The following is a 121,896-nucleotide window of genomic DNA, read 5'->3' on the forward strand; positions in this document are numbered from 1 at the left end:
CACTGGTCAGAACCTGCTGAATACCCACCTCTGAGTCCAAGCAGGAGACTCTATATTATTTCAGACAGGTTTTTAAACCTTTTCCAGTGTTGAAGCACCTACAACTTCTGAGGGCAACCTCTGTTCCACTGGTTAATTGTTCTCACTGTTGGCAGCCCCTCAAATACTAGAATACTATTATCACGTCGCCCCCTAATCCTTCTTTTCTCTAGAATAGCCATGACCAATTCCTACAACCATTCTTCGTGTGTTTTTTTTCTTTCCCTCCCGGCCTGCGATCATCTTCGTTGCTCTTTGTTGCTTGCAAATCTCCCTCTTCTTTCCCCAAATCTCAACATCTGTTTCATAATAGGGTGACCAAAAACTGGATCCGGTATTTCAGGTGTGGTCTTACAAAGGCTTTTATAAAGTGGTACTAATATTTCATATAATTTCGATTCAGGCAAATCTTCATCAGCGTGTTGGGACTGCTACTTATGGAGTTGTCAACCTACCTAGCTCCACTGATTGGGAATTCCAGTATCAGGTTGAGAAAGTCTGCTGCCCACCTAGCCATGCCCACAGAACCGGTTGTTAAAAAAATCTGAATCCCACCCCCGAATAGGATAATTAAAAATCAGTTTGTATCAGGAATCTGCTTGAGCATAACTCAGTACAGCAGTATTGCTTTGGCCTTAAGATAACAAAGGAATCAAGGAAAAAGCAAATGGAGTAGGAAGCCTGTGGCATATTATTTTTTTATATATATAACTGCAAAAGAATAAGGTTTACAAGCTAAAATGACAATGGAATGTTTTCTGTCTTAGTGCAGAAAAAATATACAAACCCTTACTGAAAGGCTTAAAGCAAATAATAAAAATGCACTTTAAAATATTGCAATCCTATACGATTTGAATTTCTCCTAAAAAAAAATAAACACAGAAAAGGCAATTTCTTAAGCACACTGACAAAAGTGAGCATTTTAGGTATCTTTTGTTATTGTGTTTTTAATGTGCCTTCCTGCCATGTATTGAAACTTCTTTATTTATATTTAAGAGATCATGCTGAAAGTTGATTTCTTCAAGATTAGACATCCGCAGTTCCTTGTGTTGATTGATGACAAGACATCCTTCCCAATGATTTCCATGCTATCCAGGTTAAGGATAAACTGTGGGGGAGGTCACTAACTTAATCTATCAATTATTTGTAGGAGCAGATTTTCATCCAATCTCAAGACAAGATTTATTCATTTGTTAATTCCCCCATTCAAAATTTACTTACAAGTATCCATGCCGGTGTTTCAACTATATTGGCTAATTGAATCACACCTGGCATTTTTTAGGAATGTGCCAACATCCATAAACAGTCCTAATGCAATCCTAAGCTGCATTGACAGAGGGATATAATCGAGATGAAATGAAGTACTAATACCACTCTATAAAGCCTTTGTAAGACCACACCCAAAGTACTGCATCCAGTTTTGGTCACCACATTATAAAAAAGATGTTGAGACTCTAGAAAAAGGACAGAGAAGAACAACCAGGATGATGAGGGGATTGGAGACTAAAACATACAATGAACGGTTGCAGGAACTGGGCATGGCTAGTCTAGTAAAGAGAAGGACCAGGGGAGATATGATAGAGGTCTTCCAATATTTGAGAGGCTGCCACAGAGAGGAAGGGATCAAGCTATTTTCTAAAGCACCTGTAGGCCAGACAAGGAATAATGGATGGAAACTGAATAAGAGATTTAACCTGGAAATAAGGAGAAACTTTCTGACAGTGAGAACAATCAAGCAATGGAACAGAAGTTGCCCTCGGAAGTTGTGGGAGCGTCATCACTTGAGACTTTCAAGAAGAGATTGGACTGCCATTTGTCAGAAATGGTGTAGGGTCTCCCGCTTGGGCGGCGGGTTGGACTAGATGACATACAAGGTCCCTTCCAACTCTGATTATCTGTTACCTGTTAAAAGTCTCAGCCCACCCAGATCCTTAGCCTACAAAAGTTTAGGTGGGTAGGAGAAAAGAAAGGATAAGACAAAGCCAAATATTACTAACTATAATCAAAACCACTGTTGGAGCTTACAACTTTTGGGGCAAGCAAAAGGGCTACCAGCCAACTGCCAGGAGCACAACCTACAATAAGTGGCCCATTGTGGTATGAGTCCTACCTGGCACTTAGAATAGAGTTTGGCAACAGCCAGAAAATGAGCAACCACACTGAGGCAGCACCTCATTCCAACAAAATGCAGAATTTTGGGAGACAGGAGAATGTTGTATGCTTCTTTATACAATTCAAGTACATTGTTTATCCTAAGGACTGACCATCAAAGATTACATCAACTTCAGAGGTGGTATTCAGCAGGTTCTGATCAGTTCTGGAGAACCGGTAGCAGAAATTTTGAGTAGTTCGGGGAACCAACAAATACCTTTTCTGACTAGCTCTGCTCCCATCTATTCTCTGCCTCCCAAGTCCCAGCTGATTGGCTGGGTCTTCTTTGCTTGCCCTGCACAGGAGAACAGAGCTGGAAAGCAGGTTAGTGGGGTGGGGAGGGAATGGAGATTTTGCAGTATCCTTCCCTTGCTATGCCACACCATGCATGCCACACCCACCAAGCCACATGCACAGAATTGGTAGTAAAAAATATTGAATCCCACCACTGTAGGTAGCATGGCCAATAACTTTTGTGTTGCTCCAATTGACCTGGTGTTTGGTGTCAGTGTGAGTAGAGATTAAAGATTTGGGATCGTGGAGTTTGACTGCCAGCTGGTGTTTGTGGATCCTGGTTTTTAATTTATTGGGCAGGCACAACCTGACTCCCACGGACAGCTAATTTTCTTGTGCTTTCACTTCTGAAAGAGAATTGTTTGGCTCAGATAGCCCACCTATGTACAGATGAAATCATAAAATCACGTGGCTTCCCTTTCTGAGACGAGCATTTATTTTTACGTTCTTCTTCCTACACAAAACTCAGTTGTGCATGTACGTCTTATGTACCATCAGTGACTGATTATTGAGCATACCACGTAATGCATTAAAAGCTTATTTGCTTTGTCCAAGACTGACCTCTGTATGTCCATGTGAAATAGCCCTGAATCGATGAAGCATCCGAAGACAAGGTTGCCACAACTGCGTGATGGAAGCCCAACCTAATGTTTAATAGTGCTGCTGCAGAAGGCTCAGGGGTGGGATTCTACCGGTTCGAACCGGTTCTATAGAACCGGTTGTTATGATTCTGCACAGTTTGGAGAACCAGCAAATCATGCCCATGGCTGGCCCCACCCGGTCAGTCCTTATCACGCATGCATAACATTGCGTGCATGCCTGACATTGCTGACTGCATTCTTCCCTGCCCAGTCGCTCGTTAAAGCATTTCTTTTTTTTTCTCCCGACAACCAGCTGTTCCTACAATCAGCTATGCCAGGATTCTGTCTTACTGCTTCACCCAGGAGGCTTCTCTGAGGCCCAGGAAGGCAAAAAATGGAGGAAGGCATAGCTCCCCTCTGCACTCCATTTTTTGCCTTCCTTGGAGCAAAATCACACACACCCTAGGTGGGTCCTCTGAGGCCCAGGAGGCTCAAAAACAGAGCATGGGGGGTGAAGGAGGAGGAGGAGAAGGAGAAGGAGAAGGAGGAGGAGGAGGAGGAGGAGGAGGAGGAGGAGGAGGAGGAGGAGGAGGAGGAGAAGAAGAAGAAGAAGAAGAAGAAGAAGAAGAAGAAGAAGAAGAAGAAGAAGAAGAAGAAGAAGAAGAAGAAGAAGAAGAAGAAGAAGAAGAAGAAGAAGAAGAAGAAGAAACAACCACAACCAGCCAGTCACATGGCCACACCCACAGAACTGGTTGTTAAAAATGTTTGAATCCCACCCCTGAGAAGGCTTCATTTTCTAGAAGCAGCCAAATTGAAATTTTAAGGACAGACCAAACCTCCCTCAGTAATATCAAATATACACATTTTCATTTCATTAACATATGTTTAGCTTCCTCTTCAGTTGAAACATGCAGCTTTCCTGACATCTATTGGTAGTAGTCCTTAAATGTGCCAGTGAAATTATCCCGTCTTTGAATTTCCTTTTACCACAAGAGATGAGATCTTTCCAAGCTCCAGATACTTTCCCAACAAATGAGTAAATATTTTCAGTTTAAATAAAGAAGAGTACCTTGCTTATTTAAAAAAAAAAAAACACCAATGAGCTACAAGTATTTGCTCTGTGCAAACCCAATTGATCTTTTGTAAATATTAATTGCTGAAATCCACATTGTAGTCAACTGCATTTTTCTTCAATCTAATTATCAGCCCAAATATCATTAAAGGAACATGTCTCTCTTCCTTGAAACCTGTTCTGGTGCCTTGGACTACCAATAACAGTTAGAGTCTGGCAATATATATATGTTATATAGAGCAGGGGTCCCCAACTACCGGGCTGTGGACCGGTACCGGTCCGTGGAACATTTCCTACCGGGCCGCCGGTTTGCTGGGTGCCGCCATCTTGTTTGACGAGAAAGTGCTTCCGGGTGAGCTTTTCCGGTTGGAAAGCGGCGTTTGGGTCCTGAAGGAATCCTTGCACCTTAGTTTCATCGAAGGGGGGGGGCTTTGAACAAAACTAAGGCGCGAGGATTCTTTCAGCACCCAAGGCAAGGAGAGCTGAGCAACCGTCCCGAAGCAGTCCCGAAGCGAAGACCATTGACAAAGGCACAAAGGAGGAGTTGAAGGTGGCGGGGAGAAGCGGGGACAGCTGGCTGGCCAGTCGCTCGGCTCGCCTTGCCTTGTCATGCGTGCTGATGCCAGTACCTGGCCGCGGATCATTTTGTGATGCCGGTACCGGGCCGTGGCACAAAAAAGATTGGGGGCCACTGATATAGAGAGTCTGAACTGCCTTGACATAGTAGCACTTCCTTCTGACTTGACCACCCCGTGCCGAGCTTCTTCACAAAACCTGGGGCTTCTTCCTTCTGTTCAATTGTATACAATTGTTAGTAAACTTCAAATTTATTCCACCATTGTAGGCTCCAGCGGACAAATTCTCCTAATCCAAAGAGGAAACGTGATCAGGCAGAGAGACAGCAGACCAACGAAACCACAAATGGGGCTCCTGAAAAGCAGGAAAGCCCATTAACAATTAAAATCCTGATTTTTAAATTCAAAGAAAAGGTTTGCTTTTTTTTTTTTTTGGAATGTAAAAACTAGAGGAAAGATCAAGAAGCTACACAGCCGTATTATGAGAGGGAGGGTACGTTGAGCTATACTGTGCTGGGATAAAATGATCCTTACAAAAACTTTTGCATTTTATCCAACCTTTTTATGTATATAAAAACGTATGATTCTATTCAGAATCAGAAATTAGCTCCATGGAGTTCAGCTATAATCGATCCCCTTACAACTTGTAAAATGTATGGCTTTGGTCCCATTGAATTTGTGCTTTTTATTGTTTTCTACAAAAACTCCCCTTCAAGCCTGAACCATGAACCGTGCCATGGGCTGATAAATGTTGTGATCTGGTGAAATACTGCCATCATGCGGCACGGAAGAGACCGTACTGCGGTTTCCTTTGCTTAAATTAAACGTTGTGCCTTCAAGTTTGTCTTGACTTCTGGAGTAATTCCTGCAGTTTTCTCAGCAAGATTTCAGAAGTAAGGTTGGAAGAAATATCCTTCTGGGTTCAGTTCCAAGTGGGGAAAAAGACACTGGAAACCTGGAGGCTGTTTGGAAAGATGGTTTAATGGTGGACAGGACCGCATGGCTCGGAGCTCCAAAGTGAAAGGGACGATCACATGTTTCAAGATGTTGGGTGAAGGAAAAGAAGGGGAGAGATGCGGAGAGACCCGGGTTTTATACCTTCTGTTAGGCTCCACCTTAGTGTTTCCTGTTCCTGTCTAAGAAATGTATCCCATTGGCTGTCAGACTCCCAGGGGCGAGGTCTTAGCTAACTTTGTAGGCTTTGTCTGGACCATATGGCTTCACCTGAGTACTGGCTAATGCAATCTTCCCAGGCCAGGTGGTGAGGTGGGCAGAGGCCTTTGTTATGTAGAATACTCTGGCCCAGGCCTTAATGGCCCGCTCATAAACAAAGGTGCGGGGTGAGCTTCTGCTTCTGAGGTGAGTTTCTGCTTCTCTTTTTAGGGGAAATATTCTGCCTTTTTAATATTTCCTAATGTTAGAAATAAGTAAATTCAAAAATAAAATGTAGATGAAGAGAATAGTATATTATAGTATTACATTTACTAAATATTTTTTCTAATACATTTATTCATTGTTAAACATGTACCTGCAATCAATTACATCCTCCCATATCAAGTAATGCCACCCCTATTTCCTCCAGGAATTGTTTCTTATCTCAAACTGTCAGGGACATTCACATACATAACAACAGATCAATTAGGAGGATAATAGGAGAAGATATAAACTATTGCCCTAACTTTCTTTAAAGTTAGATTTCGTTTTTCAACACATCAGCTTACTTTTACTTTGTATAGATGTTAGAAATGCATATAAGAAGTGCTGAATGTAACATTAATATGTAACTAGTGTGGTGTTAGGAATAGATATTTCTTTGTTCTCAGACCATTAGAACAGGGGCCCTGCTGAAGGGACATGCTTTAATGCCAAGAAGGATAAGATGTGATGGGGGGTCATTGGGAGGTATCAAAGGAGATGATGTGATCTCCGTAAGGCGTCTCAGATTAGCTGTACTCAGTCACTGGGTCGATGTAGGAGGGGCATGGGGGGGGGCGTCGGGATAGAAGAACTATAAAATGTAATGTATTGAAATCTTAAGGTGTGGTTCTTGGCTCAAACTTCATGTTGAAGTCAGCTGAGATCCCCTGCTCTTTGCAAACAGCTTAACAAAATAAAATCTCTGTGTTTTCACCGATCCAAGTTTTTGTCGTTTGGATTCATTTCCAACACTAAGATATTTCATTTTTCCAGGAGAGGGGTGGGTGCTAACTTCCTACAATAGCTCGCCTTTGCCTACTCCCTGGGGCGAAGAGAGAGTGGCTGGCCTAGAGTGACCAAATGGCTTTGTCTGTTGACTGGAAATCACGGCTTCCGAGTTTCTAGCCTGGCGCCTCTAACTTCTAAATTTCAAATCCTTTGTTAATTAGGAAAAGGCCACACTCTGGCATGACTGCCACTGGATCTGAACAAGGGCACGAAGGAATAAACCAAACCACCATCGGTGCAACTGTTCCGAAAAAAGAAGAAATCCATCACCATCTACCAGATTTATTTTGAAACAAAACAGTTGCCTCTAGAAACTGGACCAACGTAGGCACAAGGCATGCAATAGCAAAAAAGAGGTGGCGGGGAAGGTTTTAACCCTGGAAATCTTGTGCCCAGACTTATGGCTTGGGGTTTTTGCTGAAAATGTAACCCCTTGTACACCTTTTAACTGGGAGCAATCAAACAAGAACGAAGAATGAAGCTTTAAAGAATGAAGAAGGATTGCAGGGATTGGCTATGTCTAGTATAATGGGAGGAGGAAGGAATAGAGATGACATGATAGCAGTGTTCCAATATTTGAGGGGCTGCCCCAAAGAAGAAAGAGTTCAAGCTATTCTCCAAAGCACCAGAAGACAGAATAAGAAGCAATGGATGAAAATAAATCAAGGAGAGAAGCAACCTAGAACTAAGGAGAAATTTCCTGATAGTTATAACTCACTGTTCTTGGCACCAGTGTAATCTCAAACGCTCATTAAATGAATGATCGTAATTTGAAAACTCCTTGTAATTAAAATCTCAATAATCCTCTTTAGAATTAAGTCTGGATTAAACATATTTAAGAAGACGTAGATTTCTCCATGTCTTATAAAGCATTCACAGCACCATCTATCCATGACTGAAGAGATATAAATCTTATTTTCATTACATTGTTTTGGCACAGTGGTGCATGGATTATTCTAGAAGATTCTGTAAACCACTAGTGGGAAGAATATAGCTCTATAATATCAATCACAGTTAAACTGTGATTAGAGCTGGCAAGTTGGTGGGACATAACTCATGTTGACTAGATTATCTTTTACTTCAAGTTCTGTTTGAAGTCAGGCCAAAGTTAATCCCACTTAAAGGACAATTCATTGCAAAGATATTTGAGGCAATTTTCTGTCCTCATAAAAAAACAAAAGATGCCTTAAAGGGGAAATCAGTTCTGTAATCTTTTGAGAGCAGAATATTGACATCATAATCTGGAGAGTCTGGATAACCAAATGAAATACAATAACTTTATTACAGCCCTCAGGCCAGAAAACGGCAATATAACATTTTAAAAAGGTGAACACAAATATCCATATATGTCAAATGTCCAAGTAGTAAGTGTAAATACAAGATACATATCAAGGAATAACAATGAAATATGGATAATTAAGAGGGCTTCTATTGTCTAGCTATATGAGATAATAAAAAGGTTTTCCAATTTTAGTTTGCGATGGATTAGTTCAAAGGAAATAAGAGAAGAAGAGAAGCAAGAAAATACAGTTATTTAACTTGTTAATGCATTAACAAGTTAAATAACTGTTTTTTCTTGCTTTAAAAGCTAACAACTCTCCTTCATCCTGGCTATCAATTGTTTGTTAACACTCAGATAAAGATGAGTCCTCAAGGAAGGGTAAGAAAAAAAAGAAGAAGATGGCCCCAGTCCCTTTCAGTTAAAAGTCAGGATCGCTAAATTGAAGAGATCTCGCTCCATCATGAGCTCGTAAGATGGGATTTTGGGGTCCATGACTGGATTCAAGAAGCTTCTTGGACGAGAAGTGAAACCTCTTCAAAGAAAAAACGAGAAAGTCCAGTTATCCCTGGAAAAAAGCACCTTTGGGACAACCGTGGCCTGGATGGCTAAGAATCTCCACAGACACTGGATTTTAGAGCTAATTTTTGTGCGTGCCCAAGAGAAATGGAATCTCTGTCAAATCGAATCTTTCTTGCAGTCAAAGGAAGTTGGGGGTACAAGTCATGAAAAAAGCCCAGTGTAAATGGTCTGACCCAGCTCCCCAAGCATAACAAACCCTCTGACGCTAACTCAAAGTTTCCTTTATTCCGAGTGCCAGCAGCCCCGGCAAAAAAATTCTCTCTCATCACAGGCTAACCAGTCCGTCCAGCACGTAGATGAATAGTTGTCTGTCATATCTATTCATCTTTGCCCCCTGCCTTTTATCCCCAGAGCTAGGGTAGGGGCTTCACTAGCAGCAGTGGCTCTTCTATCCTGACGACTGGCCCATAGATTTCCACTGCTCTCCTCCCCTCTGCCTTCTGCATGTCCGTGCATCACGCACTGGACCCAGCTGTTCCTCCTCTTCTTCATCAGCCACCTCCAGACCTGAAGGCTATTGACTTGCCATCTAAGGGCTGACGGCCAGCCAAGGCAACATCTCTCTCTCTCTCTCTCTCAGTTCTATTCCCCCTTGGAGCTCCCGTCCCGAGGGCCAGCCCCTAGATTTCCACTGCTCTCCTCTCCTCTGCCTTCTGTGTCAGGCATTGGACCCAGCTGTTCCTCCTGTTCTTCATCAGCCGTCTCCAGACCTGGGGCCTGTTGACTCTCAATCTGAGGGCTGATGGATGGCTCAGGCCCCACCTCTCTCTCTCTCTCTCTCTCTCTCTCTATCTATCTCTCTGCCAGCTCCATTCCTTCTTGCCCCTCTCAGGTTGTCTTGATGCTGACTCCCACGCCTCCTCCTCCTCCTCTGATTCGGCTGCTGGAGGGGCCACAACAGTTAAAATTAAAACTTTAAAAAGATATTTCCATCTTTGGCTAAGATCAACTGAGGAATTAGAAAGAGACGCTGACCTGTCACGATGAGTTTTTCTTCATCAAAGCTTATAACTGTGCCTTCTTGTTTCTGTTGGCAAACAGAAAGAAGTAGCATCTCATACTTTGTTTTGGGGTCAACTTGCATTTATCTGACATGGAAAGCTCGCTGATCAGCTCTGCCTCCGACTCCTGGGAGTTGATGTCCGCACATCTTAACTGTTATATGTATAAATAACATATATATATTGCCAGATATCTGCAAAGTATAGAGCAAAAGGGACTCCATTTTTGTTCAAGATATGACCTTTTTACAATGTTTACTGGTTATATAACTGTATCTAACAAGTATGTACTGTTTGTAACGTGTTATGTTCTAAAGTAAATGTCAGGTTTTGGGCTGGAACACGGGAGTTTGTATTTTGGCTTGAGAATTGATATAAGAGATGCTAGAGTCATTTTGACCTGAACAGAACTGGTTAATGATCCACTGAGTTCAGAAGAACATAACAGGAAGATGCCATGGGAACAAGGGTAGTGTCCAAAGCATGGGAAACAGGTGGTACGCTATGGGTGTGGCATAGGGAATTATGTAGTTGGATAGATTGTGAACCCAGGAAAGAGGCAGAGACTGTATATTTGAACCTGTATATAAACCCCAGCCTTCCTGGGGAGGGTGTCTTCTGCTATGAGCAGAATTCCCTTTTGCAAAAGCTTAATAATAAAGCTCTTTCATACTGTTCACCATCTCTAGATGTGTTTTGTGATTTTACTCGCATTAGATTGAGGTTGAAAAACACCGGTCTGTCCGGTCAGATTAGCAGTAGCTACCACAGTGCCTAATTGGAAACATGCCTCCCTCGCTCAATATGACTGAAGTCCTACACAGCTTTCCATGCTTGAAAAAACAGGAATTTCTCCCTGTTCTCTAGCAGCCAAAATAATGAAATCTGAACTGCGGCTTCCCAGGAGCCGTAACTTCCTTGGGTAAACATCTCCTATTGTAATCAAGCCACGTCGAGGAGGTCTTGAAGATATATATATATATATACACACACACACATACATACATACATACATACATACATACATATACATATATATATATATATACATACATACACACACACACACACACCGAGTATTATATATACACACATACAGTTATATATATATCTCACCAGCTTCTATCCACACATTTTCCTCTTAGCAAGTTCACTCTAAAAATCAGAAGGGTTGGACTGAAGCCAGCTCGTCCTGGCTCTAAGTAAAGTAAAGCCTCCTTCGACAAGCAACTGGTTCCCTCTGACCATAATAGCACCTCTTTGTTCTCTTTCTGCCTGGCAAATATTTGCCGAAACTCCACCAAGAAAAAATTTATTTGATTCACATAGCTTTATCTCTGAGGTAGATTCCATATCTAAAGGTAAAAGGTAAAGGTTCCCCTCGCACATATGTGCTAGTCATTTCCGGCTCTAGGGGGCGCTGCTCATCTCCATTACAAAGCCGAAGAGCCAGCGCTGTCCAAAAACGTCTCCGTGGTCATGTGGCCAACATGACTAAACACAGAAGGCGCAGGGAATGCTGTTACCTTCCCACCAAAGTGATCCCTATTTTTCTACTTGCATTTTTTACATGCTTTCAAACTGCTAGGTTGGCAGAAGCTGGGACAAGTAGCAGGAGCTCACTCCATTACGCAGTGCTAGGCATTTGAACCATTGAACTGCTGAACTTTCTGATCGATAAGCTCAGCGTCTGAACCACTGAGCCACTGCGTCCCCTTGAGTGATCCCTAGTGAAGGGAAATTATTTATTTTTGATTCGAGAGACTTGACAAATCATGTGGGGTGCTCAGGGCTCCCTGTGCTTGGTTGTTTTCTTACAAATATTTCATTATCAAACAAATAACATTATCAATCATCAGTGCTAGAACAGGGTAAGGTTTGCTCTCATTATATATACTAGTGGCTTGCCCGGTCAGGTTTGATGGTCTCTTGGTGGTTCCTTGATTGTGTTGTTGTTTATTGTTAGCTTGTTTATCTGGGTTGGTAGTTCCTTGGATTGGGCTGTTGTTTACTTCTAGATTGTTGGCCTAATGCAGGGGTGTCAAACTCGTGGCCCACAGGCCAGATGTATCATGCACTGGCCACACCCATACCCACTTTAGCAAAGGGGAGAAAGTCACAACATGTCACGTGACAATGCTGTGATGATGCAAGTTTGACACCCCTGGCCTAATGTTAATCTTGTGTTAATCTCTGCTGATCTGGATGTCGATTGATGGTAAGGTGCTTTTTGCTTCCTTTTTAGCCTTTTGATCAGGTTGCCTTGATGATATGTAGATTTTGTTTATCGCAATGTGCCTGTTGATGGCCAATTGGTCTTCTAGGAATTCTCTAGCCTTTTTGGACTTGGATTGGTCTAAGAAGTTCACAGTTTCCCAGCTGAAACTATGATTAAGTCTGTCCCTGTAATGTGAAATTTTTTATCATGTCTTTTGACTGCTAGTTGGTGTTTATAGATACCCTCTGCTAACCTTCTGCCTGTTTGTCCTGCATTCTCACTGTTGCAATCCTTACCCTATGTGTTGTAGATGATGCCCATTTTTTCTTTTTCGGGGTCTTTGGTTTACTTAAGATGTTTTGGACAGCTTTAATTGGTTGGTGTGCTACTGTGATGCCATGTGATTGTAATAGTCTGTTGATGGTTTCTGGGATATTTCTGATGTAAGGAAGTGTTATCCTTTCTACAACTTGTGTTGATTGCGCTATATTGGGTTGAGTGTTCAGGTACCTTTCGATGAAGTTGCATCCTACCTATTTTGTAGGAAGAAGTTGTACAGATGATCTGCTTCTTTTTCTGATGTTCAGGGCTTCTGCAGTATGTTTGTGCTCATCTAAATACCCTGTTTCCCCAAAAATATGACCTACCCTGAAAGTAAGTCCTAGCTTGATTTTTACCCGTGTGTGCCCAATATAAGCCCTAACCCTCAAATAAGCCCTAATTAAGACCCCGCCCATGCCAGGATGCACAGGTAAAAATTAAGCTAGGGTGGGTGTGGTGGGATGGAGCTGCCCTACTACTCACCTTTGCAGCCAGATCTCGCACACCTCGGCCCATTTCTTCTGCAGCTGGCAAGGCTTTCCTGAAGGCCTCTGTAGCCGATAACAGAGTTCTGGATCAATCCGGAGCTCTGTTATCAGTTACAGGGGTCTTCAGGTAAAAGCCTTGCTGGCTGCAGAAGAAATGGGCCGAGGTGTGCAAGATCTGGCTGCAACTGTCTGAAGCCAAAGAAGGCCTCTGACAGCAGAAAGGAGGCCGGGCCGATGCATGCAAGTGAAGTGAATCAATGGAAGACATTTCCCAGCCCCCCAATATAAGACCTGGTGCCTTTTTTTGGTGGCAAAAAATATAAGACAGGGTCTTATTTTCAGAAAAACTCTGGTAATGTATTTACACAGCTTCTCTCATGGGAGGTTGTGCTGTTACTTTGGTAGTGGTTAACTTGGTTGGGGTGGGTGTGGGTTTTTTTGCACCAATGTGTTTAGGTTGCCATATTAATCTGCTGATTAAGGGTAGTCTGTTAGCATTTTCTGCTTCCCTAGTGGATATAGCATGTAGGGGACACCTTTGTCATAATAAAAAAAGAGAACCAGCTAGAGAACACATACGAAATCATCAACAGCATTTTCAAAGAAATAAAATTCACCAGGAAAGAAGAAAACAAAAGTTTGTTCTTTAGAACAGTTTTTTTCAACCAGGGCAATTTTAGAATGTGTGGACTTCAAATCTTAAATCCCTGGGGAATTCTGGGAGTTGAAGTCCAACACATCTTAAAGGTGCTGATGTGGAGAAAAACTGCTCTAGAAAAGTTAATAAAGAAATTACTTTTTCAGGAGTTGCATTTGGTTGTCTTGTCTTGCCATTTAAGATGCAGCTTGTATTGATTAAGCTCTTGTAGCATTCATGTAATATTAGGGTTCTTTAAAAAAAATTGGGGGTTCTGGTTTTTGTTTTGTTTTCAATTCACCAAAAAAAATAATAATGAAGAGGGCAATGATTCAGCCTTTCCTCAGTCTGAATTCTGAGATCAATTCTGGAAGAATTATTTAAAAATTGTCAATTTTTTAAACTTTCAACAAGAAAAATATTCAAACTTCTATTGATTTGTTGTATATGTAGAGTAACATATGTTTTAATTTTCATTATAACAACTGAGTTTTCTGGTTCCAAAATTAAAGAATGTCTTCCTTGGGTGATGTGAAATATTTGGACCGGAAAATGATCTTCACTTGCCTAAAGAAAAGGGTCAAAACAGTTTCCTTCTGCTAAGGGACTTTAGAGAAGACCAACTAACCACATTCTTGAAACATTATAATGTCTACCACCCACTTTGTTATTTAGCGTTTCCAATATTTCTGTCTGGTGTGTGCATGTGAGACCTCATGTTTCCACTACAGCTGCCCTGCACAGTATTCAGTCTCCCGCTCGTTGTCAAAGTTTGCTGACAAAGTGTGTTTTTACAAAGAAGAAGAGGGCGGAAGCTACTGTGAAGCCTGGCTCCAAGCTGAAGTCAGGACTGAAGAGCAGCAATAAAGAAAAAGACTTAGAAGACTTGTGTTTTCCTGGTTTTAATGTTGTTCTTCTAAAGAAGGTTTTGTGGCATTTACACTCAGTTCCATGAACTTTCTGGACAGGGGTGTCAAATCAAAAATTTCAGCAACCGGTTCTCTGCCTGGTGGCTGAAGGGAGTGTGGCCATGGTGGGTGTGGCCTAGTTGGCCTCCTGCACCATGGCGGGTAGATTTTCATCTTCCCAGGCTCTGGAAGCTTTCCTCGAGCCTCTGGGAAGGTGAAAGCGGTCTCCGCCAGGCTCCGGAGGCTCTCCAGAGGCCAGAAATGGGCCCATTTGGAGGCAAAAATGGCCTCCACCAAGTTCCGGAGGCCCTCAGGAGGCTGGAGACGGGCCCGTTTTTGGACTTCCAGAATTTCCGGGAGGTCTGTTTTTGCCCTCCTCAGGCTCCAGAGATTTTCCTCAAACCTCTGGTAGGGTGAAAACGGTCTCCGCTGCGTTCCAGGGACCCTCCAGAGGCCGGAGATGCCCATTTTCGGACCTCTGGAACTTCCGGAAGGCCCGTTTTTGCCCTCCCCAGGCTCTGGAGGCTTTCCTTGAGCCTCTGAGAGGGGGAAAATGGTCTCCACTGGGCTCCAGAGGCCCTCCAGGGGCCAGAAACGGGCCCATTTTCAGACTTCCGGAACTTCCAGGAGGCCTGTTTTTGCCGTCCCTAGGCTCTGGAGGCTTTCCTCGAGCCTCTGGGAGGGCGAAAATGGCCTCCACCAAGTTCTGGAGGTCCTCAGGAGGCTGGAGACGGGCCCGTTTTTGGACTTCCAGAACTTCCAGAAGGCCTGTTCTTGCCTTCCCCAGGCTCTGGAGGCTTTCCTTGAGCCTCTGAGAGGGGGAAAATGGTCTCCACCAGGCTCCAGAGGCTCTCCAGGGGCCAGAAATGGGCCCATTTTCGGACCTCTGGAACTTCCGGAAGGCCTGTTTTTGCCTTCCCTAGGCTCTGGAGGCTTTTCTGAAGCCTCTGGGAGGGCAAAAACAGCCTCCCCCGGGCTCTGGAGGCCCTCCAGAGGCTGGAAACTGGCTGTTTTTGGACTTCCGGAACTCCCCAAAGGCCTGTTTTTCACCCTGAGCCTCCACGTGGGCTCTATACTCCCCTCACATCCAAAACGGACCACATGGAGACTCCAGGGAGGGGTGGAGTGGGAGGGGTGGGAGGAGCCAGCCAGGGGTGGGATTTGGCAGTTCACTGAACCGGCCATAACATTAGCTATGGGTTCGCCCGAACCTGGGTGAACCCGTCGCAGCCCACCCCTTGTTCTGGTGTGACAAGGAGAGATTGGAGATGCCTGTTTGCAAAATCAATACAAAAAAACCAAACAAACACCCAGAGCAAAATCAATACAAAAAACCCAAACAAACACCCACTGATAGGAGAGACCCACAATGCATTGCTTTTTTCCTATAAATATGAGCCTTCCAAAAACTTGACAAAAGGTATCTTAGAAATATCCAAATCACGCTGAGCATTGTAACCTCACAAGCTCAGAAAGGGAGAATAAATGCAGCTAATGAAAACCAAATGTCTGTTCTTGGCAAAGATCCTAGCTAACGTCACTGCTCAAGAAATAAAGACTTTCTTGTAATGAGAAAGACAGCCCAGTGAACTAAACAAGTTGCTGTGTTGTGCCTTGTTCTTAAAATCATTGACGTTCTCCTCTGATAGGCAGTTCTGCTAAAGAGGCCCTTCTGTCAAAGTTCCACAACATCCACAACAGTGGTGGGATTCAAAAAATTTTTACTACTGGTTCTGTGGGCGTGGCTTGGTGGGCGTGGCTGCAAAATACTGCAGATACTGCAAAATTCCCATTCCCTCCCCACCCCACTAACCTGCTTTCCAGCTCTGTTCTCCTGTGCAGGGCAACCAAAGAAGATCCAGCCAATCAGCTGGCACTCGGGAGGTGGAGAATAGATGGGGGTGGGGCCAGTCAGAGATGGTATTTGCCGGTGCTCCGAACTACTCAAAATTTCCACTATTGGTTCTCCAGAACTGGTCAGAACCGGCTGAATACTACCTCTGACCCACAACATAAACTCTCTCTCTCTCTCTCTCTCTCTCTCTCTCTCTCTCTCTCTCACCACACACACACACACACACATACACACACAAGACAAACTTTGCAATACATATAATATTGCAGGGAAAAAAAGTTCAGCAACAGAGAAATAATGGTGTTGAGTAAATATCTATGGAGATTCTCAGTCATCCAGGTGATGGTTGATCCAAAGAGAATGGAAGAAGCTTCTTCAAGGAAAAAACAAAACCCAGTGGCCTTTTGAAAAAGCATTTTTGGGACAAGGTGTTGAGTCAATTAAAACTGTGACATCTTGAGTGTAATTTTTTAATGTTTCCAGCCCTGACCAAAACAAACATGGAAAGGAGTATTTGAATTGAAACCAAAGAAGAGAAAGAAGGAACAAGCAAGCTGGTAAGAATGGGACATCCCAAAAAACCATTTTATATCCAACTCAGTATCCTGCCTTGGCATTCTGGAATGGCAAGTTCTGGAAGTTAAAGTCTGCTTCAGAAATGTTCTTCCATAAAAGCTTAGGACACATACATCCTTTAAATGGACACTGGAAGTGGTTGTTCATCATGGTACTTTTTAAAAGGAGGAACTTTAGTTACCCAGAGATTGGTCATGCACTGAACTAATTTTAATACAGCTTAAATTTAATAAATAAAATTTCATTGTTGTCCTTACACCGCCATTTTTGGAACAGAGAGACCAGAAAGCGGGGTCAATGTCTCCCATAGAGCTCTTGACATCCCCAAAATTGTCCACCTACCTCAGATGTAAATACTTGAGCTGTGAGGAAAACTCAAAGTATTTCTATTGAAATGTCACAAAATGAAGAAATGCAGAAATAAGTGTGTGTGTGTGTGTGTGTGTGTGTGTGTGTGTGTGTGTGTGTGTGTGTGTGAGATGCTTTTCTTCAAATAGTCCTTGGCTTATGGTTGGTTCCTTAGCAACCATTGGAAATTACAATGGACCTCCCAAAAGGTACTAACAACCTGGTTTTGGAGTTCTAGCAGCTGACCTCACCCCATGTCCATGTCATCACATTTCAGGTGTTTCTGTAACTGGCCTACATTTGCACATACTATAACCACAATTTATGAAGTTTTTGCTCAAAACCAGCACTTACTTCCAGTTTTTACAAAAATGTGCCATATCGAATAATGGATTTGCAAGAAAGATCATAAAATAGGTCAGTCATGCACAGTGGTGGGATGTAAAAAATGTTATTATAGGTTCTCTGGGCATGGTGTGGTGGGCGTGGCTTGGCTTGGTGGGTGTGGCTTGGTGGACGTGGCAGGGGAAGAATACTGTACAATATCCATTCCCTCCCCACCCCACTAACCTGCTTTCCAGCTCTGTTGTCCTGTGCAGGGCTGTTCTGACCCAACCCTTTTCCAATAAAACAAACATGAACCAAATAGAACAGAAACCTTTTAATGATTCTTATGAATCCCCGGTTAAAAGGCTGCTGCAAACTAATTAACTTTGATAAGCACAAGCTTCGCCAAAACTATGCTAGTCTGCCAAGAATAACAGATAAGAAAGATTTCACAACACAAGAGTCTTCAAATACCAACTTAAGATACTGTAATGTCCACGAGGCTGAGTTTCAAAATGTCTTTGCTTGTTGCAAAGAACGTTCGCTTCACAGCTGGCTTTTATCTTCTTGAAGGAGAGGCCATTACCTTGCAGCCTTACTCCCGAGTCGCCCGTGCTGCTGCAGCTGCAGTTTCCTGCGAGCAACCCTTCACGCACGTTCACTTGGCACAGGCTCCTCGAGAACCTCCTCATCGCTGCTGCCAGCCCCCACAATCTCTGAAGGCAGCAATCCACTCCCTAATGGTCCTGGCCCCTCCTCTGAGTCCTCGCTCTGCTCAGCTGTCCGCACCTGCTGCTAACCACAACAAGGGCAACCAAAGAAGACCCAGCCAATCAGCTGGGACTTGGGAAGCAGAGAATAGATGGGGGTGGGGCCAGTCAGAGGTGGGATTTGCCAGTTCTCCAAACTACTCAAAATTTCCGCTACCAGTTCTCCAGAACTGGTCAGAACCTGCTGAATACCACTTCTGATCATGCAGGTAATCTACTTTCTGACTGTCACAATTATAAAACTAATGGGCGAGCTCCATTACAGTCAACAGTTGAGGACTATTTGTAACTATATGTTGGAATCTTGGTTGCAAAAGAAAATTAGAGCCCTCATATTGACAAACTAGATTCAATTTGTAGAGTCGGCTGGGTCAAATAATATATACTGTATCTAATGTCTATGGAGATTCTCAGCCATCCAGGTTATGCTTGTCCCAAAGGTGCTTTTTTCGAGAGGCAACTGGACTGTCTGGTTTTTCTTTGAAGATGTTTCACTTCTCATCCAAGAAGCTTCTTCAGCTCTGTCTTCCATTCCCCACCATCCAGTCAGATCCAGTTGCCTCTTGAAAAAGCACCTTTGGTACTGTTATCTAATGTTTGGAGGGGATTAAAATATGCAGTCCAATTTAGGATATAAAACATATTTTTAATAGGATTGTGGAGGGTTAAAATATTAGGTGTGGAGAGTAAAGAGAATGGCTTTGATAGAGAGAGAGGGGAGACCCGTTACCAAGCAAGAACTAGATAAACACCACTTAACTCAAATAAGGAAATCAAAAACATCTCATACTATCATTTCGCTAATTCACACTCATATAAAAGAGAGACGAGGGAAGGCATATTCAAATTTGCCAGGTTCTATTTCTGGAACAATTTTAGTAAAAATAGCTTTAGACTTATGCGGAGTCTGTTCCATGGTCTCTAGTCTACCATGTTCTTTGTCTACCATGACAAAGCACAAGAAAAACAATAGCAGCTGTATTATTAGCAATGAATGAAGCCCTACATCAGTGATGGCAAACCTTTTTGTTGTGGTGTGCCAAAAGCACGCACGCTGGCACCCACAATGTAATGCACCCCCTCATGCATGCACTCACAACTCTCCTTACCTGCACTGCACATGCGCACACCTCCCAGCTGATTTTCAGCCCGTTTGAGGCCTGTTTCGCCCTCCCGGAGGCTCGAGGGAAACCTCTGCAGCCTCGGGAGGCCGAAAAACGGGCCTTCCGGAAATATTGGAAGTGCCTAAACAGGCCCGGTTTTGGCCTCTAAAGGTTGCAGAGGCTTTCCTTAATCCCCCAGGAGGGCAAAAATGGCTTCCCTCGGGCTCCAGAGGCCCTCCGGAAGCTGAAATTGGGCACTTCTGGTATTTCCGGAATGCCCATTTTTTGGCATCCCAAGGCTGCAAAGGCTTCCTTCGAGCCTCCAGGGAGGGCAAAAACAGCCTCAAACGGACCAAAAATCGGCTGGGAGGCGAGCACATGCACAGTGCAGGTAAGTTTGGCTGGGGCTCGCGTGCCCACAGAAATGGCTCTGCGTGCCACCGATTCACCATCATGGCCATACATTGTTGAGCAGTGACTGATCAATCACCCTTAAATTCTTCTTTTTAGTCACTCTTCCTTCTGCCTTCATCATGATTTTTTTCAGAAGGATTTTTATATAGGGGGAGAATATCAAGAAGGTAAAGGCTATAGGAGATGTCCCCTCCCTTTTTCTGGCGGGAAATTCTTCCTCACTCCATTATTGCACACTGTGTACAGAAATTATTAGCACTACTCAGGGGACCCTGAAGACACAGATAAACCTCCAAGTGCTTCAATGACCCTCTAAAAAGGACGCAAATGACCAGCTCTCTAAAAGGAATATAAATCCTTCCATTCCCCACTATCCAGTCAGAGCCAAAGAAATTTCTTGGATGAGAAGCGAAACGTCTTCAAAATGAGAACAAGAAAGTTCAGTTGCCTCCTGAAAAAGCGCTTTTAGGATTCCTCTCTCCATATTTTTATCTCAAAACAATTCCACCTACCCCCCAAAACAGCATATACTGGAGGTGTATTCCACTCAGTTTCATCTATTGGGACATTCCTTTCCTATAACAAGAAACACATGAACAACAGCATGAGAAAAGACAAATTTGAAGAGACAAAGATTCTATATGTTACCTCATGTCTTGGTAACACACTGTATGAAGAAACTGCTTTAGGAAAGTTAAGCCTGGCTATGTATCAAGGCAACCTCGGTCTACGTTAACTTTGGTTGAACTTGCTTTCCTATTTGGATGAAACGCCGTCATAAGCAATTTCTTAAATATTCTAGTCAGAGAGAGTCATATTCTGAAAAAAATCAGAAAGGTGTTGAAATGTCAATTCACTGTACAATTGAAGGTTAAAATTAGTCTCAGCAGTTCCTGCTTGCGAGATGGCCCATCGTTATAAACAGATCTTGCCTTCAAAGACCTCATTGAAAGGCAGATGAAGGGTTTTCTCAAATGTATATTATCATTGCACAAGACCGCTGTAGATCCATATCTGCTCTTAAAACACAGCAATCCTTGATTGCCATGACAATTCTAATAAGTTTCAAGCCATTTGGCCTTAACTGGATCTTGCAGCTGAAAAGGCTTGGCAAAAAAATAAAATATAAATGGAAACAGAGCATTTTAATTTTCCTCTCTGAGTTTGGCTTTTAATTCTTTTGGCAAATATGTCGATGTCCTTCCCCTCATTCTTTTTTTTTTCTTTTAATAAGAGGCATAAATGAAGTCTACATCTACTATTTATGCTCTGGCATCCAACAGGAATTCTATCGATTCCTTTCAAATTATCACGCATTATTATTTTTTTCATAAAAGGGGCAAAATATTTTGCCTGAAGAGAAACATAAAGGAGACGACTCTTCAGCTTTCCGTTGCTTACCTCTAACTGATGGACCATGTCAATCAAAATTCCATCACAATGAATGTTTCTTTAAATTGAGAAGAAAAAATGTCTGTATGAAAAATAAGAGAGGAGGAGGGGAAGAGAAAGAAGAGGAAGAAGAAGGGGAAAGGGAAAGAGAAGGAGAAGAAGAAGGAGAAAGAGGAGAAGAAGTTACCAGTTTTGTGTTCTGAACGGATTCTACAATGTGATGTTTCCTGCTAACACGTGTTGAATTCCACAGCTGAATAAATAAGGGAATTGTTACTGTTCTTTGCAAATCAGTTGATGATGTATGGTAGATCTACTGGAAAATATGGAGAAGTCTGGGCCATTAAGTCATTCAGTGATATAAAAGATTCTGTGTCTTGATGGCAAGTCCCAGATATGGCACAAATGTGTTTTATCCACCAGCTGTTTTCTCAGTGCTTGTCCTGAGAAAATTAGATTTTGTGGGTGATGTGTGGTTCCAGTTTTTCTTTCTTGGTCTTTTAATTTATTTTCCAGCCGTACTTTTTTTTTCTGACTGATAGGTACCAAGTAAAGCAGGGCTGTGAAAAAACAAGTTCTATTCTTGTGGCTTTCTTGAACTTCCAGGGCAATGTTTCTCTAACAAAACCACTTCAGATCCTGTTGATGGTATGTAATACCTATTGACAATCTCAAGCAGAACGTCACCCAGAGCAAGGCTGAGATCCTACTGGCGTAACAAACTGGTTCGATGAGCTCACGCTTTGCTGTGACGTGCAAAGCAACTAAGGTTGCTTTAGCAGGGAATAAAGGACAGCCTAGAGCCGTGATGGCGAACCTATGGCATGTGTGCCAGAAGTAGCACGCACAGCCACTTCTGCCTACATGCGAGAGGTTGCCCAGAAGAGCCCCAGTGCGCATGTGTGCACGCCACCCAGATGATTGTTGGGTATCTGACAAGCATGCGCAGGGGGAGACACACGCATGGGAGATGCACATGCATGCACAGAGGTGTGTGAGGGGGTTGCATGTGCATGCACAGAGACAGGTGTTGCAGGGGATCACACGTGCATGCGTAGAGGGCGGGGGGAGTTGCGTGTGCATTGCAACATGGGTGCAGGTATGAGAGCATGTGCCCTTTGGGCATGCAACGTGGAAAAGGTTAGCCATCACTGGCTAGAGCCTGGGTGAGCAGGTGGGCTCAACTGAAGCAAAAATCTTTGGAGCTACCAGTTCTATAGAACCGGTCCGACCCGGTTAGAATCTCAACCCCTGACCCAGAGGCATTTGCAAGCTCTTCTACAAATGCAGTTGCCGTTCTCAAATGTCTGAGAAAGTTGTCCCGAGAAGGAACACCTACGATTTTCAGGTTTTGTTTTAGCCAAATTTCAAGCAGCCGCTCTTGTGGCATCAGTGAACTTGTAGAAGTGAACAACATTTGTGGTGATGTGCAAACATCCATATTTCCGCCCAGGGCATTTTCACTGGGGCCATTGTCAGAACACAACCAGGCCGTTGTGCGTAAATGAACGTAGGCAGCTGCAAACGGCGCTGACACCTGGCCTTTTGGCCATCAGACGCCTAATCCAGTGGGTGTTTTGCTTCCGTCAGGTCTGGGGCTCAACCCGTGAAAAGCAAGCCTTCCGTGGTTAATGGGACAATATGGTGCCGTCCTTCGGGATCCAGCTGGATAATTGTTCTCCAATCAACTTACAATACATAAAGCATCTCCCTAGATATTCAGGGAACTCAGAATGCAAGGATGCATCTGGGTTTTGAAATGGGGTCTGGTCAGTTCAGATTCATTAAGACAACCCTTTTCAAATGCAAAGCGACTCCTTGCCTTTTGGGTCATTTAGATGTTAATGATGCATGTTTATAAAAAAAGATAATAATAAAAGAATTCCGTTTTCATTCCACTCAGGTTGAAAGTCCGTAGCCTGAAAGAAAAGACATCATTTCACACACGCGCGTCCTCCCATCTATTTCTCAGCTCAGCAATGTCGTTTCTTCCTTTCTGCCTTCTCTTCTTCGGCAGAAGGGGAGGCTTCACAGAAAAGATAAAGAACTATCTCACATAATTCTCTACAGGGCAAAATAACAAAGTTGTTTATTCATGCATTTGAGACGTGTTAGCCTCCCCCTCTTTGGGGGTAATGGTAGTTGACCGCACAGGTTAATATAAAATAAAGGCAACCCCTTTATTTCACTTTTAATTAATAAAACCAGAGCAGACCACAAATGTATTGGCTTTGGGGTAATACGACTTGGGAGCTGTGCAGTCCTAGAACAAAATGGTACCGGTCAACTTCCAATAGGTGGGGTGGGAGGAAAGACAAATTGCCTTTCCATTAAAAAGAAAAATCAATCTCAGTAAAGAATTCTGCAATATACTGAAGAGAGAGTCTGCTTATTGTTTGTGACAATCTACAAATAAAAGGGGAAATGCTTTTTTGTCTAACCCAAACAGAACAGCCTTTTATCGATTTACATTCTGGTCCCCAAAAAGGCGGTGTCATGCCCCTGTTAGAATCTGACTCAGAGGAAGAAGAGGAACAGCTGACTGAGAGTGGGAGTGTGGCTCTGGAGATTGTGGAGGAAAATGGGGAAGGGCACAGGCCGGCTGGGCATTCAGAGGAAGACCCAGGCCCACCCCCCCCCTTCATCCTAGGGCAGGAGGAGTGGATAAGGGAGAAACGTGAATGGCATGGTCTACGGGGGAGGAAAGGGCCTTGATCCCCTTCATGAGCTGCAGCTGTGAAGACTGTTTAAATGGCCCAGTGCTGGAAGCAAAGTGTGAAAATATTTCTAGTCGGTCTGTGCTTATCTGAGTTCTGGTGTCCTTCCAGTGTGTGTATTTCGATATCTGAGGACGACTTCAAGCCCTTATCCTGCCTTGTCTCATTAATTCTTCAGTGTGGTTTGTGTTGTTGTTGTTTTCTATTTATAATTTATATATATTTTGAGTTTGCATGGAATTTCTACCTTTTCACAACTGTTTATGGAGGAGTTTTTTTCGCCAGTCAATGATAATTGGACCTTTAAAGCCAAGTTGAAGGAATTAAAGGGACTTCGCCTGTTTTTGTGACTTCGTTGCTTTTGTATCCCACCCTGGGTCATTACAGGAGGGTTGTGTTGCTACAATGTCCCAAAGGGGCTTTTTCAGGAGGCAAGTGGACTTTGATTTTTCTTTTGAAGATGTTTCGTTTCTCACCCAAAGAAGCTCCTCCATCTCTGACAAGATAGTGAGGAATGGAAGGATGTATACTCCTTGCAGACAGCTTGTCATTTGCATCCTTTTTGAGGGTTGTTGAAGCACTTGGATGTTTATCTGTGTCCTCAGGGTTACCTGAGTGGTGCTAATGGTTCCTGTAGTCTGCAGTTTTTTCCCTCTGGAAAGCCATTCCTACTCCCACATCTTTCCAAGGGTGTTCATCCCAAATAGTATAGCTAAAACTCTGTTGAGATTCTCAGTCATTCAGGACAGGGTTGCCCCAAAGGTGCTTTTTTTCGGAAGGCCACTTGACTTCCTTGTTTTTTTTGTTTTGAAGAATATAATTCCCCACCAGAGGAATTATCCAGCAGGTTCTGACCAGTTCTGGAGAACAGGTAGCAGAAATTTTGAGCAGTTCAGAGAACCAGCCAGTCCCACCTCTGACTGGCCCCGCCCCCATCTATTCTCTGCCTCCCGAGTCCCAGCCGATTGGCTGGATTTTCTTTGGTTGCCCTGCACAGAAGAACGGAGCTGGAAAGCAGGTTATTGGGGTGGGGAGAGAATGGAGATTTTGCAGTATCCTTCCCCTGCCACGCCCACCAAGCCACACCAACAGAACCGGTAGTAAAAAAAAATAAATTGAATCCCACCACTGTTCCCCACTATCCTTTTCAGAGCTGAAGAAATTTCTTGGATGAGAAACCAAATGTCTTCAAAAAGAAAACCAAGAAAGTCCAGTTGCCTCCTTAAAAAGCTCCTTTGGGACAACCAGGACCTGGTCGATCAGGGGTCGCCAACCTTTGGGACCTCAGGGACCACCAAACTCATCATTTTAAATCCCATGGACTAGAGAGCCTGGGAAAATCCCCCAAAAAGTCTGCAGGAAAATTCCCCACCCCACTTTCCTACCAATCAATCATTCTTTATTTGGGATCTCAGGATACCGTCTCCAGTTCTGTTCTTGGTGGGGAGGGGGGAAAGAGACTTTTGGCTTCATGCAAGGAAAGCAGCAGAAGCAGCAGAAATCTGTCTTTCTCTCCCCCAAACTCCGCCAGAAATGAGTCTTTGTTGTGACTTGTCATGCTGGCGCAGCCTCTTGGCGCAGGATGCCTTGCAGGGTCCCAAAGACTCATTTCTGGCGGAGTTGGGGGAGGGAAAGAAAGACTTTTGCTGCTTTCCTTGCGTACAGCCAAAAGCAGAAGAAGAAAGAAGTGGAAAGAAGCAGCTCGGTGGCCAGGTGAGACGTGTGGGGCGAGTGGGGTGAGTGGGGCAAGTTCCCCCCTCTGCCCTTTCCACCTTCCCTTCACTACCTCAAGTTGTTCACAATGCAAAGGACGCAAGGCTTGTGTTCCCGCAGGCCATGTGGGCGGTGCAGCCTTGTATTGCCACACAGCCTGGAGGGGGACATTTCTCTGCGGACCACCAAAATTTTCTCGTGGACAACCAGTGATCGCCCGGCCCACTGGTTGGCAACCACTGACCTGGATGTCTTAGAATAGTGATGGCTAACCTTTCAGTCCCCGCATGCCAAAAGTGCACCCCCACACACGTGCCAGCTCCCATAAGGCAACGCACGCAGGAGGGCCCATGCCCCCTGCATGTGCACACACGCCCCTCCCATGTGCGCCACACATGTGTATGCACGTGCAACCCCACACCCGCGCCACACCCCCTCACTTTTGCGGCAGCTACCCATTGATCAGCTGGCGGGCAGGCAGCACACAAGCGCCTGCACAGTGGACCCATTCTGGGGCGACGGCTTGCATGCTGGTGGAGATGGCTCTGCATGCCACTTCTGGCACGTGTGTCATAGGTTCGTCATCACGGACTTGGAATCTCTACAGAGATGTTGCTACAATATTTATAGGACAACCTATGTCTCTCCCATGACATACAGCAGGCATGTGAAGGTGGGTGATGCGAGGGAGGGAGGGAGGGAGGGAGGGAGGGAAGGAAGGAAGGAAGGAATAGGGAGGAAGGGAAAGGAAGGAAGATAGGGAGGGAGGGAGGGAGGGAGGGAAGGAAGGAAGGAAGGAAGGAAGGAAGGAAGGAAGGAAGGAAGGAAGGAAGGAAGGAAGGAAGGAAGGAAGGTGAGTGCCAGGACATTTTCTGATTTACTAAATGCTTATAAATCTGTCCATTTGGAATATGTCTGGTCCTGATTAAATTTGCATCAAGCTGTCAGAAAAACAGAACGTGCCAAATCAGCTCTTGTGGATTAAATTTGGGGTTGCTCATAAACTGTTGGCTGCTTGCTTCAATTAAGCTCAGAAAGAAACGTGCTTCTAAAACCTGCCAATGTTTATATGCCTGATAGGGTTGAGGTCATTGAGAAAAGGAGAAAGAAAGAAAGAGATTTGGGGAGATCTGAGCCATGATTTTATTTCTGAATACAGGCCATGACCAACACGGGTGCATCCAGGGATCTCTCTTAGAGCTACCTGTCAGCGTTCCAAGTAACAAACTCCAACTCAATAAACACAAGACAGGCCCATTACCTGTCCAAGTTACTTTTTGTTAGAATTGGCACATCTGGGAAAACCTGAATCTGAGAGTTCCGGGTCTTCCCTTCTCCAAAAGATAAATTCAAAGATCCATCCCCTGCGCCCATCAGTCCACCACATGGTCCAATCAAATCCTCATCCCAACTGGAGACAGTCTCTCCTCTCCAGTCCCACCCCTCCAGGTGCAGGGCAACATGTCCTTGACTTCTAAGAAAAAATGTCATTGAGTCTAATCTTCTACCTCACTATGATATCCCCTCTCCCAAATTCCCAGACACTGAATGTGGCAGCCTCGAAGCTTCCAAGTAAAATATGGCTCCCAAGGCTGACACTACCTGTGATAGTTGGCCATCACAGGACTAAAATACAGGGATAGCCTGTAACTTTGGTCATGTTTACAGACCCCTCCAAACTACAGCAACGGACTAATGAGTATACGTGTTGTGATTAGCCGGCACAGGTGCGGACGGCTGAGTAGAGCGAGGATTCAGATGAGGAGTCAGGACCATCAGGGAGTGGACTGCTGCCTTCAGAGATTGTGGGGGCTGGCAGCAGCAAAGATGAAGTTCCCAAGGAGCCTGTGCCAAGTGTGCGTGCATGCAGGGCTGCTCGTAGGAAAGAGAAGCAGCATGGACACCTCGGGAGTAAGGCTGCAAGGTAATGGCCCCTCCTTCAAGAAAATAAAAGCCAGCTGTGAAGCGAATGTTTTTTGCAGGAAGCAAAGACATTTTCAAACTCAGCCTCGTGGACATTACAGTATCATAAGTTGGTATTTGAAGACTCTTGTGTTGTGAAATATTTCTTATCTGTGATTCTTGGCAATCTCGTACAGTTTTGGCGAGGTTTGTGCTTATCAAAGTTATTTAGTTTGCAGCAGCCTTTTAACCGGGGATTTGTAAGGCTCATTAAAAGGTTTCTGTTCCCTTTGGTTTTTGTTTGTCTTATTAGAAAAGGGCTTGGGTCAGAACAATATGTCACTGAGAATATCTCTTTTATAAAGTATCTTCTCAGTACAGGTAATTTACAGCCATTCGTTTTAGGAATTTCTCAAAACTGCACCACTATTGAAAAAAAAATTACCTACAACTGGTCCTCCTAATAAAAACCACATGATCAGAATTCGGGCACTTGGCGCAACTGGCACATATTTACAATGTCCCAAAGGAGCTTTTTCAGGAGGCAACTGGACTTCCTTGTTTTGTTTTTCTTTTGAAGGCGTTTCGCTTCTCCTCCAAGAAGCTTCTTCATCTCTGACAGGATAGTGGGGAATGGAAGGATTTATAATCTTTGCAGACAGCTGGTCATTTGCATCCTTTTAGAGGGTCGTTGAGGCCACTTGGGGGTTTATCTGTGTCCTCAGGGTCACCTGAGTAGTGCTCCTGGTTCCTGTAGTCTGCAATTTTTTCCTCTGGAAATCCATTGCTACTCCCACACCGTTGTAAGGATGATCATCCTCAGATTGTATAGCTAGAAGTCTGTAGAGATTCTCAGCCTTGCAGGTCGTTGTTGTCCCAAAGTGCTTTTTCAGGAGGCAACTGGACTTTCTTTGTGTTTTTTCTTCTGAGGATGTTTTGCTTCTTATTCCAAATATATACATCCTCCCATTCCCCACTATCCTGTCAGAGCTGAAGGAGCTTCTTGGATGAGAAGCAAAACATCTTCAAAAGAAAAACCAAGAAAGTCTAGGCCCTCCTGAGGGAAAAAAAAAATGACCTGGATGACCGAGAATCTCTACAGAGTATGTTTTCGATGGCTGTAGCATCCTGGATTCATGGGACTGCCTTTTTGTGGCTTTTCCCAGTCAGCTTCCAACAAGCAAAGTCAATGGGGAAATCGAAAATGCTTAATAACTGCACTGATTCACTTAACAACCAGGGGAAAAAAAAAAGGCCATAAAATTGGGCACAGTGCACCCAACTGCCATTCTTAGCTGCTGAAATCTTGGCCCCAACTATGCTTGTTAAGACAAAGAGTACCTGGAATCAGTGATCTAATGTTTAATGGATGGTTGAGGAAGGAATTTTTTTTCTTTTTCTTTTTCTATTGTTTCTTTTATTTTTCTTATATGTATCCATGTATTCATAGCTATGTTTTTACTTATACCTGTTATCTTGGAAGCAACTGACAAACCAAATAAAATAAATAAATAAATGGAACACTGGGGGAATCTGGTCCAAATATACTCTCAAAACTTTCTTTTAATAAAGGAAAGGAGAAATCGCCTTAATTATTTGAATCATGGGAAGGAGAACATATTTTTCATTCTACTTCCACCCATGGTAAAAAAATTTAAAGTGCATTACGGATATTGCTGTCCTGACTCATCTTCCTATTTAGCCAGTGCAACCGAAGTCCATGTTTTCTTTTTAAGCATGACATAGTCTAGTCTAGAATAGAATAGAAAATAGAATAGAAAATGGAATGGAAAATAAGATATAAAGTAGAACAGAAGAGAAAATAGAATAGAATAGAATAGAATAGAATAGAATAGAATAGAATAGAATAGAATAGAAGAAAAAGAATGGGATGGGAATAGGAATAGGAATAGGAATAGAATAGAATAGAATAGAATAGAATAGAATAGAATAGAATAGAAAGAATGGGATGGGAATAGAAATAGAATAGAATAGAAAATAGAATAGAATAGAATAGAATAGAATAGAATAGAATAGAATAGAATAGAATAGAAGAAAAAGAATGGGATGGGAATAGGAATAGGAATAGGAATAGGAATAGAATAGAATAGAATAGAATAGAATAGAATAGAAAAGAAAGAATGGGATGGGAATAGAAATAGAATAGAATAGAATAGAATAAAATAGAATAGAATAGACAATGGAAATAGAATAGAATAGAATAGAGAACAGAACAGAACAGAACAGAACAGAACAGAAAGGAAAACACAATTGGAAGGGACCTTGGAGGTCTTCTAGTCCAACCCCCTGCTTAGGCAAAAAACCCTATACCATTTCAGACAGATGGTTGTCCAATCTCTTCTTAAAAGCTTCCAGTGTTGGAGCATTTACAACTTCTGGAGGCAAGTAGTTCCACTGATTAATTGTTCTACATATCCGGACATTTCTCTTTGGTTTTAGGCTGCTTCTCTCCTTGCTTAGTTTCCCTCCATTGCTTCTTGTCCTGCCCTCAGGGCCTTTGGATTATGCTCCATGGCTCAAGCGTTTCAACGTCATTTTACTTCAAAGGGGGCTGCTGGAGGCAGCTCTTTCTCTTAACCAACTTTGGCCGCTCATCGAATTCTCGGTTATCTGATCAGGCAGAAGGGTACGGGAATCTTGCTGCCTGTGGGAAGAAATGTGCAGGGAAACCAAAGAAGTTCGTGGGACAACCCCACCCCACCCCAAAAAAGGGTCCTTCTAACTTATTGTGAAGCAACAGTAAGCTCTGCAGGGAGAAACGCACGTAGCTGAAAAGCAAGTTTGCTTAGAGACCCCTCTTGCAATTTAGAGAAGGAGTTATTTTGGCAAGCAAAGGGACCAGGGCGGTGGTGCGCCAAGCTCTCCAGCTCCACGGCGGCCCAATTTCTGAAATCTGGGGGCGGGGCAGGGCCACACCTGCTCGTGACAGAGGCTGGGTCTTGGCAGGGAAGGGAAGAGGCCAGCTCAGTGCTTCTCTGCCTGGCTATGCAGCAATTAATCAAGGCTATGCAGGAGGCAAGCTTGGACAGCTTGGGACTGTCATGCCCCTATTGGAATCTGATTTAGAGGGGGAGGCCGACAGGGAGTGGGAGTGTGGCTCCATTGGCTGTGGAAGAAACTGGGGAAGGGCACAGTCTGGCTGGGCAGAGCAGGGAAGAGGCAGAACAAGGGAGAGGGAATTCAGAAGAAGATCCAGGCCCATCCCCTCTTCACCCTAGGGCATGCAGGGAGGAATGGAGAAGGGAGCAACGTGAGTTGCGTGGCTTACGGGGGGAGGAAAGGGCCCTGATTCCCTTCATTAGCTGCAGCTGGGAACATAGTGTTTAAAAAGGGAAGCTGAGCCCAGCAAGTTGTAGGGAGCAAATCATGAATTATCTGGTATCGTTGAGGCTTATCTGTGTTCCTGGTGTCTTCCCAACTGTGTGTGTTTTGCTGTGCTTTCAAGTCTGCAATTCTTTCTCTTGCCCTGTCAAGTTAATTACTGCAGCGTGGTTTGTTTGGATTTTGAGTTACAGTTTGTATGTACTTTGTTTTCGGACTGAATTTCCTCCACTTAAAGGCTGTTCCTGGGGGAGTTTTTCTCCAGCCGAAGGTAACCTGGAGATTGGGGCCAAAGTTGGAGATAATAAAGGGACTCTTCTTGCTTATTTGACTGTGTTGCCTTTGTGCCACGCCCCAAGTCATCACAGGGACTCTCAGGCATGGCACCAAAGTGGCATGTTGCAGTGACTCTGCGGTCATTCGTAAGTGCAAAACTGCGAAGCTGGAACATACGTTAACTTTGAGACCCGTAAGTACTTTTGGCAGGGATGTCGTAACTTTGAACATTCGCTAAGGGAATGTTTGTAACTTGAGGACTACCTGTCCTGTCTTATGCCTAAGGATATTTACTCATGTGGTATGGCTCTATTACTATTATTATCCTTCTCATCTTTTCTATTACCTTTTCTTATTGGTATCATGATTATGGTTATGATTACTCTGTTGCTTTGCATGTACACTGAAAACTCCTGCACAGGAGACGAATTCCTTGTGCATCTAATCACACCTGGCCAAATATTCTACTCTATAGCTGTCAACCAAAACAATGCTCCATACAATCATCTAATCATAACACAGTTAAATTCTGGAGTACACATCGAATGCATCCAGGTGCTGCGAAGACCTGCACCTTGGCTGTACTGCTTGATTACGATCAAATCGACATCAGTGAGTGGCCAAGGACGGCAGTCATTTGCATTTTTGACATGACTACTCTTGTCTGAAACCATGCATTTGTGTGCTGTTGACATAAAGTGCAATGGAGGTGCATATAACTGCTTTGTCCCTTGCAAATACAGCCCATCCGTGTGCTCTCCAACCCGCTTTTCGGGTTGTAGGGAAGGCTGGGGAAAAAAAGAGGAGCTGCTTTAATGCCAGGCAGGGAAGAGTTGTGCTCAGGTGAAGCTTTTCTTCCAAGCATTTTAAAAGCACACAATCTATAGGTTACACACATACCGCCTCTCTCATTAATGGTGGATATATTGAACAGGAGCGCCATCTGGTGGGGATTTCTGTTTAGGCCACACAACCTACGAATACTGTAGTGTAATAGATAGGATAGATAGAATTCTTTATTGGCCAACTGTGATTGGAAACACAAGTAATTTGTCTTGCTCTCAGTGTACATAAAAGAAAAGATACATTTGTCAAGAATCATAAGGTACAACACTTAATAATAGTCATAGGTTAATAATAGTCATAGGTACAGTAATGCATTGCATCGGGTTGATTGATGCGTGCAAAGTATTTCAGGCACAAACCTGAAGCAGTAGTACAGCTGCATCTATGACAGAAAACCAATCTTTGGAGTCCAAGAGGATTGACACAAAAAACAATAATCTCCTTCTTATTCTGGCCACTGATCTGACACCAAAACGGCTGGCTCTAATTTGCCAAGATTTTCATTAAGCTATGTAGCAAAAAAAAAAAACCAATCAGCTATCAGAACATTTTAGGAACGTGAAATAATTATTTTATTCCCTCCTCTTCTCCTTTTGATCTCCAAGACAGAAAGTGCAAAGTTGCACCTGGAGCAACAACGGGAAACTACCGTCTGTATTGCTCTCTCTCCAAGATCCCAAGTGACAGGTTCAGTATCGCAACCCAAATCTCTTGACCAACATGGACTGGGATAGAATACATGGTTCTATTTCTTATTCGCACAAACCATTCTTTAATACAACCTGGCTAAAATATTCTAATGTCTACACATACAGGCACCTGGGGGGGTGGGATGGCGATCACAAGAGCCAAGAAATGACTGAGGCACCACCTCTTCAATCACGTTGCTATGACCGCCATCTTGGGTTTTTTTTCACCTCTCTGCAGACACCGGTGTCATTTTTATGTTACCATAAAATGAAATGATGCACTTTGGGGATTATAAACATGTCTGTTTACCCATAAACTTAATTAATAGTGTCTCGGAGGCTGAACCAAGGGTGTCAAACTCAATTTCATAGAGGGCTGCATGAGGGTTGTGTTTGACCTCGGGGGAGCTGGGGGGGGGGCGTAGCCAGGGTGAGCGTGGCCAGTTTGACATCACTCGTGTCAGGGGTGCCTGTGGTAGCCCAAGCGCGCTGCCAGCAAAAAGAGGCTCCCGAGCTCCATTTTCGGTCGTGACAGCCACTTGTAGCCGTCTGCCAGTGAATACAGAGCTTAGCCAAAAATGGAGCTCGGGGCAGCCACATGCGGTCCCTCACGAACTCCGTTTTCAGTGGCAGAGGGCTGCAGGAGGCCGTCACGGCCAAAAATGGAGCCAAGCTCCATTTTTGCTGGCAGAGGGCCCATGGGGCGGTCCTTTGCTGTTTCCAGGATGGCTTTGAGTTTCACACCTCTTGTGAAGACCCGGGGCAAGGCACAAAAATAACAAAGGCACAAAAGTAGATAAATTCCCTTTAATACCTCCAACTTGGCCCCCAATGTCCAGTTATCCTCGGCTAGAGATCAAACTCTTCCAAAAACAGTCTACAAAAGGAAGAAATGCAGTCCGAACCCAAAGTACAGATAAATTAGAAATAAAAAAACCAACACAAACCATGCTGAAGTAATTAACATGACAGGCCAGGATAATAAATTTCAGATTTCCAAAAGATAACAAAGCATACACAGCTGGGAGGACGCCAAAACCCAGATAAGCCTTGACAAAGATAATGCACACTTTGTTTCCAGCAAGGAGCTGTGTGCAAACACTCTTCTTATATCCTGTTCTCCCAGCTGCAACTAATGAGAAGGATCAGGGCCCTTTCTCTCCCATAAGCCATGTTGCTCCCTTCTCCATTCCTCCCTGCATGCCCTAGGATGAAGAGTGGGTGACCCTGGGTCTTCCTCTGAATGCCCAGCCGGACTTTGCCGTTCCCCCATTTCTCCCACAGCCACTGGAGCCACACTCCGATTCCCTGTCAGCTGCTCAATCTCCCCCTCAGAATCAGACTCCAACAAGGGCATGACACCCCTGGGTTAAACAAAAACATTGCTCATTCCATTTTTGGGGGAGTTATGTAAAAACAGTCAGGATTTTTATGCACTATATGAAATGTAATTGTGGATGTATGACATTAACACTCTGTTCAAGTGGTATGTTGTAAACATATTTTCAGACAAGCAACCAGATTCCATCATTCCCTAAGAAGTAACAGATTTAACACAGAGAGAGACACAAAAATAAAACAACTGAGTTCTTCCATCAGGAATCCAGAATAATATATTTTCAAGAATTGGTAGATTAATATACATGAGTTTCTGATTACACGCTTAGAGAAATACAGTTTTTTTTAAAAAAAAAGTATTTTAAATGTGGCTGACATGTTGGAATACCATTTGTTTTCTTGAAGGAACTGTAATAAGATGCACTGTTTATACCTTTTGGATTCCTCACAAAGTTATTGTGCAACCATTACTGCAATTATTTCTCGCATAGCATTGCCCTTTCATCTCTCTTACTGGATGCCATGGTAAAATAACTGTCATCAATCTTTCTAAATGAAAAGCCAGCCTTTTGAGGTAGGCTAGTTTCAAAACTGGATAAATCCTCCAAATATTGGGGGGGAAGAAAAGATTAAATCTCAGGTCTACCCAGTCCAAGGATCACAGCTTCTACGAAAAAAAAGAGGAGGAAAAAAATTGCAAACATGATCTGTAGAAAGATACTCGATAGATTCACTTACTTGCATGTGTAAAAGACTTCACATTAGACCTGAAATTATGTCACCATCGTATTTTTCTACACTAGCTTTACTCCATGTCCCTTTGAAAGTAGCAGAATGAGGCACAGTGAAGTCCATTAAGGCTACCATTTTGGGCATGCAAAGATCCATATCACCACCAGATGGCAGCAATAATATACAAAACAAGTAAGTCTTTACCGCCATCTACAGTCTTGGCCCTCCAGGTTTTTGCAGTTCAGATGCAGAACATTCTGTTTATATGTTTTGCTTTTAAGTTTAAAGAGTCAGTCTTGATTTTAAAAAAATATGTTGTAATCATTATTTTTCTAAAAATTAGCACACACCCTATAAATCTTTGGTCCAAAGCAACGGTGAGATATATTTGATTAAAAAAAGCAAAATGGTTATCCAGCAACATACACACACATATACCCATACAAAAAAAGTACTGATTAAAAAAACAAACAGATCAAAACATTAGAAATAACAATATCAGCTATCACTGCTTTTAGCTAAAATATGTTTGCTTGGTAAAGATCACTGCACCGTCTAAATCCCTTAACCAGCAATTCAGTCCAAGCTCAAATCTGTCACATTTTGTTTCTGTCTGCTACTTAAGATAATTTTGTTTCTTGTCCATCCTTTGTCCATTCCAAGCCTTTTTCTTCTTCCTTCTTTCTAACAACTCCCATCTGATCACTTACATTATTTGCAGACTTGCTAACCTTGTTCTAATAATCAATCTTTTCAGGCTCTTGTCCACGTAATTCCTCACTGACTTAAAGGCACACATTATATACATGTACGGTATAAATAATACTTCACTATCTGTATATGCCATGTATGTGATGAATGGGACTGTAAAATACCAGGCAAATTCATGAATAAATTTGTTACACTGTAGGTGGAGCAGAACCTTTGTTTTTGTAACAAAAAAATGAATCGTATATGGAACATTTGGGTTCCTTCTGATTACAGAGATTTAAGGACACATTAGTTCTGGCACTAAGCGAAGCCAGAAACTCAATTCCTTAAAGAGAAGAAAATACATTTTCCAGTAGGTAACCCTGTGAAACATTAATGAAAATGTGTTTCAAAAGTCTTAGTGGTATATATTTCTGACAGGTGAACTATATGATGATGTCATATATGACATATATATTTTATATATGAAGATATAAAAATGAAGATGGTGTTTTATTTACATGGTCATGAGCAATGGAAAAGATAATTCACTGTTACTGTAAAACTGAGAACATGTCTACTGCTGACATAAAAGTTATAATTCTTACATAAGCAGTTATATAATTATGTAAAAACCACAACGTTTCAATCATATTTCCATGATAATATAGTTATATACTTTTACTGGGCTTGATCTTAACAATAATAAGGCATATTTCATTCCATTTATTACAGCTGGACTTTAAATGCCTTAAATAAGCACCATTGTGGTATTATACTTCAAAAGACTTCCATACCATGCAATTTTACACACATCTACTCTGTATTAAGTGCCACAGAGTTTAATCAAAATTCAATTGCAAACAAATCCATATAATATATGAATGCAGCCTCAACATATTGCGGTTCTCAAAATTAATCCTAAAGGTCTGATGATGATCGCAATATATTGAATGCTGGCATCCTGTCCCATTTCTCCTTCCGAATTCCCCAAAGGAAGTGATGTCACAAGCTATGTAAACAATCTTTTAAAAAATCAAGAAACCTTAAAATGCATATGCAATTTTAAAATCACGGTCGCATTCATTTTGTTAAAAAAAAAATGCAAAGTTATAAAAACATACTAAGCTTTGTCAGAGGCATTCAAAACAGTCATTCACATTATTTGAAGTATAGTTTGAGGTACTGCTGGAGCAAGAGAAGGCACCGTAGAAGCAGATTGATCAAGATGTATAGAATCAAAAAAATCATATCCTGTTGGAGAATCTACTTTCCTATTGGAGAAAAAAATGTATATAGATATAGCATTAGGCATAAATCCCCCCACCCCCAAAAAAGTAGCTCTGCAGTAAATTATTTCAAATAGGAGGTCGTATATTTACAATCTTGTTTTCCCTTGTGTATTGATTGCTACTTTTGAGTAAGAAAGATGGATTAGTTAGCCAAAGTTTAACAACCTGGAATTGGCTTTCTCCAGCATGTTGATGTAATTTATAACCTATATATAGCATAGAATTATCTGAATTAATACATTTTCTTAGTTCTGAATCCCCCATTTGCTGTTTCATTATCCTAAAGATACTGTAACTCTTTAAAATGGACCATGAATGCTAATAACTGCGGCAAATATTAAGAGATATGGGAATGCTTGGATAAAAAAATGACATAAGGAATTCTATATACCATAACCAAAAGTCTTGTAACATCATTAAGGGAAACTATTTACTGTATATTAAAACAGTGCAACCTGGAAAGCATTGCTTTTTAAAGGGGAAAAAAAAAGCCTGGAAAATTATATATTGTCTGTTTACTTGATTATCATTTTATATTAAATTAAATTTGAATTTAAAACCACGGCGGCCTACATTCTGAAAAGGCCCACTTACTTGAGCTTCCGTTCCGTAATGGGGAAGGACTCCGGCTTCTAGTTGTCTAAAAGACCAAAACAAAAAAAAAAGATATTTTGATTCGTCTCCATTCCTTTTACTCTAGAAAAAATGAATCATGTTTTCAGGGAGAACCCGCGAGCCCCGCGATCTAAGTGCCCTGTGGACCAGATTCAGCCCCGAGGCCTTGAGTTTGACACCCCTGTGCTAGCTGGAGAGAGAAAGCATTTCTTTTTTTTTTTATTCTAGAAAAAAAAACACATTTATTTGACATACATTTAAAACAGACAAATCAACACACACACACACACACATATACATATACACATACACATATATACATATATACATTTTACAGTGTATATTGAGCAATGGTTTTTTTTTTCTTTATTATTGACGTGATCTGCCTTGTTACAATAACTCCTTCATTCTTTTAATATTTTATTTCTCTGTATAGCTTATAGAGAATTAAATGCACGTCTTCTGTCATTTCCATAACTTATCCAAATATCTAATATTACCTTTTCTTTAACCAATCATACCAAATGTTCCATATTTCATAATAGTCACTATCTTGTTTATTTTTTAACAATTGGGTTAGGCTATCCATCTCAGCACATTCATGTATTCTTTTAATTACCATATCCTCTGAAGGAATGAAAGGCAGTTTCCAGTTTTGTGCGTAGGTTATTCTGGCCGCAGTTATGATGTGCAAAATTAAATATTGATATTTTTTTCTCCATGTTTAAATCTATCATACTTAGCAGAAAGGTTTCAGGTTCAAGTTTTAAATTTTGTTTTGTTGTATTTAAAATCCAATTTCTCCAAAACTTCTGAGTACATGGGCAAGTCCACCACATGTGGAGAGAAAGCATTTCCAGGAGGCCATAAGGCCACGAAAGATTGTAAAAATGATTGTTGAAGGCCCACACGTGGCCTGCTTTGAGTTATAAGGTTGCCAAAATCTGGGAGAGTTGAGTTATAAACGAGCACTGGAGATTAGTGGGCTTCTATAAATCCTTAACTCATCCTCATGTCAACCATTTTTCTATGCCACATCCTCATGACATTGCCTTTCCCGTATCCCAAACCATAGTGGTGGCAGCTTAAGGTGGCCTTTAGGTATTCCCCTTCCTCTCTTATTTGTTTTTCCTTACCATTGAATTGTGTTGGCAAACCTCAGGTTTAGGATTAAGGACCACAAAGGGTTAAGCCAAAGGTCTTCAAACTTGGCAACTTTAAGACTTGTGGACTTCAACTCCCAGAATTCCTGAGCTGACATGACTGGAGGAGGAATTCTGGGAGTTGAAGTCCACAAGTCTTAAAGCTGTCAAGCTTGAAGACCCCTGGGTTAGGGGGTTGGGTTTCTCACCTGTTTTACAAGCAGAATCCCACCCATGCAGACAACTATGGGACGGAGGAAACGCAATAGTTCTGCACACATAATCAGAGTGTTTTGAACCATACCGCTTCCTTATTCCTCCGTCCCATATTTTGAGTAGTCTTGTTTTTGTTATAATAATGATGATGATGATGATGATGACAAAACAACAATAATCATCATCATCCACCGAATACAGACAGATCGCAACACGCCAGATATTATGGTTGTCAAGGGCCGAAGTGTACAATTTATTGGTATCACTGTACCAGGAGATGCTAGAGTTGTTGTGGTTCGCCGGCAGCAGGTGTGGACGGCTGAGGGCTTGGAGAGTGAGGACTCGGATGAGAGACCTGCATGTGATGCAGGGATGGATCTATCAGGGAGTGGAGTGCTGCCTTCGGAGCTTGTGGAGGCTGGCAGCAGTGATGAAGAGGTCCCCGAGGAGCCTGTGCCCAGTGCACGTGCATGCAGGGCTGCTTGAAGGAAAGAGCAGCTGCTGCAGCACGGGCGACTCAGGAGTAAGCCTGGTGGACGTTCGGAGTATCTTGGTTGTTGAATGGAGACTCTTTGTGCTTGAAATATTTCTTAGTAACTTTATCTAGTGTTCTTGGCAGCCTTGGCAAGGCTTGTTCTTATCAAAGACAATTAGTTTGAAACAGACTTTTAACCGTGAAGGAACGGAATTCATAACGAATCATTAAAAGCTTTTGCTGTTACCTCTGTTTCATGTTTGTTTCCTTGGAACAAGGTTTGGGTCAGAACAAGAGTCGAAGAAAAAGAACTGGGAAAAAAAAATCACAAAATATCGCGACCTGGCCATCAAAACTACACTGTTATGGATGTAACATGTAACAGTAATACCTTTTGTCATTGGGGCACTTGGTACCATGTCCAAGAATTTTACAAAACACATCAAGAAATTGCAGTTTCCTGAAATAACGCCGGCGGAACTGTAAAACACTGCGCTACTTGGAACATCGTACATTTTAAGAAGATACCTAGGATGCTGGCAGGCATCCATATCCACCATTAGCTCCAGTCAATGGTATTTGTGATACATTTTCAAATGTTCAGTTGACCGAGTTTCAAGTTTAATGAATAAAAGCGATAATAATAACAATAACAATAATAATGTTGCCTTCAGTGCAAACTCCTGGGAACGCATCTTATTTTTGAACTACTATGTTAATCGGTTTATGTTACTTTACCAAATTCCGAGAGTAGCCTGTACTACGAGGCAGAGGGCTGACACTACGGCTGCGACTTTGGCTCCTGTTTCTGCTTCTGGACCACTGAAACAGAAAACAAACCATGAAATAGATCTCAGTTATGCAGGCATCCTTTTGACGAGTAGACTTTGCAGAAGGCAGGAGACTATTGTGGAAGAAAAGACTTATTCTGTTTTACTATACTGCAGGATTAGGCAAATCTTATCCATTTCAAGTGAGATTGAAAGTCCAGAAAGTGGGATTGAAACAATCAAGAGGACGGCTTTGACTGTTAAATCAAAGCTCCGCCTATTTTTTAATGTGCTATCTTGACTTCTTTTGAGCCTACTCTCTCTGGACACCCCAACTTCCAGATGTCCCCCACCCAGATAGGCCATTGCTTAATCGAACCCACATCTGGAACCAGTAAAGGTTGAGAAATACTGCTCGACCACATTCTAGACTCCAATCCCAATCATAGCATGCAAATGATCTGGAATTTCTCTCTGGCAAAGTGCTTTAAAATTTCAGCTTTCTATTTGACACGCAGCTGAAATTTGAAATCTTATCGCTTCTGTAATCCAATTGATAAATTGTGCTTAACTAAGGTTCGCTGAATAACTCACAATTCATTGAATTCATACATGTTACCAAAGCAAATTTATAAACCCAAATATCTGAGTTTCAGATATTTTGGCTGAATATGTGTTTACAGCTTAGCACAGTGCCTGAACCCAGCATATATTATATTTTTTTCCAAGCTGACAGCCACCAAATATGCTGAATTTCCCCATATCCAGGATTCCCAGCTTACATGGAATTCTGGGGTCTGAAATTTCTGTATGTTGACTTGAGTGTTTTTTTTTAGAGTGGTTTATGTGGGATTAGAGATTGGTTGATACCTTCAGCTGAAAGATCATTTAATTTTATAAATAGGCCATTTTATTTTAATCAGCCATTGTTAATTCAGTTAATATTCATTTGTTTTTTGGTCCTGGGCTAGTTTTTCTTGGTGTGTGCTTTTTTGAAGATGCCTATCAGTATTGCATAAATGTGCAAGTACAGATAGTCCTCAACGTATGACCACATTTGATCCCAAAATTTCATGTTGTTAAGTGAGACATTTGTTAAGTGAATTTTGTCCCCTTTTACGACCCCTTTTAAGTGAATTGACTTTGCTTGCCAGAAGGTCGCAAAAGATCACATGATTGTGGAACACAGCAACGGTCATAAATATGAACCAGCTGCCAAGCACCTGAATTTTGATCATATGATCATGGGGAGGCTGGAAAAGTCGTAACTCTGAAAAACAGTCATAAGTCATAACAACAGTGGTGGGACTCGACTCCGGATGGGGGGGATGAGTCTGCCTATCGAGATGAGGTGGACCGGTTGCTTTCGTGGTGTGGAGACAATAACTTGGTGCTCAACACCAATAAGACCAAAGAGCTTATAGTGGATTATAGAAGGAACAGATCAGACATCCAGACCTTGCTTATCAATGGAGACCGAGTGGAGCAAGTGGCCAGTCTTAAATTTCTGGGTGTTACCCTAAAAGAGGACCTGACCTGGGGTGCCCACATTGCAGCCTTGGTCAAAAGGGCCCTGCAGCAATTATACTGCCTGAGGCTTCTCAGGAAACAACAACTGAGTGAAAAACTGCTGGTGACCTTCTACCGCTGCACCATAGAGAGTATTTTAACTTACTGCACCTCTGTATGGTTTGCCAATTGCACCGTGGCAGATAGGAAAGCAATCCAGAGGGTTGAGGTCATTGCCCAGAAGATCATTGGTTGCCCTCTCCCCTCTTTGGAAGAGCTTTATAGCTCCCACTGTCTTAAGAAAGTTCAAAACATTCTCAAAGATCCATCTCATCCTGGACACCCCCCCCCCCTTTTTTTTTGAACTATTACCATCGGGCAGACGGTACAAAATAATCAAAACAAGGACAAAGAGGCTGAAAAACAGCTTCTATCTCAGGGCAGTAGCTCTGCTGAATTCTACTGTATAGTGCAATGTTGGTGCGGTGTCGGGGGTTTTTGATTCAATGTGTGGAGTGTGAAAGATGTGTGTGTTTGTATTTATTTTCATGGTCATGATGTGCACTGAAGACGGTGTTTGATTTCGTTGTACGAGGTGCAATGACAATAAAGTAAACTAAACTAAGTCACTTTTTTCAGTGCCATTGTAACTTTGAACAGTCACTGTTCAGCAGTCACTGAACTGCTGTAACTCAAGGTCTACCTGTATGCAGACACATTAAGTGGGGAGGTAAAAGTAGACTGGAAAGGAGGAACATTGCTGGGACTTCTGTGTGAGTTGTCATCTTTTTCAGTCTAACTCTTCCTTATGTGATTGTTTTTTCTTTCGAAGACGTTTTGCTTCTCATCTCCTTCAGCTCTGACAGGATAGTCCTTCAATTCCCCACTATCCTGTGTCATGCCTCTGTCAGAGTCTGACTCGGAGAGGAAGACGAACAGCTGACAGGGAGTGAGAGGGTGGGTCCGTTGGCTGTGATGGAAACTGGGCAAGGGCAAAGTCCAGCTGGGAAGAGCAGGGGAGAGGTAGGACAAGGGAGAGGGAGTTCAGAGGAAGACTCAGGCCCACCACCTCTTCATCCTAGGGCACGCAGGGAGGAACGAAGAGAGCAAGGTGGGTTGTGTGGCTTACGGGGGAGGAAAGGGCCCTGATTCCCTTCATTAGCCACAGCTGGGAAGAGAGGTTAAAAGAAATGCATGCTGAGTGCGGCAGCTGCTGGGAGCAAACGTGACTTTATCTTGTGTTGACTTTGGTTATCTGTGTTCCTGGCATCTTTCCAACCATGTTGAGTTATTGCCACGCCTTCACATCTGGAATTCTTGCTCCTGCCCTGTCAAACTAATTCCCTCATTTTGCTTTGATAGGACTTATAGTTACAGTTTTTGTTGACCATGTTTTGGACTTGATTCTCTGCAGCCAAAGGCTGTTCCTCGGAGAGCTTTTCTCCAGCCGGAAGGTAACCAGGACATTGGGGGGCAAAGTTGGAGCTAATAAAGGGACTCCTACTGATTGTCTGACTGTGTTGCCTTTGTGCCATGCCCTGGGTCATCACATCCTGTCAGAGCTGAAGAAGCGAAACGTCTTTGAAAGGAAAAAACAAGAAAGTCCAATTGCCTCCTGAGGGAAAAAAAAAAGCACCTTGGGGAATCTCAGCCTCTGTGTTTAAACATTTTAAAAGCCTACCAGAGCACCTCTTTTAGTTACGGCCTCTCCCTTCACAATCACTGAGTCCTCTTCCATGAGAGCTGGCCAGACATGATAAGCCACCAGTGGAGCTGTAAAATCGGAATCATAGCTGCGACGGTACCTAATCGGACACAAAAGAAATTCAGTTACAACTGAGGTTACAAGTAGGAGTTTCCCTCACGACCATCCCCTGCCCACCTCGTCTTTCCCCAGGGCACTCAGAACAATTCTCATATTTACTCTGGCACGAGGACTAAGGGAAAATCGCCAGATGAGGCCTGCAATAAAATGTTCAATTTTTCCTTGTACACAAGCACGGAAGACATGAAGAATGGCTTGACAGACAGGAAGAAGAGCTGCTAACAAGACAACGATCGGATAAGTGGAGCTTAAGGTTGAGCCAAAGCAGACCATTTCTGGAGAACCTGTAGCAGAAATTAGGAGTAGTTCGGAGAACCGGCAAATACCAGCTCTGACTGGCCCCACCCCCATCTATTCTCTGCCTCCTGAGTCCCAGCTGATTCGCTGGGTCTTCTTTTGTTGCCCTGCACAAGAGAACGGAGCTGGAAAGCAGGTTACGGGGGAGTGGAGGGAATGGGGATTTTGCAGTAACCTTCCTCCAGAAGTGGGGAGAATGGAGATTTTACAGTATCCTTCCCCTGCCACGCCCACCAAGCCACGCCCACCAAGCCATGCCACTCCCATAGAACCGGTAGTAACAAAATTTTGAATACCACCACTGAGCCAAAGCAACAACTTGAGGAACACCTCACACAAGCTCACATGAAGACTCTGTTCCTATAGCTGTTGCAATAAAAGCAATCCTGACCTATATTTTATTCTTCTGGTCCATCTTGTAACAAGCGTAGAACATAGCATGCCAAAATTCTATCTTCTTAGTGTTATGACATGCCCTAAAATAAACAACATGCAGAAGTAACAGAATAATCGAGTTGGAAGAGACCTTGTAGGTCTTCCAATCCAACTTCTGCTCAAGTAGGCGACCCTATATCCTTCCAGACAAAGTCTCTTCTTAAAAACCTCCAGTGATGAGGCATCCACAACATCTGAAGGCAAGCCATTCCACTGGTTCATTGTTCTCGCTGTCAGGAAAATTATCATTAGTTCTGATTGCTTCTCGCCTTGATTAGTTTTTATCCATTGTTTCTTGTCCTGCCTTCTAGTGCTTTAGCAAATTGGATGACACCCCCCCCCCCACCCACACACACACTCCTCTTTGTGGCAGTCCCTCAAATATTGGAACACTGCTACGTCACCCCTGGTCCTTCTTTCCACCAGACTAGACATAACCAATTCCTGCAACTGTTCTTCACATGTTTTCGCCTGCGGTCTCTAATCATCTTAGCTCTTCTTTTTTGCATTCTTTCCAGGGTCTCACCATCTTTATCATATTGTGGCGACCAAAACTGGATGCAGTGTTCCAAGTGTGGTCATACCAAAGCATTATAAAGTGGTAGCATCACTTCTCGGGATCTGGATTCTATCCCAGCTTAGGATTGCATTGGCTTTTTTGGCAGCTGCAGCACACTGCCGGCTTATCTTTAAGAGATTGTCCACTAGGACTGTCACAAGATCTCTTTTACAATTACTGGTATTATTGAGCCAGGTTCCACCTATTCTATACCTGTACGTTTTGTTTTTCTTGCCTGTGTAAAACCTTGCTTTTCTCATCATTGAATTTTATTTTGTTAGAAAGTGTTGAAGTCTGTCAAGATCCTTCTGAATCTTTTCTTAAATAATTTTTTATTAACATATAAATAAAAAGAAGGAGCAATGTGTTCAAAATCCATATATAAGGTATGTTGCCTAGTTACATTTCTTGGAGTAATATTTGTCATAATCATAATAGTCTTTTCTAATGATACGTTCTTGATAACAGTGCTTCTCCCTCATAACATTGATACATATTGATTAGTAAAACTAATCACAATTAATCACAATTAATAAATTACCATACAGAGCCCGGATCGTGAGATTAATTTTTCTCTTGTAATCTTCGAATTTCTAACTCGTTTCTCTTATTGAACCAATGATAGAACAGATCCCATACCTCAAAATATTCAGTGCCTTTTCTTTAATTTCAAATGTTAATTTATTCATTTCTGCACATTCTAACATTTTTGTTATTATCTTTTCTTCTGTGGGGATCTCCTCGCCCTTCCAACGTTGTGCGAACACAATTCTGGCCGCTTTCAACACATGTACTATTAAATATGCAGTTTCTTTTACTATATTTATCCGGTTTGTATGCCCAACAGGAATATTTCCGGTTCTAAATCTATCCTTCTGGATCTTGAGCCTGTCTTCTGAGACATTGGCTATTCCTGCCCATTTATTGTCATCTGCAAATTTGATGAGTTCCCCTTCAGTTCCCTCATCAAAACCGTTTATGAGGAGGTTGAAGAATGCTGAGCCTAAAACAGAACCTTGGAGACCCCATTGTTTACTTCCCTCCATGTAAATGCAGTTTCCTACACATTGAGTGCAGTTAATTCATCGTGTCTCCTTTCAGGGAGGTGGATGTGTCTCTGCCTCATTTTGCTTTTTTAAAAATTAGGAATGTAAACCTGTATACTTCATTTCCCTTACTTGTACTCGCTGAACAGCTCTCCATCCGTACCAAAAGAAACATCAAGGGGAGGATCTAGAGTTTGCATGGAAAAAGCTATCCGGCATAACTCTCGTATCAAACTACTGATTATGATGAAATCAACTCCTGGAAGGGAAATCTTAGGACTGATGTTCAGTGCACGGATGACTTCCTGAAAGCATATAAAAATACGTGTGGTTATTTCCTAGAGAAAAAAATAATTGGGAATTCCCAACCCACCTCTGTCAAAAAAAGCAAAACAAAGAGTACCAAATGGAGATTAGGCCATTTGAAACTGGAACACAAAATGACAGAATGACCAGGTAAATACCACGGTGTAATACTTTACATTTAACTTGACCAAATGAGTGAAGTTGTTTACTATGCATTATTTCACTAAAATTTTATTTTAGGGGTTGACTTAAAAGATTTTTGGCTGCCGCAGTTATACAGTGGGAGAGGCCATCGAGTCAAACATAATTAGGAATAGAGATGTTTTCAGAGGTATCTGAGGGGGTCAAAAAAGACAAGATGGCAGCCATGACCACAGAACTGAAGCCCTGCCCCCTTTCTGATCCAATCCTAAGCAGTGGTGGGATTCTACCGGTTTAACAACTGGTTCGGTGAGGCACACAGTGTTCGCAAACCACCAATTTACAACTCTAAAAATTACCTACTACAGCGCCAATGAGTAAAACAGCTGAGGCGCAGCAATCCGCTATGCTGCGCCTCAGCTGAGCTGCAAAACATGGAAATATTGGACAGACTAAAGCAGGGGCGGGTGGGCGGAGCTAACCGATTGTCGTTTGTACCGGTTTGCCTGAACCAGTGCGAACCAGTAGCAGCCCACCCCTGATCCTATGTAAAGGGATAGGGTTTCAATCACTTGGTTATGGCTGCCATCTTGCTTTTTTGGCCTCCCCTCTTCCAAACATTCCTAGATATTTTCATCACATTTTCATAGTACTCAAACTGTATTTTATTGGAAGCAAAGCATAATCATTGTTAATTAATCCTCAGCAAAGAGCCATATAATATCAAATGTCATTATGGAATGTATCACAAGCAACACCAATAACAGAATTAACCTTACTTACCTTATTAACCTTATCATTTAGACTTGTTGGATTTATCAGGTTCTCCTAACACCTTTGAGATATAATCGCTGGCGAATACTTCTTCCCCACAGACCAAGCTGATGGCCAATAGAAGAAACCCAAAGGTGCTTTTTTTTTCAAGAGGCAACTGGACTTTTTAGTTTTTCTTTAAAGATGTTTTGCTTCTCATCCAAGAAGCTTCTTCAGCTCTGATGGTGGGGAAGAGAACACAGAGAAAACTCCAGGCGGCCTCAACGTCTCGCTAAGAGAATGCAAATGACCAACTGTCTGCAAGGCGTATAAATCCTTCCATTCCCCACCATCCAGTCAGAGCGGAAAAAGCTTCTTAGATGAGAAATGTCATTTAAAATAAACCCAGAAAGTCCAGGTGCTTCTTGAAAAAAGCACCTTTGGGACAACCATGACTTTGATCTCCACAGACATAATGTAAGGAACCATTTCATGGGGCTCCCTCCTGCCACAACTCCTCCACTAAATTGCTGCATTTGAACTCTCCTTTGTTTACATAAGAGCTCTGAGGAATGAGACTGGAGGGAATCTTGCCTCAGTTGGAAGAAAGTTCCGGAAAAAGACGGTGGGACAATGTGTTCTAAAGTCTTGGATTCAGTATTGTACATTATCTGGATCCCTCTTTAGATTGGTTTTAAATGTAATCCAGGACAGACAGAAAAAAAAATATTAGTTACTCTTGTGGGAAATCCGGTTAGGTACCACCGGCCCTGATGTTTTTCAACATCTAAATGGAGCTGCTAGACAAGGAAATCCATCAGTTTGGGAGATATACCAGCAGCATGATGATATCCAATTATAGCCCGGATTCATAGCATCTAGTTAGAAATCATCAGGTGGAACCATGGCTGGGAGAGATTTTGTTGGCCTTGTCTGATACACCAATTGTGGCTCTTCTCAGAAAAAAATATCCTGGAAATAATGACTCATGCTCTCAACAATAAGGTTGGAATACTGTAAAATACCAACGTAACATACTGTAAAACGGGCCTACCGTCCCTGTCCTATTGTTTCTTTTATATATATATTTTTATTTTTCTTATATGTATCCATGTATTCATAACAACGTTTTTACTTATACCTATTATCCTGTAAGCAATTGACAAATAAAAATAAAATAAATAAATAAATAAAATGATCTGTGTGGAACTGACTTTGTAGATTGCTTTGAAGATGCAGTTTATGAAAGTAGCAGCGATTTTATTAAGCAGTATAACTTTGTCCCAGACTTACACTGACGCTGGACTGAACATCATAGAGATCTTCCTGACGAATTATATAGTCCATCACCATATCTTCAAGTGGTTCAGGCCCTGAATAACTGAGGGTCAGTGTCTTTCTAACGCGCATTTTGAACTGTCTGAAGGCCTTCTTTGCTGCATAGAAGGACTCCTGCAAACAAGAGAAGAACAATTAAATTTAGATGCCCAGCCAACATAGACAATAGAATCTTGTGATAAAATAGCCTATCCAGTTGTTAATCTATGCTATTTTAAACTCTGTTAAACTGATGCGATGCTTTAAAAATTCTGATTATGAATATAAAAAATATATACAAAAAACATATATCCAACCCTACCCCATCCAATCCAACATCACTCAAAACTAGGCATGCACGCCCCTAACTACCTCTATTCCAACCACAACTGGCCTTAAATGCAAGCTACTCAATGCAAGAAGCCTTGTAAATAAAATACCTGAATTTCTCCTCTTACTAAATACAGCTAAATTTGACATTATATTTGTCTGTGAAATATCGCTCAACACATAGCTCTCCCTGACTCCATTACCACAGTAAGAGACTATCATGTTTCCCGATCAGATCATGAAATCCGTAGAGGAGGTGGTGTTGCTATCTTCTATAAAAAGTCCCTACATCTAAAAAACATCCAAGTTACTTACTATTCCTGAGACCATTGTCTGTGAACTGTTCTTAAATATCACATTTTGGTTCTTACTATGTTACAGAGCCCCTGATTATGACATCGAACATGTGAACAAGCTAAATATACAACTAACATGGGCAGCATCCTGCCAACACGCTTTTATCTTTCTTGGTGACTTCAATCCACCTCATATTAATTGGACCCTTAATGAATGTACAACTGAACCCACACATGCAACCTTCTACAATGCAGTAACAAATCTGGGACTAGAACAACTAGTAACCAACAACACTAGACTTAACAACTGCCTCAGTCTCATCTTCTGCAATAGTTTGAATTCAATTTACGGAATACAAATTAAAGAACCCTTTTCCAACAGTGACCACAACATGATTGACTTTGGTCTCAACATACGTCCATACAAAAATCATCAATTATAACTTCAAATAAGGCAACTATGATCTTATAAACAACAATCTCTCATCCCTTGATTGGCAATTTCTATTCTCTGGATGCAATACTGTAGAAGACCAGACAACATTTTTTTACTTGAAGTCAAAAGAGTCATCAAACTATATGTACCATTAACAACTCCCAAAACCAGAAAAAACAAATTACCCAAAACAATAAGGAAGCTTCAATCCAAAAAGAAATCACTTTGGCGGAAAAACAAATCTGGTCACGTTGCCAACTTCAAAAGCCAATACAAAAATTTATGCCACCAGATAAAAACTCAATGCACCAATTATCACATTAAACAAGAAGAAAACCTTCTACGCACCAATTCCACCCACACTTTCTACAATTTTGTAAACAACAAACTAAAAGACTCAAGGTCCATCCCACCCCTGAAAGGACCTAATGGCAAAGACTGCAACGACGACACTATTAAAGCCAACCTCTTTAACACATTCTTTGGCTCAGTATTTGTAAACAGCAATGGATCATGCCCAGTATTTCCTAGTCAAACAACAGACAACTACAATGATCTAATACATATTGATTTTACAGAAGACATTGTTGAAAAAGCACTACGCAATGTAAAACCATCTCTATCTATTGGACCAGATGGAATATGTGCCTACTTCTTAAAAAAGCTACTCACTGCCATAGCCGAACCTCTAAGCATAATCTTTGAAAAATCTTTCAGGACCAGCTCCTTGCCAAAACTATGGTCACAAGCCACGGTCAACCCCCTCTTCAAAAAGGGAGACGGCAGCCTAGTTGAAAATTACAGACCAATCTCTTTATGCTGTGTCATCTGTAAAGTCATGGAATCAATTATTAACCAATCCATCATCCTCCACTTAGAAACAAACAACCTACTCTCTAATAAACGATTTGGTTTTAGGAAAAAACTATCCTGTAATCTGCAATTCTTACATTGCAAAAACATATGGACTACACAACTCGATCAACAATAGACGCAATCTACATAGACTTCTGTAAAGCCTTGGATTCAGCGGTACACGACAAACTACTCCTAAAACTAAAATCTTATGGTATCTCTGGACACCTGCATAACTGGATAGAAGCATTCCTGTCAAACAGACAACAAATGGTCAAAATTGGGAGCGTCCTATCAAATTCTGTACCTGTCAACAGTGGTATCCCCCAAGGCAGTGTTCTAGGACCAACTCTTTTCATACTCTACATAAATGACCTCTGTGATTATATCAAGAGCAACTGCGTTCTCTTCGCTGACGATGTAAAGCTATTCAATACCACAGACAATACTGCTATGACTATGTATCAGAATGGTCAAACAAATGGCAAATTCAAATCTCAACAAATAAATGCTCTGCCTTACATACTGGCAAAAAAATACAGAAAATAAAATACAGGCTGAATAGTCAAGACTTAGTTGATGATCCAAACTCTGTCAAGGATCTTGGAGTAAGTACTCATCTCAAATGACCTAAGTGCTAGAGCCCACTATAACTACATAGCCAAAAAGGCGTTAAGAGTTGTTAACCTAATCCTACGTAGCTTTTTCTCTGGTAATATCATACTACTAACTAGAGCATACAAAACATTTGCTACACCAATACTTGAATACAGCTCATCAGTCTGGAATCCACATTACGTATCTGATATTAACACCGTTCAGAAAGTACAGCCACTTAGCCACTGAGCCACCATGGTATATCTAAATACTAAGTACTATTCTTTTTAGTAGCCAATGCCAGCTATTTTTTTTAATAGAATAGAATTCTTTATTGGCCAAGTGTGATTGGACACACAAGGAATTTGTCTTAATGCAAATGCTTTCAGTGTACTTGATTCATAGATTTCATGCAGCTGCTAATGAATTCTGGGTTAACTAATCAGAGGAACAAACCATGGATCTTCTTTTAAGGAGCTCAAAAATACAAGTTCATAAAATAAACTCTAAGTAAGCCATCAATGGCCATGTGTAAGTCATCTGCACAATTGAACTGTTCTTCATAAAAACATCTCTAATCTGTGATAAGCATATTGTTGAACCAACATCAACATTTCATATTTCCGTAATGAGACCTGATGACAGAAGTTCCAGCGACTGACGCTTCTAAGCAGTTTATGATCCGTGTGCACTTATCAAAGTAATGAGTATTAATGGCATTAAAAAAAAACAGTTGCGTGTCATACCACAACAGCGGTATAGATTATTCTCTGCACCATTTCCAGATCATCTGTGTAGCTCCTCAAGAGGGTTTGAGCATCTAGACGTTCTTGAGAGTAAATGTCATTGAATCGTTCCACAAGGCGAGCATGGCGCAAAGCATAAGTAAGTCTTCCCCGGCTGGGTGAAAAATTCCGTGCTGGAGATGGACTCGGCGATCTACTTCGAGCAAGTCTCGGAGGAGAAGATCGATTTCGTGCAAGCCTGAAACAAGATTTGCCGAATGGCAGGCAGGCAAAATCTTTACTGCTACAAATACTTTGCTCCAAATACAGGAAGATCTTGACTTACAATGGTTCATTTAGTGACTTTTCAACGTTTAAAAGGCACTGAAAAATGTGACCTATGACCGTTTATCACAGTTACAACCTTTCTATCATCCCCATGACCACGTCAGCAAAATTCAGATGCTTGGCAGGTGGCTCATATTTATGACCATTGCTATGTGCCGGGGTCATATGATCCCCTTTTGCGACCTTAAAATTAATGGGGGAGATTCACTTAACAACCGTGTTACTAACTTAACAACTGCAGTGATTCACCTAACAACTGTGGCAAGAAATGTCATGAAATGGGGCAAAATTCACTTAACCAATTTCTCACTTAGCAATGGAAATTTTGGGCTCAAAATTTGGGCTATATTTAAACTAAGCACATATGAAATTAGAAGATGGAATGCAAGTATCTCAAGTAAATCAAGAGAAGAATTGTTTGAGGCAGAAAAACTGAACTTCTCTCTTCTCTTTTTCTCCTGTTATACCATTTCACCTTCCTTTCCTTCATATCAGATATTTGGGCAAACAAAAGTTTGGGAATACATTTTGCTTGGCATAGGAAACTATCTAACTCTCCCTACCTAAATTGAATAAGCTTTGCAGGCAAAAGTCACTTAACAAATTTCTCACTAAGCAATATAATTTTGGTCTCACTTGTGGTCATATGTTGAGGACCACCTGTAGTTAAAAAAAATTTTTTTTGTATTTGTTTCTATTGTTCTAAGAAAAACACCAGCCATTTTTATTATTATTGCTTATAAAGGTCTACATTTTTGTCACAGTGAGATACTTTACTGCTTTTGATTCTAGTACACTTTGATACAAAAGATTAGTTTTGTGAATATTCCCAAATTCAAGAAATATTTAATGATTTTTCAAAATGTTTTGGTAGATACAATTCTTTCTCTTTGGGGGAAGATGTTTCATCTTGAACTGAAAGGCAGGAGTAAATAAATTGTAAATCTATGGATATGGCCTCTTTCCCCAGATCAAGGAAATATAATAATCCCCAGAGTTGCTCTCTATGAGTCGCTCTCTAGGCGTATAAATTTAATAAATAAATGAATTATTGTAATGAGCTTTTCAGAGCATGGGAAACTAGATAGAGATAGGAAAAATATCCAAGCACAGAACATTCTGACAGACTTGAACACTGGGTCCCAACTAACAAAATGAAATTCAATGTAGAGAAAAATAAAGTCTTACACTTAGGCAAGACTAACCAAAACTACATATATATAGATTGGGAAAAACCAGGGTTGAAGCAGTAACTGTGAAAGGATCTTGGAGTCTTGGTGGACAACCAATTAAATATGAGCCAACAGTGCACAGCAGCCGCCAAAAAAAGCCAATGCAATCCTAAATTGCACTAACAATTTAATCAAGATCATGTGAGGTACTAATATCACTCTATAAAGCCTTAGTAAGACCACACCTAGAATACTGCTCTAGTTTTGGTCACCAGACTATAAAAAAGATGTTGAGACTCTAGAAAGAGGGCAGAGAAGAGCAACCAAGATGATTAGGGGACTGGAGGCTAAAACATACGATGAACGGTTACAGGAACTGGGCATGGCTAGTCTAGGGAAGAGAAGGACCAGGGGAGACAGGAGAGCATCTTCCAATATTTGAGGGGCTGCCACAGAGAGGAAGGGGTCAAGCTATTTTTTAAGGCACCCAAAAGCCAAACAAAGAATAATGGATGGAAACTGAACAAGGAGAGATTCAACCTGGTAATAAGGACAAATTTTCTGACAGTGAGAACAATCAACGAATGGAACAGAAGTTGCCTTCAGAAGTTGTGGGAGCTTCATCCCTGGATGCTTTCAAGAAGAGACTGGACTTGAAATGGTTTAGGGTCTTCTGCTTGGATGGGGAGTTGGACTAGATGACCTACAAGGTCCTTTCCAACTCTGTTATCTGAACGTTCTTTCTTCATCCACAAAACATCTAATCATTTCCCCAACCCATCACAAATAGAATAGAAGGAGACCAAGAATCTCTAATGAAGACCCCACGAGAAAAGAAGCTTGCTTTTTGGCTCTCATAAGCTGCAAAAAAAAAAAAAACCTTCACAGGTCCTTACCTGCTTTGAAGAAGGGACTTCTCAGCCCGAAGGATAGCAATTTCATCCTTCAATGTCTGTAACTGATTCTCGTACTCATCCAGATTCTCCAAAGTGCAATCTGATTTTGCCTGAGAAGCCTTTAAGCTTAACCACAAAAAAACAAATCAGATAAAATGCACGATTGAAGTGATGCTCTGCTTTTTTGTGCCATATTAACATCAGCCTGGGAGATTAAAAAATGGTAAGCGGGAGGAATTCAAGAGTTGCTCCTACACAGTTGACAATTATCCTCACAATTTAAAGTAAACCTTTGCATTTTTTAACTCTCTTCACCACTCGAAAGCCATGTGGAACTTTCTGCATTCTATTATTAGCTATAAAATTATAAACATTGAGGCATATCATGTTGTTTCGAGGTATTTTAAAAAAACCACCCAGGGTTCCAATCTACCTCAATCCCAAATGTGGTTAGGAGAAAGCAGCTAGTCTTGTCAACTCAAAAGTTACTGCCCCTGCCAATACTAAAGCCTTCCTACCCCTCTTTGCCCAATCCTACTCATTTGCACAAATGTGTGTTTCAGAGGTGGTCTTCAGCAGGTTCTGAGCAGTTCTGGAGAACCGGTAGCGGAAATTCTGAGTAGTTCAGAGAACCGGTAAATACCACCTCTGACTGGCTCCGCCCCCATCTATTCTCTGCTTCCCGAGGCCCAGCTGATCGGCTGGGTCTTCTTTGGTTGACCTGCACAGGAGAACAGAGCTGGAAAGCAGGTTAGTGGGGTGGGGAGGGAAGAGGGAATTTTCAGTAATTTTCCCCCAGGAGTGGGGAGGGAATGGAGATTTTACAGTATCCTTCCGCTGCTATGCCCACCAAGCCACACCCACCAAGTCAAGCCATGGCATGCCATGCCCACCAAGCCACACCCACAGAACCAGAAGTAAAAAAAATTGAATCCCACCAAAGGTAGGTTCCCACTCCCTTTACACAGCGGGACTCTATCCCTCTCTTATCGATTGTATGAAGCTCCGTATAAGTAGTTTCCCCACTGATTTCAAATGAAATGGGATGCTTTATAGAGAATAGGACAAGTTGCTACGGCCAACTCGCTGCAGCCAACTTGCCATGGCCAACTCCCCAAGACCATCTTGCCATGGAACAACTTGCTGCAGGACAATTCAACAATTCTATTTAATTATTTAAAATAAAATTTAAAAACATGTTTGCAATTCACATTTCGTTCCATCCTTCTTTTTGCATCCTTTCCCCCCACTATTTCTTTGATATTAGTGTTAACTCTTGGCCTATGGCGAGTTGTCCTGCAGTGAATTGGCCATGGCGTGTTGGTCGTGGCGAGTTAACTGTGGCAAATTGTCATAGATCCTGCTTTACATGACATAAGATGGGAATTCATATGTATAGATTGTATCCAGCGAGTGGCTAAAAACCCACTGTGCGTTTTAGAATTCCTTTCAAGTGCATCACAATGGTGGCCTTTGAGTTTAGTATTTTACAATTAGTTTTTATTAAGCTATGCTTGCACTCACTGACTATCATTCTGCAGAATCAATACACAAAAAGCACATTTAGGTTGCAATATTAAATAAGCCTAACTAGCGAATAAACCTGAATGAGCACATGGGAATAAGCCCAAGATTCTGAATAAGTTTATTTACATGGTTAAAAATCAACATGAGCATTTAACTAATATCATACCGTTATTTAATTGCACTATCCTGCAAACAAGTTTGACTTTCCCCCACATGTCTTTTGCTGATTTTTCTATACCCACTTGAGTTCAAAGTAACCGCTGACAATAAAAGTTAAAAATAATAATAATATAATACTGAGTAAATATAATACTGCACACGTCACGGAAGCACAGGGGCAAAATTGTTCAGAAAGATTCAGTACAACGGCTGCTAAAATCACAGTGTGGAATATCATGAATTGAATGATGTGAAAACTTTCAGCATGCAATCAGCCCCTTGACAATTCCAATAAACTCTAACCCTAACCTCTAAAAATATGGAAGTCATAAATATTGGATTACACATAATAGAAAAACATTCAGAGCTTTCTGAGACAATAACCTTTCCAATCCCATTCAAGCAGTATACAAGATTTTTTAATATAAAAAAATAACACCATCTTTGGAATGCAGGGTCTTATAAGTAAGGCCAGCCTAATATTAGAAGATACAGTCTCCCCTTTTTAGGACTGTGTTTATTGGTCTTGGAGTTGCACAGACTTAGACTCCCAATCAATCAGGATGAAGAAAAAACCATTCAAATAAAGCACAAAGCCAGCACCAAATTCAAATAGTAACGGCTGCCAATGCCTGACACACAGGCCTAAGAAGAACCCAATACACAAGCCTGATGATGGCAAATGAGATTCTGCCGAAACGTTGCTATAACTTTAAAAGCACAACTATTAAGACATGGGAAAATGCCCAAACAAACCTAAATACCACATATATAAATACCCATGAAAACATAACACACACACACATATTCTTTTTACATACTAAATATTCAAAAACAGGTACTTGTACAAAAGGTCATCTATATCTGTCCAAAAGCAACTCAGACTTATGACCATTATAAAATGAAAAATCTAAACCTTTAGAAAAATCTATAATTTTGACAAATAGATAATAGTTATAAGTAGTCCTGCACGATAAGGCGGGTTTTTTTTTTCCTTACTCTGTTTTTAGCTGAACAATTTCATCTTCCGCTGCCAAAAGAGTAGTAGCTGATTTGGACTTTGTGTCTTCAAGAGACAACTTGGCTTCTGTCAGACTGCAAGAGAATTTAATACCCAGAGATATACCTTTAAATGTAAAGACACTATTTTTCTAGTTTGAAAAAATATAAATTTTCCCCCCAGTGAAATAGGGAGCAGTGTCTTGAAAACTGCAATTCCAATAATCCCCTTGGGGGAGCTTTGAAAAGGCTGACTAAATAATATTAACAGGTAAAGTACTTTTATCAAAATCAAAACAACTAGTACACAGAAGTAGCCATCAGCCAAACCTAGATCTTCTACTTTCAGGGGAAACATCATAATATAACAATCACATTTACCTTAAGTGAGATAGAGATATATAGATATATAGATATAGATAGATATAGATATAGATATATAGATATATGGGGCAAGTGTAACTTAAACCACAATTTGAAAAATCACAAATGCGTAACAGACGCTCAATAATTTACAGAACGTCCTTCATATATTTTCTTTGCAGAAGCTAAAATTTGCAACAAATGATATTTGCATATATTTTGAAGGCTGTAATTGGATCCCCACAGACTCAAAAGGCAACTTAGGTATCTGTCCATCTATTAGTCAATCTAGGCTAGTGTTGTTTGTTTACGGTCTTGAAAGTAGCTCTTTCAAATATCATGTCAATGTTGTCCATTGTTTGCTGTCAGAAGCTTTTAAGCGGAAATTCTAGGATTATTCCGCTCAAGTATGGATTCTGTCTAAAATGTCAATCCTGATTTCTAGTTTGACAATCTACATCTGACAACATTGCCAATTCATTCCGTTGCTTTGATACGACAACAAAGAGCTTCCTTCAATATCATTATTGAATCCTTTCCACATGTCAATTTAGTAGGCAAATTAGAGTTAGGTCATTTATGTCCTCTCATACAGAGGCTATATTAAAAACAAACTCTGCATTGAGAGAGGTCATTGGAGTTTGTTTTTTTTCCTGCAATTATGAAAATGCACTTCAAAAAGTTAGGAATAATATAGTTGGGAGAGATGGAGCCCTCTTGCCAAGGGAAAGATGCCATAAGCAAGAGGGAAAAGTTCATTTCTCCTGCAGCTTCCTGTTCTCAGGTGTCTTCAAAATAGGTTTTGGAGAGTGCGTCTCCAGAGCAGAGGCTGGGGATGAGATGGCTGCAGAAAAGACAAGAGGTAGGAAAGGACTGTTGCGTAAATAAAAGGTCTCTTTCATGATAACTGGATTTCCTTAATTTCTTTAAACGCATCTCAAGAAAAGAACTATCAAACTAATTGCACTATTAGCGTTTCTTTGACTGACTGCATTTGTACCTGTTATAATAAAAAACTTATTATATATGTGTCAATAAATCTAAAGTCAAACGCAATTCATTGTATTTATCCAAAAGGAAGACAACCTTAAGTTTTAAACAAGGGAAGACTGTACAGCAAAAAAACCCACCCAAAACTATATATCTCCATTACTGTATATTCAAGTAAACAGGGGGAACCTTCTCATTTTAAATGCAATTTACCTACCATGACGACCATCTGTACTTTTCACACATACACACAAGCACACTCACACTTTAACACTCTAGACAGATGTCTACAACATATGAATATTTCAAATTTATTCATCAATCTGTCCCACTATCCTGCCATACATACATCGAAGGGCACTGAGAAGTAAGACAAACTTAAGATTTTCCTCCATCGTCGTTAGTAAAATATCTGTTCCTCCTTCAACCCTCCCTCGACTCCAATAGTCATAAGAAAATTCATATGTTTTTGACACCAGGAAAGTATCATTCTTGCTAAGTGTGATTTTTTTAAAAAGGAGATCAAAGCTATTTTAAGGAACTAATTTCTTAACTGGAAACAGTCTTCTTACGTTTAATCAGCTCAACAAGAGAAAATGGATGTGATGCGTGGAATTCTGACAGACGCAAGAAAATTGTGTAGTTTGCCGAAACACAGTGTACATTTAAGATATGTTGCCTTCTAAAATTGTGATTCTTGGTCTTGCTGACACAAGCATAGTGAGGCTGTGGCCCTTCTGATATAATCATAATTAAAATTCTCAACATCCTTTACCATTAAGTATGATTCAGCAACCTCAAGAGAATTACAGTTTCCAATTACTCACAACTTGAGAATTAATGAGATAAAATAACTGCTCTTCCAATAGAAGAGAATATACGGAGCTCAGTGTTGAACACTTGAATTCTTGGTACTTGTTTCCTGCTTGACTGCTTGTCTCATGTCCATCCTTGCTTGGTTGCTGAAGAGGAGGTATTCAGAGATGGTATTCAGCCAGTTCAGGCCAGTTCCGCTGTACTGGTAACGAAAATTTTGACTAGTTCGGAGAACCAGCAAATACCACCTCTGGCTGGCCCTGCCCATCCACCCCGCCCTATCCTGTCCTATATTCCCTTGTTTAGCTCAGCTGATTTGCACAGCGAAGTGAAATGCAAAAACAGCTCACCTCACCAGCACTGACAGAAGGCGGTTTTTCATTGCTGCGCACGTATGTTTGGCGCTTGAACTGATTCGCGCAGCAGCTGAAGCGTGCTCATAGAACCGGTGGGGAAAAATTTGGAATCCCACCACTGGAATCCCACCAGTCTTTTTTCCCTTCTTAGCTTTTTTGTTGTCTCTTTTGAATGGTTTGCTTTCATGTGTTTGCTGATGGCTGTCTAGAATGCTCAGTTTCCCACCTAAAACTATGTATGGTTGAGTCTGTCCTTCCGTTTAAGATTAAGGGGTATTCATTGTACATTATCTTCTAACTGCTAGCCGGTGTTCATGGAGGTATTCTGCTAAACTTCCCTCTGTCCTACATGATGGCTGCTATAGTCCTTATACTTTATCTTGTAGAGTATTCCTGATTTGTCTTCTTCAGCCTACTGGGCCTTTGGGTTTACTTAAGATGTTTTGGCGGGCTTTAGTTAGTGTGCCACAATAATGCAATATAATTATCTGCTGTAGCTTCTAGGATTTTGGGGGTGTATGGCGGTGTTATTCTTTTTATAGCTTGTGTCATTTGTGCTGTGGGGGGTCAGGTTCCAATAAAACTGTGTGGGTATCTTTTTTTGGGGGGGGGGATGTTGTATAGATGGTCTGTTTTCTTTTTCTGATGTAGTGCGTTTGTACACGACTCCTTTTGTGGGAGGTTGGGCTGTTACTTTGGTAGTGGGACACTTAGTTACCCTGGCTTGTTTATCAATAAGACTTGATTTTAAAATGATGAAGATATCCAGGAAAGGTATTGTAAATTTGATTCCTTTGAAGAAGTTGATTGTATCCAGATCCAAACTTTGGGTTGTATATGTGGGAGTTCTGTAGTTTTTAGATGCTGCATGATTGTCTCTGCTAGGAGTTGTGTGTCCTGCTGTGCAGTTTATTGGTCATTTGTTCATCCTATTAAGTACATGTAACCACAAGCTTCAAATTTCTAAAGTGCCTAAACTACTTTGCTGAGCTATTTTCCATCCAGCTGTGCAGTTTACTGGAAGTTTGTATCTGAAACTAGTGTCAGAATTGCTCGTCCTATTAAGGATATTGAAAGAAGTACCAGTTTATGTCAGTTTTGACTGTATGTCTTTGATACGTTTTCCATCCAACTTTTTTTGATATTTGTTATGGACATCGATTCATAGTGCAAGACAATAAGAAAATCTAATTAGTTGTCATTTTGTTTATCCAAATATTTTAAAACTCTTAAGTCAAAACTGTAAAGCCAACTTTGTCTAGTGGATAAGGCACTAGGATAGAAAACGGGAGATCATGAGTTCGCGTCCTGCCTTAGCCATGAAAGCTGGTTGTGTGACATTGGGCCAGTCATTCTCTCTCAGCCCAACTTATTTCATAGGGTTGTTGTAGGAAAAACAGGAAGAATAATATTTTCAGCTCATTATTTGTAAAAATAATAAAAAGGGATATAAATAAACTATGGTATTTAATCGAAACTGTGGGAAATCAGTGCCTTTTATTCCAGAACATTCCTGACTGGCAAGAAGAAACATATCCAAGCAGACTAACCAACATATTGTGGTCCCACAAACATCCTATAGTATATATCAATATATTAACATAATTCAATAATGGAGAAAACCAGAAATGGTGGACATTTTCAAATATAAGAAAATCTATTTTTTTATCTTTCCATGTGACTTCAAGGTCTTTATATAGATCAGTTATAATGATCCAAATAGTTCCAAATGTTCAGGATTTTCCTCAGACTATTTTTCCTCAGACTATATTAATTATTTTTCCCAACATGTCCCAAATCAGCTCCTACTAAAACATGAAAACTTGAATTCAATTTTGTAAGGTTTCTGAAATATGTTATTACTCAATGTACTTTATTTTGGAGTACAGCATGTGAGTATTTTTACAGTTGCAAAGGGAAATATTTCTATTTGATTTTCCTAGTATAAAATAATACTGTTTTAAGATTTATGAATCTTTCATGTTATAGGCTGACATTCCATTAATCACACAAAACTAATTCTCAATTATATACAGGGCAAAACCAGGTAGATTTTATTCATTTAGCCATTAAATGTTTGCTGCATTTTGAGTTAAAATATCTTGGAAAAGAAATAAATAGTTCAATAAAGGTTACAAACTACAACTTTCTTTAAAGAGCATTTCTTGTTACTTATTTTTTTAAAAAAAATAGGTGCTTGTAAATATTTATGGTTTTATCTCTAGAAGAATTTTAGCCCTTATAAATTTATTTATGTTTAGGTCAATTTTGCTCATAATATTTGTATAATTCAAGCTGTTTCTGAATATGCTCTTCATAAAGAAACACAAATCTGTTAATAATTATAGTTGATGTCCAGCTCATAATTTATGAGGTTTGCAAGGAAGCAAAACATAAGAGATTTTTTTTTCTATTTGGGGGGGAAATGAGGAAACAGCCATATTTTAAAAAAATATTCGAGAACCACTTTATAGATGCTTATTTTTTTCTATATCTGTGTGTAAACTTGCTGAGAGCCAGTTTGGTGTAGTAGTTTAAAGCACTGTGCTAGAAACTGGACAATCTTGAGTTGTAACTCTAGCTTATACATGAAACCAGATGGATGACTTTGGGCCAGTCACTCTCTTTCAGCCCTAGAAGGAAAGCAATGGCAAACCACTTCCAAAGATGTTGCCAAGAGAACTGTAGGGATTTGTAGGGAATGACTAAAAGACACATCACACCCCCACTAAAAACCTTCACTTCCACGGTCAATGAATACAGTTATGCCAATTGTATGGTAAATATCTTGCATTGTACAATACAATACTATTTATACTTGCCAGTTTATGCCAAGCAGCCTTTTCTCATTTGATCTTCTCCAGATTGACAGAGGTGAGCAAAAAAAGAGGAGGAGGAGGAGGAGGAGGAGGAGGAGGAGGAGGAGGAGGAAGAAGAAGAAGAAGAAGAAGAAGAAGAAGAAGAAGAAGAAGAAGAAGAAGAAGAAGAAGAAGAAGAAGAAGAAGAAGAAGAAGAAGAAGAAGAAGAAGAAGAAGAAGAAGAAGAAGAAGAAGAAGAAGAAATAATAATAATAATAATAATAGTAATAGTAATAGTAGTAGTTTCAAGTAGTGGTTAAGGTGCTGAACTAGAAATCAGGTAACTGTGAATTCAGGTTCTGCCTTAGGTCTGAAATCCAGTTGAGTGACTTTGGACCAGTCATTCCCTTTGAATCCATCTCATCTCACAGGGTTATTGTTGTGGGGAAAGGAGAAGGAAGGAGGAGTATTAAATACAGGTAATCCTTGACATACAACCATAACTGGAGCAGAATTTGTTACAAAGGTTGTTAAGAGAATCATGCTGGATTTTATGTCACGGTTGTTCAGAGAATAGTTGTGGTTGTTAAGCAATCCAACCAGGCATTAAACAAACCCGGCTTTCCCCATAGACTTTGCAAAACATCTAAGGTCACAAATGGCAATCCCATAACCCTGGAATGCTACAACCATCATAAATATATGCCAGCTGCCAAGCACCCAAATTTTGATCAGGTGACTTTGGAGGTGCTGCAATGGTCCTAAGTTTGAAGACCGGTTGAAACTAACGTCTGTATCTCTGGTGGCTAAATGGATGGTTGTAAGTCAAAGACCACCTGCATGTTTGCCCACTTGAGTTATTTCAATAACAACACAGGCAGGATTAAAAAATAATTAAAAGCACCAGAATTCCCAGGTACTAGCCACACAAACCGGATTAAAAATCCTGGCTGCTGTGTCCCATCATACCTGGAAGGCCTCTGTTTGTAAATGCTGCAAAGTTATTTGTATACAACAGGATTCAATATTTTCAACTTATAGAAGGACAAAAAAAAAGAGAGGTTTTTTTTTTCCCCTACTCTTGTTGCACCAAACTCAGCTGTAACCGTGTGGCACTCAGCTCTTTTTCCAGCTGTTCAACTTCAAAGTTCCGAACGCTGCTTAATTCCCTCAGCAGTCTGTCTTTCTCAAGGGATTCCTACAAGCAGATATACATAGTCTAAAAATTATAAATGAAAGGGCATTTGAACATATCCCAGAAACATTGTGAGAAGTTATACAGATATCTTGAATTAATTTTATTAATTTTATTTTATTTTTCAATTTTAAGGAAGGCCAAGCAAAAATACATAAGTTGGGAGGGTGCCACACAACCACCAACATTAGTTTTTCATCCAGGCATGGCAACCCCTGACATAACAACGTAATAGCATGCATGGCATCATCTTCACCCACTCACAGCTTGGGGCAAACCCTTTTTTAATGTTTTATTTTATTTATTTATCAATAGCTTACAAGATGATGAATATAAGTATAAATAAAGGACATAGAATAATTGGGGACAATAGGACGGGGATGGTAGGCACAATTGTGCGCTTATGCACGCCCCTTACACACCTGTTAGGAAAGGTAAATGTGCCAGAAAAGCAACAAAGTTATGGGGGGCTGCTTCTGTCTTACACACTTGGAGTGGAGGAGAACCCTTGGAATAATGCTAATGTCACACGTAACTTCCAAGCCTTCCCACCAGGGTTTCCTAGGTCTGGCAACTTCCAGGAAGGTGGACTTCAAATCCCAGAATTCCACAGCCAATATGGCCACTGACGAGAACTCAGAGACTAGGATGTTCTACCTCTATTCTGGAAGAGAAGGTAGGTTTCACACTACATACTCAGCCAGGTGGAAATGAAGACTCAACCGTCCAGACTAAAAATATTTATAAAGATTAAATCATGGCCACTGGAGTAGTTTATTAAAACTGACCCATTTGAGTAAATTTATATGGATGACTAACAAAATCTCTCAGTTAAACTTTGCTCCAGTTGCCATGATTTAATTTTTTTTAGATTACTCCACCCTGCTACAATCATCTAAGTTATGAGTAAGGAACCATGGTCCTTTTATGACTTATGGATTTCAATTCCTAGAATTGGCTGGCTCTGGGAGTTGGTCCACAAGTCATAAAAGGGCCTTTGATCCTCAGCCCTGATCTAAGTAAGATCCTCTGTCATTTGAAATTATTCTTCTGCTTCATACGATTTGCTTAGCCTTGTCAAATTAATTTTCCCAACTATAACATTGCTTTTCCAATTAAGATGTTCAACAGAAACATATAAATATGAAACCACAAAATAGGGAACTCTTCCATAAAACAGCCATGTATAGATTAGAATAACGCATACTTCTAGAACTTTGTGTAAAGTGTTCACTGACCAAGCAAAATGATTTTGCAATACAGAATCTTTGATAGACTGAAGATCCATTATGAAATTGTATTTTCAGCAAGGATTTCTCCAGAGATAAACGTGTTTTTTTTTTTGCAATCAGTTTCAAATTCTATATGTGAAGTCTGAACACCCAAGCAAATTTTAAAAGACCGATGATAAAAGATACAATTTCTGAATCCAAACCATGCAAATGTTTGGTTTAATTTTTATATTAGGATTTTTTTTAAAAAAAAAGAATAATTACCTGTAATACGGAAGAACTTGTGTCCAGGGTGCTTCCAAAAGTTGGGCTCGAAAAGCAAGTACCCAACCATGGGAGAAGACGGGATTTTATTATTTCCATACCTTCATAATTGCCACCTGAATTGATAAATTAAAAATATATATGACAAAATTCTTTAAATGGTTGGGTATGAATCCATTTCAGAAACACGTGCCATACATGTACAATAGACAACAGTAGGCTTAATATCAGCCTCAAGAGTTGACGGGTTTATCCAAAGAGTCGGGAGTCAAAATGGAGGCCCAGTAAATGACTATGGGGCCAATCGGAAGAAACTAAATCTGGAAGAGCCTGATGACTTTACAACTAACACTCAACAATCTCTCAACAATATCAGTGCCTTTGTTGACACTACATATGCATCAGATGCATTCTTCCCATTACAGGTAGTCCTTGTTTAATGACAGTTCAAAGTTATAACAGCACTGAAAAAAGGAACTTGAGTGTTTTTGACACCTATGATCGTTGCAGCAACCCCAAAGTCGCATGATGAAAATTCACCTGCTTGACAACTGACTCACATTTATGACAGCTCAGTGTCCTAAACAGGATCATGGGATCCCCATTTTGTGACCTTCTGACGAGCAAAGTCAATGGGGTAGCCAGATTCACTTAAACAACCATATTACTAATTTAACACTGCAGGGATTTAACAGCTGTGGCAAAAAAGATTGTGAAATGGGGCAAAATTCATGTAACAAATGTCTCATATTATATATATATATATATATATATATATATATATATATATATATATATATATATATGTGTGTGTGTGTGTGTGTGTGTGTATGTATGCTCAATTGTGGTCATAGGTCAAAGACTAACTGTAATGACAGCAACAGATTCAGTAAAAAAAAAGGTTATGTCAAATCTTATCTTTTTCACATTTTAAATATTGCCTATTTTTATAAAGTCATCATTACTATGTGTGGGTGATCTACAGTAAGATTCATACTCTAAGACTGTTGGAAAATTCAAGTCTAAAGTAGGGAAATAGGGAGTTTCAAGGTGGGTTGTTTTTTTTTTTTGTAAAATTAGGGTGTTCAGGTCTGACAAATTCAATATTTCCGGATATTCAGGGAATCCTTTAGGACAGGTAATCTCACCTTCTTGACAAGCTTTATTGAGAATCGAAAACAGCTGTCCCTGAATCGTGGAGTTCAGTTCCATGATTTCACAGCATAGAGTCAAGTTTTTATTACATGAGTTAATCTGAAAATCAGGTAAATGTTCTTGATTAATCCAGTTTTATCCGTATTATTCCTTCACCAGTCATGCTTAGCAACAGAACAAATTGAGTCAGAAGTACAATTTTACATTGTACTGTACATCGCTCCTGCTGAGCAGGAGGGTATATTATAATAAAAGTGGGGAAAGATGAGCTAATTTTTTCTTTACTTTTAGCCATACAAGTCATCAGAAAGTTTTCCTTGTTTACTGAAAGACCACCTTGTACACGGAAATTTATGCAGTGTTTATCATAACTGAGCTATGAGCCACACTGCCATAGCAGAGTACAGTAGAGAAAAAAAATCAGTCTGTATTCACACTAAATAATCTCATTAGCAAATAAAACTATTTTCCATTTACAGTATGATATTTTTCAGTTACACTATGTGGTGCTATATAATACATTAAAAGGGAGAGAACATTTGGAACTGTGTTAGACATGCTCACAAAATGGGTGCTCTATGAGACTCTATGAGACTCATTCATACAATGACTAATTTTGTGGATTTCAAAGGCTTTACTGCAAATAAATATTGATGCAAAGTTTGTGTTTTTCTTTCCATTTATCTATAGTATTTAAGCAATCAAATAGGATAGGGAAACAGGTGGGAATCAAAGGAAGTGGCATTCAGCTTTGTTCGGGTATTTTCCCACGTCATTGTAGTTGTGCTTTTAAAGTTGTAGCAACGCTTCGGCAGAATCTCATCTGCCATCATCAGGCTTCTGTATTGTGTTCGTCTGTGAGTTTATATATATATAAAGAATGTAAAGCTTTACAAACTCTGAACTCTGGGGCATCAACTAGACACAAGGACAGTTTTTCCCTCATGCCATCACTCCTCTAAACTTCTAATTCCCATAACACTGTCAAGCTATTTAGTAAGACTATTAATATTCTTCTTCTCGTCTTTCTTATTACTTATCTCCTTTTCTACTTACAACTGTAACTTTGTTGCTGTATCTTAACAATTTATATTGTTTTATTTAGTTTCCTAGTACAATTTATGTTGATTGCTTATTTAGTATCCTATGTCTATCACTAATTTTATGATTTATGATGAATGTATTTTTATGACTATACTCATGATTTATCACTTAGTTTTTATGTACAATGAGAGCTTACGCCCTGAAGACAAATTCCTTGTGTATCCAATCACAATTGGCCAGTAAAGAATTCTATTCTATTCTATTCTATTCTATTCTATTCTAATTTCTATTTCTATTCCTTCCCAGTGTAATGGTTTTCAATTCAACTGGCCAATTGGGTTGGGGGTGAATGAATCCTTCATTTCCTATTACCTCCAGCTCAACTTAGTGCATTTAAACAAAGAATATGGAGAACTCATTTTAAAAAAATAAACAAATACATCCCAAAACTATTCTTGTCCTAAAGATGCACAGTATGAATCCAGAAGTCTGAAATGGCCCTGATATTTATCAATTTATCAAAGACAAATATATATACATATACATACATACATATATATGTATGGCATTCAGCTTTGTTCGGGTATTTTCCCACATCATTATAGTTGTGCTTTTAAAGTTGTAGCAACGTTTTGGCAGAATCTCATCTGCCATCATCAGGCTTCTGTATTGTGTTCGTCTGTGAGTCAGACTTTTACAGTTGTTTCAGTTTTAAATTTGGGGCTAGTCTACTGCTGTGCCAGAATGGTTTTTTCTTCATCCTGATTGGTTGGGAGTCTTGGTCTGTGTTTATTGGTCTTGGAGTTTGCTGTGTTCTGCTTGATTGGTGTTTCTAATATCTTCCATCTGTTTTGTGGCTTTTTTTGTGTGTGTCTTGATTGGCTGGCAACATTGTGTTCCTGTATTGGAGGCTTTTAGTGCAGCTTGGCTCCGAGTAAATGGACAGCTATCATTTGCTAGGAAGGTAGGTTTCATCTGGGTGCCTGGTGGAGGTGTGTTTGAGATGGAGCTTTTGGCTTCGTGCCAGTGCAAGCAGTGCAAGCTTTCGGCTTCATGCCAGTGCAAGCAGTGCAAGCTTTCGGCTTCGTGCCACTGCTTGCACAGGCATGAACCCGAAAGCACCAGCCTGAGTGGGACCTCGCCGAAACGTCGCCAAAATACTCTTAATCTTACACAGGAAAAGACCCAAACACACTTAGACCTACATACCTGTACCCGTGAAAATCTACGAAATATGTATGTATGTATGTATGTATGTATGGTATTCAGCTTTGTTTAGGTGTTTTTCCACATCATTATAGTTGTGCTTTTAAAGTTGTAGCAACGTTTTGGCAGAATCTCATCTGCCATCATCTGGCTTCTGTATAGTGTTCATCTGCAGAAGCCTGATGATGGCAGATGAGATTCTGCCGAAATGTTGCTACAACTTTAAAAGCACAACTATAATGACGTGGGAAAATACCCGAACAAAGTTGAATATCATACATGTAAGTACCTGCGAAAACTTAAGAAAACACACACACACACACACACACACACACACACATATATATATATATATCACATTGCAATCATTAAGACATGGATTATAGTAAATTATAATAGACATTACAGGTGTTGCTAAGCCATTTATGGTACTATTTACTTCCAGGAGTAGAGCTAGTAGGGACTTGTGGTTAAGGTACCAGGCTAGAAATCAGGAGGCAGTGAGTCCTTTCAGACACAGAAGCTGCCTGGGTAACTTCGGGCCACTCACTCTTGCTCAGCCCAACTCACCTCACTCACCTCACTTGTTGTTGTGGGAAACATAAGAAAATTCAAAGTGGCAAATATATCTAATCGAATCCTCCGTCCTTTTCTTATTTTTCCCACAACAGCCCTGTGAGGTGGGTTGGTGGGATATTAATAAAAATTTAAAAATATGATAGATTCCATTCTTAACCATGAATATTATTGCTGCTGTATCTCAGTCTGCCTCAGAAGACTGTTGCAGGAACAAAAGGGGAGCTGGCTGAAAAAAAAAAAGAGCTAGTTTCCAAGTTACTTTGGTCTGAGCATCTTGGAGGATCAGCAGAATGAAAAAATCTAACATCTAAAAAGATTTTACAGGATACATTTCTAACCAAGTGAAATGCAAACGCTTAAGTGAGGGGGAACGACACACCTGTGGAACTATGAACTAAGGATGTAAATCTGATCAAAGTGAGCTCAATATTTGCCACCTGGTGACTCCAGGTAAACAAAGTTACTAAGGGTACCGAAGTGATTTTTTTTTCCCATTGGGATCACTGGGAGATTTTTTTTTTCTTTTCAATTTTCTAGCCAAGCCTGAAATTTCAACCTATGTTTTCCTCACCCAAGTCGCCTTTCCAGATCAGCCAAGGGCGACCGAGGGCGATCCGTGCCAAACTGGGGCGTGGGAGGAAGAAAAGAAACCTGAGTAATCAATAATTACAAATAATCGCTGTTCTGAGATGTTGTCGGTACAGTATACCATTACATTCTGTAACCGTGGCAACCAACCACGTTGCCTCCCTCCCTCCCTCGCTCCCTCCCTCTTGGCGCTGAAATCCAGCGTCCTTGGTTACGGGTTTTCCCGGGAAATGGCTCTCCAGGATCCATTTAAAAGTCTGGATCCATCTCCCGCCATAAACTTGCTTCTCAAAGCTCCATTTGTAAATCAGGATCGTGGTGGGGCTTTTCTTTCCCTTAAGAGGGTTTGTTTTTAAAAAAAAACCCATCCTTTCCCCAAAACACCTTGTTCTTGGACAGCCGCATTGGAAGCTTTTTATTATATTACTGCAGATGTATTTTTTTTTCCCCATTTTCCTGCTCTTGCTTTCGCCGGAAGGGAAAATAATATTGCATCGCGTTAAAAAAAAATATCAAGAATCTCTACCCCTCAGTGTAACAGATAACAGATAATCAGAGTTGGAAGGGACCTTATAGGTCATCTAGTCCAACCCCCAGCCCAGCCCAAGCAGGAGACCCTACACCATTTCTGACAAATGGCAGTCCAATCTCTTCTTGAAAGTCTCAAGTGATGGGACTCCCACAACCGTGGTGCTTCCCGACAAAATATCCATCACATTGTATCCAAATGCCCATCAAGAGACATTTTCTAGTATGATTTGATTGCTTATTGTACCTTATGACTATTATTCAGTGTTCTACCTTATGATTCTTGACGAATGTATTTTTTTCTTTTTATGTACACTGAGAGCATTTGCACCAAGACCAGTTCCTTGTGTGTCCAATCACATTTGGCCAATAAAGTATTCTATTCTATTCTATTCTATTCTATTCTATTCTATTCTATTCTATTCTATTCTATTCTGTTCTGTTCTGTTCTGTTTGGTTCTGTTCTATTCTGTTCTGTTCTATTCGAAGAGCTTACACTGGCCCAATGTCTGTTTTTTTCCAACATAGATAGAATAGAATAGAATTCTTTATTGGCCAAGTGTGATTGGATACACGAGGAATTTGTCTTGGTGCAAATGCTCTCAGTGTAAAGAAAAGAAAAGATACATTTGTCAAGAATCATCAGGTACAACACTTAACGATAGTCATAAGCAATCAAATTATACTTATAATTATACTTATAATTAATCACCCTGTCCTTGAATGGGTGGGTGGACTGGATATGAACATTTGAACCACTATAAGCCCATATATTTGCCATACGCTAATAAATAAATATACAGTAGAGAGGATGCTACACACTCAACACAAAAATACACACATGCGTGCGGGCACACACACACACCAGCCACCTCCTTGTCCCCAGATGCCTTCTGGAAAGACAGCTGGCTTTATGTAAACCAGGCGTTTTACACACTCACGTAATAGTCTCTGTACCAACTTTCCAGCTTCTCCTGCAAAATCCTGCAGGTCTCATTGTTGATCAGCCTCCTCAAGGTGTCAGCCATGCCTGGCAGAGATGGCGACAGAAAAGGGCGAAGGGAGAGAGAGTCCAAGGCTTCAAAGAAAAAGGAGGAAAGAAAAAGTGGGGTGGGGGGGCTTCTTTTCCCAAGGAAGCGGCGATCGTTTCTTGCTCTTCGGAGGTTTTTTTTTTTTTTTGCTTCTCGCCACCCAACGAGGAGGTGTCCTTAAAAGGGCCGGTGGGCTCCGCCTGGGAGTTGCCCCCTTGCCGAGCCTCCCCTTATGATTGGAGCGTGTTAGCCTCGGTGATTGTTAAAGCAAACTGACGTTGGCTTTTTATTTATTTTTTGCTGCTCGGGATGTCAGGGACGCCACGGCTGCGCGGAAAGAGCCCGCTTCTTTCGGTTGTAGCAACGCCGAAAAACCCCACCCTTCCTTCCCGCTCTCTGCCCCCACCCCGACGTTCCCGGGACGCGGGAGAAGCGCGGCTGGCTTGAGCGGGCCGAGGGCAACCCGGGAGGAAGGAAAGCGGGGGGGGGGGGAGCTTTGAAAGAAAACATGGTGGGAAGATCCCTCGCCCACCCCCCCGCGGGATCTTCTTTCTTCTCCTTCCACCGCAGCCGACCCAACTGGCGCCTCGGCGCTTCGGGGAGGTTTCCAGAGGTGGCCGGGAGAGTCTGTGAGGCGAGCGGAACGACGGCGCGACTTTTGTTCCGCCTGGTGCCTCTCTTGGAGGCAGAAACTAGACGGGGAGGGCGGGAGAAGAGAAGGTGGGATCCCCCCCGATTAGAGGGGCCGAAGGCAAGCCGCTCTCCGCGGGCCAAAGAGGCCGAGGCGCTTCCCCCACCCACCCACCCCCTTTTTTCCCAGAGGGGCTCCGGCGACCGCTCGCCCGCCCGCGAAGGTTACGGACGCGCCTGTCCCGCGGAGGCGACTCTCCCTCTCGCCTCGTTCTGACGGACTCGGGATTTCTGGCGCCTTTTTTTCCCCCCCAAAATAACGCATTGATTTCCAGATCACAAGATGAAATCTGTACGTTACCGGGAAGTGGAAAATGAATCCACTTCTTGTTCTGAGTTATTCTCTAAATCTTGAACGTACCCATCCATCCAGCCACATCCATCTATCCATCCGTCTATCCATCCATCTGTCCATCTGTCAATCTGTCTATCCATCTGTCCATCCATCTATCCATCCATCCATCCATCTGTCTATCCATCTGTCTATCCATCCATCCATCCGTCTATCCATCCATCCATCTATCCATCTGTCTATCCATCTATCCATCCATCTATCCATCTGTCTATCCATCTGTCTATCCATCCATCCATCTGTCTATCCATCCATCCATCCGTCTATCCATCCATCCATCCGTCTATCCATCCATCTATCCATCTGTCAATCTGTCTATCCATCTGTCCATCCGTCTATCCATCCATCCATCCATCTGTCTATCCATCTGTCTATCCATCCATCCATCTGTCTATCCATCCATCCATCTGTCTATCCATCCATCTGTCTATCCATCCATCCATCCATCCATCCATCCATCCATCCATCCATCTGTCTATCCATCCATCCATCTGTCTATCCATCTGTCTATCCATCTGTCTATCCATCCATCCGTCAATCCATCCATCTATCCATCTGTCTATCCATCCATCAATCCGTCCATCTGTCTATCCATCTATTTGTCCATCCATCCATCCACCTATCTATCCATCTGTCCATTCATCCATCCATCCACCTATATCCATCTATCCATCTATCCATCTGTCCATCCATCTATCCATCCATCCATCTGTCCATCCACCCATCTATGCATCCATCCGTCCGTCTATTCATCCATCCATCCATCTAGGTCTAGGATAAGGGTCTTCCAACTTCACAGCTTTAAAGACTTGTGGACTTCAACTCCCGGAATTCCTCCTCCAGTCATGTTAGCTCAGGAAATCTGGGAGTTGAAGTCCCACAAGTCTTAAACTTGCCCAGTTTGAAGACCCTTGGTCTAGCACCATGATGGCGAACTTATGGCACGAGTGCCAGAAGTGGCACACAGAGCCTTTTCTGCTGGAACACGAGAGGTCGCCCAGAACAGACCCACTGCGCATGCATGCGTGCCCCCCCCCCACCAGCCAGCTGATTGTTGGGTATCTGCCACGCATGCACGGGGGAGATGCGCATGCGGGAGATGTGCACGCATGTGCAAGGGGCAGGGCACATGTGGGGGGATTGTGCGCACATGCACAAAGGCATGCGGTGCACACATGGGATTACGCACACATGTGCAGGGGTGGAGGGTTGCCTGCACATTGCATTATGGGTGCAGGCACGCATGCGCATGGGCACGCTTTTGGCACGCAACAAGGAAAAGGTTAGCCATCACTGGTCTAGGATATCAAAAGTCTACACACCCCTTTTGAGATGTAGAAAAATCAGACCAAGATAAAACACTTCAGGTTTTTTTCCCACCTTTAATATAACATATAAGGTATACAATTGAATTGGAAAAAAAAAATCTGAAATATTTTAGGGGGGGAAATAAAAATAAATGTAGTTGCATAAGGTGTGCATACCCTCTTATCAGTAGGGATGTGACTGTGGTCAGAATTAACTGAACATTCAACTGGATTTTAAATAGTAGTCAGTATACACATGGCATCAATTAAAGTGACTCTGATCAAGCCCATATAAAGTTCAGCTATTTTTCTGATATTTTACTCAGCTGCCTCTTACAGCAAAAGATATGATCTGCAAAGAACGTAAAGGTATCAATCAGACGTGGATACAAAACGATTTCCAAGGCATTGGATATAACATCCTACCCTGCCCAGAATCCTATCCTACCCAGGATCCTATCCCATCATATCCAGTATCCTATCCTATCCTGCCCAGAATCCTATCCTACCCAGGATCCTATCCCATCATATCCAGTATCCTATCCTACCCAGGATCCTATCCTATCCCATCCTATCCAGTATCCTATCCTATCCTGCCCAGAATCCTATCCTACCCAGGATCCTATCCCATCCTATCCAGTATCCTATCCTGCCCAGAATCCTATCCAATCCTGCCCAGAATCCTATCCTATCCTATCCTACCCAGGATCCTATCCTATCCTGCCCAGAATCCTATCCTACCTGGGATCCTATCCTATCCTATCCTATCCAGGATCCTATCCTATCCTGCCCAGAATCCTATCCTACCTGGGATCCTATTCCTATCCTGACCAGAATCCTATCCTACCCAGGATCTTATCCTATCTAGGATCTTATCCTATCCTATCCAGGATCCTATCCCATCCTATCTGGTATCCTATCCTATCCTGCCTAGAATCCTATACTACCCAGGATCCTATCCTATCCTATCCAGTATGCTATCCTATCCAGAATCCTATCCTACTCAGGATCTTATCCTATCTAGGATCCTATCCTATCCAGGATCCTATCCCATCCTATCCAGTATCCTATCCTATCCTGCCAGAATCCTATCCAGGATCCTATCCTACCCAGGATCCTATCCTACCCAGGATCTTATCCTATCCTATCCAGTATGCTATCCTACCCAGGATCCATCCTATCCCATCCTATCCAGTATCCTATCCTGCCCAGAATCCTATCCTACCCAGGATCCCATCTTATCCTACCCAGTATCTATCTATCCAGTATCCTATCCTGCCCAGAATTACCCAGGATCCTATCCTATCCAGGATCCTATCCTATCCTATCCAGGATCCTATCCAGTATCCTATCCTATCTGCCTAGAATCCTATACTACCCAGGATCCTATCCTATCCTATCCTATCCAGTATGCTATCCTATCCTGCCCAGAATCCTATCCTACCCAGGATCCCATCTTATCCTACCCAGTATCATCCAGGATCCTATCCCTACCAGATCCTATCCTATCTAGGATCTATCCATCCTATCCAGTCCATCCTATCCTGCCTAGAATCCATCCTACCCAGGATCCTATCCTATCCATCCTATCCTATCCTATCCAGGATCTTATCCTATCCTATCCAGTATGCTATCCTATCCAGGATCCTATCCTACCCAGGATCCTAAGGAAGTCCGATTCACCTAACAACTGGATTATTACCTTATCCACTGCGGTATTTCACTTAAACAATTGGGGCAAGAAAGGCCCTAGAATGGGGCAAAACTCACTGAACAGATGTCTCCCTTAACAACAGAAATGCTGGTCTCCATTGTGGTCTTAAATGGAGGGCTACCTGTATTTTTCCTCCTCCACCTCCTCCTTTTCGGCCGGCGCTGAAAAATCCTTCCACGGGGCTCTCTTGGGACACCCAAGCCCGGCCTCTCGCGGGTTCTCCCCTTCGCACCAGCCGCCTGCCGCAGAAAGCGCCGGCCGGCGGCGGCGGCGAAGGAGGGATTCCGCGCCAGCTTTTCGACGAGCGGCCTCGCTCCCCCTGCCGGGCAAAGGAAGGACAAGAGCCGAAGATGGCGGTTCTTCCAGCCGCGGCGGCGGCGGCGGCGTCTTCGGCTTCCGAACAGGTCGGTAGCCCAGGGGGAGCAGAGAGGGAAGGAGATTCGGGAAGCCGCCGAGGCCGCAAAAGATTTGCCGCTTTGCAAAGCTGGCGCCAAGCTGAGCTGCAGCTGAGGGGAGGAGGAGGAGGAGGAGGAGGAAGACGTTGGCGGGCGGGCGGGCGGGCGGGGGGTTGGGACGGGGAGTCCCGGACGCCGGAGTCTCTTCTGCCCCCCCCACCAGCCCCAATTTGGGGCTAAATGGCGGGTCTGAGCTCGTCCCCGAGGGGTGGGGGGAATCTCGCAGCAGCCTACGGGCGAGGGAAGTCCGCCCTCAGCAGCGCCCGTCGGCGGCCTGAGGGAGAAAGGAACGCGCGGTGGGGAGAAAGTTCCCCTCAGCGGCTCCGCCACGGCGCGCCTCCCGTCGCCGCCCGTTATGTTCGCGCTTTGTGAAGGAATCCTAAGGGAAGCCTTAAAATACCCCTCCAAAAAATAATAATGATAATAATAATGATAAAAAATAAATCAATCATGCGCTTTGGTGCCCTTGGCTTGCTTGCCCCTTGGCCGAGGACCACGCCCGGAGCGGCGTCCGAGAGGGAGATTCCTGCCCAATTAAGCGCGCCCGACCCTCCGTGCAAAAGCAAAAAATAGACCGCTACGAGGGCCGGCCTCTCGCCGGAGCTCAGGCGGGTCCCTAATGGAATAAACTCGCAAGATTTCGGGGTTGGTTGGTTTGTTTTCTCGCCCTCTGCATATATATATCCGGACCCTGACTGCGTTGTTTCCCCGTGTCATATAATCTATAAATGTGGGCATACGCATAATTTTGTATTTTTATTTATTACTTTATTTTAGGGGTGCTACCTGATACGAGCCATGAAATAAGACTTTAGGGTATAGCGTTTTGCTTATCTTGAGTTTATCAAGAGTTTTAATTTGTATGAAGGGTCTTTAGTTGCATTTCGATTTGTATTTGGTACCAAATGGTGCCTATTTTGGGTTGATCAGTAGACTGCGTTGTTAGTATATGCATAATTTTATATTTCATTAATTAATTACATTGTTTATTGTTTATTTTGTGCTTTTTTAATGTACTATAATGTGTCTACTTTTTTAATATATTGTAAATAGTGATGTCTATTGCAGGTCTATGACTATAATAAAGTTATATTCTATTCTTATTTTTTGTTTTGTTTTCATAAATTTTTATTATGTTTTCCACCAAGACAATTCAAATCGTATTCACATTTTCAACAGCATTTTGACATCTGCAAGTATTATCTTATAAGTCCTAATACATTTAATATACATCCACCCTTAATTGTTAGTTCTATTTTATATACCTATATATTTTACATATCTACACATCATTTTCTTAAGGTCTCTTACAATTAATCTCCTGTTCTTATTTCTTATATCTATTGTATATATTATATTATATTATATTATATTATATATATATATTATATTATATTATATTATATTATATTATATTATATTATATTATATTATATTATATTATACTATTATTTCTTATATCTATTCTTATATCTTATATCTCTTATATCCCATGACCCATTCATACCATTTGTGCCAGATTGAATAATACTTGGGAGTCCTCCTCTTTCATTTGTAACGTGAGCGTGTCCATTTCTGCACATTCCATTATTTTTTGCTGAACTAAATCCTCTTTAGGAGTGTTAGGAGTTATTTTTTGTTTTTGTTTTACTGCCTGATACAAACCATGAAATAAGTCTTTAGTAGGGTATAGCATTTTGCTATCTTTAGTTTATTAGAGTTTTAATTTGTATGAAGGGACTTTATTTGCATTTCAATTTATATTTTGTACCAAATGGTACAAAGCTACGTTTGGTTGGTCTATCTAGGCTGTGATGTTTCTCCATGTCATATAATATATGTGGGTATACGCATAACTTTATATTTATTTTGTCATCTTTAACGCATGTGGGAGCTGGTGACTCTCTCTGAGAGCTGCATGCAACGACATTTCATTTTAATGTATGTTGATTAGTGTCCATTCAAAGTGACAGTAAAGTTATTCTAAGTCTAAAATCTAACAAGGACAGTGGAGGAGATGTGGAAAACTGGGAAGCTCAACCGGATGGCCATATACTCAGATAGCAGTAATTGCAGAGGACAGAAAGGTGCTGATGAGCTTTGCAAAACTGAGAAAGGTTGATAACGCTCCTTTGAAAGGCATTGTTGGGGTCTGAAAAGATTTCCTTTTCATGACATTAAGAAAAAATCAAAAGTACGAATAGTCTTTAGAATAGAATAGAATTCTTTATTGGCCAAGTGTAATTGGACACACAAGGAATATGTGTTGGTGCAAATGCTCTCAGTGTACCTAAAAGAAAAGATACATCCTTCAGGAGTCAAGAATCATCAGGTACAACACTTAATGATAGTTATAAGGTACAATAAGCAATCAAATCATACTAGGAAACAGTCAATAAAAACCGTAAGGATACAATCGATAAAGTTACAATCATACAGTCACAAGTGGGAGAGGATGGGCGAAAGGAAGGATGAGAAGATTAATAGTAATAGTAGTGCAGACTTTGTAAATAGTTGGACAGTGTTGAGGGAATTATTTGTTTAGCAGAGTGATGGCTTTCGGGAAAAACCTGCCCTTGTGTCTTGTTCTGATGTGCAGTGCTCTATAGAGTCGTTTTGAGGGAAGGAGTTGAAACTGTTTATGTCCTTGCTGTGAGGGATCTGTAGATATTTTCACAGTCCTCTTTTTGACTCATGCAGTATACAGGTCCTCAATGGAAGGCAGGTTGGTAGCAATTGTTTTTTCTGCAGCCCTAATTATTCTCTGAAGTCTGTGTCTGTCTTGTTGGGTTGCAGAACCAACTTACGACCTTTCGTAGTCCTCATGATCACAATTCACCCTGAAATTTTTGTTAAGCGAGTTTTGCCCCATGTTACAACCTTTTTTGCCACAGTTGCTAAGTGAATCATTGAAAATAATGGGTTCTGGTGTTTGCTTGAGAATCATGGCGATCGCTTTATGACCATTGCAAAAAAAAAGGTTGTAAAATGAGGTCCGATGATGTGGTGACCTACTTTATGACCATTATGACTTAACAACCAAAATTCCTGGGTTCAATTATGGTCATAATTTAAGGACTACCTGTTCTGTAAGGATCGTTGAAGTATTTTTCAACTTCTGCTCCCTTTCTCCAGGATCTAATCATTTTGTAAATAAAATAAATGATATAGTCCCATGTAGACGCTTACTGATCATTTTAAAACATTTAAATATTAGTGAGCAAATCTTCCTTTGATCATCATATTATGGCAGAAATGAAATATTAATTAATCTGGTCCATATGATGTCTTTGGATGAAATTTTAGCAAAGCTCGAATGGCCCCGTGAAGAAATCGATGCGAGAAAAGGCCGTGGAACGCAGAAATATTAACAAAGAGCATAACTCTAACTTCAAGGCTGGATACATCCCGATTGATGAAGATCGTCTACACAAAACTGGTTTGCGAGGCAGAAAAGGCAATTTGGCAATCTGTGTCCTGGTCCTCCTATTCATTTTGGCGGTTATTAATTTAATTGTAAGTATAACAATCTATAAAATGCATTCTAACTGATAATATTCAGTTCGAACTTACTAGCAACAGGAGAAGCTGTGTGTTCTTTCCTGATCAAGGGACGGAATGACTCCACCTACTATGCCATGCACTAATGGCAGTTCCCTCAACTGCACCAGAGCCTGCCAGCTGATTTTGGAAGTGTAAGGTGATCTATATGCCGTATTTTTCACACTATAAGACACACTTTTCCCACCAAACAAATATGGGTGGAAATGTCTGTGCATCTTATAGAGCGAATGTTGCCAAAGCCACGCCCACAGGCTGGCCCCCATCCTTTGGCCTCTGCCTCCCAGCAATTTGCCTCCTTGCAGCGAACAGCCTGGTTAGCTTCAGCACAGCCTGATTTAGCATGAGCAGCTGATTGGCGGTTGAATTGGCCTCCCAGAATATCACCAATCAGCTGTTCCAGGCTGCGTGGATCGCCGCCGCCCTCTATTGGCACCTTTGTGCATCTCATTTTCTGCCTCCATGTATCCCGTTTTCGACCCGTTCGTAGCCACCTGGAACAGGCCAAAAACAGGACACGCGAAGGTCGAAAACGGGACGCGTGGAAGCTGCAATAGGTGGCAACGACAATGGGGGGGGGTTGGCGGCAATCCCTGTAGCCTAGTATAGCTGATCGGCAGTATCCCAGGAGGCCAATCCAATTGCTAATCAGCTGCTCGTGCTAAATCAGGCTGTGCTGAAGTTGACCAAGCTGTTTGCTGTAAGGAGCCAAATTGGTGGGAGACAGAGGCAGATTTCCCCACCCCCCTCGTTTTCCTCCTCAAAAGCTAGGTGGGTCTTATGGTTTAGAGCGTCTTATACAGTGGTGGGATTCAAAACAATTTTTTCTACTGGTTCTGTAGGTATGGCATGGCTTGGTGGCGTGGCTTGGTGGGTGTGGCTTGGTGGGCGTGGCAGGGGAAGGATACTGCAAAATCCCCATTCCCTCCCCACTAGCCTGCTTTCCAGCTCCGTTCTCCTGTGCAGGGCAACCAAAGAAGACCCAGCCAATCAGCTGGGGCTTGGGAGGCAGAGAATAGATGGGGGCGGGGCCAGTCGGAGGTGGTATTCCGAACTACACAAGATTTCTGCTACCGTTTCTGCAGAACAGGTCAGAACCTGCTGAATACCACCTCTGGTCTTAGAGTGCAAAAAATATGGTACTCCTGAAATATCAGGTGGGGGAGGGCATCCTACAAATCTCTGGGGGAGGCTATTCCAGAAGATTTGACTGCTGACCCCTGCCCAGATCCCTCACGTAGGATAGGTTCTGTTTGAAGCAAAAGATCCTGCCGGTACCTGGGTGCCAAGCCATTATGGATTCCATAGGTCAAAACCAACCGTTTGAATTGTCCCCAGAAGCTCGGTAGTAGCAAGTGCAGTGCCCACAGATCTGGCCCAAAATATGACGGGTGTTCCTTACTCATTAGAAGATGGGCGGCTGCATTTTGAACAAGCTGCACAATCCGAGTGGCCTTCAAAGGCAGCCCCCCCTGCAGAATGCCTTGAAGCAACTGAACAGGAGGTAACAAAGGTATAATAAGTCACTCACGGTTGTCAGGTCTTCCCGAATTTCATCTAGAACATTTACATCTCCTTAAGATGGATAGCTAAAGTATTGAATGCAAGGAGAGGGGGAAAATATTTTAGATATATATGTTTTATTTTTCATTTTATAAAAGAAAGAATCTTAGCCATTCCTCATGCAAGTAGTCCTTGACTTATGATCACAACTGAGCCCCAATTCTCTGTTGCTAAGTGAAACAGTTATTAAGTGAATTTTGCTCCATTTTACGACCTTTCTTAACACAGTTGTTAAGTGAATCACTGCAGTTGTTAAGTTAGTAACACTGTTGTTAAGTGAACCAGTTGCCAGGCATCTGAATTTTGATCATATGACCATGGGTGTGTGTGTGTGGGGGTTCTGCAATGTTCATACATGTCATTTTTTACAGTGACATTGTAACATTGGCCACTAAATAAATGGTTGTAGGCCAAGGACTACCTATAAATTGTTTCCTATACTGCTGTAGGAAGCTGCCTTTCATGGACATCATTCAGGCTCGCTGTACCATAAACATTTCTCAAAAGTTTTGGAGAAGGTCAAAAACTTTGCAAATGGTTCAAATGTTAATTCCTTCACCAAGCGACATGAATCTTTCAGAACTCTTCAATGTTTCCTTTTTTAGATCACTGTCATAATTTGGGCTGTAATTCGTATTGGGCCCAACGGCTGCGATAGCATGGAGTTTCATGATAGCGGATTATTAAGATTTAAACAAGATTCTGATATGGGAATTATACACCCATTATATAAGAGCACAGTAGGAGGCCGACGGAACGAAGATTTGGTGATTGTTGGAGAAAACCAGCCAGTAAGTAGGTGCCTCCCGGCGTATTAACATTCAGTATCTAAGGTTTGGCTTCATATTATCTTGCTGAATTCTGTTTGGCTGGAATCTAACCAAGAGGAAAATCTTCTTAGTAATGGTAGTTGTCGCATACCCTCTTAAGATACCCTTGTATGGATAAGATATATCTCTGATAGTCAAAAATCTGGGTTTTAGTTACTGGTCGCTTGTTTGTTTGGCTGGTTAGTGAAATTCTTTTGGTTGTGGACTTTTATTTCTATGACCCTGGAATATTGCAGTTTTCTTTATTTCAGTTTTAATTGTTCAATTTGTGGGATGTTGTCTTGCATTTATGCCTTTTAAAAATAAATTTATAAATTTCTTATTAAGATGAAAAAGCACTACCAATTAATAATTTAAGCAAAATAATTTCTGTGTTATTAAAATCAGCACCCTCTCCCTTTCTTTTTTAAAGATTGTATTTCAGCAAGGGGAAACAAAACTTAGTGTGGAGAAAAATAAAACTTCAATTACCAGCGATATCGGAATGGAATTTGTTGACCCACGAACTCAAAACACTTTGTTTAGCACTGACTACAATACCCATGAGTTTAATTTGCCAAGTGGAGTAAAAATTTTAAATGTCCAAAAAGCATCTACAGAAAGGGTATGGATTATATTTTGCTTACTTCCAACTGTAAATTTATAATATTTTTTAAAAAACAATGTCATCTAAAATTCAAATTTTTATTTATATTTTTATTGAGATTCATATAAATTTTCAAAAGTAGAGCCTCATGTTCTGCACATAGAATAAGCAAGCAAACAGTAACTAAGATGTTATCTAGTTAACTATAATGAACAGAAAGACCTTGGAATGACTGGACATTTAAACCATGCATTAGATCTCTGTATGTAAACAGGTTCTACAACAATATTCAACTACTTTTATATGCATTGTATATGCTTCGTTAATTGCAATTTATTTATTGCCAAATGCAGATAACCAATCAACTTTGTAAAGACTCTGGGCAGTCTGTGACCAATAAAAACAGTGCACATAATCCTTGACTTACAACCGTTCATTTTAGCAACTTTCAAAGTTACAAACAGTGCTGGAAAAAGTCACTTAAGAATTGTCATGCCCTTGTGGAGTCTGACTCTGAGGGGGAGATTGAGGAGCTGACAGGGAGTGGGAGTGTGGCTCCCAGAGGCTGTGGAAGAAACGGGGGAAGGACACAGTCTGGCTGGGCATTCATAGGAAGACCCAGGGCCATCCCCTCTTCATCCTAGGTCACATAGGGCGAAACCGAGAAGGGAGCAACATATCTTACAGGAGAGGAAAAGGCCCTGATCCCTTTCATTAGTTGCATTAGTTGCTGGGAGAACAGGATGTAAGTGGGGCATTTTAAATAGCTCTTTGCTGGTAGCAAAGTGTGCTTTATCTTGGTCGAGGCTCATCTGGGTTTTGGCATCTTCCCAACTGTGGTTGCTACATTATCGTATGGAAGTCTGCAATTTATCATCCTGGCCTGCTGTGTTAATGACTCCAGTGTGGTTTGTGTTGGGTTTTTTAAATGTCTAATTATTTTTACTTTGGGTTTGGACTGCATTTACTCTATTCGTAGACTGGTTTTTTTGGAAGAGTTTGATATCAAGCCGAGGCTAATTGGACATTGGGGCCCAAGTTGGAAGCATGAAAGGGAACTTATTCCACTTTTGTGACTGTGTTCTTTTTGTGTCACGCCCCGGGTCATCACAAGAATGGTCCTCACGGTTACGACCATCTCAGCATACCCACAATTTCATGAGCCCGATTTGGGCACTTGGCAATCGGCATGTTTCTACAATGGTAGATCATCAATTATGCACTTCCCACCTTGCTTCCGACCAGCAAATTCAATGGGGAAGCCGGAATGGCTTGATGACACCTGATTTGCTTATTTAACCCACTTAACAATCACACTGCTTAGTGACAGACATTCTGGTCTCAGTTATGATTGTAGATCAGGGACTATCTGTAAGAAAAAAAAAGATAGAGCAATAAAAACAATGATTTCCTTCCAAAAGAGGAAACATTTAAATTAACACACACACACACACACCCCACACACAAAACCTCCTTTGCAACAGACTTGCCATCCACCCTAACCTAAGATTCAGAAAAGGCCAAGTTTCCATGGACCTTTTAAACACGATTCAGGGGAAGGGCAATTCAGATCTTAGGGGTGGCAGGTGCCGTGATGGTTCCGGCATGGAGGAACCCAATTCTAAGCATATCGCTTAAATAGAAATCATACAGAATTCAGCTAGTGCTGCTCTGTGATGTTTAGATAAAGCTAAGTTTCTATAAACTAATGAACAAATTTTGAACAAACTAATATTCAAAAGGGGGTCAAATTATTCTCCAAAGCACCCAGAGGGCAGGACCAGGAATAATGGTTGGAAATTGATCAAAGGAAGAAGCAACCTGGAATTAAGGAGAAACTATTTCCTAACCGTGAGAACAATTAATCAGTGGAACAGAAGTTGCTTTCAGAAATCGTGGGCGCTCCGTCACTGGAGGTTTTTAAGAAGAGACTGGACAATCACTTGTCTCAGATTGTATAAGTTCTCCTGGTTTAGCAGGGGGCTGGACTAGAAGATCTCCAAGGTCCCTTCTAGCTTCTGTTCTGTTCTATTCTGATAAACAAAATTTGATTCTAGATAAAGCTACTGTTTCTGTAACAAGAATCCAAACAACCAATAAAGACAGCAGATGAATAAGAATAGACATCTAGAACTTTAACATTCAGATCTGAGAGCAATTTTAAAGTCCAGATCTGGTAATCCTAAACAATTGTGTGCTATAATCAAAGTGCAAATAGTGAATAGCACTGTTTAAGAACAAGGCACCTTTTACACAAGATATTTTTATTTTTTTAAAATATATTCGATACTAGTTTAGTAAACATATTGTATAGCCACATGCTCTTTTTTTCTCTTTAGATTACAAGCAATGCCACCAGTGATCTCAATATAAAAGTTGATGGGCGCGCTATTGTCCGTGGAAATGAAGGAGTGTTTATTATGGGCAAAACCATCAAGTTTTCCATCGGACGGAACTTGGAACTGAAAGCCGTAAGTAATTCCAGGATTTTCAGCTATTTTATAATGTGGTCGCTCGACTAAAGAAATGTCATTTGGTCAGATACTGGTTCAGTTTTGCCATTTGTGAACTTAAACTTGGATGCACACACACTCTCACACAAACACATACACACTGTATTTTTAATGTTTCAGTTGGCCTTTAAATCTGTTCTGTGCATAAACGCTTTCCACTTCATACGCACAATGCTCTGTTGAATTCCTGAATAAATTATATGCACCCAAACACTTGTGGCTATGTTTGGAAGCAAATGCAGGATATTTGAATATTCAGTATTAAAACTAAATAGCATCTTTGCAGAAGAGTAAGAAGACAGTGTCCTAAATGAATGCTTGCAAGTCAAGTATTACCTGTATTGTAGCTGTAAGTAGGCTCAATAGGTGGAGTACAATGCAGGTGACTGTAAGGTTGCAGGGAGGGAAGGAATGTGTTAAAAATATGGTATTGCGATTTCAAACAAACATAACATTGGATTGGCCAGTTTAGACTATGAAGTCCAAACCTTTTTAAATTTCAAGAGTCCAAATTAGTCACCCCAGATGGTTGCTTCCACTTGAACAATTTCAAAAAAGAAAGGGAAGGTTGGAGACACATTTGTTTCTATATTTAGTTGTAACTCATATTTCTCTCTTGATGAGTAGAAAATAAGAGAACTGGACACAATTAAAGTAAGCTTACCAGTTAATGAATATTAACTGTCTTACCAGTTAATGAATATTTCAGCTTTAACCACAACACCACATGAGCACACAACAGATATAAACTAAATGTAAACCACTCCTTGGTACTTGCAATCGTACTTGCAGGAAGTACGATTTCAGCCACAGAGTGGTCAATGTCTGGAACTCACTACCTGATTCTGTTGTCACCTGCTCAAACCTCCACTCCTTTACCCTCAAACTAACCTCTATTGACCTCACCCCGTTCCTTAGAGGTCTGTAAGGGTCGTCCATAAGTGCACAATCGTGCCTACCGTCCCTGCCTATTGTCCCCAATTATTAGTTCCTATTTCTTATATTTAAACTTATGTTTATTCTTATTTCTATTGTATTGAAAGCTTTTGACAAAATAAATAAATAAAATAAGCTGCTTTCAAAATCTATTTTGAATAAGGATGAATGTATTAAATTATTGCCTTTATTTTGCTTGTGTTTACTGGTAAACCATTCTTATTTTCACATTATGGTCACGTTAACTTCACAACTGCATATAAATAATGACAATTTACATTTTATAGTATTGCTTCTTACTTAAAACATTAAAAGTGGTTTATATTATTTCTATAAAATATTTAAAATATTGTCTCTCATGATGTGTGACTGTGATAGTATAGATAATCCTTGCTTTATAACTGGTTGCTTAATAATTGTTCAAAAATGCAACAGACCCCAAAAAGAAAATTAGGATCCATCCTCAAAAGTTATGGTTGATGCTTCACTTCCAGATACATGATTGCAATTTTTGGTGCCTGGCAATGGCTTGAATTTGTGACTGCAATTTCCATCATTTTTTAGTCGGTTTCTGGTGGGATTTTATCAACTTCCCACAAAAAATGCCTATTCAGAATTGATTTAACAGCTGTGTTACTTAATGACATTGGTTGTGACACAGTAAGGTCACATGGTAACCGACTTAAGGACTGCAATAAATTATGAAAGAAATTCTGGGCTCAATTGTAGTCTTTAAGTGAGGACTACCTGTATTTTAAACCGTGAACAACCTTAGAATATTCAGAAAGCATGAAAACTGATAATTCTCTTCCACACATTAATCCAGGAGACCCAGAGCAGGCCAGTTAGCATCAGACTATATTATGAATATATTCTGCAAGCATCCCAACTCTATAAACAAGCAGAAAGATTGCAATCCAATGATAAAATTTTACATTCTGTCCCTCCATTGCTGTTTAATATTAAGGGATATTATGTAAGTTAAGAAAGTGTTGCTATTCTTAAGACTAGAACTAGATGAAATCTTCCATTGATGCAAAATGAAAATGGACCATGTGATCTAAAAGTATCAACAATGTTGTGCAAGCACTTGAATTCATGTTCAGTTCTTCTCGATCCACAGTCCTCATCCATGCCTTAAAGCTACATCCTCTTTAAATGTTTCATAAAGTTACAGAAGTTGGTATGAAAACTGCTAAAATAAATAAATCCTCAAATCCACGTAACACTATAGGTGCTTCTGTTGTATGGTTTGCAGACATTTTTATCTGTGCAAGAATGTAAAGGCATCTTGGAGGCTAAAAGTAGATAATATTAAAAGAAGACTATGAAGACTGTTGCATGTTCATTGATTTAGACATATTCCTTTCCTAGGACAATTCCATTATCCTGAATGGAAGTGTGATGATCAATGTATCCCGACTGCCAAATTCTTCTCACAAGGAACAATTTAACAATGGTGACTGGGAACGTTACAAACTTTGTATGTGTTCGGATGGGACATTATTCCGTATTCCAGTTAAGAGCCGTAATATGGGTTGCCAAACCTCTATCAACCCATGTGGTAAAACGTATTAAAGGCAAATGTGGGTACTATGGAAAGAAAAATCACTTTATTTAAGTTCAAGCCATTGCATGTTTGCAAGAATGTTTTTGGTTATTTGTACAAATATTAAATGAAGCACTTCTCACACACAGATCTCCACATGTAGCACTGTTGATTAGGCCAATCATGTTTTAAGGTACGTATTGTGTAGGAGTGCAGAATGTACTTCAGGGTGTTGTTGAATTAAAATTACCAAATAGGCCTATGTATGTTTCAAAATAATTTGGAAGAATTGTTTTGGAATTTGCCAAGGGCAGCATTCTTCCGCTGATTCGTTAATATGGCCTCGAGAGCTGAGCTGGCCTAAGACTGCAACATTAATACATTAATTCATTTTTGTTTCTGGTATTTTTATCTTTGCAACTATGTATTTCTCAGACATTATACTTAGACCTTTATTTGGTCCCGCTATATTGAGGCATCTGTTTTCTGAAATTTATATGCACTGAATTCCATGTTCTAATATTGGCTGGGGAATTCAAGTCATTATGGAAACTGATTATGGAAACAGAGTCTAAGATTGTAGTTGAGCAGCTGCAGGTTGTTGGACTATCAGAACTATGGTGGTACAGTGGTTAGGATGCATTATTGCAGGCTAATTCTGATGAATGCCAGCAGTTTGGCAGTTCGATTCCCACTGGCTCAAGGTTGTCTCAGCCTTCCATCCTTCCATGGTCGGTAAGTTGAGGACCCAGGCTGTTGGGGGCAAGAGGCTGACTCTGTAAATCACTTAGAGAGGGCTATAAAGCACCATTAAGCACTATAAAAGTCTAAGTGCTATTGCTATTGTTCTCTTCTCCTACCAAGTTAAAAAATCAAGTTTTTTCCAAGTAGTACTTTGAATAATTTGAATTTGGCAAAACTCATAATAGGATTACTCACCTCTGCTTCTGCCCAAACAGCCGTTGGTTCATTTTGGAAAATATCCCAGTTTAAAATGTGTTTAGGTCTTTTGGTTTGTCAGTTTCTTAGGCAAGGCATTTGAAAATTGCTTCTGGCAGAGGTCCCATAAAAACTGAACAAAATTAAAAACATTTAAAGCTGCCTTGTGAGAGTGCATGAAAATACACTGGTTCACTGCAAATACAATTCTGCTTTATTGAGACTGAGCAGTTTGAAGATATCCTTTCTGCTTATCCTCCTTCACTTGGTCTTTCCATCCCCAGCTTCAGTTTTGAAATGGGATATTGTTAATGGAAGGTCAGGGATGAGAAGCTAGCCACAAAACATCAACTACAACTTTGACTATATGCTTAATAGGCAAACTACTTGACAATATCTTGATATGTGCTGATAGAACAGTGGCTGTAATTTTGCTTTAGAAGCTCTGAATGCTGCTGCTGCTGCAGGAACAGAGACAGATATAGCTGGGTACACAAGCAGTTGGGGCTGCATGAAGGCACTGATCCTTCTAAGAAATGTGGAATATTTAAAACTGCTAGACCAAAGCTACTGTTACCTCAAAAAAAGCAGGACATCTTAGTAAGCAAGTAGAATACAAGTGTTCATACAGTTAACCTATATATGCATTTCTGAAGGGGGTCAGTTTCTATCAAGTTGTGCAGTTGGCAGAAAAAAAACCCTTGGTCTCATTTACTACGTTTTGTTCAATATTAAAAGATTTCCCCAATTAATTTCGATGCAGAGAATACGTTGAAAGTTGTTGATACGTAATGAATAATAATAGATATCTAGACTTTGGTACTCTGGTTGATGTATTTGAAGAAATGGTCATTCGGAACCGATTATATCAACACAGAAATTGGATTGCGGCTAGACTGTCCCGACGTCTAGATGGTACTTGAAGTGAGAAGCTGCTGAGGGTAACAGAATGCAGAAGAATGTGGTCAGCTTGCAACAGGAGAGAAGCGATAAATTGAAATGTGGTGCAATAAAATGATGCTAGACAATTTGCAGTTTGGAGTGTTAATAGAGTTCACAAGGAACATTTAATTGACAGCCTCACATATTTTGTGGCATGGAATTAAGTCTTGAGAGCGTATCTCTGTGATTCTTTGCTTTGTGGCCCTATTGTTATGCAGCAGTATTGGTACTAGTTGTTTTTAATTTTGGTAAGCCACCCAGAGTCACTGAGAGCGGGTGGGCAGTCATATAAATGTTCTTAAATAAATAAAATTAACATGGGCAAATAAATTTATTGAGCACCACATCTGCTATGTTCTGCTGTTGTAGTTTGATTTAATCCTAATTTAATTGTAAGCCACCCTGCTGAGCTCTTCCAGAAGAGCAGGACTGAATAGAAATTGTAATAGTGTTGATGTCAGTCATTTTGAAATCCAAGTGTTGTTGCTGTTTTTTACTTGAAAAAAAGTTAATTTTCAGAGTTAATTTTAATTGGAATACTGTTAGTATATACTTGCACACCATGTAGGGAAGAGACAAAAATTAGTATTCTAGTGTTACGCAAGTATTTGAATTAATGTTCAGGTCTTCTCGATCCACATATCATAACACTCATCCATGCCTTAAAGCTACATCCTGCTTAAATGTTTCATAAAGTTACAGAAATTGGTATGAGAACTGCTAAAATAAATAACAGATCCTCAAATCCACATAACACTATAGGTGCTTCTGTTCTACGGTTTGCAAACATTTTTATCTCTGCAAGAATTTAAAGGCATCTCAGACGCTTAAAGTAGATATTAAAAGAAGAAACGCTGAAAGCCTCATGATCTTTAAGACTATTCAAAATAGTGTTAAGATAGTAGTTGCAAAACATTTTAAATGCAAGTCTGTTGCTCCATGATTAATTCATTTCAAAACATATGAAAACATGTATTTGGAGGAGAATTTTGCTACGGACTGTACACGATTTAATGCAGGGTTTCTCAACTGGCTGGGGAATTCTGGGAATTGAAGTCCAGACATTTTGAAGTTGTCAAGGTTAAGAAACACTGCTTTAATATCACAATGAAAATTTAAAAATGTTAACAATAAAAAGTTAACAACCAAAAAAAATGGTATCTGCCACTAGGCTTTGACAAATTATAACCTTTGACATTGCGTATCTTAATTGCTTTGTATTTAATTGTTCATAATTATCTTTTAACCTATTATACATGCATAGATAATGATTCTCCTTAAAAGGGGGCTTTCAAAGATAATCCTCGAATTACGCTCACAGTTGAGCCCAAAATTGTGGTTGCTGGGACAGTTAGAGTTTTGCTCCATTTTACGACTTTTCTTGCCACCATTGTTAAATGAATCACTGCAGTTGTTCAATTTAGTTAGGTGAATCTGGCTTCCCCATTGATGTTGCTTGTCAAAAAGGGTCACCAAAGGAAAGGGAAGGATGTGACTCCGGGACACTGCAACGGCCACAAGTTGCCAAGTGTCCAAATGTTGACCACACGACTGTTGGGCTACTGCAGTGGTTGTTAAGTGTCATAAGTCACTTTTTTCAGTGGCTGTTGTGACTTTGAAATGTCGCAAAATGAACAGTTAAATCAAGACTTCCTGTCTAGGAAGTGTTTGGAATACTTAGCTCGGCAATGGGTTATACTTCTCATCAAAATTCACAGGATATACGTACTAAACATGTCAAGGTTTGCTTTTGATTAGAATATATCTTTTGATTATTATTTTTATTATCATTATTATTATTATTTTGGTCATATAAGGCTTTAATAGGCCACATGAAAGAAAAAAGAATTGCAGTAAGAATTGCAAGGACACTTTTGGATCCCAGATATTTATTTACAAAGGAAGAATTGACTGGTCTGCTGGGCCAGTTTCTAACACTGGATTCAGAGACATAATCTCCTTAGTAACCTAATAAAAAGTCCATACATATATTGAAAATGTTCTCAGCAGGGCATAGATGCTGTGAAGATTGGATGAAGAGGAATGTGCAGTGTTTCAGAATGAAGAGTGTAAACACCGCATCGGAGTCTCATTAAAGCAACTCTGTCTGTTCAGGCAAGTCTCCCTCCAAAGATTTCTCACTGCAGCTGAGTGAACTAGGAAACCGATATAGCTGCTTTCACACTATGAATTCTATTAAGTTCTCCAATAACTCTTCTAAATTTAATCTGAATCTATACCTTATAGGATAAATTCCTCATGCTTTTGAGTGAGGACATTGGCCAGGCATTAACGCGATCAACTTTTTCAATGAAATATTGGGATTACAACATTATTGTGCTTATTGCTACGATTTATTCATTTTAAATTTTGGAGCATATCGTAGAGGAATATTTTTGCTATTTTGCAGCATTATACTGACAGCTTAGAATGAGTGTTAATATTTCAATTAACTTGAAGCTTCTGGTCTTCTAATCCAAATCATCTTTAGGCACACAATAGATAAAACAAAATTCAGAATCTTTTTCGATATGATTAATGGTATTTAATAAATAATATTCAGTTAAAAATTAAACTGGTCATTTATCAATTTATTTTTCTACTGTGGTGCTGTTCTTATTTGAGGTTTGCTACTAATAATTTATATAAAATGGAGTAATTTATTGTTAAACTATATGCTACGTTGTGTATTTCAGTTTTTAAAGACTGCATTTATGCCTTAGATTTTTATCATGTCGCTATGAAGTTTGGATTTCCAAGTGCCAAAGGAAGTTCTGTGTATTTGTAAAATTTCCATTTAAATAAACAATATAAACTGATCTGTTTTGGTTTTGTTTCTTAACTCTGAATTGTCCCCCAAATTGTGGTACATGGGAATGTATGCAGCCCTAAAATTGGGGTGTATGTAGCTCTCTTCCAACTGTTCCTTGTCCTGTGGTTATAACACTGATCTGTTATGTAGCTGCTAAAACATTACTTGGCATGAACCAGAGGCATTGGGACCATGAAGTAGATTTAGCTTGTGATATTCAAATTAGAATAGATAACATCCTCCATAGCTACTCTGGGATTCACCAATCCCTGCTCTCTCCTTGGGTAAAATGGGCTGGCATAGGCAGATGTAGGCACCACACACATACCTCTAGAGTAATTTTTCCCCTCCAAACTTGGAAGGTTTAAGGTGTGTGGACTTCAACTCCTGGAAATGGCTGGGGAATTCTGGGAACTGAAGTCCACGTCAGGATTTTACAGTTGCCAGGTTTCAAAAATGCTGCTCCAGAATTTTTATTTAATGCACGTTTTTGAGACTGAATCGGGTTTCTATTAGTTAGAAGATATTGTGATTTATACACAACTACACTGTATCAAATTCCAAGGAGGTGACACAACTGCAGTAAGCCAAAGTGCGCACTTCAGGTATGCCATATGGAAACTTTAAAGACAAAAAAGCAGGTAAACTGTTTTTGTCACAACAGGGTGTTACAGAACATGGGTTTTGGTTTTTTTTTAGTTTCCCAGAAAGTCAGTGTAAATCGGTGAAATAAGTTTTTGCATTTACACAACCATATGAGAAGGGCAAAGTTTAACGCTATTAGTAGGTATTTAACACTTGCCATTTACTGAGGCACAAACCAAATCTTTATTATCGATTACAAAGCACTTAAGTATCGGTACTACCAAATATTTAAGTGTTGTTAGAAGTTCTTCCATTAGGAATTCAACATTATTATATGCCAGTTTCTCTAAAAGCAATGGGGGGGGGGAGTTGCCATTAGTTAGAGTAGGAGAAAATTTAACTACAAGCACAGAATTAAAATTATAATGTGTATATGTAGTAAAATGTATCTGCGAAGTCCCCACACAACCGATATGAATTGTTTAAAAAGGAAAGCAGGAAACTATTTACGTTTAATTAAATGCTTTATGTAAATTTATACTAAATTATGGAACGCTTTCACAATTTTGTTCCCCACATTTACAAAAAGCACAGATCATTTGGTTTGTACAAACCAAAAATCTTTCAGATGAAGGTTACATTTTCAGTATTCAATTTGAATTTATCTGACCCGATCCCAAAAAGAAAATGGTAAAAATAGTAGTAGATATTAGAACTGATAATACCATTTCTGATTCTGAAAGGTAAGCGCATAAAAGATTCATCAGTCTTTGGTACTGGACAATATAGACATTATGGGCCATTCGACCATTCTTGTATGTTTATTCACTTGGTCATTTAAAAAACTTATCTTTTAAGAATTTCACATTAGAATAATACACACATATCTTGCTAGCATTTCTGTAGAAAAGATATTTTCAGCTTTAACCAACTCAGTGTACGGCCTTTTTTCCCTTAACAACAAAAAATCGATCATACTATTTTAAAAAGTGCCAAAAATTCAAAATGTATGAAAAATGAACAACTTTGATTACCTTTTACTCAGATATCATTACATAAGTTTTCCAGAAAATGCCATTTTCCCCCTAGGAATCAGGACAGTTCTGAGGATGATTGGTTAAATAGGGAGGTCAGCATTTCAAAAACTCAAAATACAATTCTGACCCACGTATCAAGTGGAACCTTTCTCTCATTTCTGTTTGTATATCACAAAAGTTGAGAGCATCGTGTCCTTGATCATTAAGTTTGATGAGCCTGCTTTTACAGGCAAAGCCAATTCTTTGTATGTGACAGAGAGAGAGAGAGCAAAACGTAAGTCACAAAAGTCTCTTGATCAACTTTGTAGAAGCAGCCATAAGAGGCCTCTCCTAGACAAAGGAAAACAGACTGCAGTCAGTTGCTTCTGCTCTTCGGCCATGTTTAACAGTGATTTCTGAACCCAATTGGTGCTTCATTTTTAAATGGAAGGTAGTATAATTTTGAAGTGTTTCCTCTCTTGCTCTCTGCCACTTGATCAGGTGTTTTTTTGTTTTTTTGCTTTGTATACTAATAGTCATGTGTAAGTAGAAAAAGTGAGAATCGGTCCCAAGAACGAAGAAGACAAGTTTATTAACCTTATACTTTTATCAAAACTAGATCTCATAAAAGTTCTTTGGCTGTTACCTTTGTTACTGAAAGTCCTTTTATGTCTCAACAAAATTAGCCTGTAATCTATCCACTATTTGTATCTTCCCAGTTGGACAGTTAAAAGGTTTTGACTATGGCTATACTAAATAATGTAGGTCAGGAGGTCCTGGAAGGAGCATGAACCGGCTCATGGTATTACCTGCCTGTTCTCAACAGAGATTGGCTAAAGGGAACTGCCCAGCCAACTTCCAACTCTACTTTGGGAAAGAAATGGACAACAGAAGTGGTAGCCTGTGAAAGGTCCATCTAGGTACTGTAACTGCATCCATTTGATCTTTCCAGTCTTACTACTTGGCCAACAGCTTGGGTAGCTCTGCCCCACTCAATCCCTGTTCCCAAGCCTTCTGAAGCTCATGAAGGTATCAGGGAAGGAAAGGGAAGGGAAGGAAAGGAAAAGGAAAAGGAAAAGGAAAAGGAAAAGGAAAAGGAAAGGAAAGGAAAGGAAAGGAAAGGAAAGGAAAGGAAAGGAAAGGAAAGGAAAGGAAAGGAAAGGAAAGGAAAGGAATAGAGAGAGAAAAAGAAAAAGAGAGAGAGAGAGAGAGAGAGAGAGAGAGAGAGAGAGAGAGAGAGAGAAGCTTCATTCCCACAGCTCCTGTTCTGGACAGAATCATATTTGCATGTGGATCTCTTTGGATTCTAGTCCTTTATTTTTCTTATTTTGCTTTTTTAGAAGTATTGAGCCCTAAAGAGACTACGTGTGTTTATGATATACATGGTTTTTTTTCCTTTACAAATACCTTCAGTGCTTTGAAAATAAAAATAAGTGGTTTGTACTAATTTGTCACTGAAGCTTAATTTATATTCGTAAATTCTGAATGTTCATGTAGCTTTTAACTTTCTGTAAAAGAAAAGGCAAGCTCACGTTTTATTGCAAATTTCACAATGAATTCTTGGTTGATTGAACAACGACCAATGGATTTTTGAATGCAGTTTCAATAAGTCTATAGCTACCTTAGTAAAAAAAAAAAAATTATAGAAATGTACATTGAACTGTATTATGAAGACTGATGAAAAGGTGAGACAGAAAGTTTTACTTCATTCATCTACTTCTTTGAACTTTCCAGTCCAAACAGATAAAAAATGATTCCAAATAAATAGTGATGCTGCTTTGATTAGAGTAGATGTTGCTCGTAATTGGCATTTTGCCGGGGGAATTCAATACCTGGAATATAAACGCAGCCATGCCGAGTTTTCAGGCTAAGCTTTGATTCCAGTTTCTGAAATACATTCATACATTTAGGCTGTGTTTTGAAACAAGACTTCATTCTGTCTTTATCCAGATCATCAAAACACTCTGGGAACAAGAATGACAGTAAAATAAAAGAATATGCCACGTTACAAGTCTAAAACCCTTTTTTAATCAGATGTTTAATTAGATAACCTGTACCTCTTAGCAAACTACAGCATCTGACTATGAGAAAATTAGCATTATTGCCATATGGAAGTTACTATGGCATGTACAACTCGGTTCAAGCTGTAACAATTTATTAAAGAGTTTCAATTAAAATAGTAACCAATAATTGCTTCTTAAATAAAAATGAAGCTGGACACTGCCAAGGAAACCCTGCTTTCAAGATTTTCCTTCAAAAACTGGCATCCTAAAACAACTATTACTAACTAGCAATAGTTCTACATAGCCAAACCCCCCTCCCCCCAATCACTTTCCCTGAAATGCTATGCGGGAGACCAAGTCAATTAAAAATTAAGTTACGTGGTTACTTGAATGCGACAAAATTATTTTTTATAATACCTTTCCTGCTGAAAACATTCCTAGATGAAGCTTTTTTTTTTTTTTATACACATATACAAAGTTTAGACAGCAATATTCACATTAGTCACAGTGAGGATGCTGGCAAGTTCACCATCTGTAGTGTAGAGACAAAACGCAAAGCAGCCTTTTCGGAGAGAACAATGGTACACAGCAAGCAGAGCTGGCCTGTTAAACAGCAAACACCAAAAAAAAAATCCCTGAAAATGGGATACAGTGCAGGAAAAGCAGCATGCGCTTTATATACAAAGAGAAGTTTATGGCTAATGGTTGACATTAACTGTAGTAACAAAGGCTCTTGAGCAGCTGTGCATAGTTAAAATTCCTATGTCATTTGTTTCTCTTTATACCACTCCACAAATTCATCCAGCAACACTGGCCCTTTAAAGAAAAAAGGAAAGATTTTTGTAAAAAAAAAAAACATTGCAAAAACACAAAAAAGGCATAGAGAGATCACAGATATGATGTGAAATGATTCTTTGTCTTTCCTCATCATACATACATGCTCCGTCTTCGTCATAATTGCTGAGGTCAAGATTAATGGATCGACTGAACTCCAGCACATTGCACCATTGGTCCTTGTTGATAACTTTGTACTTCGATTGCTACTTAAAACAAAAACAGCAGTTATTCAAAACACCTTTTGAACAAAGTCAAATGCAAAAGCTAATTTTGCAAATATAATAGAAGGTGTGATATTCTTTTATACAATTATAATAGCAATAACATTGAAGGCTACCAAACACAGCAAAAAATATCTTCCCTCCAAAACATGACAAAATCAGATGAAAGGAAGATGCCATCAAGAATCCATTTTTCTGGGATACATTGCACGGAGAATTTTAAACAAATCTTTGTCTCTTTTACAGTAAGTAAGCCAACAAAATACTGTTGCCTGCTCTTCCTTTTCAGAAATCACAAATAGATACTTTGCATATTAGTTCAGCCTCGATATAATGGATCACTTTAGAGAACGGAATGTGTTAGATCCAGATGTCTGTCATTTACATCTAATGCATTTGCATAATAATAATAATTGATGCAAAAGACACCATTGCAATAAAAACACAATTTAACAAGCAAACCTCGAGTTAATAGACATTACTCCTAGCAAAAATTCCAAGCCAAAAAAAAAAAAAAGAATTATCAAATTTAGATATAACTATTTGTGTTCATTGTAATTGTAAATAGTTATTACGTTGCAACATTTTCAATTAATTCACTATTGATTCTCAAGTTTAATTTTAATGCTGCATTAAAAAAAAATACATAAAGTTATTTTCTACTTGTACCTCTAAGAACTGATGAAATACTGGAAAGAGGGGCCATGTTTTTCCTAAGAGGAGTCCTAGCATACACTTGGCAGTATTCATATCTAGGCTTCGCTGATCTTTTTCCTGTCAGAAGGAACAAAAAAAATACTTGTAATATTGCTCAGTGGAGCTAAGAGACACACCAATTTATTCCTCAAAAAAGTATAATCCAGCTCTTATCTAGCATTCCCTTGCTTTCTGTTTTGATCAATGCTTGAAAGGCAGTGAAGCTAGAATTCCTAGAGATTTAATTCATTGTTCTTACTTCAGGAAATTCCTCCTTTGTTCCAGATCTTCCTTTAACAAACTTCCACCCATTGCTTCTTGTCCTGCCATCTGGTACTTTGGAGAATAGGTTGACCCTCTCCTTCCTGGGATAGGCCCTCAAGTAGCAGAAGACAGCTACCTAATCCTTCTTTTTATTAGACTAAGCATACCTGACACCTGTTTTATGAGTTGACTCCTAGTCCCCTTAACCATTGATGACACTGTTTAGTCCAGGGGTGTCCAACCTTGGCAACTTTAAGACTTGTGGACTTCAACTCCCAGAATTCCTCAGCCAGCTTCGAAGTCCACAAGTCTTAAAGTTGCCAAGGTTGGACACCCCTGGTTTAGTCTCTCGACTCATTATCATCTTGGTTACTATTCTCTGCACTCTTTCTAGAGTTCGTTACAGTATTTAATGTTATCTTCAGTATGAAGACATACTTCCAAACTCCAGGAAGTGACCTATTCACATACTAAGAGGCATGAATTACACCATCCCATTCTGTGATTAAGATAATAGAAAGGAATAGTCACTTCTTCTTGTTACAATAATCAACCCCAAAGATCAGGGATATATACAATGTTTTAGACTGATGGCCTCTTCTGGACTCTTGAGTACAATCCACAATCTCAGAAGCAGGAAGAGCCAAGAGAAAGCATTTAAAAAATCAACACTTTAGTATTTTAACTTTCATTTAACACTTATCAAATGACAACTTCCCATATATTTAATACTTCCCTTCCTATCCCATTAAATATTGGAGGCATGAAAATGTTTCAAACTGACATCACTTCCATGACACACAAAATTGTTTTGAGGGCAGAAACCGTGGATAGAACATTCTATGACATTATTAACATGATTTAAAAATAAAATAAAAATTTTTGGAAGGCTCTGGAACAACATGTATGGTTTGGACAGGTTGTATTTTGCAAGTCCTGATGGTTTGCAATGGGTCAGAAACGGAGGTGCAGCCAATACCTGGGCTCCTCCTCACAATATGCTTCCAACTAGAATGTAATGTACTTTGCCCTTCAGGTAAGCAAGGTTAATTTCTCCCCTCAGTTTCAAATCAAGAGTATTTCTTTTCAAGCGAACAATTTAGGAGAGAAAATAAAGCATCCCACGTGGTTTTCTCATTTTAGCCATGATTTACTGAAAGATGTAACAGAATTTAAGGCTACTCACACGTGCGAAGTCAAACGCATATCTATAAATAAGCTTAAAATTCATAGGCTCGTTTAATAAAGATCTCAAGTAATCCAAAGAATTTCTTAGCTTCTCTGTTGTGTCACACCTGTAAAGTTAATCATTGTCATGAATAAGCGATTTAAATGTTATGGAGACAAATTGCTGCAATCACCCCCACAACTTCTAAATCCCCTGTTTTTAAAGTGTGAGAAGTCTTTTTCCAAAAAAAATCTCTCACAAAATTATACTGTACACAACAGCCTTTCTTCACTTAAGCATGTGAAAGAAATCCATCTACAACACACCTAAGGGGAAGATCTAGGGCAGCCTCCTAAGGTAGGTGGGGCACTGTAAATTGCTCTCCCCCAAAGGAGGGGAGGGGCTTTAACCCCCATCATTTGGGACCTAGTGGGAGAAGGAATTCAGGGGAAAGAATGGCCATGAGCTGGCTCTGGAAGGAGACAGCGTATGAGTGAGTGCAATTGAGACAAGTGGCAAGTGGGCCAGGGAGAAAGGCATGGAGATGGCTGTTCTTGAGACTCTTGGCTACAACCGGAAGTGCTTCAAAACCAGTTGTTCCACAATGTTTTAGGCGCCAAAGTATTTCTGTTAAGATAGGCTTTTAAATACTGAATGATCCCAATTTTTTATAGAATATATTTCTTTCATTCTTTGTCACCTGCCTCAAGTCTTGTGGGATGAACAGTAAATAAAACCACACAAATATTCAGAAAAAAATATCAATGGCACTTGAGACTTATATACTGCTTTATAGAATTCTCTGAGCTGTTTACAGATGTCTGCATATGGCCCCCCAACAATCTGGGTCCTCATTTTACCCGCCTCGGAAGGATGGAAGGCTGAGTCAACCAGGAGCTGGACAGGATCGAACTCCTGGCAGTGGGCAGAGTTGGCCTGCAGCGCTGAATTTTAACCACTGCGTTACCACAGCTCCTAGATGTTTTATGCATCTTCACAAAATTATTGGATAAGACAGTACAGGTTCTTTTTTACTTTATATAGACGTGCAAGATCAACTTTGCAAGAGGACAATAGATTGCTACTGGAGCTATTTCACATTTGATAATAGAAATAATACTTACTGCAGGGATGTCATTCCTTTTAGCCATTCTTGCAATGTAAAATAGCCCATATTCTGAGCATCCAATTTCCAAGCCAACACAAGCATGGCTACCTGGTTTAAAAATAAACAAAAGATCCCAAAAATTTAATATGGAAGAAGTAGCAGTTAAAGGATCCATGATAGCATGGGCAAGAAATTTTGGATATAGTATAGAATTAGAACACTGGGAAAGATTATGGACCCAAAACTATAAATTAACAATGTCCATATGGCCTATAAAGAAAACATTTATAAAATGTTCTACCATTGGCATTTAGCATAGCAAGATTGGCAAAGATGTATCCTAATATGAGCCCAGAATGCTGGAAATGTAAACATAAATATGGCACTTTTTTTCATATGTGGTGGTTATGTCCCGAAACGAGAAGATATTGGGTAAAAATAAGAAACTGGCTACAAGAAATAATGAAACACCAAATTGACTGAACTGAAACCTGAACTGTTTCTATTAGGAATAATCAAAGGGGAGTTTAGCAAAAAGACTAAATACTGTATATCATATTACACGTAGCAACAGCAGCCAGGATTGCTTTTGCACAGTGTTGGAAACGGGATAGCATACAGTCTGAGGAATTAGTAACACAGAAAGTGTTGGAATGTGCTGAGATGGACAAGCTCACGTTAGAATCAAAAGACAATGAAGAACAAATGATACAATTGGCTAAAAAATAGAAATAATGATTAACGTATATGAATGTGTAGATGCTTATATATGCTTATATGCCACACTGCTGTCAAAAATGTTAAACATGTGTGTAAATTGAAAAAGCATAATAAAAATAAATAAAAAAAGATCCCGAAGTTTACATAAGAATTTTTACTTATTCAATGCTTTTCTTAATGCATCTGGTTTTCAAAGATTTGTACTGGCAACCAGGGATAGGGCAGAAGTGATACACAGCTCCATTTTTTTTCAAGTATTTAGACTTGAAAATGTGCAGGGGACATTCCCACTGTTGGCATTCAAGGAGTAAGCGGAAAGACAAAGATATCTGAACCATAAAAAGGAAAGGTGACTGCCAGAAATTTATTACTTCTATTCAGCAAAAACATGAAATATCAAATCATTTCAATGGGCCACTTTCATATCATGGTTAGTATAAAACAGTCAAATGATAAAAGTATATAATTTCTGCCCCACATATGCCCAATGATCCATCTCGTTGGTAGGTGAAAAAGTGGTTTTCTTGTGATAGCTTGTTACCAGAGCAATTTTTTAAGTATGCCATCCAAAGGCAAGTCAACGTTGTTTCTGGATGTATGTATTCCTAAACAAACTGGTAAGTATACATGCATGGACTATAACATACATCCTGCATGCATGGACATATGAAACCATTTGCTACAATTATCTAATCACAAATGGAAATTGTGTGCCTGAGCTGCCCATGTGTGGTAACCATATTTGCCATTTAACTACAGGATGGAGAAGCACACGGTACCAGCACTATCAATGTGTTAAATTCCTCATCAGGTTCACAAACAATCTTTTTTTTTTGTTTAATGGAAATGGGAGCAGGACAAACTGGTTCTCTGCTACCGATATATGAACTTGAACGTACGTTTTCTGGCTCAACCCCTATGTCCTCACAGAACTTCTCCATTCCTTCAGGACCCACAACATCATCTTTTCCTACAAGTAAACAACAAAGATTATTTTCTACTCCAACGTTACAATCACTTGATTATTAAAGTCCAAATGACTGGACTATACAAAAAGAGCAGCTCTTACAAGGATGTGATTTCTTGAACACTGCTTAGGCACACAGGAGGAAGTGCAGGTCCAAAGATCAAAAACTCCTTTCTCTATCTCAATCCCACAAGATACAGCTGTCACAACATGCAAATATTCAAAGAGCCCAAAGGTTCCTCAAAACAGAATCAAACGTTATTATTTACTTTATTGCAGATTCATATCCACTGCTCCAATTAACCAAAAAGAGATACTCTTCAAATGCTTACAATACAGCACCTTAAACCCACCCTTGAATCTTCAAAAATGGATCTCTTAAGTATCTGCAAAACTGACTATAATTTCAAGTCAAAAGTTGTTGCACTTTTGGAGAAAAGTAAAATTATTTGAAGTCATCCTTATTTAATTTTAAAAGTTGATACTTTAATACTTCAAACAGGAATTGATTTTTCCTTTCAAATTCTTGCTTAGTAATATTTAAGAAATGTGCAGATGTGAACACTTGCCTGCATATTCATAGAACCACTCTAAACACCTTTTACTTGAAAACATATCATCTTCTGACCTTATTCTGGTAGAATCGTATTTTCTGTACACGCTGAAAAAAAAGAGAAAAAGCTTAAGAACATGATGCTTCACGGTTCTATAAAATGATACGTCAATGCCGATAGATTGCAAACCTTCGAAGTAACTTCTTGTCCCTAATCAACCCACTCACTTGCAAAGTTCTGACACTTCAAATAACTTTATCAGATTATTTGCATGAACTTCCAAATTCTGCACTGGAATTTAAAGCACTTTCAAGACAGGCCTTAAAAAGACGCACGGATGGCATGATCCTGAAAAAAGAAGTGGCTGCTTTATGAAATCAGCTGCAACTCTTACAGCACGAGGATATTTTTTCTGATTTGCACTGACACCAAGGGAAAAAAAAAATTAGGCTGTTCTAATGAATAGAACTTATATGCTAAATTGCAATCCAAAACATTTCTTCCCAAGTATTTTCATGTACAACCCAGAAGCAGGAAACAAATCATCCTTTACCAAATCTTAATTCACTTTACTTACTACAAATTAAGGCTCACCATTGCGAGATTTCTGCTTTATAGGGTTCTTTATCATTTTGCCACTCAGTCACAATCAAAGTGTGCAGAATACATAGGTCAAATGATAAAATCTGTGGAGAAATCTGTCCTCTTAAATAATTTCTTACAGAAGAATAGGTAGCATTGACGATGACTCTTAAAATAATGAGCTATGAAATAATTGTGCTACGCCTGCAGAACCGACGAAAGCCTAGAAATCTCATTTAAATGAGCTACTGATGAGAGCTGAAAGTTGAACCATCTTCTCCTGGATTGCTGCCCTTCCAAATGTCCTGTTTCTTAATTGAAAAGTGTCCGAATAAGAAAGGTTACTTACCTATCATGTCTACTTTTTTTAGCTGTCAGATCATCTCCTGTTGTAGGTCGCCTTTTTTTTCTTGGAGGCATCACTTTGCTAAAGCTGTCTGATGAACTGCAAGATCTCAGGTTTCCTGTAAAAGAATGTAGGGAAAAGAGACAAACATGAAATAGGTAGATGTTATTTAAAAATCTTATTTCATTAAGTTCCACTTTGTCGCAAGACTTTGAGGCAGCTTATCAATCAAATACAGATCTTTTAAACTCCACTGAAACATCAGCAGAGAAAATTCAGAGGTGCAAATGCTCCTAAAGGCCTAACAAATGTATAATATATTAGTATCTATAATAGGAATTGTTTGGGTTTTTTCTTAGCATGTTTTGCGAACTCGGTCACAACAGTTCTGTACTAATGGTTATGATTTACAGGTTGTGTGAACTCAACCACTCTGATTTATTAACTGAAGACAATTAAACAAACCATGATTAATCAAATGTTTTTAATATACCTACTATAGCAATCTATTGTTTTAATTGAACATTTACTATGGTATAGAAAAAGTAATTGATGTAACGATATTAAATAAGTGAATAACATTAATACACCTTTAAAACAATCTATCACATAATTTTATAAATCCTGGAAATGACTTCTCCTCGATTTTGATAGAAATTAAAGTATGATACAAATTTGTCTAACAAATAAAAACTTAATAAGGTTACTCAACATTCTTAAAAATTCTGTAATATTACCTGTTTGGTTATCGTCTTGACTAGTATCTTCTGTCAAATTCTGGAAAAAAATTAAATTAACTAGGAGTTTGGATATTGCTTTATAGGTTCAAATATTGACAGCTATCTTATTCTGGCCTACTATTTTCCCTCACCAGATTTAAATATCAAAGGCTACAGTTATTACTGACTTTCTTATCTGAGGGAAAAACGTGAACTTTCTGCTTTAAATTATCCTGGATGAAATTTCTTAAGTGTTTTATCATAAAAAAAAATGTCATTAATATTCTTGTTTTGTTACTTCCCTTTAATTACTGCAAAATGCATGGGTTCAACAAAGTTCCAGATTTCACCTCACTTCTAAGAATTTCAAACAACTTATCCATATAAGTAAATAATAAGACATTGCCTGATTTCCCCCTCCCACCGCCCCCAAAGTCAGCAAGATAAATGCAGCAGCCTGATTATAACCGATATTAACAGTGGGATTAAATGTTCCCTTGGATTAAAATAATACAGGAATTGGATATAAAAGGTCTACACTTGAAGCAGATACTACGAAACCAAGTGCCCTCCAGATGTTTTGGATTGTATCAAGTAAAGGAAGATCCAGAACAAGCTCAAGCATGTACTACAGTTATGTGTTCTCCTTCTCTGCATTCTTTCTAGAATCTCTCTATATTTTTTTTTATTGTGGAGACCAAAACTGGATGCAATATTCCAGGTATGGTCTTATTAAGACTTTGTAAAGGGATACTAACCCCTCACGTGATCTTGATTCTATCCCTCTGTTAGGAGCCTAGATGCAGCCTAGATTGCATTGAATTGTTTTGGGTGCAGCACACGGAATTCCCTTTTATTCCCTCTCCTAAATCATTTATGAAGATATTGAAGAGTACTGGACCTAAAACAGAACTTGGGGTATTCCGTATAGATGTAGTTCCATTAAGGAATACATGTTGAATGAGGTCTGTAATCCAGTTATAAATCCATCTGGTGGTGATGCTTGTCTATCCCCCGTTTTTCTAACTTACCAAGAAGCAGGTTGTGGTCTACTTTGTCAAATGCCTAAATGAAATTTAAGTGTACTATGTCCACAGCATTTCACTGGTCCACTAATTTAGTCACATTGTCAAAGAACGAAATAAGGTTTGCTTGGCATGACCTGCTTTTGAAATACCTATATTGGCTTCTGACTACAAATTTTGCTTGCTTCTAAGTGTTCACAGATTAATTATTATCTTTTCCAGGATCTTCCCAGGTATTGATTTCAGTCTGATTGGTCTGTAATTTCCTGGATCATTTTTTCCCCCCTGTTTTGACGATGGGAACCACATCAGCTCTTTTCCAGGTCTCTGGTAGTTCTCCAGTGCTCCAGGATCATTGAAAGAACTGGTTCAAAGATCATCTCTGACTGCACCTTCAGATCTCTGGGATGTAATCCATCTGGTCTTGGTGATTTGAATTCATCTAGGGCAACAGGAATTCTCTTACCATTCTCTTGCCTATTTTAAACTGTATTCCTAGTTTGTCTTTTACAGTTCTGTCTCTGGCAGTCTGTACTATTTTTTTCCCTCTGGCTTGAAGACAGATGCAAAGAATGAATTAAGTAGCACTGCTTTCTGCCTGTGATCCTCACTCCCTTGCCATCTTCTCTCATTAGTAATTAGTGAATTAGCTTCATTTCTCTATCTGTGAAACCGTGACAAAAACCAATGTTTTGCTTAATTCATAGTTCCTGTGGTAAATGTTTCAACAATTGACCTATTGTTGTGATAGGCAAGCTTCTTGATGTTTCCAGAAAGAAGGGGGCCCAAGAAATAGCTTGATATGTTTTAATATCTTATTTATATTCGACACATTATATACGTATTTTGAAAGGGATAAGCAGCTCTGGATAATCTAAGAGTCCTTATGGTCAGAAATTCAGTGAGTTATATTAAACACATAAACAAGTATATATCTAAATAATATCACGATTCCCATTATACCAAGACCCCCAAAGCATTAAAACTTACTAAGAAAAACTTTGGCTCTGGCTTCATTCTTTTCTGATAATCCTACAGCAGGCTTATTATGCTAATATGCAACCCTACCAGTGGGCAAGACTATGCAGGGTAGTAGGAATATCAGGATAACAATCTTAAAGTATGTGGACTCAGAGGGGTATTCGTTTAAATGGAAGAATGAATGAACATACCAGTTGTGCATCTAAAGTTTGAATATTAAAGATCAATAAAGGATTAGCTCAAATGAAAGTATGCACAGCTGAATTTACACAGGTCTTTGTTGCTGATGGCAAAATAATAATGGAAGAATATTTTAACATCTATTTAACATTAAATAACCATGATTTTTCAAAAATGTAAGCAATTACCAGCCTATTAAGGGTATGGTAAATCTTGTGAATATTTGCCAGTGTTGATAGATGAGAGTTCAGCTGAAAATCTAGGAACGAAAAAAAAATGGCATAAAATTTATATTATATTAGTTCCGCGAAATATATATATGGATTGTTTTTTTCTGCACACTTTTTTAAACGCTTAGGCTAGCTAGAATTGAAGAGAACGGTCAAATTATTGTTGATGTCATAAAGAGAAAGTGTCAGAAGACTCTGACCTGATTTGACCTGCAGAAGCAGTGGTGTCTTTACCCAGGAAGCTCTAGAGCAGGGGTCTCCAACGTTGACAACTTGAATCCTGGTGGACTTCAACTCCCAGAATTCCCCCGCCAGCAAAGCTTTGAAGTCCATCAGGCTTCAAGTTGCCAACGTTGGAGACCCCTGCTCTAGAGCCAAGTATAAACTTGGGAGCCAAAGGGAGTGTTGATACATCCTCAACATTAAAAGCAACCATTAATACATTTGGAGTAATTCCCTGAATCAACCCCCTCCCCCAAAACCCCCCACTATAGCTCCAAAAAGTATGCCTAAATTCAGTTGAATTATTTCCAAAAAGACCCCTAATCCCAACAGGGTCTCCTCTAAATAACTAGTTAGGCCTTCAATAGATTTCCCTAGCAAAGGAAAACATGGCCAACAGAATAAGAAAATCCTAAATTGTTGGGTGCAAAAAAAAATAAATAAGAATAAGCAGTATAGGGCTTAATTGCAAGTAGACACTACAAAAAATAGCTAAAGCAGAAGGTGTTTTTTTTTTTTGCAACATACATTCTTCTTTTCCTCCAGCATTCTGAAGTGTACATTCTGTAAAGACTGAACAACAGCCATGCTTGCTTTTCATAAGTGTTTTGCTAGCCTGAATACTTTTCACTCCCAAAGAGGTTTCCTGAACAAGAAAAGATCAGCTTGAAGAGAGAAAAAAACCTCATAGTCTGTCTCAAAACAAGACCAACAAATTAACATTTCACATTAGTTTATCCAAAGTTGAACTGTTTATCAAAGGAAGACAAAATTTAACATACTGTGTCAAAATAAATAAGACTACACTTAATTTACTAATGGTAGATATACACATGACTGTTCATTCCAGGTAGTACAAACAAGCATTTTCAAAGTAATACAGCATTATAAAAATAGGCACCCTTAAAAACCACAGAATTCAGGACTAGCACACTAAAGAGTCTAATTTAACTCAGCAACAGTCAGTTTCACCTTCTTTTAAGATAAATGAAAACTAAGCATGATAAATAGTCCTACAGTTACAAAACAAATTCCACTAAAATATCTCCCAGCAATCAACCCTAAGCCGCAGCCAGATAAAAATATGACAAGCATTCCCCAAAGAGACCAAACTTCCTAATTATCAGCAATGTTGAAAAAGAGTGCTCTTTAGACATTTTACATAAATTTTACATCAAATACAGATCCAGTAGACAAAATATGCTACGCACTGAGTCTACACTCAAATAGTAATATTAAATCATGGCTAAGGCATGATTAGTTTACCTTAACCAGGATATAGCTTGTAATCCAAAACTTGTTAAGTCAACAAAGCACTTTCTTTATTCTATTTTCACACTGCCTGATTGCCTATGTTATATGTTATGCCAACTTTGGATTGAATTCTCATCCATGGTTTATGCTAACCCAAGTTTAGAGTCTTTTATTTATGCCTTTATTAATCAAATTGATATAACCACCCATCTCTGAGGCGCAGTAGAGTGCAGTATTGCAAGCTATTTCTGCGGCCTACAATTTGGCAGTTCAAATCCCACCAGGTTCAAGGTTGACTCAGCCTTCCATCCTTCCAAGGTGGGTAAAATGAGGACCAAGATTGTTGGGAGCAAGAGGCTGACTCTGTAAACCGCTTAGAGGGGGCTGTAAAGCACTGTAAAGCGGTATATAAGTCTAAGTGCTATTGCTATTACAATCTCATCAAAAGCAACTTAGGCAAGACACACTTAGATTTTTTAAAAAATGAATAAAAACAAAACTGTGTGTGTGTCTATAAAGGGATGATGATATTGTCAATTCAAACTCACAGCAATTTACAAGGCAATAAAAAACATAGTGGCCACAACACAAAATAAATAATTAAATGTCCCTGGTAAGAATATAAAACCAAGTAAGTGGTTGGAAAAATAAAGAGACAAAGCAAAACAATAACATTTCAACAAGTTAAATAATCATTACCTATAAATGACTTCCAGTGTTTACCATCCAAACTCATAAAACACTTAAGAGGTTCATCTAATGTCCAAAGAGAAGGTTAGAACCATTAGGTTAGAACCAGGGTTTCTTAGTTTCAGCCCCTATACAGATAGTCCTTGACTTACAACCACAATTGAGTCCAACATTTCTCTTGTTAAGCAAGACATTGAGTTTTGCCCCATTTTACAACCTTCATTGCCACAGTTGTTAAGTGAATCACTGCAGTTGTTAAGTTAGCCACACCGTTGTTAAGTGAATTTGGCATTCCCACTGACTTTGCTTGTCAGAGGACACAAAAGGGGATCCTGTGATCCCCAGGATGCTGTGACGGTCGCAAATATGAGTCAGCTGTCAAGCTTCTGAATTTTGATCGCATGACCATGGGGATGGTGCCGTTGTAACTTTGAACAGTCAGTTGTAAATTGAGGACTATCTGTTATCTCCTAGAAAGGTGGGATCGCCAAGACCATCATCTACTGTGAAGAAGGTATTGGATGGGTCAGTTCAGATTAGAAAAAGGGGTCCTCAACATACCTTGGCACTAAGAAGCAGAGAAACTTTACCTATTAAAACCATTGTTAGGAATTACACTTGGCTATCTATCATGATCTGTTATAAAGTGGGCCCACATCCCCATGCATAAATTCTCAGAGGGTGCTGTAGTTAGCCGGCAGCAGGTGCGGATGGCTGAGTAGAGCGAGGACTCAGATGAGGGGCCAGGACCATCAGGGAGCGGACTGCCGCTTTCGGAGATTGTGGGGGCTGGCAGCAGCGAGGAGGAGGTTCCTGAGGAGCCTGGGCCAAGTGCACGTGCACGAAGGATTGCTCGTAGGAAAGAACAGTTACAACAACATGGGCGACTCGGGAGTCAGGCTGCAAGGTAATGGCCCCTCCTTCAAGAAGATAAAAGCCAGCTGTGAAACGAACTGTAATGACCCAGAGTATATCAGAAATATAACAAAACCCAAAACGTAACTAAAAGTCCTTTAATGCCTTCAACTTGGCTTCATTGTTTAACCGTTCACGGTGAAGGAGTCAACTATTTTCAAAATAACATTTCAAAGGAAAGAAACACAGTTCAAATTCAAAGTGCTGATAACGAAGCAAAAAAACAAAAACAAACCCCACTGAATAAGGTTCCACGACAGACCAGGATAGATAATTGCCAACTTCAGGAAGATAACCAGGGACAGTCCGTTGGAAGAAGGCCCTTTCCTCCCAAGTAGACCACATTTTACCCTGATCCCCTCCTCCCTGTGTACCCTAGGATGGAGAGGGGATGGGCCTGGGTCCTCCTCTAACTGCTCAGCCAGCCTCTGCCCTTCTCCAGCCTCCTCCACCACCTCTTATGACTATTGTAGTATCCCCACGGTCAAGTGATTTACATTCAGATTCTTGACAACTGACTCCCGTTTATGACGGTTGCAAAGTCAATGGGGAAACCAGTTTCACTTAACAACAGTGTTACTAATTTAACTACTGCAGTGATTTGCTTAACAAAAGAGTCAAGAAAAATCTTGAAATGGGACAAACTCACCTCACAAATGTTTCACTTAACAACATAGGTGTTGGGCTAAATTGTGGTCATAACTCGAGGACTACCTGTATATACATGTACATCAAGGACTTCACACTTCAGATCTTTTCATCAAGTTCAATGCAATAATGGGAAGACTAAATCAAAACAACACTTGGGTTAATTTATTCTGCCCGTAAGGACATTTTGATCATGCCAAAACAGATTACACTATAAGGATTCTACAGAGACAACAGATTTGATGCCACGGCTAAACATTTCTTTAATATGTCTATGTCCGTACAGATTAATTCAGGGGTTTTTTTACTACAATTTCCTGAAAAAAAGCAAAATGTCCTACTTCGTTGTAATTCTAATTTGAAACAGACTGTTTTGATTAGCAAGATGTGTGAATCAAACAAACAAAATGCTGGCTTAGCACAATCTATTTCAATTAGATAAACACATGGCTCCATTTTAAAGGCAGGTAGTGCCAAAGTCAAGGACATTTTTTCCCATCACCGTTCTAGGTACCGCAAGTATCCTGAATGTGCTGTATTTTTTAAAAATGGTTTCTGTGGGCATCTGAAAATAAACACGTTCACAAAACAGGAGCAGGAGATGCCAATGTTTATGCACAGGATTCCTTGTGTGGTTAAATAGTCAAGTATAACAGGAATTAGAATTGGGCAACTCAAACTGTCTTTGGGTAAAGCCACTAAACAGGGCAGGTACAGACTTCAACAGACAGGATTGCAGAAAAAGCAACTGCAACCAACCTGACTTCCGTTGAGGATCTGTATGCTGCACGAGCTAGAAAGAGGGCTGAAACAATATCTACAGACCCCCTCACATCCTGGACATAATCTATTTCAACTTCTCCCCTCAGAACGTCCCTACACAGCATTGCATGACAAAAAAGACTAGAGACAAATTTTTCCCCTATGTCATCACCCTGCTAAACACATAATTCCCACAGCACTGCCTTACGCCAAAGGATATCTCATCATGTAATAGGACTGCATTACTATTATCTTTTTCTATCTTTCCTATTACCTACTCCTGTTGGTATTTTATGACTTATCACTTTGTTGGTTGTACCCTATGATTTATGATTGAATCTTTATGATTGATGATTTGTCACTCTGTTGCTTGTATGTATACCGAGCACTTATGCACCAGAGACAAATTCCTTGTGGGCCCAATCACACTAGGCCAATAAAGAATATTCTATATTCTATCCCATCGAAGTGCTTTTAAAGGCTTCATCAGCTACAGGCCACCTGAGCAGAAATGAGGGTGGAAAGACAACTGCAAGCAATGGGAGAGAAATACTTCAGCACCTCAAAAACCGATTCACATTTTGTCGAAGGATGGGCTCACATGAGAGAAGCCTTTGAATACTTCACATTCAACGTTCGACTTCCCTTTCTTCTTCCTTTCTTCTCTTTCCTAAAACCAGGGCTTTACAATGAGGGAGGAGTTGCAGTTATTTCCAAGGAGCATAAGAAAAATAATTCAAGGTTACATTAGCCCCACCAAAACTGGGCCATTTTCTCTGCTCTCATTCTGTGGTCAGAGGGTTGCAGCCTGAAACTAAAATTCTCCTAGTTTTCCTTAGGCAACAGATGCATTAGACAGTTCAAGGAAATATATGGTCTCCCAGCACCCCACTTGTGACTCAGGAATTCCCTAAAGAAGCCAAAAGATAGCTGATATTTCCTATTTGGGGTGTGTGGGTAATGTTTCTGCAAAGGCCATTGCTGGAAATAACCATCTGGTTCAAGCCCACTTAGGTTACGCTTAAGGGTGCTTTCTTACATTGAGCTACTTTCATTCACTGACATGCAACAAAGGCTCATGAAAAAAAAATATTTATTTACATTGCATCGAAGTTCTGAAACATGTTCTGAAAGGCTGTCTATAGCCATCTTTACTTGCCTGACCATATCTGCTTGCGATATTTTTTTTATTATTTCAATCAGCCTTCAACATATCTCCTTCAAACTGAGCTTTGCCCTGATGATTCATGGATCGGTTCATGATATTTTTTGTGTCAGCCGTTAAAAAAAAATTGGCTTGCGATTGGCATTTCTCCACCTCACAGCCCTGAAATCTAAATATGAATCAGAGAAGGTGCTGCTTGACTTCCAACCTCAAAGTCAAGCCTGTGCATCAGAAAGGCACAAAAATAAAACTTTCAGTTGACCTGGTGGCTATCTGGATATATCTGTGTAAATTCCCTGATATTATGGAAGTGGTGTTCCACTGCCTTCTTCTAGGATGTTTTTTCTCAGCTTTGAACTTCAGCATGGGTATTGTCTGGAGCAGCTGTCATCAACTGATGGTCCGTGGACCACTGGTGGACTGCGAGAAAATTTTGGTGGTCTGCAGAAAAATTATTTGCATTGTTTATATTGCACCAAATTAAGGGTCCTCAAACTATGGCCCCTGGGCCGGATACACGCAATGAACATTTGTGTTGCTGCAGAGAGTCTCCCCCTTCGGGGTCTTTTTGTGTAGGAAGGAGGGGAGCAGAAATTCCAACTTGGGGTCTGCTTCAGCCTCCTGGTGCGGGGCTTTGGGCAAAGGCTGGAGGGAAGGGCCGCTGGCGGAGAAGAGCCGGGGGGCCTCGTTCCAGTGGGACTGCATCATGGCCTGGAACTGGCTGACCATCTCATCCCGCTGAGCCTCCGGGCGCCAGTGCCTGGCCTTGCACTCCTGCAGGTCTTCCCTCTGCTTGGAAAGCCTATGCTCGTAGTCCTCAGTGAGGTGCTTCTGCTGAGCCTCCTTCTCGGTCAGATCCAATTTGAACTGAGACATCTATTTTGCCAACTCTTTTCTCGTGGTGACGGCTTAGCTCCAACAACTGCTTCCTGTTGGAGCCCTAAGGAGCCGGGCAGGCAGGCGAGGAGTGGTTGGGAGGGGACAGGTGAGTAGAGGCTGGCGAGGCGCCCCTCGACGTGAGTGACACTGAGTTGGCCACACCCAGCCAGTCACATGACCACCTAGCCATGCCCATCCAGCCGGTCACTAGACAGATCATATTAGTAGTCCGCGGGATTCAAAATTATGAATTTAGTGGTCCTTGAGGTCCGAAATGTTGGTGACCCCTGGTCTGGAGAACTCCTATCCAAATACTAACAAGGTTAAACCATAATTAGTTTCCAAGCAGATCAACCAACTCCTGCTATCTGCTCAAAAAGCTTTATCTCCACTTATTAATTTTACTTTTAATATATTTATGGCTTGGTGCTCCTGTACAAGCAGTGCTCAAGACGTTACCATTAAAATACTGCATTACAGTAAAATAACATTAAAATACAAGAACATGATTAAATAGCAAATAGGCTCAAAAAGTACCAGTAAGACAATGTTAAAAAGTATTCATTTCAAACCCATTTGCAGCAAAATTGAAGAGCTAAAAGCTAAAAGATGCCAAACGAGGAGATAATCTGGCATCTTATGCCAAGCAATTTGAGAACCTAGGAGTAACCACCAAAGCCTCTCACAAACTCCAAACTTAACTAATATGATGGTGTTTAAGAAATGCAGCTTCTGAAAATTCTTGAAACTGAGACTTCAAGAGGTGGACTTTAAAATGAACAGTTTCCAACTTTTATAGGTCACATATAAGACAACCTTTACTATCACTTTTTTACTGTGAATATACTGGTACAATTAGAAAATGAAATTTTGATGCCTACTCTCAAAGGTGTGTGTATATGTATATATGTATGTTAATGTATATACACACATACATGCACAAGTGTCTGTTATTTTAGATGAAGTTTGTTATAGCAACTGAACTATTCATGTACTATATATGCTAAGATAACCAGGGAATTTTGGTGGTGGTGGCAGTGGGAATTGGTTCTTTGCAGGACATTTTCACACTTACATACATAGGCCTACAATAAATTTAAACCACCATTTTTTTTCCTTTCATTAAGCAATAACAACAGTTGGGACCCTGGAAGTGAACCTTCTCTAAAGCAGTGCCTGTCCTCTGAAACAAATTTCCCCTTGAAATCTTTGGCAGAAGTGGTTTTAAACCCATTTCTTTTTTTTAACAGAAGACAAAATGAAAAAAATTAGCTTAAAATGTTTAAATGTGATGTGTTAAAATGGCATCTCAAAGACCAGCAAGACTATAAATGGAGTACTTTACTTCTAGTCATATTTAATTTCAGTATTTCTTAATAAGCACACTGAAGTGTGATTTTACATGTTACTACAAGGATGCATTTCTATACAGTACATGCCCACACAGAAAAAAAGAAAATACCATCAAGCAACAGAATTATTTCCAGTCTGTCCTTGAAGTTCGGTAGGGGGTTATCCCTTCATAAAAACTGTAATACTGCTGCTTGAATTCTTAAAGAGAATTTATTTGGAAGTAATCTGTTTTTTTAAGTGAGCCTTAATTCCAAATAAGCATTCTGCATTCTGATCTTACAACATAGCCACTTTCCTCTCAATTTCCAAGCATTCAAGGCATTCAGCAGTAATCTGCTCAAGAGACCAGATCAGAAGCACCTCAGATGTCCATTCTGCACTTGATGTTTTTTCTTCAACCCTTCGATAGATGCCAGCTAAATTAGGTTACTGCTACTTATTGTTGAAAGTATTGGGCCTAGTTTAAAAAACTGAAGAAACTTGATATAAATAGTATATAACTGCATTAAATACACAGACAAAATTTAAGAGGTTACTTCTTTGAGTAGGTCAAAGTTCTCTATTTACTAAAGTGTAACTAAATTGCACATATTTCAGAAGCGGCTAATTCTTACAGGACATTCTTCCATTGGTGTTTTTTTTGGTCACTCCATAGTTTTTTAATGAATATAGAATATTCATAAAAATAAACTGACCAATATCAAGGAAAAATAATACTATTTCCAAACAAGGATTAGGGAGATTTTGCAGAGGTTAACATTTATCTATGGGAGCCACTAAGTTGACTAGCTCAATTACATTCTTACTTTTAAAGTAAGATAAATAGAGTTTTCAGTCCACAACAAATGAAAGAATTGCTAATTTCACCTACAATGAAAAACACATTACTACAATGTGGACTATCCCTTATTTGCTGTAATGCAGAAGAATATTTATGTCCTATATTCTGCGTGGACAAGCTTGATGCAAGTAATAGTTTTTGTTTAAAAAGTCACTGGTCACCAGAGACAAGAAATATATGCAGGTGACAAGAGGAATCGAGTGATTTGGCTCTTCTCTGCCATTCTAGCCTCTTCTCCATCATTGTTAGATGGAAGGCTCTTCTTTTTACTAACCTTTAATGACTAGCTTGTTATTCTGTTCCAGCTACAAACCTCTTCCTCTATGGCTACCATGCATATTCAGGAAAGCCTCTTTATAAAATCAAGAATGGAAGATCTCCATTTACAAATTCTAGCAAAACCAGGAATATTAAAACAAAACAAAGACGTAGAAAATTCTATCCAACTATTAGAATGGTTATTAGATCATTATTAGATCAACTATTAGATCAATGAACAATCCAACAGGATCTCTCTTTTGGAAAGGCTGTCCAGCAACCAGTTAAAATTGCAACAGCAACTTTCAAATAAGTTTTATCCTGAAATAAATCACTGGCTTCTGTTAAACCTCAAAGAAAAGTATTAAGAAACAGGGGAAAGAATGCATCCTGCAGTTTCCCTGCCCCTATTTTTTTTTCTTTAATCAATGTCAATCAAACCAAGAGGAAGTTTGAACACTATATATGTTGACAAGCAGCAAGATTATTATATGTCCCCCAAAATGGAAGGACATTTTGATTCCTACCATGGATAAACGGCCTGCAGAAACTGATGGGAGTTGGCTGAAATGGCAACACTGACTATTTTGATTTTTAAAAAAGAATATAAGTAGTTTTGTTTCCACATGGAGACGGCTTCCGAGCTCCGGGCTTGAAGTGGAAAAGAAGTAAAATTTGACTTTGGCTTTTACCCTGATTAGACTGACACATCCTAATAAAAAAGGCTCATTTATATTATTATGAGAGGGGAGAAAGTTGTGGTTTATTTTACTGCAAAGTCAACCCTGCTTTTTTTTTTCCTAACCCTTCCTCCCTTCTCTTCTTCCCCTCCCCCTCCGCCACTGCCTTCCTATTTATTTTCATATTTTGTATCTTATATGATAATCACTCGATTTTTTTAAAAAAAATGTTAAATAAAGAAAACCATGGGGAAGTTTTTCTTCAGGGCAAACCAACCCCTAGAAAGCTTAAAGGAGAGGAAGAGCTAAAGGAACGGAGGAAAAACACATTTAAGGGATCTCCTCCCTCTCAAGAAAGGGGAAAAGGAGGGGGGGGCCTACCCTCCCCCAACCCCGTGCAACTGCCCCATAGGCCTTCAAGGGGAGTCAATGAGAGATTCCCCCCCCCCTCCTCACTCTCTCCTACCTGCAGAGGGGCAGGGCGTGCCCGGGTTCCTGCTCGGGTTGCACCCCCCCTGGTCCAAAGAGGGGCGAATGGTGGAGAAAGGAGGGGAAGGGGGGTGTGGGGGGGAAGGAGGGAAAGGGAGAAAGGCAGACAGCTGTCTGCGGGGATGCATTCTGGGAATTGTAGTCCGCGGGGCCAGGCCGGGCTGCGCAGCCCCGGCGGGCAAGAACTCCAACTCCCACCATGCAACGAGGCAGAGAAGGGCGAGCGGAGGGGGGGTTGCTCCTTTCTTCTCCCCCTACCCCCCCCACCCCCGTCACCGGCGGCCCTTGGATTCCTACCCCGCTCCGCCCTCCCGCCCCTTTCCCCAGGGCGACTCAACCGGGCCGGCGTCGAGAGGGGCAAGGCAGCGCTAAAGGGGCCGCCGCTGCCGGAAGCCTCCTCGGTCGAACTGCGTCACAAGGGAGCCTTTCTTTCTCCCTCCCCCCCGCCACCCACCTTCCCGTTCAATGCATCCCCTCCGAACAACCCCGCCGGCACCGGCCGCCCTTTTCTCCCCTTCGCCGCCGCCGCCGTTCTCGTTCCGCCGCTTGCCAGGCCTCCCTCGCCCGGCGACCCACTTACTGACAACCGCGGCATCCGAGTGCATTTTGGGGGCAGCGGCCGTAGCGCGTGTGCGCTCCAACCGCCTCCCTCTCTCTCTCTCGCCTCAGCACGGCTCTCCCCCCCCCCCTCCACAACCCTCCCGTCCGCCCCCCCCTCAAGGCGGAGGCCAGCCCCGTCCGCCCCGCCCCCCGCCAGCTGCCATTGGACGCCGCTCCTTCTTCGCCCCGCCTCTCTCCCCCAGGGCCGTCCCCGACGGGATTCTCTCGACTGCCACTCCTCTCGCTTCGCCGGGCTCGGCCCTCCCACGCCCACCCCCGCGGGATCTCGCGCCTCCCGATTGGCCGAACGGAGCCAGCCGCGTGCGTGCCTTTGAGTCTCTCTTTCTCTCTCTCTCTCTCTCTCTCGGGTCCCGCCTCCTCCCTCCCCCCCTCCCGCCGTCGAGGGGACAGGGAGGAGGGCCGCCTCCGCCAATCAGCGGAGCAAGCGCGTGTGAGAAAGAGGAGAGCCGTAAGCGCGGAGAAGAAGGGAGGGTCGGCTTTGATTGGGCAGGGGAGGGAATGGAGGCCACGCCCCACCCGCGGATTGGTGGGCGAAAAGAAAAAAAAAAGGGACCGCGCGGACCATTGATGGAATTAAGAGGGTTTTTTTTTTTTTAGGCGGAATGGGGAGGATCGCTTTCTAGCTGGTAAAAAGCTTGGAAGATCTTGCTGCGTTTTCAGGGTGATTTTTAGATAATATAATTTTTTCAAGAAAAAAAGAAAGATAATGCCTGTGAGGATTCTCAGTCATCCAGATCAGGGGGTCTCCAACCTTGGCCGGTTTAAGCCTGGAGGACTAAAATTCCCAGAATTCCTCAGCCAGCTTTGCTGGATGGGGAATTCTGGGAGTTGAAAAGCTGGCTGAGGAAAAGCAAAGCTGGCTGAGGAATTCTGGGAATTTTAGTCCTCCAGGCTTAAAACGGCCAAGGTTGGAGACCCCTGATTTCCAGATCATAGTTGTCCCAAAAGTGCTTTGTCAAAAGGCAGCTGAGCTGTTTTTATTTCCAGTCCAGGCCATGAAAGGTAAGGAAAAACCAATTTGATAATACAGTATTGAATTGTAAGTATTTAAGTAAGTATATCCATATGATAGTATTATAAATAACTCCATGGCCCTGGACTGGAAATTTTTTTAAAAAAAGCCCCAAGGCATACTTTGAAGATGCATAATTGTGGGATCATTTGATGATAGAAAGGGTTTTTTTTCCCCTCATCAAAAGTGGAATGTGCTATTTTGGAAACTAATTAAGAACCTGATAAGAATACTGGAAAAGCGCTGGAAGAAAGGAGATGTCCTAGTCCAATGTTAAGTATTCATAATGTGTGTCCTGTAGATGGCACTCAAGGTGTGAGCAAGCAATCTTTCTTTGGCCTGAAGCTGAAAGAAATTGAAGGCTAGGCCAGAGAGACAATTAGATATATGAAGGAGGGGGAAATTGGCAAGAAACTTTGTGTTATGAAATACGCCGTCAAATATGCGTCCATCGCTAAACATGTAGACAATAGACTTTAATCTGGACACAAAATAGGCAATTGTGATGCACAAAACAAGATTATCTTGCCTTACATAATTGCAGGTTTCTTCTAGTTTTTAGAATTGTGTTTGATGTCCTAAAACATATGTAATTGGGCTTAGCTAAAAATCCTTTGCTGTAACTGCATTAACTTTATCATATATTAGGGTGGATTGTAAAAGGGTTCTGTGGCTTTCCCATCATGTTGCCATCTAGGTGTCCGCAAGCTTGATTCCAATTCCTACAGTTTTTCAGCCAGTGTGGCATTTGGCTATGGGGAATGAGCAAAAAAGGGGCTTGCAATTCAAGACATCAAGAGAATATATAGTTGGGAAAATAGTGATTGCAATATAGTCGTTAGTAGCAATACAATAACACAGTGTCCTAAGCTTAAAAGAAATGTAGTGTATATAGGTGATATGCGTACATAAATATAAAAAAAGGCTTATAAAGAACAGTAGACAAATTAGATGTTTCTATTAAGTCAAATTTTCAGGGCTTTATAGGCCCACTTCCCAATATCATTTTATCTTCAGTCTGCATGTATCAACTGCAAGTTTAAGAAAGAATGTCATATGTCCAACAAGATTGCGGCCTGTTAAAAATTTATTCTATCATGAATTCACTCCAACCTGATCTTTCAGTGCTAATTTGAAAGGAAACCCATCACCTTACTAAAATTCATAAACATGTAAACAGGTCTTGTTTTGGTCTAGACTACAGCCAGAGGTTAGGGAGCACAAATGCTGCCCCTACTTCTGAATTATTCTAAAAAAGCAAATATTTGCGTGAGAGATGGCGCCATCGGTCTGTTTGGCTTCAGGATATCATATGCTCTTCCTCTCAGGCACCTTCATACTTTAGACGATGATATACTTTGATGATCTATTTGCTTTAGAGACTCCCAAGTTCTGGTGTTCAGCTTTAGGCTCACTCTTCAATTCTCTGTTCTTGCCCACTGTTTGGTCACTCCATAAATTCAAGATGCTCAAATCCTTTCTATGTAATACTATGATAATGATCTATCACTATTGTTGTATTACCCTAATCATCACTTGGCCAATAAAGAATTATAATTCTGATGTAAAATATCATTTGGGATAGAAATACTGTGCATTGCATGTGCATTACAAAAAGCTCCAATTCTTAACCATCTAGCAAGCTAGAATCTATGCTGTTATGTGATCCTGTTACTTCATTTCTCTGTTCCTTATTCAAATCTTATTCTTAGGAGGGAATTAGAAGATAGCTGGAGAGGTAGATAGGTAAATAGATAGCTGGATATATAGAGAGATAGAGAGATAATTTAATAGAGTGGAGTGGAGTGGAATGGAATGGAATAGAATAGAATAGAATAGAATAGAATAGAATAGAATAGAATAGAATAGAATAGAATAGAATACTTTATTGGCCAAGTGTGATTGGAATTTATCACAAGGAATTTTACACAAGGAATTTATCTTGGTGAAAATACTCTCAGTATACATAAAATAAAAGATACATTCGTCAAGAGTCAAGAATCATAAGGTACGACACTTAATGATAGTCATAGGGGACAGTAAGCAATCAAATCTTACTAGGAAGCAGTCAATATAAATCGTAAGGATACTAGCGACAAAGTTACAGTCATACAGTCACAAGTGGGAGGGGATGGGTGATAAGGAGTGATGAGAAGATTAACAGTAATAGTACTGCAGACTTCGTAATAGTTGAACAGTATTGAGGGAACAGTTTTATAGAATGTCAAATAATGAAGTTGCTAATACTCCTCTGCTGTATCACTCAGAAATAATGTTTCAGCGAACACATTACTCTAATAATGCTAAATAGTGCAAAATGGACAACATCTATTAAATTGGATCTTTATGTCGATGTTAATTTTATGTAAACATTCAACAGAGCCAGCTGTTGAAGTTTAAAATCCTTTACAATTTTAAGATTTTTTTGTCTTTCCAAAAATAAACCCCTATTTTTTTTATACCCAAAGGCATATGAATAACTTTAGTAGCATAATAATTGATTTCATATTTAAACAGTTAAATCATTTAAACATTTCAACAGTTCAAACTTAGAATTTTTCTGCAACCATTTTAAGGTGAGCTAAAAGAATCAACCCCCAGTATGATAGTCAATAGCGCTTCCAGGTTAAAACTGGTGCTCACCGACTGTTAAGCCAAGGAATGTTTTTGCTATTCTGAGTAGGTTTAGAGGATCCACAAGAGGTAAATTATACCCATTTATGTAACAGCAATGACAGTAAAGTTAAATTATCAGGTAAGAATTGCTGATAGCTTAGATGTAGTTGTACACGATGTATGATTAGAGCAGAGGGCAAACGTTTAGAATCTTCTGTGCAGCCAGAAGAAAAAAAAATTCATGCCTTAAAATGTTGCTGTGGTTGTACTGGGAGAGAAGAGGGCATTTTAGGACAATGATCTAAACAGTGCATGAATAGTTGAGCTGGCAAACCATTCCCAAAGACCACTGCCAGCTGGAATGCCTTTAGAAGATCCTTGGAGATTCAGCTGCACACTCATAGCACCAGTGTCTTGCTTTTACAAGCATAAATGAAGGAAAACAGAAAACAGCACACAAAATGTCCTTCTCACAGCAAGGACATGTGAGGAGAGCTGGCCCCACTGCTAGTCATTGGAGCCAAAGCTTATGATCTGACTTCCGAAGTATGCAACTGATTTCAAAGTACAGAAATACATCGTCTTCTGCATCCTATAGTCCCACAGAGTCTTGGACAACTCCGTGTGGCCAGTGCAGCCATCTCACTACTGCCAAGTTGCCTCTTCCAACGCGTCGAAGCCAGGTCGCCGCACCACAACTTCACATGGCCAACTTGCTGCGGTGGCAACTCAGGGGGCAGAGAGCTGGGTGGGCAAGTGAGCAGGTGGGCAGAGCGCAGAGCAGCCGCGGTGACCAGGGGCTTCCCGTTTTCACATACCGCGCTGCTGCCACTACCGCCGCCAAGCTCTGGGCTAAAGACGCTGAAGGCGGTGGCGGCAGGGGAGGTGTGAAAATGGGAAGCCCCTGAGTTTGGTGCGTGAAAATGTTCTTCTTTAGATATCACTTCTGGAATTTGTGCTGGTGAAGGAGGAAAAATGAAATTTCAATCTTGGCTTTGTTGATTAGAAAGATTTGATAAAGGTAAATGATAAAGGTAAAAGTAAGGGTTCCCCTCACACACATGTACTAGTTGTTTCCAGCTCTAGAGGGCAGTGCTCATCTCTGTTACAAAGCCAAAGAGCCACTGCTGTCCGAAGACGTCTCCGTGGTCATGTGGCCGGCATGACTAAATGCGGAAGGCACACGGAACGCTGTTCGCTTCCCACCAAAGGGGTCCCTATTTTTCTACTTGCATTTTTTACATGCTTTCGAACAGCTAGGTTGGCAGAAGCTGGGACAAGTAACGGGAGCTCACTCCGTTACGCGACGCTAGGGATTCGAACTGCCAAACTGATGACCTTTCTGATCGACAAGCTCAGCATCTTAGCCACGAAACCACTGCGTCCCCTTGGTGTTATAGAAACGGCTAATTATATATTAATATGTAAAAGCAACGAGTGGAGGCTGGAGTGTGTTTATCTTGTACTGTGGTAGGAAGAGTTGGAAGTCAATGCTCCCCTTTTCTTTCTTCCTTTACTTCCCCCTTGTATTTCACATCCCTTTTTCTCGTTCCCTTTCCTTCCCTCGATTTCCTATTTTGTTTTCTTTCTTTTTTGTATTTTATACAATAAAAAATTATTCAATTTCGACAATGGGAAGCCCCCGGCTCACCTGCCCACCCAGCTTTTCCTCCAGCTGCCTGCATTGAGTTGGTTGTGTGGCTGTGGTGGTAGTGAGTTGGCAATGGCAAGCTGGCAGCAGTGAGATGGCCGCATCAGATTGTCTCATTCTGAGTCCCACATAGCTCTATTATTCACATGACCACCTTGAACCGTGATGGTGAACCTATGGCACGCATGCCACAGGCGGCACGCAGAGCCATTTATGCTGGCACATGAGCTGCAGGCAAACTTACCTCACTGCGCATGCACACGCCTCACAGCTGATTTTCGTCCTGTTTGTGGCCTTTTTCGCCCTCCCGGAGGCTTGAGGAAAA

At 40.5% G+C, this 121,896-nt stretch overlaps 3 protein-coding genes across 8 annotated transcripts; 1 reads left to right on the plus strand and 2 right to left on the minus strand.

The window, feature by feature from the left end:
* Positions 1 to 34,216: 34,216 nt before the first annotated feature.
* On the minus strand, positions 34,217 to 70,616 carry SPATA18 (spermatogenesis associated 18). Of its 3 annotated transcripts, XM_087936597.1 has the most exons (13): positions 70,475 to 70,616; positions 65,582 to 65,687; positions 64,434 to 64,549; positions 62,822 to 62,940; positions 56,420 to 56,515; positions 53,735 to 53,860; positions 51,340 to 51,577; positions 48,056 to 48,214; positions 45,695 to 45,867; positions 43,082 to 43,205; positions 39,860 to 39,943; positions 37,268 to 37,313; positions 34,217 to 36,655 (listed from the first exon to the last, which is right to left on the minus strand). In XM_087936597.1, exons 1-13 carry the CDS (start codon positions 70,559 to 70,561, stop codon positions 36,648 to 36,650), a joined length of 1,482 nt encoding a protein of 493 aa, XP_087792723.1. In that variant the 5' UTR covers positions 70,562 to 70,616; the 3' UTR covers positions 34,217 to 36,647. The 3 variants fall into 3 exon arrangements, with proteins under 3 accessions (XP_087792723.1, XP_087792724.1, XP_087792725.1); XM_087936598.1 differs by lacking the exon at positions 56,420 to 56,515; XM_087936599.1 differs by lacking the exon at positions 65,582 to 65,687 and having other exon boundaries at positions 70,475 to 70,602.
* A 4,276-nt stretch (positions 70,617 to 74,892) lies between these two features.
* SGCB (sarcoglycan beta) lies at positions 74,893 to 91,320 on the plus strand. Of its 2 annotated transcripts, none has more exons than XM_026699899.2 (6): positions 74,893 to 75,031; positions 78,389 to 78,598; positions 80,812 to 80,997; positions 81,449 to 81,640; positions 83,962 to 84,093; positions 86,446 to 91,320. In XM_026699899.2, the coding sequence occupies exons 1-6, from the start codon at positions 74,978 to 74,980 to the stop codon at positions 86,647 to 86,649; spliced, it is 978 nt and encodes a 325-aa protein (XP_026555684.2). In that variant the 5' UTR covers positions 74,893 to 74,977; the 3' UTR covers positions 86,650 to 91,320. The 2 variants fall into 2 exon arrangements, with proteins under 2 accessions (XP_026555684.2, XP_087792728.1); XM_087936602.1 differs by lacking the exon at positions 74,893 to 75,031 and adding an exon at positions 75,793 to 75,812.
* A 3,599-nt stretch (positions 91,321 to 94,919) lies between these two features.
* Positions 94,920 to 116,338, minus strand: DCUN1D4 (defective in cullin neddylation 1 domain containing 4). 3 transcript variants are annotated; one of them, XM_026699900.2, is made up of 11 exons: positions 116,252 to 116,338; positions 105,474 to 105,544; positions 103,118 to 103,157; positions 102,384 to 102,498; positions 101,468 to 101,559; positions 100,831 to 100,901; positions 99,228 to 99,319; positions 98,122 to 98,230; positions 96,645 to 96,749; positions 95,855 to 95,957; positions 94,920 to 95,733 (listed from the first exon to the last, which is right to left on the minus strand). In XM_026699900.2, the coding sequence occupies exons 1-11, from the start codon at positions 116,274 to 116,276 to the stop codon at positions 95,678 to 95,680; spliced, it is 879 nt and encodes a 292-aa protein (XP_026555685.1). In that variant the 5' UTR covers positions 116,277 to 116,338; the 3' UTR covers positions 94,920 to 95,677. The 3 variants fall into 3 exon arrangements, with proteins under 3 accessions (XP_026555685.1, XP_087792726.1, XP_087792727.1); XM_087936600.1 differs by lacking the exon at positions 116,252 to 116,338 and adding an exon at positions 115,649 to 115,797; XM_087936601.1 differs by lacking the exon at positions 116,252 to 116,338 and adding an exon at positions 115,649 to 115,667 and having other exon boundaries at positions 100,831 to 100,895; positions 101,462 to 101,559.
* Between the last annotated feature and the right edge of the window lie 5,558 nt (positions 116,339 to 121,896).

Source organism: Pseudonaja textilis, chromosome 6, assembly GCF_049901715.1.
Source record: "Pseudonaja textilis isolate UNSWEBS1 chromosome 6, rPseTex1.2, whole genome shotgun sequence".
NCBI lineage: Eukaryota > Metazoa > Chordata > Lepidosauria > Squamata > Elapidae > Pseudonaja > Pseudonaja textilis.

What these genes read in the sequence shown, in the direction of transcription:
- SGCB (XM_026699899.2), top strand. Translation starts at nt 74,978, where the DNA reads ATGGCGGTTCTTCCAGCCGCGGCGGCGGCGGCGGCGTCTTCGGCTTCC. An exon ending in TGGCGGTTATTAATTTAATT is followed by an intron (nt 78,599 to 80,811) that starts GTAAGTATAACA and finishes TTCCTTTTTTAG; the next exon opens with ATCACTGTCATAATTTGGGC. An exon ending in TTGTTGGAGAAAACCAGCCA is followed by an intron (nt 80,998 to 81,448) that starts GTAAGTAGGTGC and finishes TCTTTTTTAAAG; the next exon opens with ATTGTATTTCAGCAAGGGGA.
- DCUN1D4 (XM_026699900.2), bottom strand. Translation starts at nt 116,276, where the DNA reads ATGCACTCGGATGCCGCGGTTGTCA. An exon ending in CTCGGATGCCGCGGTTGTCA is followed by an intron (nt 105,545 to 116,251) that starts GTAAGTGGGTCG and finishes TTTCGTTCCTAG; the next exon opens with ATTTTCAGCTGAACTCTCAT. An exon ending in TATTTCATCAGTTCTTAGAG is followed by an intron (nt 95,958 to 96,644) that starts GTACAAGTAGAA and finishes TGTTTTAAGTAG; the next exon opens with CAATCGAAGTACAAAGTTAT.
- SPATA18 (XM_087936597.1), bottom strand. Translation starts at nt 70,561, where the DNA reads ATGGCTGACACCTTGAGGAGGCTGATCAACAATGAGACCTGCAGGATT. An exon ending in CAAGTTCTTCCGTATTACAG is followed by an intron (nt 62,941 to 64,433) that starts GTAATTATTCTT and finishes ATCTGCTTGTAG; the next exon opens with GAATCCCTTGAGAAAGACAG. An exon ending in TAATCTATACCGCTGTTGTG is followed by an intron (nt 48,215 to 51,339) that starts GTATGACACGCA and finishes TCTTGTTTGCAG; the next exon opens with GAGTCCTTCTATGCAGCAAA.